Source organism: Pogona vitticeps, chromosome 4 (genome assembly GCF_051106095.1).
Source record: "Pogona vitticeps strain Pit_001003342236 chromosome 4, PviZW2.1, whole genome shotgun sequence".
NCBI lineage: Eukaryota > Metazoa > Chordata > Lepidosauria > Squamata > Agamidae > Pogona > Pogona vitticeps.
The window spans coordinates 3,785,147-3,909,097 of record NC_135786.1 but is presented as its reverse complement, the minus strand read 5'-3'; the positions used below and the strand labels follow the sequence as shown (position 1 = coordinate 3,909,097).

General features: G+C 49.0%; 5 protein-coding genes and 2 long non-coding RNA genes across 12 annotated transcripts; 3 read left to right on the top strand and 4 right to left on the bottom strand.

Moving 5' to 3' along the window:
* Positions 1–18,328: 18,328 nt before the first annotated feature.
* Positions 18,329–34,654, bottom strand: NSFL1C (NSFL1 cofactor). The gene is made up of 9 exons (XM_072996639.2): positions 34,473–34,654; positions 30,204–30,301; positions 28,338–28,412; positions 26,643–26,808; positions 24,460–24,552; positions 23,616–23,725; positions 23,202–23,339; positions 21,105–21,269; positions 18,329–18,951 (listed from the first exon to the last, which is right to left on the bottom strand). Exons 1-9 carry the CDS (start codon positions 34,572–34,574, stop codon positions 18,789–18,791), a joined length of 1,110 nt encoding a protein of 369 aa, XP_072852740.1. The 5' UTR covers positions 34,575–34,654; the 3' UTR covers positions 18,329–18,788.
* A 218-nt stretch (positions 34,655–34,872) lies between these two features.
* On the top strand, positions 34,873–41,361 carry LOC140706437 (uncharacterized). The gene is made up of 2 exons (XM_078392273.1): positions 34,873–38,774; positions 38,902–41,361. Exons 1-2 carry the CDS (start codon positions 38,730–38,732, stop codon positions 40,150–40,152), a joined length of 1,296 nt encoding a protein of 431 aa, XP_078248399.1. The 5' UTR covers positions 34,873–38,729; the 3' UTR covers positions 40,153–41,361.
* A 4,201-nt stretch (positions 41,362–45,562) lies between these two features.
* Positions 45,563–56,382, bottom strand: LOC140706467 (uncharacterized). Of its 2 annotated transcripts, XR_013544528.1 has the most exons (5): positions 56,019–56,382; positions 55,309–55,918; positions 53,703–53,852; positions 48,121–48,333; positions 45,563–46,972 (listed from the first exon to the last, which is right to left on the bottom strand). It is a non-coding gene; the product is annotated as an uncharacterized LOC140706467 (long non-coding RNA). The 2 variants fall into 2 exon arrangements; XR_013544527.1 differs by having other exon boundaries at positions 55,309–56,382.
* Positions 56,383–56,466: 84 nt separating this feature from the next.
* On the top strand, positions 56,467–76,286 carry TBC1D20 (TBC1 domain family member 20). 3 transcript variants are annotated; one of them, XM_020814663.3, is made up of 8 exons: positions 56,467–56,615; positions 63,274–63,459; positions 64,429–64,509; positions 67,079–67,265; positions 68,463–68,564; positions 69,713–69,854; positions 70,679–70,863; positions 72,328–76,286. In XM_020814663.3, the coding sequence occupies exons 1-8, from the start codon at positions 56,570–56,572 to the stop codon at positions 72,584–72,586; spliced, it is 1,188 nt and encodes a 395-aa protein (XP_020670322.1). In that variant the 5' UTR covers positions 56,467–56,569; the 3' UTR covers positions 72,587–76,286. The 3 variants fall into 3 exon arrangements, with proteins under 3 accessions (XP_020670322.1, XP_020670323.1, XP_072852738.1); XM_020814664.3 differs by lacking the exon at positions 56,467–56,615 and adding an exon at positions 57,046–57,349; XM_072996637.2 differs by lacking the exon at positions 56,467–56,615 and adding an exon at positions 57,927–57,994.
* Positions 76,287–77,902: 1,616 nt separating this feature from the next.
* RBCK1 (RANBP2-type and C3HC4-type zinc finger containing 1) lies at positions 77,903–99,406 on the bottom strand. 2 transcript variants are annotated; one of them, XM_072996635.2, is made up of 13 exons: positions 99,270–99,406; positions 94,007–94,074; positions 92,914–93,058; positions 92,025–92,118; positions 89,972–90,170; positions 89,118–89,260; positions 88,834–89,007; positions 88,051–88,211; positions 86,589–86,700; positions 82,918–83,097; positions 81,827–81,925; positions 80,136–80,279; positions 77,903–78,816 (listed from the first exon to the last, which is right to left on the bottom strand). In XM_072996635.2, the coding sequence occupies exons 2-13, from the start codon at positions 94,050–94,052 to the stop codon at positions 78,736–78,738; spliced, it is 1,578 nt and encodes a 525-aa protein (XP_072852736.2). In that variant the 5' UTR covers positions 94,053–94,074; positions 99,270–99,406; the 3' UTR covers positions 77,903–78,735. The 2 variants fall into 2 exon arrangements, with proteins under 2 accessions (XP_072852736.2, XP_020670325.3); XM_020814666.3 differs by lacking the exon at positions 99,270–99,406 and having other exon boundaries at positions 86,598–86,700; positions 94,007–94,403.
* Positions 99,407–103,852: 4,446 nt separating this feature from the next.
* TRIB3 (tribbles pseudokinase 3) lies at positions 103,853–118,873 on the bottom strand. Of its 2 annotated transcripts, none has more exons than XM_072996634.2 (4): positions 118,544–118,873; positions 111,114–111,401; positions 108,573–108,865; positions 103,853–106,727 (listed from the first exon to the last, which is right to left on the bottom strand). In XM_072996634.2, exons 2-4 carry the CDS (start codon positions 111,399–111,401, stop codon positions 106,223–106,225), a joined length of 1,086 nt encoding a protein of 361 aa, XP_072852735.2. In that variant the 5' UTR covers positions 118,544–118,873; the 3' UTR covers positions 103,853–106,222. The 2 variants fall into 2 exon arrangements, with proteins under 2 accessions (XP_072852735.2, XP_078248398.1); XM_078392272.1 differs by lacking the exon at positions 118,544–118,873 and adding an exon at positions 116,905–117,005.
* Positions 118,874–118,938: 65 nt separating this feature from the next.
* Positions 118,939–123,050, top strand: LOC144588815 (uncharacterized). Its single transcript, XR_013544526.1, has 2 exons — positions 118,939–122,454; positions 122,641–123,050. It is a non-coding gene; the product is annotated as an uncharacterized LOC144588815 (long non-coding RNA).
* The last annotated feature ends 901 nt before the right edge of the window (positions 123,051–123,951 follow it).

The following is a 123,951-nucleotide window of genomic DNA, read 5'->3' as shown; positions in this document are numbered from 1 at the left end:
CCCGGTGAATGAGGGACCTCCAGCCCCGTCCAGTCCTTGATGGCCCTGCTCAGCTCTTGCAAACCCAAGCCGGTGGCTTCCTTTAGGGAAGTCTATCCATCTCCTATGGGGGTCTTCCTCTTTTCCTGCTGCCTTCAACATAGCCTCAAAGCTCTCCTCCAGGGCCACATTTCAAACAAATCCTTTCTCCCCCCCCCCCATCAAGCTTCCCTTTCACACCCATACAGGGTGATCAGAAATACAAGAGCCTGGATGATCATGGCCTTGGTCTCCATTGACCGTATCCTTAAACGTGATGATCTTTTCTAATTCCTTCCTGGCTGCCCTTCCGAGTCTTCTCCGTCTTCGTCTAAATTCTTGGCTGCATTTGGATTGATGGTTGAACCCAGGTAGACGAAACCTCTTTAACTATTTCAGGCACATCAATGTCCTTCTGACCCGCGATCAGCCTCCACACCAAGGGCCCCTCCATGTCACGGCCGTCTCTGAATGACCAAACTGGATGGGGCTTATGGGTGTTGTAGTCCATCTAGAGGGTTTGAGAAAAGGGCAAAGCTAGGAAAGAATGTTTTTGACTACAACGCCCAGAGTCCCCAGCCAGTCCAGCTGTACTGGGATTTGTAGTCCAAAAAAAGGAAGGTTTCCAAGTTTAGGGAAGGGAAGCGTCTTTCTGAATCCACCCGTCAAGAAGCCGCAGCCAGGATTGTGTGGGAATGGAGAGAAGCTTCAGGAGAAGCAACGGCATCATCCAACGGAAGCTGCGGATCACACCCGTGTCACTTTCCGTGGGACTCTGACCGACTCCTTCAGACGCAGAGCATCTTAAGTGTGGTATTTGAGGGGACAAGAGGCTTTGTCCTCAGTTTGACAAAGGTGCCCCTTGTGAAAACCCATGCAGGCACCAGCCAGCGGTAGGGAAGTGATAGACAGCTCTTGGATATGGAGGTTCCACGGCACTGCTGTGACAGGTAGCCCTCTCAGCCAGCAGTGAGGAAACGGATCCAACTCTCCTTGATTCACTTCCTGAATCTCCGCAGACATTCCTGAAGTGACTCAAGGGAGGAGAGGAGGCAAGGTCTAGGAGGTGGGGACCATCCAAGGGGTGGAGCTTTTGCAACCTGGCATGCAGCGTTCAGCAGGTTTGGCTGGGAGGGACCCTTTCTGGGCAGGGGTGATGGTCAAGCTCTCCAGCACTAACCCATGGTTCCCTCCTCCTGCCTCTGAAGTCAAAGAGAGTCCTGCCTCTCTGGTGAGAGTATTCCCCCCCTCCTGTTGCTCAAAGCAATCACGTTTGTCAGTTTGCTGTTCAATCTGTTCAGTTACAAGTAATGAAACCTTTTCTTCTTCCTCTTAGGAATGCCTCAGAATGAGTTATTGAGGGGGTAAGTGCCTGTGGATGAGAAAAGGATGGGGAACTTGAAACGATTCTGCTCTGTGAATTCCCTGCACTTTTCTGCAGGGAATTTAATCAGACATTCAAAACTCTGCAACAGGGTTGAGGGATGGGGCAACTGGCAACCCTCAGCCTCCTTTCCCAAAACTCTTCCCAAGCATTCCAGGCAGGTGGGGGGAAATGGAGGAGGGAGATTACGAAAGAAGGAAAGGATACACCTCAGAAAGAGAGGAGCGGCAGAAAAAGGATAGAAAGGGATGGGAATAAAGAAAGGAGAGGTGGGTGGGAGAAGAAAGTGGCTAGGAGAGAAAAGGGGTGGCAGAAAACAGAGGCTGGAGATTACAGATGTGGGAAAGAAGGGCTGCAGGGAGAGAGAAAGGAGGGTGAGTGATGAACAGAGGAGAAATGATGTAGGAAGAACAAAGGACAAGAGGAGAGGAAAATGTAAGGGTCAGAGGAGTTGTGGGGAGAACATAAGAACATGAGCCCTGTTGGATGAGGCCAAGGGCCCATCTGGTCCAGCTCCCTGGATCTCAACAGTGGACCCACCAGATGCCTCTGGGAGCACATGAAAGACCACGAGATCCCTGTCTCCTGATCCCCCTCTTCCCTGGCATCTGGCCTTTGGAGGTCCCTTCCTTCGAAGCCCGGAGATGATACCTCCCCATCATGGCTTGTCACCTGCAGAAGAGTGAGAGAAAAGCAGCAGAGAGAAGCAGAACAGTGGCAGAGGGAAGGGGGTGGTAGGAGAGAGAGAGAGAGAGAAGCTGTGGGATACAGGGAGGGACGAAAGAGCAAAAGGCCACCTAATGCTTGACTCTGCCCTGGGTCTCCTTCCAGTTTTGCCAAGCAACGAGATCCTGCTCGGGCTTCGCAGCAGCTGAGGGTCAAACCCACGGCCCTCTGGGATTTTGAAGGCTGGAAATGGCCGCCCTTCCCCTGCTCATGAAATGCAGCTACCACTTGTGTGGATGTGTGTTGGGTTGCCATCATACCCCTAACCATTACTTTGTATTAAGTTTTATTGGCTGCTTCTGGGAGGAAAGTGATGACAAACCTCGACAGCATCTTAAAAAGCAGAGACGTCACCTTGCCGACAAAGGTCCACATAGCCAAAGCTATGGTTTTCCCTGTAGTGATGTATGGAAGTGAGAGCTGGACCATAAAGAAGGCTGACCACCGAAGAATGGATGCTTTTGAATTGTGGTGCTGTTGGAGACTCTTGAGAGTCCCCTGGACTACAAAGAGAACAAACCTATCCATTCAGAAGGAAATCAACCCCGAGTGCTCACTGGAAGGACAGATCCTGAATGTGAGGCTCCAATCCTTTGGCCATCTCATGAGAAGAGAAGACTCCTTGGAAAAAACCTTGATGTTAGAAAGTGTGAAGGCAAGAGGAGAAGGGGACGACAGAGGACAAGATGGTTGGACAGTGTCATCAAAGCTACCAATATGAATTTGACCCAACTCTGGGAGGCAGTGGAAGACAGGAGGGCCTGGCGTGCTTTGGTCCGTGGGGTCACGAAGAGTCGGACACGACTTAACGACTAAACAACAACAAGTGAGCCCTGGCGTTAACTGGGAATGGGTAGTGATGGCTGGCCAGGGCCTTAAAGCCACTTCACCCCCAAGAATCCAAAAGGCTACAGCTGTTCCCCAATACCTCCGCCGATGGCGGAGATACCTGCCAACCCTCTTTTTCTCTCTCTCTCTCTACCAACATGAATTTGACCAAATTCCGGGAGGCAGTGGAAGACAGGAGGGCCTGCCACGCTCTGGTCCATGGGGGTCACGAAGAGTCGGACACGACTAAACGACTAAACAATAACAAATTGGCTGCTCTTCCCTCCCACGGGTCGCTCTTCCTGCTGAGCCTCTGCAGAGAGATTCAAAGCACACAGGCTGGCAGTAGGTGCACCCTCTGGATGGGGCAAAATACTGTAGAAGGAGAAGACCCTGCCTCCAATCGGACGGAGGGTCTACTTCGGATCTACATCCACCAGTGCTTTTTTGCAACATCTGAAAAACTCCATTTGCTCTTTGGAAAGCATTCCCATCCATCGGAGGTTAGTTTTACTTTCAGGGAGGAGAATTTGGTGGTGGTGGAGGAGGAGGAAGGGGCTCATTTTGCAAGGTGAGTCACCGGAGGAGCTGCGGCTGCTGCTGCCTAATTACTGGGCAGGAGGCTGAGTCACAAGCCTTTTGTCCTTCCCACTCGCATTCCCAGGTTCTGCCTGACTCACGGGACTCCCACCGGGCCATCTCCCCCCTCCAGGAGCCCTCCCACCCACTCCTTCAGGGATGGAGAGAGCTGGCACCCTGGGGAGCAGAAGGAGGCAAACAGAATTGGAGAAGGGGGCTGAGAAGGAGCCCTTCCACTCGCTCGCTCGCCTGCCCGCCCTGTGCAAATTCGTCTGTGTGAAGGCAACGCTCCTTTCCCCAGAAGGTTTGCTGATACAGACCCATGGTGGTGAGGTTTTCCCAGGAGAGAGAGAGAGCATTTTGTTCAGTGGCTTGGGACCAAAGAACCATGGGGTTGACCTAGATTTGCATGCAAGATAGACTCGGACGCACGAGGCCTGGGTTCAAATCTCCATTCAGCCGTGGAACCTCACTAGGGGGTGTGGAACGAATAAAACCGCTCCTTAAATACTCATCCCGTAAGCCCCGTAAGGGTCACTGTAGGCCATTTCCAACTTGATGGCACAGAACAACAAACATACTCTTCTTCTTTAACGAAAAAAGAGCAAAGTTGCTGATATGCCACCCCGTAGTGCTTAAAGCACTCTCTCGGTGGTTTACAATTCAATTATACATTACTGAAACAGTAATGTTAGCTCGGGCTGATGGTTGGATTCCAAAAGATCTCCTGTATGGAGAATGAGTGCAGGGAAATCGCCCCAGAGGGAGACCCCAGCTGCCATACAAGGAGATCTGCAAGCGGGATCTGAAGGCCTTAGGAACGGACCTCAACCGATGGGAAACCTTGACATCTGAGCGTTCAGCCTGGAGGCAGGCGGTGCAGCAGGGCCTCTCCCAATTTGAAGAGACCCTTGCCCAGCAGGCTGAGGGAAAGAGGCTGTCCCAAAACCAGCAAAACCAGGGAGCTGTACAGGGGACAGATTGTAGTTGTCTTCAGCTTGGAAGGGATTGTCACTCTTGAATTGGCCTTCTCAGCCACACTAGACGCTGTTCCAAGTCCTCCATACAGAGCACGTGACCATCGTCTCTCGAGACTGAAGGAGGTCTAGTAACAAATAATAAAACTTCACACGCACACACCCCAGCAAGCTGGGTACTCAATTTACCCACCTTGGAAGGCTGAGTGAACATCCCTGGGATTGACCTCAGGTCCTGAGCAGAGTTTTGACTCCAGCACTGCAGTTTAACCACCGCACCACAAGGTTCCTAACTCATCTGCTGCTCTGATAAAGCTTCACCGCTGCAGACTTGTCTTTTCTCTGTGTCCTTTTCTCCCTTTCTTTTCCTGTTCTTTTCCATTTTCTAGTTTATCTTTTTTCTTGTCGAATGCTCAGAAACCTTTGGACTGGGAGGCCGTCACCACAGATGTCAACCCCGTCCCACACCCCCTGGTTCAAAGTCACGCTAAAAACAAAGGAACAAAAGACCCCCTGCCTTGAAAAGGGATGAAAACGACTGAAAAATTAATGGTGTATGTGTGTGTGTGTGCAGGGAAGCACACCACTGACTGGGGCAGAGAGAACTTTATGTGGATTCTTAGAGAGAGAGAAAAACCAGTAATGTCAGTGGGGAACCTGATACTCTGAGATTTTGTTTATTTTTATTTATTTTATTAGATTTATAACCCGCCCATCTACTCCAATGGTCTACTCTGAGCGGCATAATGAACACACGATCCAAGATGAACTTAAAACTAAATTTAAGATGGTATCTGACAACAATAACATTGAATAAAATTAACTCTTAATTATCTGAATATCTGTTGGAAATGTGAGAAGGAAATTGGTACATACTTTCACATGTGGTGGGAATGTGAAAAAGTACAAAGATTTTGGAAATTAAAGTTTAAGGAATTAACTGATCTATGTGAAAAGGATGTAGAATTTAATCCTGAGATAGCTTCGTTATCAATATTCGTAAACGTGGAATAGGATATAATGACTAGACAGTTGATTACCAATTTAATAACAGCAGCCAGATTAATAATAGCCAGGAATTGGAAATCAAAACTTGAAGAATGGTATAATGAAATATGGAAGATTGCTATAAATGATAAATTGTAATTTAAAGGTTAAGAAAGGAGAGATTAAAAAAATAATAATTTTCATGATATATGGGGCAGATTTATGGAATATGTGCAAACAAAAGGGAAAGTTCCAGATCAGGAATCAATGCAGTTCTGGAGATGAAGACAATAAAGGAAGAATAAGAATAAAGACAATGGAAGAAGACTATTGCAAGAGGTCCCGACTAGGGTGGTGGGGAACACAATTGATTTGTATTTTGGTTTATGTATTTTATGTTGTAGTTTATAATTTTTTTAAAAAAAAAAGTAAAATAAATTGAAATAACCAGAACCCACGCACATCGCTCAGACAAGGTATGACATAAAGATGTGGCCCCTGAATTCCATGCACAGACAAAATGATAGAGAAGCAAATGCCAGGAAATAAACCCAGGAACATCCCTCAGAGGCTTTTTAAGACAAGGACCCATGGCGTAAAAGCAATGGCTTCCATTGTAATGTGAAATCCAAAACCTGTAACTGCTCGAAAGGTTGAAAAGCTCCATAGAGCAGTGGTCCTCAACGTTGGGTCTCCAGATGTTATTGAACCACAACTCCCAGAAGCCTTTGCCACCACCTCTGCTGGCCAGGATTTCTGGGAGTTGAAGTCCAAGAACATCTGGAGGCCCAAGGTTGGGGACCACTGCCATAGAGAATCATTACAGTTCCTGACTTCATTTTAACTCTGGGAGACTTATATTATGCTCCACTGCTTTTTTCTGAATTCACTAAAGATGGGGCACTGGGCGGGGTTGGTTTGCTAGTGTCACTGTGGCTCAAGCATCCTCCATTTAAGCTCCTCTTGATTACAACCTGAACCGGTTTTCACGCAAAACATTTTTGCACGTCTTGTGTAGGTTTACGACTCGTTTCCAATTCATTTATCCCTTTGTCCGTACCTTTCTCTCTCTGCTCTGCAAACTTTTTCAGGGCGGAAAAATAGCACCTGGTGCATAAAGGATGCCAACTTTGAGTCTTTGATTGACAAATGATTCTGGGATGCTTCCTCCTGAGAAAGAGACGGACTTGACAAGGCCACTGTTTCTCTTTCTGGGGACCCTCCCGCGGTAGATGGGGTAGGACAGATGGATTGCTGCCTTGTCGTGGCGAAGGGGCTTGAGTATCTCAGAGAAGCTATGGGCTATGCCGTGCAGGGACACCCAAGACGGACAGGACAGAGGGGAGAGTTCCGACTAAACGCAATCCACCTGGAGTAGGAAATGGCAAGCCACTCCAGTATCTTTGCCAAGAACGCCCCATGATCAGAAACAAAAGGCTAAAAGATATGACGCTGGAAGATGGGCCCCTCAGGTCGGAAGGCGTCCAACATGCTACTGAGGAAGAGTGGAGGACAAGTACAAGTAGCTCCAGAGCTAATGAAGTGGTTGGGCCAAAGCCGAAAGGACGCTCAGCTGTGGACGTGCCTGGAAGTGAAAGGAAAATCCAATGCTGCAAAGAAAAATACTGCATAGGAACCTGGAATGTAAGATCTATGAACGTTGGGAAGCTGGAGGTGGTCAAACAGGAGATGGCAAGAATAAACATCGACATCCTGGGCATCAGTGAACTAAAATGGACAGGAATGGGCGAATTCAGCTCAGATGATTATCATATCTACTATTGTGGGCAAGAATCCCGCGTAGAAGGAATGGAGTAGCCCTCATAGTCAACAAAAGAGTGGGAAAAGCTGTAATGGGATACAATCTCAAAAATGATAGAATGATGTCAATACGAATCCAAGGCAGACCATTCAACATCACAATAATCCAAGTTTATGCACCAACCAGCATTGCTGAGGAGACTGAAATTGAACAATTCTATGAAGAGTTACAACACCTTCTAGAACTGACACCAAAGAAAGATGTTCTTCTCATTCTAGGGGACTGGAATGCTAAAGTAGGGAGCCAAGAGATAAAAGGAACAACAGGGAAGTTTGGCCTTGGAGTTCAGAACGAAGCAGGACAAAGGCTAATAGAGTTTTGTCAAGAGAATAAGCTGGTCATCACAAACACTCTTTTCCAACAACACAAGAGGCGACTCTATACATGGAAATCACCAGATGGGCAATATCGAAATCAGATTGATTATATTCTCTGCAGCCAAAGATGGAGAAGCTCTATATAGTCAGCAAAAACAAGACCTGGAGCTGACTGCGGTTCTGACCATCAGCTTCTCATAGCAAAATTCAAGCTTAGACTGAAGAGATTAGGAAAAACCACTGGGCCACTCAGGTATAATCTAAACCAAATCCCTTATGAATACACAGTGGAAGTAAAGAACAGATTTAAAGAACTAGATTTGGTGGACAGAGTGCCTGAAGAACTTTGGATAGAGGCTCGTAACATTGTCCAGGAGGCAGCAACGAAAACCATCCCAAAGAAAAGGAAATGCAAGAAAGCAAAGTGGCTGTCCAAGGAGGCCTTAGAAATAGCAGAGAGGAGAAGGGAAGCAAAATGCAAGGGAGATAGGGAAAGTTACAGAAACTTGAATGCAGACTTCCAAAGAATAGCAAGGAGAGACAAGAGGGCCTTCTTAAATGAACAATGCAAAGAAATAGAGGAAGATAACAGAAAAGGAAAGACCAGAGATCTGTTCAGGAAAATTGGACATATTAGAGGAACATTTTGTGCAAAGATGAACATGATAAAAGACAAAAATGGAAGGGACCTAACAGAAGCAGAAGACGTCAAGAAGAAGTGGCAAGAATACACAGAGAAATTATATCAGAAAGATTTGGATATCCCGGACAACCCAGATAATGTGGTTGCTGACCTTGAGCCAGACATCCTGGAGAGCGAAGTCAAGTGGGCCTTAGAAAGCCTGGCTAACAACAAGGCCAGTGGAGGTGATGGCATTCCAGTTGAACTATTTAAAATCTTGAAAGATGATGCTGTTAAGGTGCTACATTCAATATGCCAGCAAGTTTGGAAAACTCAACAGTGGCCAGAGGATTGGAAAAGATCAGTCTACATCCCAATCCCAAAGAAAGGCAGTGCCAAAGAATGCTCCAACTACCGTACAATTGCACTCATTTCGCACGCTAGCAAGGTTATGCTCAAAATCCTCCAAGGTAGGCTTCAGCAGTATGTGGACCGAGAACTCCCAGAAGTACAAGCTGGATTCCGAAGAGGCAGAGGAACCCGAGACCAAATTGCTAACTTGCGCTGGATTATGGAGAAAGCCAGAGAGTTCCAGAAAAATATCTACTTCTGCTTCATTGACTATGCGAAAGCCTTTGACTGTGTGGACCACAGCAAACTATGGCAAGTTCTTAAAGAAATGGGAGTGCCTGACCACTTTATCTGTCTCCTGAGAAACCTATATGTGGGACAGGAAGCAACAGTTAGAACTGGTCATGGAACAACTGAGTGGTTCAAAATTGGGAAAGGAGTACGGCAAGGCTGTATACTGTCCCCCAGCTTGTTTAACTTATATGCAGAATACATCATGCGGAAGGCTGGACTGGAAGAAACCCAAGCCGGAATTAAGATTGCCGGAAGAAATATCAACAACCTCCGATATGCAGATGATACCACTCTGATGGCAGAAAGTGAGGAGGAATTAAAGAACCTTGTAATGAGAGTGAAAGAGGAGAGTGCAAAAAACGGTCTGAAACTCAACATCAAAAAAACTAAGATCATGGCCACTGGTCCCATCACCTCCTGGGAAATAGAAGGGGAAGATATGGAGACAGTGTCAAATTTTATCTTCCTGGGCTCCATGATCACTGCAGATGGAGACAGCAGCCCTGAAATTAAAAGGCGCCTTCTTCTTGGGAGGAAAGCGATTACAAATCTTGACACCATCTTGAAAAGCAGAGACATCGCCTTGCCAACAAAAGTCCGAATAGTCAAAGCTATGGTTTTTCCTGTCATGATGTATGGAAGTGAGAGCTGGACCATAAAGAAAGCAGACCGCCGAAGAATTGATGCCTTTGAATTGTGGTGCTGGAGGAGGCTCTTGAGAATCCCCTGGACTGCAAGGAGAACAAACCTATCAGTTCTAAAGGAAATCAACCCTGAATGCTCACTTGAAGGACAGATTCTGAAGCTGAGGCTCCAGTACTTTGGCCATCTCATGAGAAGAAAAGAGTCCTTGGAAAAAAACTTGATGTTAGGAAGGTGTGATGGCAAGAGGAGAAGGGGACGACCGAGGATGAGATGGCTGGACAGTGTCTGCGAAGCAACCAACATGAACCTGACACAACTCCGGGAGGCAGTAGAAGACAGGAGGGCCTGGCGTGCTCTGGTCCATGGGGTCACGAAGAGTCGGACACGACTAAACGACTAAACACACACACACAGACGGGCAGGATTCCTGAATCCCGAGTCTTCCTGCAAGAAACACTGGAGGCCTGGGTCGTCTCTCACAGACAAGCTCCATCAATATTTGGACTTTGGTCTATCCATTTTCTGCCCTATCCAGGAAGGAGGTGGGCTTAGCTTGAGGAAGTGGATTTCACCCACGAAAGCTGGCAGCTTCTTTAATTTCTCAATGGTCCAATAAAAAGTATCGCCCACTCGTGCATTTGTGTAATCCTTGGGGCCACATGGCCCATTCCATGTTCTGCCTGAATCTAGATGGCAGCTGCCTTGCAAAAATGTCAGCCTCCCACGGCTTCCAGATTTCACGGCTTTGCAGACATCTATGTAACATCTTGTCAATTGGCTCTGTGTGTCTAATGCCTTCCTCATCTTTCCCTAGAGCATCGCCCTGTCTTCCAAAAAGAGAAATCCATCTCCATGAGTCAATCCAGATCTATAAACCATTCCAAAACTGTGTACAGACACTGCTGACACCCATCGTGTGCCGGAAGTGTCTTGTTTTGGCTGAGGTTAACACACACATGACATGATTATTGCCCGTCAAAACCTTAAAATTAGTCTCATAAGAAAAACGCTGATGCTGGTCCCCTTCTATTTGCCAGGAGGTGATGGGACCAGTGGCCATAATCTTAGGGGTTTTTTTTTGATATTGAGCTTCAGACCACTTTTTGGGCTGTCCTCTTTCACCCTCATTTAATTCCTCCTCACTTTCTGCCATCAGAGTGGTATCATCTGCATATCGGAGGTTGTTGATATTTCTTCTGGCATTCTTAATTCCGGCTTGGGATTCCTCCAGTCCAGCCTTCCGCATGATGTATTCTGCATATAAGTTAAATAACCAGGGAGACAAAATACAGCCTTGTCGTACTCCTTTCCCAATTTTGAACCAATTGGTTGTTCCATATCCAGTTCTAACTGTTGCTTCCTGTCCCAAGTACAGATTTCTCAGGAGATAGATAAGGTGGTCAGGCACTCCCATTTCTTTAAGGATGTGCCATTCAAACTGGCCGTTTTCTCTCTAAACATTTTGTTTTCCAGCCTCCTCCTCTGCCATGGCGCTCCTTTGTCACGGGACTTGGTCTTTCTGCAACATCTCCTGCTTGCCGGGCAGTAACGTTCCTTTCTCATGCAATTCTGCTGTACGTTTTGTCTCTTGTGTGCCATGATCTCCTTCTCTAAACATCTTACTGCACAATAGAATAATTCGGTTGGAAAAGCTATAAAAGGCCATTGAGTCCAACCCCCACTCAAGGCAGACAGATCCAAGCAGACCTGACAGAGAGTTGTCCAAATTTCTTTCGAATGCCTCCAGCGTTGGAGTGCTCACCATCTCCTCCCAAAGTCACAGTTTCCATGGTCATCCTGCTCTAACAGTTAGGAAGTTTTTTCCTGATATTCAACCGAAATCCGTCTTCCTTTAGCCCATTTCCTTGAGCCCATGGTTGCATTTCCTGCACTCTGGGAGGATCGAGAACGGATCCTACCCCTCCTCAGTAGGATAGTCTTTCAAATATTTGAAAAGTGCTACCCTATCACCCCTCACTCTTCTTTTCTCAAGGCTAAACAGGCCCAATTCTTTCAGTCTTTCCTCTTAAGGCTTGGTTTCCAGTCCCCCCTGATCCTCCTTGTTGAGACGCACTCAACATAAAACACTCTGCTCACCTCCAGAGGTTTGAGGGCTAATGGCAAGGCTTCCTGCCAGCAATCTCTAAAGATCTGTTTTCCGCCAAGACAGGTTAAATCCTCCTTTTGAGAGCTGTCTCTTCAGGAATGTCCAGAGCAGGCAGTCGGTTTAAGGATGGCTGAAGGAGGCTCTCTGGGCTGCTGATCAGACTCATCACGTTTTTCTTTTTAGCTCTGAACTGAAAGAATATCGGCAAACACAGTTGCTAGTTTGGTGAAACCCTCTCCCGGATTTCACAGTTTCATAGCTTTCCAGCCAGATCCTGACGCTCCATGAGCCCTAAGTGGGTAGGAAACTCTGATTAATTTTTTTGTCATTTTCATATCTTGGATTGCACTCTTAAAACATCATCATCTACTGTATTTCCCCCGATGGTTTGAGTGCAATTCCTGAAAACATTTTCAGTTTCATTTTGAGATCCGTGGCCTTTTTACTTTTGAGTTTGAAAAACTTTGCTTAAGACGTGAGAGTGCCATTCAGGGCAACAACTTATTGCAGAGGTGGAAGAAGTATGTCAGCCTTCATAATTTTCACCTAATTTTTTTTTCCTGCCTCCCCTGCTAAAAAAATGCTATGACTTCTGCATGTGCAGAATTGAACTCCCATTCTCCACAAACAGCAACTGGAATTAGTCATTTGTACAACATCATGTGTTCCCGTCATCTTTGGCATTTTTATCTCAGCGCCATATTTATGCAGTTTCTTCTTGTGGTCCGTATCAACCAGTAATATGGCTCTGTGCGGTTTAATCCCCTTTTTCTTCCCGTCTCCTGATCGGTTGCCTTTCAAATCCGTTGAACAATCATTCTCATCATGCGCCCAGCCAGCATGGTGTGCATCACGCCATCTCTTACTGATTTTTTTTTTTAAAAAATGGGGTTGACTAGATTATCAATCCGCCTATGAAGCTAGCCACCATGGCCCTCTGGATGTTGTTGGACTACAACCCCCCTAATTCCCCAGCCTTGGCTGCAGCCAGCTATGGCTGATGGGGCCTGTAGTCCAAGAACCTTCGCAGCGCCCCCACGACCCTGAGCCAAGCCTGCCTGGGGCTTCGGGGAGAAAAAAGGACTTTTTAAACAAAAGCTGCCCCAGGCACAAAAATGCAGCCTTGGAAGCGTTCCACAAAGAGATTAATGACACAGTTGCCATGTGGCCAGGGAGAAGCTGGGAAGCAGCTGGTGAGCCGGGAGACGGTGCCAACCGAAACAGGACATCTTGGCACCAGATTCCAAACAAGCCTCTTTCTAAAGGGCCGGAGAGTCCCACTCCAAACGGACCATTAAAAACCAACCCCTCGTGGCCTTTCTTCAAGGCAGATACGCCGCAAAGCGGAAAATCAACGCTCAGACCCAGATGTGGCTCCTGGAAGCTTCGCCCCCTTCGGTGATGTGCTAAGTGCCCTCCTTCCTGGCTTTTCGGTTTCATTCTTTTAAAAAAAGATCTCCCTAATCCTTTTTCTTGTAAAGAGATAAGCCCAGGGTCCCACTAGCTCCATTGGGCTCTTAACCTCCCAACGTTTAGAGCCATGAGCTCCAAGATTTGCGGAAAGCAGAATGAAAAGAGGCTTAGGAGTAAAATCCGGCAACCTGTTTATGAGGGCACAAACTTTAATGGGCTCATTATTTTTTCATGTTCTTCTGCAGCACAGAGTGATTTTGAGGCAGGCAGGCTTCCCTTCTTCAACACAGCTCAGCCTCCCATTTCTTCTCCGCTGGGTTGCCAGATCCTGCCCCAGAAGGTCTAAAGAAGGCACCTTTTGAGGACTTGGTATGTAGTCCTGCTTTGTAAACCACGTTGATGGATCCAGTCTTGGAGAGGGAACTGAATCAGGAGTGAAAAATGCAACAGAGGCGGACGTTTAACAGAGAGGCAATATGGGTACAACGGTGAATGTGTCTGGTTAGACCGGGCTGAAACCCAGGTTTTAAAATTTTCCCACAGCCATGACATTTGCAAGAGCTGAGCAGGGCAGTAGAGGATCAGACCCTTTGGAGGGGGCTCCTTCAGAGGGTCATCAGGGGACTTGACAGCACAGAACAACCACAGACAAAACCAGGAGACCCACCACCACCACGAAAGCCACAAAGCGTTCCCCTTCTTTTGACGATCGGGATTTTTTTTTTCAAGCGCCGGTTCAGTCTTCTGGCGTTGTCTTTCAAGATCTGGCTGCAGCCCTTGCAAATCAAGGATATTACAAAGTTGACAAGGACAGCCACGAATGTCAGGGAAAGGCCCAGCCACAATGGTGTTATCATCCCAAAGGATCGAGGTGGAGCTGGGGGACAACCTGTGGCCGAGGCCAAAACATAATCGGGGAGAAAACTGGCTTCCTTACATCAGCTTTTAGGTGATGATGTGGAGAAATGCCATGGAGGTTCGAAACATGCCCTCAGTCAGATGTCCCCAACCCAACACCTTCCAAGTATGTCAGATTCCACAACCAGCAACTGTGGAATAAAACTGTGGGGTGATGGGAATTGTAGTTCAAAACTTCTGGAAGGGTGCTGAGTGGTTGCTGTGTGCTTGTCAAATTGTCTCCAGCTTTCAGAGCCCCGATAAATGACGGCCAGTCTCCTCCCATTGAAAACCCTGCTCAGATCTTGCAAACTCAAAAGCCTGTGGCTTCCTTTATGCAATGAATCCATCTTCCATTTGGTCTTCCTCTTTTCCTTCCCCCTTTCCAGAGTCATGCTACTCTAAGGTATGGATGGGGGAATGTGTGTCTCTCTCCAGATGTCTTTCCTACTCATCCCACACCTATGTTGATTAGGGCTAACAGGAGTTGGAAACTTCCAGGGAGCCCATTTTCCCCACCCTTGAACCAAAGAAAAGTCAAAGGTTTCCATCCAGCAGTGGGCAACAATTCCATAAACTACTGGAGAAACCAAGATACTTTTTCAGGACTCTGGTTTTTAAAGGAAAGATTGAAGGTAACATTCAAGGGAGTTAATGAACCCCTCTAGGGTCCGCGGATGGACAGGTAAGGTGCTTGGATTTCTAGAAGCCAGCATCTCCTTAAGAAAAACCATTCACACACACACGTGGCCTGCTGAGTCTATTTACAGTACTCATTTATTTATTGGTCTAACCTCAGAGGGAGTGCTTCCGTGGACTTGAGAAGCTGTCCCCTTTAGGGAGTAACTGCCTCTGCATCAACTCAAGAGGGAGATTTTCAACACGAGCCCACTGCTCTTCTCCATTTTTTAAAAAGGCTTTCCTTTGCATTTATAAATAGTCAAAGCTATGGTTTTTCCTGTAGTGACGTATGGAAGTGAGAGCTGGACCATAAAAAAGGCTGACCGCCGAAGAATTGATGCTTTTAAATTGTGGTGCTGGAGGAGACTCTTGAGAGTCCCCTGGACTGCAAGAACAAACCTATCCATTCTGAAGGAAATCAACCCTGAGTGCTCTCTGGAAAGACAGATCCTGAAGCGGAGGCTCCAATCCTTTGGCCATCTGATAAGAAGACTCCCTGGAAAAGACCCTGATGTTGGGAAAGTGTGGAGGCAAGAGGAGAAGGGGACGACAGAGGACGAGATGGATGGACAGTGTCACCGAAGCCACCAACATGAATTGGACCCAATTCCGGGAGGCAGTGGAAGATAGGAGGGCCTGGCGTGCTCTGGTCTGTGGGGTCACGAAGATTCGGACACAACTAAATGACTAAACAACAACAACAAATCTCCCATTTAATATCCCTTTCATATCCTTTGGGAGCAACCTTCATAATCCTGGGTACCTGGGAATACAGTTCACCCAGGGAAAGAACGGCGATGTCGAGCAGACGCATGTGCTCGAGGGATCAAGATTAAGAAAGAGCTTTGTGTTATTTCCGACTGCAGAAAGAAGAGCAGCGGTCAACCCTAGGAAGCAAAATACCTGCCATTTCTGGACCGGTCAGGAAACCTCTTCCCCCGGTTTCGGCTCAGTGCTTCCGCACCACCCTTTGGCGGGGGGGGGGGGGAATAGCAGAAGAAAAAACGGGCCACCCTCCGGTCCGTCTGCGGCTCCTGGCTGGCTTCTCTTGTTTTTGCAGCAGAAAAACTTTCCCCAAACTTGTTCTGAGTTGACTAGCCGTGGCTCCAGCCAGCCAGGACCAAAATGTGGCGACAGGCAGGGACAGAGCCTTCGACATGGAAATCCTGTTCAGGCAGGAAAAAACTCGGTCCATGTGCTAGATTCAAAGTTTGGCCAGGATACCACCTGTTCTCTCTCACGTGCCTGGGTCAAAGGCCTCGCTTCCCCATCTGGGACAGCGGTCTTTCCACATCGTGGAAGCTTACAATCCTTCCTATTCCTATGAGACGGCTTCTTTAGGTGATGCTGTCTTAAGAGTAGTCTAGGCAGAAAAAAAAAACAGATAAGATGACCTTTGAGACGGGAACTGCCTTGCTTATGGCGCAATCTCACTTCCATAATTCTTCCGACCAGGTTGTGCAACGTTGGTGGCAGACCAGGGGGGAGTGATGAGCAGCCAATGGGGTGGAGTAAACTGCTGGAATTCTACTTTCTATGCCAAGCATTCATCCAAGACAAAAATCCAGTGGTTGTCGTTTTTCTTTTTTAATTCCAGTAAGTGCAGAAATTAACAATAATTGCCCCAAATCCTTCCCTGGTAAGTAGACCTCTTGCATGCTTATCTCAAATGGAATGAAGGGGGAGTGAAACAGAAGCAGCACAAAGACCACCACCCCGCCCCACACTTTCACCAGAAGCACTACACTGGATAAAGACCGGAGCCTGGGCTACAACTTCAGCAGACACAAACAGGGTGGATAAATTATGCAAGAGATGGATGAAGGGGGTAAGAGGGAAGCTCTTTCCCCTCTCGCGAAAGGCCAGCACCAGGGGACATCCACTCCAATGGAGTGTTGGGAGAGTGAGAAGAGACAAAAGAAAATCTTTCTTGACCCAGTGTGTGGTTAGTCTGTGGAACTCCTTGCCACAGGATGTGGCAATGACACCTGGCATCTAGAGGCCTTGAAAAGGGGATGGGACCGATTCCTGGAGGAAAAGTCCATCGCAGGTGGCAAAGCCATGAAGGGGATGTATCATCTCCAGGCTTCGAAGGAAGGGACCTCCAAAGGCCAGACGCAGGGGGAGAGGGGGATCAGGAGACAGTTATATCTCATTGTCTCGTCTACTTCCAGAGGCATCTGGTGGGGCCACCGTGAGATCCAGGAAGCTGGACTAGAAGCTGGACCTTGGCCTGATCCACCAGGGCTCATGTTCTTATGTAAACAGAAGAGGCTCAACAACTTCAAATCTCAAGAGAGGAAAATCGCATTTTTGAACATTGCTCTGCATTGCGAGAATCCTGGATGGGAGTTTAGGAAATTATTCCCAGGACGAACACGTCCAGCCCAACTCTTCCCTCACTTCGTTAGCCTTCTTCTTCAGAGGGACCTTTTCCCACAGAGTTAAAGCAGGCAAAACCCCACGTCTGCACTCTGAAGCCATTTTTAACAACTCACGTTGCCATGTCTGTAAAGATGTGAAATTTTTCTTCTCCCTCAAATCTCCAGTCCTCTTTCTGCGACTTCAAATCTCTCCTCTGTGCACAATCCTGTCCACCTGAGGGTTTAAAAGTGTTCGGGACTCTAGGGGCACCGGCAGCCCCCTATAAACCTATCCCCTGCGAGTAACAGAACTGGAAACCACTTCACCGTTATCTTAGAAAGGGACTAATGACATGTCCTAGGTTCAACGTGGGTTTTTAATGCTTCACAGTTGTTACAATAACTTACAGAGTTCACTGTGAACCCATTTAACCACGAGGGAAGAACATTCCCATTCTGAACCGTCAGGTGGGATGTTCAACGGCTTACGAAACAGCATGGCTCAGATCTAGCTTTGCAGGCTCTTGACGCATCAACCCCCCCCCCGGTGGAAGATGCTTCTGCTCTCCCTCCCCGTCAGGGAGTATTCAACCTCCACCTGGTGCAAGCAGTTTAACCTGCATCTGCTCAAAGACTGACGTGCACCCCTCTCTAAGCAACCAGAAGGACTCCGATGGGTGCTTTCCTAGGGCTTTCCGCACGGCTAGCAAAGGTGTGTTTCCCGTCGATCAGAGAGAAAACAAAGGAGAGAGGAGAAACAGCAGAAGGCAGCCAAGGGATGCATTTCCCACAAAACACAGTGATGGAACACCTCGATGGGAAACTCACAGAAGTGGAAAAATCCCAGTTATCTTTCAGGAGCAAGACAGAAAGCTGAGTCGCACTCTCTAGGCCAACCCCTGCCCTCTCCAAAGATGGGCAAGCCCCCCCCCCCCAGATCCTTTTCATGCCATCTACCCAAATGCCATAGATGGCCACCCCCACCCCATCTTTTGCACCGGGGAAACCTACTGCTCTGTTGCTTCTACTGTTCGCAGAAGCAGCCATTTTAGGGTTACTTTGCTTTAAATTTTTTTTCTTTAAGAGTCAAGAAAACCTCTCGACTTTTTCAAGTAGGATCACGCTAAGGACACTGTGAAATTGGGGAACACAAACGTGGATGACGGACGGGGTTCTGTGAGCATACTTAAGGTGGCGGGAAAGGACAGGAACAAGGGCCTAAGAGCAAGCCCCTCCCTGGGCCAGCTCCATCCACATGACACCAAACACAGAAGGACCCTAGGGGACATGGCCGGCAGCAGAGAAGAGAGGCCCCGATGGAGGGGGTTCAACTTTATTTAATACACCAAAGAGATGGAAGAACTTTGTGGCTACCCCTGGAGCAAGGAGGGAAGAAGGGAGGGAGGTGGTGGTGGGATGATCATGCACCCTCTACCCTCTCCTCTCCTCCTCCCATCTGTGCCATAAGTTACCAGGTGGGCATGGGCGGGGGTGGGAGGCACATCAGGCAGCCCATGCTGCTCCGTTCCAAAGTTCGTGTGTTTGGTTTAATTATTATTATTTAAAAGTCCATAGATCAGCACAAAAAAAAAAGAAAGAGAGAGAGAGAAAGAGAGAGAGAAAACAAAACATGGGAAATGCAACTAAAGAGTCCAACCAAAGAGCCTAGAACTGAGCGCCACGGCTGGCACTGTGACCCTCCACTGCACGGTACGGCCACACGCAGGGCTATACGACGACGTGGGGTGTGCTGGAGCCAGCTGGCCGGCAGCTTCCCTTAGATTAACCGCTGGACAATGACCGCGTTGAGTAGGTTGGCTTCCCTCAAGGTCTGGTCCTCGTCCGAAAGCTCTTTGTTCGGGAAGGTGGTCATGAGGACGAAGCTGGTGGCCGCCATGGCTGGCCGGGCGTCCGCGATGAAGAGCCGAACGTCACGGATCCTGCGTGGAGGAAGCCGGGAGAGAAAAAGGCCAGATTTAGCCCGATCCTCAAACAGTCGGGAAAGAAACGGCCAGAGGAGGGCCCCTTCAGCCTCACCGGCAGAGCATCGGCCTCACACGCAGGCGGCTTCGGGTGCAATCCCTGGTACTTCCAGGCAACACTAGGAACAGATCCTGCCTGGAACAGCTGTGGCCGCTGGTCAGAGCTTGCTTGCTTGCTTACCTATCTATCTGTCTGTCTGTCTATTTCACTTGCACCCCTCACAACGAAATAGCAGTCATGGCAGCTTATAATCTTCATAAAAAATTTTAAAAGTACAGTTTTAACCATAACATCAGTGAAGTCGAATAAAGCCAACCCTCCAATAAAAAACATTACAACCAGTTAAATTAAAAACACAGCACAATTAAATATTATATGCCAGCTTCAAAAGATGTGCGTTTATACCCTCATCAAAAGCAGGGATGGTGAAAAACTGGCCGCTACTCTGAGGAGAGGGGGGAGTATGTTCCACTGTCTGGGAGCCCCAAAGGGGAGCGCCCTTTCCCCCGGGCCTGTTCGGCAGAGGCCTCTGCAACCGTTGGCGTTCCTAAGAAGGCACCTCCTGAAAATTGTAGCGTGTGCACAAGCTCATAATGAGCCAGATGATCTATTAGATATCCCATTCCTCAGCCATGCGGAGCTTTAAAGGTTAAAGCCAACACCTCAAATTAGGTCTGGTAAGAAACTGGCAACAAGTCAGTACCGGGATGACGTGATCACGATCACCTCCATTGATAATTTAACTACCACATGGTGCACCCACCTTCGTCTTCAAGGGTAGCCCCATACAGAGAGCCTTGCAGTAGTCAAACTGTGGTGTAACTAAGGTTTGGACGACTATTGCTATGTCTGGCCAACTCAGGAAGGGTTGCAGCTGGTGCACTAAGCACAGTTGTACAAGAGCATTCCTCCCTACGGCTGCCAGCTGGGAATCAAGGGACCGTGCCCACCAAGGAATATTCCCAGGCCTCAACCCTATGGGGGGGCTGCCACCCCTTCCCCAAAAGATGGAGTCTGAACGCCTGACCCTGCCTTTCCCCTCGGCTGCCACCTAGTGGTAACCTAGTGGATCATCTGGCCAGCCTTCGATGTCAGCCTGTTTGCCTTCAATCCCTCCGTTACTGAGCTCAGTCCAGATTCAACGGTCCTCGCTCTTTCCTTGGCATGGGGTGATAAGCAGTAGCAGAACCGGGTGGCACCAGCATCTGGGCAGCGCCTCCCTCTGAATGCCTTCTCCCCGTGGCTTCATGGAAATGCTAAGCGATGCAGGGGATCAGTTAGAGACCTGAGAGACACCGCAGGTCAAAGGCTGCTGGAGCTCAACGGGGTTCCCCCGCCCACATTTCCTGAGTGCGTCCTGTCTGGAAGGATCCGAACCACTGCAACACCCAACCTAGCCAGATGTTCCACTAGGATACCATCGACCGCCATGACCAGAGTAATCTCAGTCCCGTATCCCGGCCAAAGCCCCAACTGAAATGGGCCCAGATTAGAGAGGGGCACAAACCAGGCTTTGGCAGTTCGGCTCGGCGCCCGCACAAGGGTTCCGCAGGCACTGCACGCTTCCCTCCCGAGAGCACGGGCTTCCGTGCCCTGCGTCGCCCGAGTGGGTGATCACCCAAGGAGGCAGAGGAGGAAAGCGCACTCCTGCCGGTGAGTGGGTTAGCACCCCAGATGAGGCAGGAAAGGGAAGTGCACAGTGTCTGCAGAACATCTACCTGCGCGGGCGCACTGGGCTGAACTGCGGTTTGCGCCAATGGCTAGTCCAGATAAATCCGTCCTCCTTCCAAGCACTCGGAATTGTGGAGCTGTGTCCTCTTCAAAAGTCTTAAGTCAAAAATGATGAAATAATTTATTTATTAGATTTATATCCTGCACCATCCAGCAGCCAGGCCACTCTGGGCGCCGGGCTGAACTGCCAAAGTGTGGTTTGTGCCTATCTGGACCCATTTCAGTTGGGGCTTTGGCCAGGATATGAGACCAGAATCAGAGACCAGAATGGACCAGAAGGATGAAAGTTCTGACCCACTTTCTTTTTTTTTTCTAAGTGCACCATCCCCAAAAGGTTTCTGAACAAAGGCATCAGCCAAGCCCCCCCCCTCCCTTCTACCTGTGGCTGTGGTTGAACTTCTGAACCAGGCGGCCGCCATCTGCCAGCCGGATCTGGATGTTCGTGGTGGGCTCCGACTCGTCGATGGTGACCAAGGAGCTGGCTTTGGCTTCGTTTTCTGCCTGCTGCGACGGAGAGCTTGTGCTCATCACCTGCGGGGTGGTACTAAGAGAAAAGAGGGAAGAAGAAGATGATGATGTGGGGCAATTACTGCAGATCTGGCCGGGACTGATAACAGATTCACCCCTTCAAAATACATCAATTAAAGGCCGTGGTTTTGTTTGCAATGGGATGGAAAAATTGGGGAGGTTTGGATCTGGAAGGGGGGGGGAGGCTGAACTCTTTCTGCACACCTTGCAGTCTCTTGGCCTAATTCTGCCCTGCAAAAGGCTTCAAGTCCAAGGCACAGATTGAGTAGGCCAAAAACATGAGAAACCCCCCCTCCTTTGCCCTAGCAAATGGAGCTGCTACTCAGTGGAATGTTCACCAAGACCTAAACCAGACAGTTAGGCCCAACTGAATCATTGGGAACTTGGACCAGTCAGATTTAGATGAGGCATCCTTCCGTCTCGAGAGACGATGGTCACATGCTCTGAATGGAGAACTTGGAACAGTATCTAGTGTGGCTGAAAAGACCAATTTGAGAGTGACACAATCCCTTCCACACTGAAGACAAATACAGTCTGTCCCCTGTCCAGATCCCTGGTTTTGCTGCTTTCGGGACGGCCTCTTTGCCTCGGCCTGCTGGACAAGGGTCTCTTCAAATTGGGAGAGGCCGTGATGCACCGCCTGCCTCCAGGCTAAATGCTCAGATGTCAGGGTTTCCCATCTGTGGAGGTCCATTCCTAAGGCCTTCAGATCCCGCTTGCAGATCTCCTTGTATCACAGCTGTGGTCTCCCTCTGGGGCGCACTGATTCAAAGGGTCAGGCAGTAGCCAAGACTAACAGTTGGCTTTAGACACATCGGTGGGAAAATGGACAGATGGGGAAAAAAATCACACTTTGTTCTTGATGAGAGAAGTGCCTGAAGTGCTTAACCTGGAGGTTGGTCCCCTTATTTCAATGCCATTTGCCCTTCCTTTAAAGCTGAATCCCTTTGAACCTTTGCGTGGCGAAAAGGGACGGGGACACTCTCTCTCTCTCTCTCTCTGATTGCTCTGAAAATGAGACAGCGAGAGTGGCCCAACGGTCCCCATTTCTCTCAGAATGACGGAGCAAGAAGACTCTTGAAATGTCACATTTTCTTTCTCTGACCAGCCTGGTGCACTGCTGGCACAAGTCAGAAAGGGTCTCAGCCCCATCATGCAAATCCACAGATAGCGGCATAAGTTGTCCGATGGAGATTTTATGTTTAAAGCTAGCACAGCAAAATTAGAGCAAGCAAGGACAGCATGCTCCTCAGACCGGTTGCACAAGAGCCTAAGAGCAGACTGGAGGGTCAGATCGAAGGGAGTGTCCTGTTGACTCACTAGATTTCCCCGGAGAGCCCAGAGCAGGAAGGGGCAGCAGATCCAACAGCTGCAACCCACCTGTTGGGGAATGCTCTAGACTAGAGATGGGTACGAAGCTCAAAGAGAACCAGGAAGTTCATGAAAAACTGCCCATTCAGATCGGCTTGGGTTCGTCCAAACCAGAGAATCCAAACTTTCCCGAAGCAACAAAATTTGGCACGATTTACGAACCTCCCGGTTTATTCACCCTGGGGTGGTCCTTGGGAAAAGAAACAAATCTCTACCTGCTTCCTCCATGTGATATATATGTATATATGTATATGTATATGTATGTGTGTGTGTGTGTGTGTATATATATATATATATATATATATATATATATATATATATATATATATATATATATATATATATATATATATATATACACACCCATACATACATACATACATACATACACATATATACACACATATATATACATATACATATACATATATACATATATATCACATGGAGGAAGCAGGTATATATAGAGGTGGCCTAGATTTTTGCACGGCTGGTCTCTCTGAAACGGTGAGGGCTACAGGCCGACACAGCCGGCCGCAGTCACAAGGGGAGGTTTCTCTGCGCACAGTCCACTCACCTGCCCAGCTTCTGTCCTTCTCCAGTAAAAGCCCTAAAAGTGCCTTTGGGTTTCACGAAATCTTCATCACGATGGTCCTCCAAGTCCAGGTTCACCTGCCCACCACGTGCCAGTCGCCGAAGCTCTGCAGGAACCTCTCTAGCAAACGACAGAGAAGGAGCACATCCTAAGGATGAGGCCTGGGCAGAGAAGTGGCCAGCCCCACTGCCTTTTGTCATGCCGGGAGCCAAGCCGAGCCTCTTCTGCACCATCGTTCCTCCACGAAGGAAGGCAGAATACCCAGAAAGCCAACAGATGCCTGAGGTGTGTCTGGTAGACCCTGCTAACCAGGCCCTGCTCGGCACGCGCACACACACACACACACGCACACACACACGCACACACACACACGCACACACACACACCCCTCCTTACCCCCTGCGGATGGATTCCAGGAACTGGGAGTTGGAGGGGTCCTGATAGCTCCTCAGCTCCCCGTTGTCCAGGCTGAACCCACTCTTCCAGAGCTTCAGGACAACATGCACCTGAAAAAAGCAGAAAACATGGTTCCCACAATCGGCAGAACTTTGGGGCCAGAAAGCAACATGCTGGGGCCGAAGTTAAAAGGAGGTGAGGCCAAAACTGCAGACACACCAATGCTGTCTCGCCCCCTGCCCAAACATCCAAGAAACGAATGTGTTAAAAACTGTTCTTTAAAAATTCTACTTCCCCAACTTTGCTTTTGCCAGGGTCCCTGTGGAAGTGGCTACATTTTATGGCTGGTACTAGAAATTCTGGCCAGGACAGCTAGTGGTGAGGGCTTTGGGGTATTTTAGGGGACCCAAGACTGGGAACCACTGTAATGGAAACCAGCTTCCGTAGATAAGACTCTGGCAGGGAGAAATGGCCAAGGCAAGGTTTACTTTTTCTCCACGGTGAGTTCCCCTCTGCCTTCCCTCCGTTCGGTTCAACACGTTTCATATTCTGCAGGGAGGGAAACAGCTTGAAGATGCAATTTAGCGCTGCCAAGATTTTAATTCACATCTGCAAGTAAGGTATCTCTGAATATAGGCAGCTTCCTTACATGTACTGTTACAGTTGAATTAGCTAATACGTTATCCATTCTAACAGGCAGCAGCTGTCCAAGGTCTCAGGCTGAAAGAGGCCCTTTCCAGTTCTACTGTGTGAGAGTTTTATCCTGGAGATGCCAGAGAGAAAACCCAATCAGGTCACAAGAACAGGAATCTTGAAAGAAGGGTTCCAACCCAGAAGTACTCACATCCTGGGCTGCATTCTGTCTCATCTCTCCTGCAACATAAGCAGATTCCTCCTCCGGTGCAGCTCCCAAGCGATACCCTCCACCAGCAAAGGGCTGCAAGAGAGAAAGCGACCTTGACTCTTGGGGGGGAAAACTGTAACGAGCTAAGTCATTCACCTGCCTCTTAGATACTAGCTATTTTCTCTGAATGAACGAACGAACGATTGACCCAACCAACCAATCAATTGGCAAACTTCAACCTCCCAAAGTAAAAAAAAAATAATAGGGGGGACCAAATGGAGGTGTGTCTTTTTCGCCAGCATTCATTCACTCTGGCTCAAGGTTAATCTTCCTTCAGTAAAAACAATGCACAACACCTTCCCCATGGCGACTGTTTCACAAAGAACCTGGAAAGATAGTCTAAGATGTCCAAAACCAAACATTTTTGTCATATTAAATGCCCAGGATTTGCCAACCCTATTTGGAGCACTGAGATTTGTTATTTGTCTGAGCAGCGCTGGCAAGGAATGCATTTCAAATAACCAGACGCAGACGCCCTTAATACAGGAGGCCACCCGTAGCTAGTTTAATGATGAAGAATGCTGTAGCTAAGCTCATCATTTCCCGCAAATTAGGCAACTATTCCAGCTAAGATTCCACACCAATATATTCTCCATCCATTTCAGATGTTAAAAGTCCTGATTTTCAAGTCTTCTCCACTTTTCTCATCCACCTCATAGGGTCCTTTGCCGATTACTGTGCTTGGCCTCTCACTGGTCTCCTCCTCTTGTTCCTATTTCTTTAGACCCTCGGCTGTTTTGCAAGCTGGAAGCACCATGGCCTCTTTCAAATCCATCCCGTATGGGCCAGATTACACACGAGAAAGGCCAGCTCAGGAAGCTGAAATTGGTCAGGGTTCCAGGGGCAGGGTTCTGGCAGGCCTTCGTGACTGAACACTCCTACTGTGCTTCCCTTCCATGGACCAAAACAAAGCATGCTGACTTGCAACCTAAGGGGTGAGGTGTGAAAAGCTCCTGCTGTGGCCACTGGAGAGCAATTCCCTCTTCTTGCCATCTGTAGTGTAGAACTGGCCCTAATCCAGGTTCTTGCCTTACCCTATAGGCGAGAAACATTTTTTTCAGGCCAGAAGCCAAATTCCAAATTGAAAAACATCTCTGAGGGCTGCTTCCCAGGAGTGAAAAGAGTTAAGTGTACAAAGCTTATGGGGAGCATGGCTGAAATATAAAAGGGAAAGGCCCAGAGCAGATTCTTACCAATTTGGACATTTTCCCACTAGTCATAAAAAGCACAATGGAATTCTATGCCTGTCTGCTCAAGAATAACTTCATATATAAACTGTCTTTGGACCTGCAAAGATCAGATCAATTCCACGCATGTCCCCCACGGAGATTAAACACAGTACTCTTTAAATGTCTTTCAATCAGGGCAGGCAAAGTGCAACCCTCCAGCTGGATTGCAGATTCTAATACTTCTCAACACAGGGTATAAAAGGCTCATGCTGATGAGGTCTCCGGTCCGGTGATAGCTGTAAGGTTGCATTTTGCCCATTCCCTGTTCACTGTCATTTAAAAGAGCAAAGAATTTACCCTTTTAAAGGTTAAAGGTTACCCTTGGCAATTTTTGTCCAGTCGTGTTCGACTCTAGGGGGCGGTGCTCATCCCTGTTTCCAAGCCATAGAGCCAGCGTTTTGTCCGAAGACAATTTTCCATGGTCACATGGCCAGTGCGACTTAGACACGGAACGCTGTTACCTTCCCACCAAGGTGGTCCCTATTTATCTACTTGCATTTGCATGCTTTCGAACCGCTAAGTTGGCGGGAGCTGGGACAAGCAACGGGCGCTCACTCCGTCGCATGGATTCGATCTTACAACTGCTGGTCTTCTAACCCTGCAGCACAGGCTTCTGCGGTTTAGCCCACAGCGCCACCACCTACCCTTAAGTGCCTTTAAATACTGTCTTAAAAAAAATCTTAAGCCATAAACAGGAAAAACCCAGCTTTTTATCTTTGATGGTTGGAGAGATAAACCTGCCGACGGTGAGCTGGTGAGACAGACCAGAACCTCCTGAACCCATCCCTGCCTACTGTATTTTTTTCTGCTGTCCCCCCCGGCTCCAAATCCTTTCACACGCTTTCATTCTCACATAGGTGGACAGATCTAAGCAGGCCCACGGCTGGTGCTCACTTTTGGCCGGCTGCCTTCTCCAGGGCTCTTCGCTGTTCTCTCCACCGCTACTGCCCCGTGCTCTTTTGCTCCCCGGAACAGATCCTCCACCAGCTCATTGGGACTCTTCTTCCTCGGAGGACCAACAATCTGCTGGCCGCTTCGCTCCGAACCTCCGGCATAAAATCTGAACAGAAGACAAGAGACCTACGTGGTGACGCTGGGGCCGCTTTACCGAACAGGTTGGGCAGCACCTCCACCAGAACGCACCCACAACTGCCACACTTACGGCTTTCGTGTGCACATCTGATATGCTTGCTTCACAAGCATTCATGAAGTTTGCATGTCAACATTGTAAGGAAAGGCCCACCAGGCAAGAGTCATGGGACCAGACAATTACGGTGGCCATCAGACAACAGAGGAGCTTTATCTGTTTCTGGCAGAACACTGATCCTCTTGATTAATACCAGAGAGTGTTAACGTTGCATGGAAAGCTACAGCAATACTGCAAGCACAAGACGGAGCTAGGGGTCAAGAGGCCTCTGCTTCAAACAACTCCTTTCTCACAAATGCTTTCTCACCAAGCGGCTTTCAGCAAGCTCTCCCCCCCCCCCCCCGGCTTTCAGCCACAACCATTCCACCACTTATAATACAGGGACAATATTAACTTCCTTGCTTACATATTGGTAAAAGTTATAAGAAAAGATATATCAAAAGTTTGAGTGCTCTAAAGTCTCCAATTTTGAGCAATATGAAAATGCTCCTTCTCATTACTCTTGCCTGCCATAGGAGTATTCTGAAAACGATGCTCCACTTTTCTAAACTTTTATGGCCTGAATGAAGGTGAACAACCTGGATTTTATGCAGGTTGCTAAGAGGGTGGGCAACTTGGAGGGATCACATTCAGAGCCCTTCCAGACCCGATTCCCAGTGGTGCTGATCCCTGCAACAAGTGACTTGACAGAACCACAGTGGAACCTCAGAGAACCTCCGTCCCCATTAATGGTGGGATCAATGACCCAAACCTTACCCAGTGATCCACAGGGAGGAGATGCATCTCTGGCTACCCCTCTCAATGAGCAAAACCAGAAAAAGTTATGCAAGCACGACATAGGAGAGAATAAGTTATTCAAGCTTAAAACAAAACTCTAAACAAATGAGTGCACCGCGGCAGCTTTCAAAGAGGTCATCAAGCTCATCTGTCTGAGCATAAGAAAAAAGAAACCAGCTTGTGGTTCCTCTAAGGATAGCGGCTTGATACAAGCATGAGCTTTTCTGGATCACAATCCGCTTCCTTGCACACCCCAGACATTCTCAGGTTACAATCCACAAATCTTTTTCCCTTTTTTTGCTAAAGATATGTGTATAATTCACAAAGGCTACAGAATGGCACAGTTTTCTTAAAGCAGAATACCTATTTTCCTATAAACTACCACTGCTTACTCATTTGAAGAAGAAGAGCGCAGTGACTTAGCATGCAAGGCCTGACAGGATTGTGCCTTGAACAAAGGCAGGAGAAGGTCACGACTTTCTAGAGCGTGACTCTGACAGCTGCTTCGGCAGAGGGGGCCTCTGCCCAACACAGACGTTGCTTCAGCAGCCTCAGCCTGCAAATCTTTCCAGAGAGACTTCTACAAACACAGAGCTTTCTGCTCCTCCTTTGCTCTCCTCGTAATGAAGAAAGGAAGGAAGTCAGGCATTTAGGCAAGCACCCACCTTTGTCCTTCTTCCTCTTCCTCCTCCTCTTCCTGAGCATGGACAAGGTCTCGGAATGATGTCACCCTGTGGTCACTGGAGAGACAAAAGAAAAACGTCGGGCACGTCTGGTTGCTCCCAGGGCACTGTTATTTCTTTCCCCCAAACCAGGCAACCCTCCTAAGGTCTTCCAAGGCCCAGACTAGCCTCCTATTGTGTAAAGAAAACAATACAAACAAAACGAAACTCAGGACCTCATCAGCACAACAGAATTCTGCCACAATGCAGTCATTGGGGAGAACTGCAACTTCACCTTGCTGTATACAAGGTTTACATCTGAGTAGAGAAGAGGGACCTGCCAGGAATAAGGCACGGAAGTGGCCACTCTGAGTACAATGTGATCTGTGGGGCATTCCAGCCCTCTTTCCTCTTACCACTGCAACCACAGGACTAAGCACCAAGGCAAACGGAGTAAAAAGAAGCAGGACACCTACCAGGCAGGAAAACAAGCATGTTTGACCCAGAATGTGACCTGTTCTCATCAAACACAGCTGCAGAAAAGCTGGCTGCTGTATCTGGATCCTTGGGTAGAGGGAGGGCTCCCGTCTTACAGGAATTTCTGGGTGGGGGGAAGGATAGCTCATTTCTATATGCTCTGGTCATACCCTCTGATAAAGACCAACCACCACCACCACCTGTTCCCAGGGCAGCACTTTGCTCATTTTGGGGACAGCAAGAGATACTGTGAAGTACACCACCAGACTGTGGAAGAAACCAGCTCTTCCCGTTTGGGAATCCAGTCACGGAGGATAAAGGCTTCCCTGCCCCTGGATTTTTACACTGCAGACAGCTGGAAACCGGCTTCAACAACTCAATCAAGACAATCCACCATTCACTTTCTCCTCTTGTCACAAATGTCTTTCCACCCTCTAGCAAATACAATGAGCTATCTTAACTTCCAATCTCCGGCTTCTCAACTGGATGCTTAACTCACTGAAAACAGGCCCTCCCCCATCAATTCTCCCTTTCATCAATCCTGCAAAAATGAAATGCAGACACACGACAAGCGATGGGCCATTGAGCAAAGCAAAGATCCATCTCAGTGACTAGACAAAGAAACTGCTTGGTCCAGCTTCAGCAACAGAGTCTGATCTGGTACTTTTTGTGGCTGGCATTATGACACCTAATTCTTTTAGTTTCTTGTTTTTTCCTCAGCTTAACATTCAAACGTCTCAATACCTCCTCACTAAGTGAAACAGAGACAATAGCTACCAATGTCATAGGGCGCCGACTCAGCAGCTACGTCTATTGCTGCTGTCCCCACTGAGTCATCCAAGACGACAGTTCCACCAAGTCCAGTTTGGTCTACTCTGGCTAGCATCAGCAGCAACTCCAGGGTCTCAGGCAGGAGTCTTTCCTGAATTCAACAATTCTCTAATACGAAATATGAGGGACAGAACCTGCGAGCTTGGACGTGCGAGCCATTGGTTCCACTGCTTAATACTGTACATCCAATAAAGATTGAAGCACAACTCATCTGACTCCCAAAACACAAACACACACAGAGTTCAAATTTACTACTGTACTGAAAACAAAAGAGATGGTGCTATTTTTTAAAACTCTCCTAAAAATTCACTGTCATATTACCAAGCACAACACGGATAGGACAGGGATCCCTCTCCTTCATAAGTCTCACCAATGCTGACCCAGAAGCCCAAAATCTGGTACAGTGCAGTTCTAGGAATGCTACTGATCTCCCACGGAGTATTTGTGGGACTTTCGATCCAGAGCTGTATTTCACAATTTTTTCTTGTGGAAAGAACACACTAGAATTTACATACTAGCTTTAAGATGGGCATGCCCAAAACCAGGCCAGTTTGATCTCACCTTGGTGCTGTGCCTCTAGTAACCGAGCTGGCAGCTGGTTGGGGAAGTGTAATGATGTCTTCCTCACCTCCGTCTTCATAGAAACTGGCCAAAGCAATCTGAAAAGAAGTGATTTACAGCCACATTTGAGAGATGGTACCCCTACCTAGTGTCACCCAAAGGGGAAGGAACGCAACCTTTAATTAGTCAACGACACCTCTCGTGTTTCACCCACCCGTGTCGATAGTGGAATAATACAGAAAACTTGTTTAAATATCTTGCCTAAGAAATTGGGCTGTTCTCCAGCATTCCCTCTGATCCTTCAATGAAACCTGTCACAGGAACGCGTGGAGGCACAAATGAAGATGATAACATTCCCTTAAACTCCTGGTTGTTCCACGGCTGGTGTCATAAATCAGCAGCAAACATTTGTTTCCATGGTTGAGGAGTTAGCACAGCTCAAACAGTCTTATCAAATCTCAAAATACTGGGTGCAGAAGACACTCACACCTGTGGTGTACGGTGGCATGGAAAAACACAGGCTAAGAAGGGCCCTGCCCACAAGGTAAATCACGTAAAACAAGAAGTTAAAGTTAAGTAACAAACTAAATTGCAAGTTAAATAAGTTTAACTGACGATAAAGAAACTTGGAAGGAAGAGACACCAACATAACAGGTTGATGCTAAAAGCAATAGGGAAAAGAATATCCAAGTAGAATAAAGTCTACAGTAACCTAAACAGAACAATGGATCAAAAGAGATTTAAGAAATGGAAAAAAAATCTCACTTCTTCCAACAAAGGAAGTCTAAAAAATATGAAGCGTGTAGGTATAAGGAGACAAGAAAGGATAGACAAAGATGAGAATTAGAGTTAGCCACAAACCAAACGCTGAACCAAAAAAAAAAAAAAACCCCAAATCCATCTGGATCATGGTTTGGTTTGTGCCACCTGTTTTGCTGATACAAAGCACTGAGTTCTTCTTTTCTTTCTTCTGTGCTCTCGTTTTGCATTCACAAAACGGATGCCCTATATGCGGCCTCCATCCCCTCTCTACCTGGTCCTGACACCTCCTCCTCTTCCCAGTCCTGTCACTGCCATCCTCAGAGAGAGGGGCCTGGCTTCCCTTCCAGGAGCCAGGCCTGACGTCTCTGCCTATATCCGTCGACAGGCATGGGCAGGCCCAAGACAGCTGGCCTGACTTCCTTTTGAGGAAGGGAAGCCAGGCCACCGTGTCTGCACATGTGTCTTCCTATCAGCCGATAGGCATGCACAGAGAGAGGCGGCCCAGCTGCTGGAAGGGAAGCTAGAGTGGATGAGTCGCCCAGATAGGCGGGGTATAAATCAAACAAATAATAATAATAAGAAGAAGCTGGACTGCTGTCTCTGAGGAGGGTGGCGGTAGAGAAGGCAACAAGACCAGGTAGGAAGGCGATGGGGGCAGCAAGAAAGGGACCAGGCAGGTGGAGGTGGTCGGTTCTCCTCCCATCAGGCATGAACTGGAAAAACAAACTGCAAACCAGTTTGTTTTTCTGGGGATTGAATGGTAGTTCGTGGTTCTCGGTGAACCAGCCCAATTCATCGTTTTTCTGGTTCGTGACCATCTCTAACGAGAATTAGCACAAGGGAGTGAAAGCTTATTAAGATGTTTGGATTTTGATCAGCAGGGGCCGGTGGAATGGGTGGGGAGCAAGCAATTAATGTTGCTTCACTGTGCACACTAGTGTGACAGCAAAGTGCACCAAGAACAATAAATCTTACTTCTGAGAAAATGTGCCAAAGGACTGCACTGCAAAGGAAGAAAAAGGGTTAAGGCCATAGAAAGAAGTCAGGCTGACCAAGGAAGCCAATTTTACCCACAGGAAATGTCCCTGCAGGAACTCTGTTAGGTCCGTTTCATTAAGATCCTGCTGCAATAAAAACATGGGGATTGGAGGGACCAGTAGCAAAGATGATTGAAGCAAGAAAAAGATCTGGAAGGCTGGTCATGTATATTTTCAACATGGACCGCAAGTTACCTATAGAGAGAAAATGCACCTATTGAAACATCAAGGAAAAATAAAATAAAAAGCCTGAGCGGAAGGTGTAACGCCAAGCACAGGAATGTCAAAGTTAAGATGTGTAGAAACAGAGTAAAAAATGAACAGAAGCAGGCATCTCATTTCACAGCTCTCATACAACAAATATTGTCAGCTGTTAAATAAAAAAATGAAAAATGTAACACTCCTCATACCCTTTTTTTAACAGAGGACAAAAAAAAAACCTAGCATTCTGGGACTATTTATAATGGGAATTTTTTTTGCAGATCACTATGCATATTATATAAAATGCAGGTTTGGACCAGATGTAGCTAAGTTCAAATCTCTGGTCTGTCAATTTTGCAAATCATTCTCTCTCAGCCAAACTTTTATCCTTTATTGCAACAGGCCAATCCATTAGATCACCATGAACTCCCACAAAAAAGAGCCATAGAACATGTATGATTAAACAACACATTTATATCCCAAGACAAATGTTTTAAGATACGCATAGAGTATTACTATATGCCATACAGAAATGCCCACTTGTTTGTAGCCACTCTGAGGAAGCATTAATGCACCTAATTTAATGTGTGAAGAAGTTTAAGAAAATTGACTTTCCTTCAAGGAAACATCTGGAACAGATCTGCAGGAAGCGGCAAATCATTCTGGTCTTAAGCATGATCCTCAATGAAATGAATGGCATAAAGAAATGTGGAACATAGCTATTAATGATAAATTGACATGTACTATTAAAGTAAGAAAAGGGCTGTCAAATAAAAATATATTTAGAGATATATGTGGATAATTTATTAATTTTGTACTAACAAAGAGGAAGGCCTATGTACCTTCACAAGAGTCAATGTATTTCTAGAAGAGGATCAAGGCTCCATGAAAGGAAAGTGTCCAACACCTGTTTGTCCAAGTCCAGAAACTGCCATTTGCAAAGAAGTATCTTGTCAGTCTCATGGCTTAAATATCTCATGGTCTGTAGGTGCATACAGGCAAATAGAAGCTGATATGCTCCTCCATACTGTACTATTTATGCCACAAGTATCATCTCAGTGCGATATATACAAGATTCACAATGCTAGTACACTCCATCTACTGATGGACTACAACTTCCTGTTAGCCCTGCAGTCTGGGGGCTTCTGGGAATTGCAGTCCAATACATCTGGAGGATGCCAAACGAGAGGAGACAAATTCATCATCTGACTGTGGAAGTTTTCAAAAGGCAAGGAGCTGGCTTGGTGACTGTCTCATCCTGGGCCACCTGCATAACCGGAAGAGCCCCTTGTCTCTCGGGAAGCTGGAGCGCCACACAGAGAAACCCGTTCTTCTTGCACCACCAGTTGCCAAGGTGCCACCAGTTGCAATCTGTGCCCCAGTAAGCTCTGGCACCGGCTTACCTGATGATGCAGCAGAGAAAACACCTCCAGCATAGAAAAGGAGGCTGAGCTCTTAACCGCCCAGCCTCAAGGGAGGAAGGTTTAGACTAGCACCTTTTTTCCCCTCAAGAACTCACAGGAGAAACTACACTACTTGGATGTAGGCGGTGGAACTAAAGGGGGCTGGTTCCTTTATTTAGTATATATAAAATAAAGGGGCCAGCCCCCTTTAGTTATGCATATATATAGTTTATATCTATATTTATGGTTTTATATTTATATGTACTTGCTGAGGGGGCAGACGCACCACCAGGGGGGCACCCCGAGGAGGGCTACTCTTTCTACCCGCATCCCTTGGGAAATCAAGCCCAGAAAAGGAAAGGCCACCGAGAGGGAGAAACAGAGAGATAATGTGTGTTTGTCCTTCAGTGCCTCAACCCAAAGAAAAGAGGGAGCTCCGTAGTTATGGCGGTGCGGGGGGGGAGAGGGAAAGAGGGGGGAGCAAAGTCTGACAGGGATAAAAGTCTTCCCATGAGGCGGGGGGGGCGACTCACATCAGGTGTCCCTTGGCAGAACCCAGGCTGAGAGTGATTGCAGGTCCTTGTGGGGGGGTGGGGGTGGATGCTGGTGTGTGTGTGTGTGAGGGGGGAGATGATGTTTCGGTCATAAGAAGCACGGAGGGGACCCTGAGGACTAGGAAGAGGGGCTCCTCAGGTGGAGGGGGGGTCTCCTTCTTTAGGGCCTTGTCGGGCTCTTGTGGGGGGGAGGGGGCACCTGAGGGAAAAGGAGGCCCCTCCCGGGCAGCCGATTCTCTCCCCAACCTCAACCCCAAGAGGGCCTTCTAGGGGGGGAGCGTGCTGGGTCTTCGCCCTCCCCACCGAGGGTACCTGCAGGTCCCCGCCGGCCGACTCCAGGAAGAAGCGCGCTCGCTCCTCCTCGGCCCCGGTCACGGCCACGAACTCCCTCAACGCCTCCTCCCGATCCGCCATCTTGGCCGGTGCAACCGTCAAAGCGCTCCGGCCGCGCCCGACGCCGCTCCTCCTCCGCGCTCGGCTTTCCCCGCTTCCGGCCGGCCTCCTCTAACTCCTCCTCTTCCTCCGTCGGCGTCGCGTGCTGCGCTCCAAACGCTCCGGGTGGAAACAGGAGGCCGCGCAGCGCCACCTGCCGGCCGGGCGCGAGAACGCCGAAAAGAAGCGGCTTCGGTTCGTTCCCATACATAGCATAGGAGACGCTTTGGAGACGATGCAGTTTTTTTTTTTGGGGGGGGGGGAGGATTAAAGCGGGGAAGGGGGCCGGGATTTTAAAAAGGGACGACGTCGCATGGCATAGGTTTGTTTCAATGTGGATCCAAACTTACTTCTCCTCCTGTTTGAAGGATGATGTCCCTTCTTATGCACAGAAAGATGCACTGGCCACATTTCAGGGCTTTAACCTTTAAATCACCTTTGCACTGCAGGGCTGGAAGAGACCCCCGCCCCCGGGATCATCAAAGTCCAGCCACTCTCAAGGAGGCCCCGTGGGGGATTTGAACTCCCAAATTCTGGCTCCACCAAGCAGTTTTTAAAAGCTTAGGGTTTTGCCTGCAGGTGTCTGGTTCATTCGCTAGCAAAAAAAGGTGAGCGGGTGCAAATTTATTTTGCTTGCACTGCAACTCCCAGAACATGCAGTGGCCCAGGTGGCTAAGATACTCAGGGAGTTATAGTGAAATCTCTGCAGCTGATAAGGAAGGCCAGGTTTCTTCTGGAGACTTTTGGGGAGGGGGCAAAGCTGTCAGTCAGGTTAGGCAATATCGGGTTAGTTCGATTTCTAATCTCACGTGGCATAAGGTAGTTTCATATTGTCATAATGTGATAAATAAATGAATGGATAGTTAATTTTTGAATGCAGAGCTGGAAGGGACCGTCTGAATCATCAATTCCTGCGTCTCTCGAGGAGGCCCAGTGGGGAGAACTCGGAATTCCCTTTAGGGCTGGGTACACTTGTTCCTTCCCTCTTGGGGTGAGACATGGAGCATAATATTAGCTGCTCAGAGTGGTATAAATATACCAGATGGGCAGGATATAAATCAAATAAATCAAATAAATCAAATAAATAAATAAATAAATAAATAATATGGCCAATTTTGTCTGTAGGCAAACAACCGCATTCCCCTGTTGTCAGCACGGCCTTGTTCAATGTTGCATAATGGTAACCCTATGAATTCATGTGGAAGGACAGATCTTGAAGCTGAGGCTCCAAGACTTTGGCCGTCTCATGAGAAGAGAAGACCCCCTGGAAAAGATCCTGATGTTGGGAAAGAGTGAAGGCAAGAGGAGAAGGGGGACGACAGAGGACGAGATGGCTGGACAGGGCCACCGAAGCGACCAACATGAATTTGACCCAACTACGGGAGACAGTGGAAGACAGGACGGCCTGGTGTGCTCAGGTCCAGGGGGTCACGAAGAGTTGGACACGACTAAACAACAACAACATGAATTCATGAACTCTGAAAGGCCCCATTGTTAACAACCCTGCACAGCAGGACCCCTGTATTCAAGGGATCCGGATCCACGGTTTCACTTATCCACGGTCTAAAAATATAAAAAGAAATCAAGAAAGAACTATTTTCACATGTATTATCAGAACAGGCCGCTGAATGGAACCAGAGGCTATGCTATGAATACGTACTTATTAGTGACGAATAGCTAGCATAGTCTCTTGTCCCACATGGCCAGTCTAGTAATGCATGTGAAAATTTTTCTTGTTTTTTCCCCCCACTTTTACTCTTAGCCCTGGTGGCTTCTGGGGTTTGATGTCCAAAACAGCTGGTGGGCAAAAAGTTCCCAGTTGGTGCCTGAAATGAATCTCTGTGTAAGCTGCCTTAATGGCTTTTAAACCGAAAGAGGGAGCATTAAAAATGCATCAAAATGAATAAATTAATGAAACTGGTATTCCCTCTGACATCTCTTTTTGCTGCAGACGTTTCTTCTGCCTTAGGTGATGTGTTCAGATCAGACTGACACCTTTGCTACTCCAACTCATCAGGTAGCCCACAGACCACTCACACCTCTGCTTTTTCATTGCAAAGGATAGGCCACATGAGATCAAGCGCAAGGTCCCTGAAGGATATTATTTACTGCCCAATCCCTGTTTTGCCAGCTCTTGATGTGTTGGATATGTAGCCCTGCGCCAAGACGGCCATTCCGCTCCTTCATCCAGCGGCACTAGGTAAGCTTCCAGTGGGAGAATGTCAGGATAGGAAGCAACTGCCTGTACTCACAGACTCATAGAATCATAGAGTTGGAAGGGGCCTATAAGGCATCGAGGCCAACCCCATGCTCAGTGAAGGAATCCAAATCAAAGCAGGTCTGACAAGTTGGCCAATTGTCTCTTGGATGCCTCCAGCCTCAAAGCACTCAACACCTCCGGATGTAATTGGTAGCCTCCCAGTCCCTGCCCAGTGGAGAACCAGGCTCCCAACTTCTGACTCATTGGCTATTTATGAAAGAGTGGCTCCTTGGGTGTGCAATGAGGTACCTCGAAATGGAAGCAGGGACTTTTTTCCAGTGGCGTCTACCAGCGCTGTCAATGTGCTTCCGGCGTTCTCCAGATAGCTTTGCAACAGGATACGTGCCAAGGTGTTCCGCGTATAGAATCATATGTAAATTCTGACTGAGCCAGGGTAGAGTATAATTGTTTGAATATTAGATTTGGAAGAGGACGAGACCGGTTGAGATCCCTGCAGAGTCAAAAAGCTTCGTAGGTATCCTGTAATATGGATGCTGGTTTTTGGTATCCAGTGAGATCACATGCACACACACACACGCACACACAAACACAAGCATGCAGTCCTTTAATTTTCTAAGCCACCAACGGCCCTTTTCAGAAGGAAGGCAAAGTATTTAAATATTTAAAATAACTTTTAAAAAAAAAAACAAAACAAAGATATGTCTCTACTGTGATTTTGGTTACAAACATTTCCTGGACTCCTCTTTCGGAGACCACTCGACCGGGGTCTCTCACAACCTGGCCTGACCCAGGCAGGCTTCCATTGCAAGAGTCCAAAGAACTTTGAGAAACGATGGTTCCAAAGCAGAGACAAGGGCTTTCTCTCTACTTGTGTCCTTGTTTCCAACTTGGGACCAGTCAGGAAAACAAGGCAGGCCCTGTCTTGGCATTTTTGGGGTACAGGGACAACAGGCCCTGCCATTTTTTGGGTGAAGGGGCAACTCTTTGTGATGTCACGTTGGGATGCAGTTCATCACCTTAATAAACTTCTGGTCTTTCTTTCTTTCTTTATGCCATTTTTGGGGCGCAGAGGCAACAGGCCCTGCCATATTTGGGGTACAGGGGCAATAGGACCCTGACCCCTCTTTGTGATGTCACGTTGTGATGCAGTTCATCACCTTAATTAAACCTCTGGTCCAGGACAGCCACCCTCCATCTGGTGAGTGACAGGCGCTCAGTCAGCTGTCTTGATCCAGTGATGGCCAAGACCTGGCGCAAGCTCCTGGTTGCTCTTGAGAAAATGTTGACAGCCCTGATCAGATATGTCATCGTTCTTCTTGTCATCGCTTTCATGAGATTATGTTATCACTTTGTTCTCCTTTGGAAATTCCTGGAGAGTTTTCCTTTCTTTGAGAACACCTTTCGATCCATGAGGAGGTTCTTTGCTATCTATTGGGTGGGTCACCCGCGCTCCGGCAGCGGTGTTGATCCAAGGATGGAGCAGACCCAGCGCAGGCATCCGGCTACTCTCAAGGAAGCCCTTGCAACCCTCATCCGATACCTCCTCTTCATTCTTATCATTTTGTTCATAACATTTTGCTACCAGATTTTCATCCTCTCTGAATTCCTTCAAAACCTCTGTGACTCCATCAAGAGATGTTTCAGGCGCCTCTTTGCTGCCCGTGAAAGGCCACCCCAGCTTTCCAGCGCCCAGGCGAAGGTAGGTTGTGGCATTGCTGCTATGGGCTTGCTTTCCATAAGTAAGCAAAATGCATAGAGACAGGAAGCGGATCGGGTGTCTGTTCTGCAGAAGAAGAAAATGGGAAAGCTATTTTTTCTTTCCTCTCATTCATGCTGGGTCTTTCTCTACATCTTGCTCTTTCTGGTAGGTCTATCAGCGAAGACCAGCAAAGGGGCAAGTGCCTGAGGGAACAAGGATGGGGAGAAAAGAACAGAGGGCAAGCCTCTCCACCCCCATTGAGGTAGGTTGTTGCATTACTCATGCATAGAGACAGGAAACGGATCTGGTGTCCGTTCTCCAGAAACAGAAAATAGGAAAACTGGGTTTTTTTAAACTCTCATTTTCTTTTCGTTTTCTCTTTCTGGCAGGTCAATCAGCAAAGACCAGCAAAGGGGCAAGTGCCTGAGGGAACAAGGATTGAGACAAGCCGGGTTCTTCAGTCCTTGAGACCCTTTCTGCCTCCCGCAGCTCCTTCCGAAGCGGATTTGGGACACAGAATGTGGCTTCCGAGGTCCCCACAGGCCCTGACTGCTGAGATTGAAAAACAGAAGAGGCGAAGTGAAGAGGAGGAAGTCCATCGGGAGGCTGTTCCCCTGAAGCATCGAAAATCTCCTCTGGGGGAAACACAGGAATCCCCAGAAGGAAATGCTGCCGGCCAAGGCCCCATGATCAAAAAGGTTCACTCCCCATCGTTTGGGGTCACCGGAGGGGGAGACATCGCTACCTCTGAGGGACGCCAACTCATGGAGCCCGTGAGGAAAAACGAGAGAGGCAAGCGGGTCAAGGGCCTGTTCAAGAGTGGAGGGGTAAAGCAGGAATCTCAGCATTCGCTTGAGGAGAGGAAGATGGGAAGTGGCAGAGGGAAACGGGGGTTTCAGCTGCCCTGGAGGAAGAAAGGGTTGGAGGGAACCGTGGTCGGAGAGCCCTCCACACAGGAGACTCCAGCGGGATGCCATCAACCCCCGGATGCAGGGAGGGTGAGCGGAAAAGAAAAGAAAAGGGGATTCATCGCCTGCTTTCTGTGCTGCAGTTCTGCGCCTGAGCAGCAGGCGAACGAGGAAGCTCACCCTTCACATCAGGAGAGGAAGATGGGAAATGGCAGAAGGAAACGGGGGTTTCAGCTGCCCTGGAGGAAGAAAGGGTCTGGGAGACCCATGGATGGGGAGCCCTCCACAAGGGAGACTCCAAGAGGAACTGCGGATGGAACAGGAGAGGAAACTCCATCCATCACCTGCTGTCTCTGCTGCAAGTCCCTGGAAGCGCAAACATCTCCAGCAGGCCGGCACATCAGGGCGCACTCCTGGTGCCCATTCAGATCCTGTTGGAGACGCAGACGGGAGACTCCAGCGGGATGCCATCAAGCCCCGGACGCAGGGAGGGCGGCTGGAAAAGAAAAGAAAAGGGGATTCATCGCCCGCTTTCCCTGCTGCAGTTCTGCCTCCGTGCAGCAGGCGAACGGTGAACCTCAACCTTCACATCAGGAGAGGAGAAGTCCCAGAAGGAAGGGGGTCTTTCAGATGCCCTGGAGGAGGAGAGGGTCAGAGAGAACCACAAGGCAGACCCCAACAGGGACTGTGTATGTAACAGAAGAGCAAACTCCCTCCATCATCTGCTGCTAGTCCCTGGAAGAGCAAGCCTCTCCCTCAGGCCGGCACATCAGGACAGGCTCCTGGTGCCCATTCAGTTCCTGTTGGAGAGGCACACGGGGCGAGTTTCCCTGCGTACACACAGGATGAGGTTCCCTTGCCCTGGGGACAGAAATGACCCAAAAGATTGGGCCAAACCCATATCATCTTATTAGTAGTAGTAGTAGTAGTATCATCATTATCATTAGTATTATCAGACAAGAGGGCCTTCTTAAACGAACAGTGCAAAGATATGGAGGAAAATAAGAGAAAGGGAAAAAGCAGAGATCTGTTGAAGAAAATTGGAGATAGAACATTTTGTGCAAAGATGGAGAGGGTAAAGGACAAAAATGGGACCTCACAGAAACAGAAGACATCCAGAAGAGGCGGCAAGAATACACAGAGGAATTATATCAGAATTGTCTGGATGTCTCGGACAACCCAGATAGTGTGGTTGCTGACCTTGAGCCAGACATCCTGGAGAGTGAAGTCAACTGGGCTTTAGAAAGCATGGCTAACCACAAGACCAGTGGAGGTGATGTCATTTCAGTTGAACTACTGTATTTAAAATCTTAAAAGATGATGCTGTTAAGGTGCTACACTCAATACACCAGCAAGTTTGGAAAATTCAGTGGTGGCCAGGGGATTGGAACAGATCGGTCTACGTCCCAATCCCAAAGAAGGAGAGTGCCAAAGAATGCTCCAACTACCCTACAATTGCACTCATTTCACACGCTAGCAAGCTTATGCTCAAAATCTTACAAGATAGGCTTCAGCAGTATGTAAACCGAGAACTCCCACACATACAAGCTGGATTTTGAAGGGGCAGAGGAACTAGAGACCAAATTGCTAACATGCGCTGGATGACCGAGAAGGCCAGAGAGTTCCAGAAAAACATCTACTTCTGCTTCATTGACTATGCAAAAGCCTTTGACTGTGTGGACCACAGCAAACTATGGCTTGTCATTAAAGAAATGGGAGTGTCTGACCACCTTATCTATCTCCTGAGAAACCTATACGTTGGACAGGAAGCAACAGTTAGAACTGGATATGGAACAACTGATTGGTTCAAAATTGGGAAAGGAGTACGACAAGGCTGTATATTGTCCCCCTGGTTATTTAACTTATTTCCATAATACATCATACAAAAGGCAGGACTGGAGGAATTCCAAGCCGGAATGAAGTTTGCCAGAAGAAATATCAACAACCTCAGATATGCAGATGATACCACTCTGATGGCAGAAAGTGAGGAGGAACCAAACAACCTTGTAATGAGAGTGAAAGAGGAGTGCAAAAAACGGTCTTAAACTCAACATCAAAAAAACTAAGATCATGGCCACTGGTCCCATCACCTCCTGGGAAATAGAAGGGGAAGATATGGAGGTAGTGACAGATTTTACTTTCTTGGGCTCCGTGATCACTGCACATGGTGACAGGAGTCATGAAATTAAAAGACTCCTGCTTCTTGGGAGGAAAGCGGTGACAAACCAAGACGGTATCTTAAAAAGCAGAGACACCACCTTGCCAACAAAAGTCCGCATAGTCAGAGCTATGGTTTTCCAGTAGCAATGTGTGGAAGTGAGAGCTGGACCATAAAGAAGGCTGGCCGTCAAAGAATTGATGCTTTTGAATTGTGGTGCTGACTTTTGTCGGCAAGGTGATGTCTCTGGTTTTTAAGATGCTGTCAATGTTTGTCATCATTTTCCTCCCAAGAAGCAGGAGTCTTTAATTTTCATGGCTCCTGTCACCATGTGCAGTGATCATGGAGCCCAAGAAAATACAGTGATACCTCGACCTACAAACGTCCTTACTTACAGACATTTCGACCTACGGACAGCTCCGGCTGTAAGTCGATGCAAATTCTGTGTCCGGAGCTGTCCGTAGGTCGAAATGTCCGTAAGTAGGGGCGTTCGTAGGTCGAGGGCGTGAAATTCAAACCATTGGTGGCAAAGAGCTCAGCCTTCCGGGGGTCCCCCACCGCCTTGATCGCCGCCTTTGGAGGCCTCCTGAGGCCTCTGAAGGCGCCGATCGCGGCGGCGGGGACCACAGGTAGGCTTCCGATGGTGGTAGGGAGGCCTGCCAGGGCTTCCCCACCGCCATCGGAGGCCTGGCAGGAGTCACCCGCCGCTGTGATAGGCACCTTCGGAAGCCTCATGAGGCCTCCAAAGGGACCATTGTCCACAGCGTGGGACCCCTGCCAGGCCTCCAATGGTGGTGGGGAAGCCCCGGGAGGTCTCCGAAGGCGCTGATCGCGGCGGTGGGGGACCCCCCCCCCCGGGAGGCTTCGGACCAGTAAGTTGCTCCTTTTTTTCTTTTAAAAAAGTTGTTCTGGGTGGGTTTTGGCTGGGAGGTTTTCGCTGGGGGTGTGTGTTTGTGTGGTGCTTAATTTTTTGTTTTTTGCAGTCCCAGCGTGGGAGTTGTTCCGATGTTTATTTTTGGATTATTATTTTCTTGTTTTTGGAGGCCCAGGGGCCTGCAGTGTTTTATTTCTACTTTTTGAGGGGTATTTGGGGGGGGCAGGAACAGATTAATTGCTTTTCAATGCATTCGTAAGGGAACTGGTGCTTCGACTTATGAAGATTTTGACTTATGGCCACTGTTCCTATATGGATAAATTTTCTAAGTCGGTGTATCACTGTAAAATCTGTCACTGCCTCCATATCTTCCCCTTCTCTTTGCCAGGAGATGATGGGACCAGTGGCCATGATCTTAGTTTTGTTTTGTTTTGTTTTTGTTTGTTTGTTTTTGATGTTGAGTTTCAGACCATTTTTGGTACTTCTCCTCACTTTCTGCCATCAGAGTGGAATCATCTGCATATCTGAAATTGTTGATATTTCTTCTGGCAATCTTAACTCCGTCTTGGGATTCATCCAGTCCAGCCTTTCGCATGATGTATTGTGCATATAAGTTAAATAACCAGGGAGAGAATATACAGCCTTGTCGTACTCCTTTCCCAATTTTGAACCAATCAGTTCTTCCATATCCAGTTCTAACTGTTGCTTCATGTCCAACGTATAGGTTTCTCAGGAGATGGATGAGGTGATCAGACACTCCCATTTCTTTAATGACAAGCCATAGTTTGCTGTGGTCCACACAGTCAAAAGCTTTTGCATACTCCATGAAGCAGAAGTGGATTTTTTCTGGTACTCTCTGGCTTTCTCCATAATCCAATGCATGTTAGCAATTTGGTCTCTAGTTCCTCTGCCCCTTCGAAATCCAGCTTGTATGTGTGGGAGTTCTCGGTTTACATACTGCTGAAGCCTATCTTGTAAGATTTTGAGCATAACCTTGCTAGCGTGTGAAATAAGTGCAATTGTACGGTAGTTGGAGCATTCTTTGGCCCTACCCTTCTTTGAGACTGGGATGTAGACTGATCTTTTCCAATCCTCTGGCCACTGCTGATTTTTCCAAACTTCCTGGCATATTAAGTGCACCACCTTCGCAGCAGCATCTTTTAAGATTTTAAATAGTTCCACTGGAATGCCATCACCTCCGCTGGTCTTGTTGTTAGCCATGCTTTCTAAGGCCCACTTGACTTCACTCTCCAGGATGTCTGGCTCAAGGTCAGCAACCACATTATCTGGGTTGTCTGAGACATCCAGGATTCGGACAGTCAATCCCCTGTAATCCACGCACACAATACGACAGAGATGCTGCTGTGGGGTCGGCATTCAGAGACTGAGAGAGGAATCAGGAAATCCCTCCATCGCCTCTCACCTCTGCACCCTGAGGTTCCCTTGCAGGGGGGGACAAACATGACTCCGAAGATTGAGCCAAATCCATATCGTATTATTATTATTATTATTATTATTATTATTATTATTATTATTATTATTATTATTATTATTATTATTATTATTATTATTATTATTATTATTATTATTATTATTATTATTATTATTATTATTATTATTATTATCATTATTATTATTATTATTATTATCATTATTATTATTATTACTACTGGATAAGAGATTGCTTTCCAACAGTAATCACATGTTAACCACTGATGTATTTCAATAAAAACCTTTGTTGTGATCTATATTCATGAAGATGCAGATCTGTGTGGCTTTCGGGGGGGGGTATCTCTCTTTTCTGGAGCATGTACAGAGTGCAAACCTCAGAGTCCACTGGAGTCCAGAAGGACACAACCTGCAGGTCTCGAGTCAAGGCTCCTTGGCTGTGGCCACCCTTGCAACGCTCGTGTTTTCCATCGCGGTGGATCAGGCTGAAGAACTCCCTGGGATTTTCCAGACGCACCCCAGGGGGTGAGAGAGAGGCCGGGAGTCTCCACGTGGGACTGATTTCAACTGATTCCAGAAACGGGCTTGATGTTTTAGATCAACCACCAAATAAGGCATCAACACCATAAAAATAAAATCACGTTTTAAAAAGGAATAAAAGACAAAGAGAAATCACAGGGAAATAATAATCTTCATGAAAGGAACGAGAAGACAAAATGTTTCTTAATGACAGCAAATCCGTGGCCTAGTTAAAAAAATATATATATATTTTGATTTCCATCTGTCCTGACCCCCAGAACTGGCATGGAAAGCAAAGCAGTCTTGTTGGGGGGGGGGGTTGGAGGAACCCTCTGGAGGTAGCTCCACCCATTCTATTGCCCCCTCCCCCCGGGAGCTGTCCAGACCAGACGGGGGGGAGGAGAGGGGGGCGTGCTGTGGGTCAGCCCAGAGATCAGGGCTGGAGGGGGTCGCCCTCCCCTTGGAAACCCCGGGACCCAGCCCGGATCCGTTCCTGAGCCAGAGAGGGGCTTCAAACAAGACCCCCCCCCCCAATGGCGGTGTCTTTTGCCAGGGGGGTCCATCCATCTCACGCCCACCTTTCTGTTTTCCTGAGCTTTAGTACGAGTCCACTGACTGGTCAGTCTGATTGCAATTCAATTCCTGCTCCAAAAACGGGGAAGGCCAATGATTACAACATGGGCTAGACTGAATATTTTACTAACCCATCCAGGGAGAGGATGTGGGTCAGGAGCGGAGAGGAGGGCAAGATTCAGCTTTGCAGGAGGGGGACCATGGGATATAGACCATCCGATGCCCTTCTCTGAGCTGGGCAACCAGTCCCCCTGGTTGATGGTTCCTCCCAGCAATACACGCAGCCCTGCCATCCCGGCTCTGGCGGGAGGAGAGCTCGCGGTCCACCTTCCAAACGGGGATTAGCTCTGTCACGCTTCATCCCAAGCCAGGCCTGGCCAAAGTGCAGCCCGAGGGTCACATACAGCCCGCGAGCCGCTCCTGTCCGGCCCGCCGGACATCAAAACCATTTATAGCTTTTTCTCTAAAGTTGATCAGCTGCTTATCTTTAACATACCACAAAAAATCTCTTTGGTGCAGTATTTGTGAAGATTAACAAGTTTAAAATAAAAACAATCATAACATCACTGTTTCATTTTATTTTTTATTAAAGTTGGTTCACCCCCCCGAACACAGTTCAGGTTTTTCATGTGCCCCCCCTATAGAAATTAATCCCCCCCATGTCCTAAGCCTTCCTGGTTGCCTCAAACCTCCGTCCTCCCACCAAGGACTGTCTTTCGGGAACAGGCGTCACAATCCCCCAAACAGGTAAAAAAACAAACAAGCAAGTCGAAAGTAAAATTAATAAAAGCCCCTGATTCACAATGTAAGGAAGGGCTCTTGACACCCTTTACTAAGTCAAGAAGAGGCTAGGATGAATTTTAAAATATATATTTAACATTAAAAAGAAAGCTTCAGAGACAGACGGTAGAAAAGTCTGTAGGTAAAAACAAAACCCGGTTTATTTCAGGGCAAAAGGGAATTTGACTTCATTCCCCATTTTGACTCAAATCTGCTCTGCGGAAGAAAGGAAATTCGGCGGAGAGACACAGCAGCCCTTACAGCTCTTCCATCAATGGACAGTCATCTTTGCTATAGGAGTTCGTCTCTCGTCATGTCTGTGGCGGCTCATCTCAGTTCCAGTGGACAATCTCCTCTGTGGCTAAGCGCATAATCTGGTTGAAGTCAAACCGGAGGTCTGCCGTAAACCTGAGCAGGGGAGCATGGGCTTCCTGTCCGGACAGAGGCGTTTCGGTCATTCTCAACGAAAAGCGACAACGCGCCGGTGAGCTTCCGAACGGTCAGCGGCTTGGGCTTCAGGGGCTAAAGGTACCAGCCAGGTTCTTCTGCTTCAGAGAAAACGAGGTCCTTGGTGAAAAGACAGAGACCTTCCCCTCCCCAGGCCAAACACGGCATTGCTCCCCGGGGCCCTGCGGACTGTGGGATTCTGGGAACTGGAGTTCCCAAAAAGAACCTAACTTTTTCGAGCACTGGACCAACATCTGGGAAGGAAGAGGGACCTGCTCGCATGGAAAGGCTCCCAGGTGGTCCCTTCTCCCCTCCAGGGAGAAGGCAGCCGCAAATCAGAGGATCGGAGGAGCCTGGCCCCAGGCAGGTTGGATGGGGCCGCCCTTTCCGAGGGTGCCTCCAGACCTCTCTTCTCTCCCAGCCCTGAGCTTTTGTCCTTCACCAGCACCGGCCACTTCCCTTCCCTTCAGACCCTACAGGTACCTCTAGCGCTCGGAGAGGGATGGACACACGGACTTTCTTCCTTCCTTTCTGATGCTGCCTTTATTCCTGATGAACGCCTATCCATGGGCAGCCCACGGTCCTTTTGCCAATCTCTTCCAAGCAAGACACACGGCTTCCAGGGATCTTATCCCTGTTCTTCAGGAACTCAGCGTGCCTTATTTCACAGTATAGTATTTCCTGGCTTGCTGTCTCGTACACAGAGAAGTCTTCCAAGCAGCTTTCAAAATATACATCAATAGCTGTCTTCCCTTAGAAAAACACGATGAGACCTTTTTAGAAGGAAGTGCCAAGGGGATGCGTTGAGCCATGGCAATGTGGGGTGTGTGGTTAGGGATGGCTTGGGCACTGTCCAATAGGAGTCTGACTAACGAACCGTCAGGCAACTTTATGAATCCCGTTTCTCTCTCACCTGTCTCTCCACGAGAGACGTACCTGGCTCTCCTCCCTTGCACTATTGTTTTCGCAACCATCCTGTCAAGTGGGTCAGGCTGACAGAAAGAGCGAGTGACCGGTCTGAGGTCCCCCAGAGAGTTTCATGCCGAAGCGGAGATGTGAACCTGGGCCTCCCCCTACCCTACCTAGTTCAACACTGTAACCCTAAAACCACATTAAATCAGCAGTAAAACTAGCAATTACAGTATATTCACCCCACACAGCTACCCCAGAGGCCCTTTCTAAGTGGAAGGAGAAGGATATAAAATGGTTGTTTGCCAGACAGAGACTGGCAAAACGTTAGGAAGAACAACCTTCAGAACACAGCCAAAGAGCCCGAAAAACCCACAACAACCATCAGATCCTGGCCGTGAAAGCCTTCGCAAATACAATGATATAAACGTTGTGTGGTTCTCTGGAAGGCGAGTCCTGGCCACTGGACCTCTTTCTTGTCAAGTCAAAGCCTTTCTCTCCTCCTCGTCCGAGTGGCTTCTTCAGTCTGAGGAGAGTCCATTGGAGATTCCCGGAGAGACCCTCCAACTCTCCTCAGACTGAAGAGGCGGCTGCTGGAGGAGAGGCGAAACGTTTCAGCCGACCAAGAGAGAAGTCCGGTTGGCGGGAATCGACCTCCAGACCGCCGTCATTTCTCAAAGAGCTTTCAGAAGGTCTCCCTCAGCCCTTCTTCCGGCCCTGCCTGGCCGACCTCTTCCGGTTGACCCGTTTAGTGGGCTTTGCGGCCACAGGGCCCTGATCCTCTCTGACAGGCCCCGCTGGAAGGGGCTCGGCCAACGTCCCTTTTTATGGTTCTTGTGGACTCCAGAGCCACGTCTGCACCTGATCCTGCGTCTTGGATGGCGCAGCAGAGAGGAGCGCCCGAGAGGATGACTCCTGTAACGAGACTCGGCCAGCATCTTCAAAGGAGCCACCGCGCACACACACACTCCAAGAGGCTCGCAGTTCTTACCGATGCCGTGGAGGATCCTGGCCACGGCTCTGCCGGTGAACTTCTTGTCCGGATGTTGGCCCGGATCGGCTCTTCCCAATCCTGCAGAGCAACTCGGGGTGGACTAAAGGCCATGCCACGTTCGTCCCAGAACACGCGTGGAGCGGCTTGTCCGACCTACAGCCCTGGCGTCCCACCTCTTTCCTTTGGGCATCTCCAGGAAAACAATGGAAGCTGGAATGGAATCAGGAAAAAGGAAGAAAGAAAAAGGCCAGTGAGGACAAGGCGTGACCTCCTTCCCGCCCAGCCTTCCTTTCCTGACAAGACATTGCACGGGTGACCAGGGGGGAGCTACCTGCCAACTCACCTCAAGGACGAGGCCCACTGGGTAGAGCCGCCTCCCGTGCACCCTGGTGACACTAGAGATACATTGGAGTATAACTTCCATCATCCACAAGACTTTTGTCTGGGGGATAATGGGAGCTGCAGTCAGACATGTTGTGTTTGGGTAATTCTGGGCTTTGTTCCATTCATTCGTAAACTGATTAACTGCTTTGTAATTTTAAAAAAGAGGGATTTCCCCAGGCCCTGACCTCCCCACCACACACATATCTCTTAACCTCATAGTGTGATTTCTGATCAGCTCCTCCACAGCATAATTTTGGACCTCTGACTTTTCTCGTTTCTGTTACTTGCCAGTGAGTTGCCTTGTACTTCCAGTGATCCTATCGTCTCCAAAATGCCCTCCAATAGCCCCGCTCCGCTCTTCTAAACTCAAGCCTGTGGCTTCCTTGAGGGAGTCCGTCCATCTTGTACCTGGGCCTTCCCCTTTTCCTGCTGTGTTCGGCTTTTCCCAGCATGACTGTCTTTTCCAGAGACTCCTGCCATTTCATGATATGCCCAAAGGAGGATGGCTTCAGTTTCAACATGTTTGCGTCCAGAGAGAGTTGTGGCTTTTTTTTTCCACTGAAGTCCTCGTGCCACAAAACGTGTCTGACGGTGAGCAGAGTGTTTATCCAACATCCCTGAGGAAATGATAAGACAGCTCCCACATGTCGGGATTAGGAACCTCCAAAGCTGGACCACATTTATTCTTTTGGACTACAACTCCCAGAATCCCCTAACACATATCTCCCCCCCCCAGTGACACTAGGGAGGGGATTCTGGCACTTGCAGTCCAACACAGGAGAGCAAGCTGGCCCCTTCCCTTTTATCCTTCTGCTGACAGTTGAAGACCCATCTTTCCAGGCAGGCTTTTAACAATCAAGACTGGGTCCCCAAATGCCTTCTTAGGGTTATGATAGAATTGCAGAATCCTAGAAGGATGGAGCTGGAAGGGGGCCTCTAAGGCCATCAAGTCCAACCCCCTGCTCAAGGCAGGAATCCAAATACAAGCAGATCGGACAGAGGATTCCCCAATATTCCCTTCAAGGCCTCCAGCATGGAAGCCACCTCTCCAAGTCATGGGTTCCACTGTCGTACTGCTCTCTAACAGTTAGGAAATTTTTCCCGATATTCTCCTGTAACTTGAGCCCATGGTTGCGTGTCTGTACGACAGCTTTTCAAATATCTGAAAAATGCTATCCTATCTCCTGCCAGTCTTTTCCTCAGAGCTAAACATGCCCAGTTCTTTCAGCTTTTCCCCATAAGGCTTGGCTTCCAGCCTCCTGATCATCATCCTTCCTGCCCTCCCCTGAACTCGCTCCTATTTGTTAGCATCCTTCCTGAAGTGTGGTGTCCAGAACTGGACACAATCCTCAAGGTGAGGCCTAACCAGTGCTGAATAGAGGGGGACCAGCACCTTGCGGGATTTGGAAACTATATTTCTATTAATGCGGTCTAAAATAGCCCTTCTGGTTTGCTTTGAACATAAGGCATGGTGGATGAACACTCTGCCTCCAGCGTAAGAGAAATAGCGACGTACACACACACTGAGCAAATAATAAGAATAAGAATTTAGTTAGGCATCCTTCAGTCGCGAAAGACTATGGTGTCGTGCTCTGTATGGAGGACTTGGAACAGCGTCTAGTGTGGCTGAAGAGGCCAATTCGAGAGTGGCAATCCCTTCCACACTGAAGACAAATACAATCTGTCCCCTGTCCAGCTCCCTGGTTTTGCTTCCTTTGTGACTTCCTCTTTGCCTCGGCCTGCTGGACAAGGGTCTCTTCAAATTGGGAGAGGCCATGAAGCACTGCCTGCCTCCAGGCTGAACGCTCAGATGTCAGGGTTTCCCATCTGTTGAGGTCTATTCCTAAGGCCTTCAGATCCCGCTTGCAGATATCCTTCTATCGCAGCTGTGGTCTCCCTCTGGGGCGATTTCCCTGCACTAATTCTCCATACAGGAGGTCCTTTGGAATCCGACCATCAGCCATTCTCACGACATGCCCAAGCCAACGTAGACGTCGCTGTTTCAGTAATGTATACATGCTGAATATTCCAGCTCGTTCTAGGACTACTCTGTTTGGAACTTTGTCCTGCCAGGTGATGCCAAAAATCCGTCGGAGGCAACGCATATGGAAGGTGTTCAGCTTCCTCTCCTGACGTGCACAAAGGGTCCAGGACTCACTGCAGTACAGGAGTGTGCTCAGGACACAGGCTCTATAGACCTGGATCTTGGTATGTGTCGTCAGCTTCTTATTGAGCCATACTCTCTTTGTGAGTCTAGAGAACATGGTAGCTGCTTTCCCAATGCGTTTATCCAGCTCGACATCCAGGGAGAGGGTGTCAGAGATGGTTGAGCCAAGGTACACAAAGTCATGAACAACCTCCAATTCTTGTGTGGAGATGGTAGTAGAAGGAGGTGAGTCCACGCCCTGGCCCATGACTTGTGTTTTCTTCAGGCTGATTGTTACTCCAAAGTCCTGACAGGCCTTACTGAAACGATTCATGAGTTGTTGGAGGTCTTCAGCAGAGTGAGCAACAATGGCTGCATCATCTGCAAAGAGGAAGTCCCGCATGCATTTCAGTTGGACTTTGGTCTTTGCTCTCAATCTGGAGAGATTAAAGAGCTTTCCTTCTGATCTAGTCCGGAGATAGACCCCTTCTGTTGCAGTTCCAAAGGCATGCCTCAGCATGACAGCAAAAAAGATCCCAAAAAGGGTTGGTGCGAGGACACAGCCCTGTTTCACTCCACTTCGGATGTCAAAGGGATCTGATGTTGAGCCGTCAAAAACTACAGTGCCTTTCCTTCCCTCATGGAAGGATCTGATGATGTTAAGGAGACGAGGTGGGCATCCAATCTTGGGAAGTATTTTAAAAAGGCCATCCCTGCTAACCAAGTCAAATGCTTTTGTAAGGTCTAAGAGTGGCTGTTGTTGTTCCCTGCATTTCTCCTGCAACTGTCGAAGGGAGAATACCATGTAAGTGGTGGATCTATTAGCTCGAAATCCACACTGTGATTCTGGATAGACTCTGCAAGCATCTGGAGCCTCTTCAGCACAACACGGGCAAGCAGCTTCCCTACAACGCTAAGAAGAGAGATGCCACGGTAGTTATTGCAGTCGCCCCTGTCTCCTTTGTCCTTGTACATTGTGACGATGTTTGCATCCTACATGTCCTGTGGTACTCCACCTTCCCTCCAGCAGAGGCAAAAGATTTCATACAGTTCGGTGGTGATGATCTCCTTACCACATTTCAGCACTTCAACAGGGATGTTATCCTTTCCAGGTGCCTTGCCGGAGGTGAGGGAGTCCAAGGCCGCAGTTATTTCTGCTAGGGTTGGTTCGCTGTCCAGCTCTTCCAAGACAGGCAGACACTCAATGTTATTTAATGCTTCTTTGCTTACTACATTCTCTCTGGAATATAGCTCAGAGTAGTGCTGCACCCAGCGTTCCATCTGCTGTGCTCGGTCCTGGATGATCACACCTGTAGCAGACTTCAAGGGAGCAGATTTCTTCTGTAGTGGACCTAAGGCCTGCTTGATACCGTCATACATTCCTTTAATGTTACCTGTGTCCACTGCTATCTGTATCTGAGAGCAGAGCTGAAGCCAATAATCATTGGAGCATCTCCTGGCAGCCTGTTGGACTTGGCTACGAGCAGCTCGAAGAGCTTGCAGGTTGTACTCGCTAGGACAGGTTTTGTATGCTGTTAGAGCTCTTCTCTTATCCTCGATGGCTGGCATTAACTCCTCCGAATGGGCTTCGAACCAGTCAGCCATCTTTCTGGTCTTCTTGCCAAAGGTGGACAAGGCGGTGTTATACACAGTGGTCGAAGTGTTCCCATCGTTCAGGTGCATTTACATTAGCTGGACCTGGAAGGGTTTCCTCAAGTGCTTGGGCAAATTCTTTCTTTGATCGCGAGTCTTGCTGATGTCAATACGTGGTCATCCTTCCTTTTTCGTGTGATACAATTTCTTTGTTCGCAGTTTTACTCTACTACACACCAGGGAGTGATCAGTATCGCAATCAGCACTCTGGTAGCTGCGTGTGATCGTAACACTAGGAAGGCTAGAACGTCTAGTGAGGATCAAATTGAGCTGATGCCAATGCTTGGATCTTGGATATCTCCAGGAAACTCTGTGTTGCAGCTTTGTATTAAAGAATGTGTTGCTCACACAAAGACCATAATAACAGCAAAACTCCAGTAAGCGTTGTCCATTTTCGTTCATCTTTCCAATGCCAAAACGGCCTAGACAAGTGGGCCAAGAATTGTGATCAGCACCAACTCTAGCATTAAAGTCTCCAAGAATGAACAGTGCCTCTCTTTCAGGGACTTTTTTGATAGTAGCTGCCAGATCGTCATAGAATTTGTCTTTCACTTCTGTAATGTTGGTGCATATGCACTAATGAGGGTTACTGGTCCTGCTGATGAGTGGAGCTGCAGAGACAGGATTCTTTCACTCCCCACAGTAGGTGGAACAATGCATCTCAGAAGGGTGTTTCTGACTGCAAAGCCAACACCATGCTCCCTGGTCTCATTCGATGGTTTTCCCTGCCAGAAGAATGAGAAGTTTTTTTCTTTGACAGATCCCGAGTCTGGCAGTCTTGTCTCTTGCAGGGCAGCAATGTCCATCTGCAGCCTACTCAGTTCCATGTCAATGACAGCTGTCTTGCGCACATCATCTATTTCTTGCAGGTCATCAGGAAAGCCGTAGTCAGGAAAGCCAGGGGTCATTGTCCATACATTCCAGGGGCCCAGCTTTAGGGCAGGCATTTTCTTATGATTGTTGCATGGTGCACAGTTATCGATCTGCTTGTCGGGTTTGACCCTAAACCCCACGCACCCCATGAGGTTAACAGACCGTGGCGAGGTAGCACCTTACTGGCTGGGGGCTGCCCAGCTTAAGGCGGGCGGTATCTATCTATTGAGGTGCAATGACCTCTCCCACCATCAGAAGTAGCCCCTGGCGTCATGCTCTACGCCAATTGAACAACGACTTATAACCGGTAACTGCTACTTCCCATGTTGTTTCAACGCTGTATGCGAAGCTGGAGTGTCCTCTCCAGAGCATGAAGCCTGGGTAAGATAATATGGAGGATAGGCTGTTACCCAGGCAGCAAATCCCCCCTCTCCACATCGCTGAAGTAGTCCAGTGGAAAGGAAAGAGCCAATACACCTGATTCCAACGATGTCACAGGAGTTGGCAGAACAGCACGAATTACCTCCGGGACTCCAGCTCCGGATTTTTCCTCGAGTTTGACTCCTGAAGCCTTTTCCATCAGTGGATATAGCCACAAGGCAGTGGAGGTTTGAAATCAGAGTTTTCCTTCTCCTAGATGGGCTGCCTTCCAGGGCTGACGAGCCCCACCTGCCTGGCAAGAATAAGAATAAGAACAAGAATAATAATAACCAATAAAGAGAGAGAAAGCACACCATCATGCAATCTTGCAGAAATTATCCACTTCCTTCTAGTAGGAGAACGACAACAAGACCTCTCTGGCTTCTGAGGTTTCCGGAAGGGCTGCACACAGAAGCAAAGGGACTGCATTCTTAGGAAAGGTCCCTCGTTCTTAGAAAGCTGGAGCTCGTGTGCAAAAAAAGTACAACGGGTGTGTTCTTCTGCAGGGACACGGCAAGAGCGCACCGAGCTTGGGACATTTTGTTCAAGAACCAGCGCCATTGAGAAACTGTTTCCTGCCTACGTAACCCTTTGAACAGACTAAGAATTTACTAACCCCATACTCTGAATGATGGCTACATGTGGCTGTTAGAAGCCATTCAGTTGCTTTCCCTTTATGGCGATTTTGTGCATTGACATCCTCAGAAAGATCCCACCCTTCCAAGCGCTGCTCAGGCCTTGCAAGCTCAAGGTGGCGGATTCCTTTATGGAGTCAATGCATCGCACATGAGGTTCTCCTCTTTTCCTGCTGCCTTCTTACTTTTCCTAAGAGGGCTGCCTTCCCTAACGCATCTCATCTTTGCAAAGGCACACACAGAGAATCCAGGTGGCCGTCTGCCCACAATTTGGGGATTTAGCGCCAGCACTATATGAAATGGCGACCCACAGAAGAGGCCTCTTCAGTTCTTCCTTCCTTCCACTAAGCGTTCCATCCTTTATTTTTTTAAAAAAAAATGCATTCGTCACAGATTTCACAACTTTGATGCACATTTGGCATGCATGAATTATCCCTACCGCAGAAGATGAAACAATGGCATGTGCCGATTTGCATAAACAGTACTTAATCAAAAAAATGAAAAATGATTCTGGTTGCTTTGTGTCTGTAGAAGCTTATGGGTGTAAGAAGATCGGGAATGTACGTATTAATATCAATAAACTAAACAAAATGGATCAATGGAGGGTTCTGGGTCACCCACATTAAATACTGTTAAGAGTACAAGATTGAGCCTTGCCCAGCGTACAGTGGTGCCTCGCATCACGACGTTAATTCGTTCCAGCGAAATCGCTGTAGAACGAAAACGTCGTAATGCGGAAATAAAAAGCCCATTGAAATGCATTGAAACCCCTTCAATGCATTCCAATGGGCTGAAAACTCACCGTCCAGCGAAGATCCTCCATAGGGCGGCCATTTTTGGTGGCTGTCTTGCAAGGAATCTGTCCCAGAAAACAGTGGGGAGCTATTTTATTTACCCGGCGGCCATTTTGAAACCGCCGATCAGCTGTCCGAAAATTGTCGTTTTGTAAAGAATCGGTTCCCGTAGCAGGGAACCGATCATCACAAAGTGAAAAACCCCTATTCAGACCATCGTTTTGCGATGCAAAAACATTGTCGTAATGCGCGGCAATCGTAAAGCGAGGCATCACTTTACCTAAATCCACCCTTGGGCTATGCCGTTGGCCACAACTGGGGATGGGCAGAGGATGGCCCAGAGCTTCAAGCCACCTCAGATGCCATCATCAAACTCTCTCCGTCCCTAATGATGGTTTCTCTGCCAAAGTTATTTCTCTGAGCTTTCATGAGCCCTATGAGACACGTGGCAACCTTGCTGACCGAGATTCCAGGTCAGAACATGGCTGGGGACTCCGAGGAGCTGCTAAAACAGTGGAGCAAAGACAAGTTATAATCAGGGATGTTGGCAAGTCTTTGTTTAGGACAGAGTCCCAAGTCTGAATCTGACTCTTTGATTTTGCTGTTCTTTAGTTGTTAAGTCATGTTCGACTCTTTGTGACCCCACGGACCAGAGCACGCCAGGCCCTCCCGTCTTCCACTGCCTCCCGGCGTTTGGTCAAATTCATGTTGGTAGCTTCGATGACACTGTCCAACCATCTCGTCCTCTGTCGTCCCCTTCTCCTCTTGCCCTTCACATTTGCCCAACATCAGGATCTTTTCCGGGGAGAATTTTATTCAATAATTCCTGCCAATTCGCCATTGATTTCTTATGGATAATGAAAGGTAATTTGAGTTTTCTGTTGCTTGACCTGTAGGAAACCAGGAAATATTCAATCTGAGCCAAGCAATGCATCAGAGAATCGCTTGCGTTTGGCTTTAATTGCAAGACAAATAAGGTTCAATCCCCACCTGGTGGAGCCTCGGTGGTTGCCTATGCAGCATAAATCCTGAACGTTTCCACTGTTAAAATTAAAATACAGCATGCACAACCTCCTGTCTCCATGTGCTGCCCAAAAATCCCGCTTCCCCCCCTTTCTTCAAGCGGCTACTGCAGTCCCAGTACGAAAGTCTAAAATCAAATTTAAAAAAAAAATGTAAGTAGGCGTGCATCTCTAACTTTTCATCTCTATGTTCCCGCCTGCCCCCTGGCATTTTTCAGCTCGCGCTGGTTCTGGTGATCTCTATGGTGAAGCCGACCAGCTCCGCCAATAGGACCGCAGATAGGGAGGAGAGGGGGTCACATGAGGCGCATGCGCATTGGCGGCAGGCGAAGGCAGATGTTTACCGTTTTTTCCCCTCCCCCCCCCCCCGGCGTGAGCTCGCGGGCGTTGGAAGGGCGGAGCCGGCGTGACGCGCCTGTGGGCGGGGCGAAGGGTAGGGCAAGGCAGGGAGGGGCGGGGCTACCCCTGAAGTCGGAGAGAAGCTCCGGCCGGGATGGTCCTCGGCGGTGCCTGGAGACCATGGCCCTGCGGAGGCCGCCGGTGCCGAATGACAACGGGAGGCGAGGTAACGTAGGGCCTTTCCCGCTCCGTTCTGGGCCGTCGGCCTGAGGCGCCGGTCCCGGCTCGGAGGGAGGGGGAGGGGTCGCCGAGGCCTCGAGCGGGGCGACGCGGCTCTGAGGGGAGAAAAGCCAAGGGGGCGGGGCCGGGGAGGACCACGCCTTCCGTCCCCCTCCGCGGCCCAATCCGAGGGGCCGGTTTCGGGAGCTGGGCGGGCCTCCGGCGACGTGGCCTATCCCCGCTTTTGATTCCACCCAGGCCTGGGTACGGAGGAGGAGGGGGGGTAAGGCAGGCAGGAGTTCAACAGGAGGAGCCTTGCCGTGGCACCGGTCGAGTTTCTTTTGGCACCTCGGCGTTCTAAAGACGGGAAATTGGGGGGGGGGCGTCATGAGAGCCTAGTTTTTTTGCGGGGGGGGGATTTATTTATTTATTTTATTTATATGCCGCCCACACTACCCAAGGGTCTCTGGGCGGCTTACAACATTTATTTATTTTCCATTCCCCGAATTGAGGGCCCCCTTTGGGGCCTTGGCGGGCGGACGCCTGGTCGAGGAGCTGCCCCGTTTGTTTGTTTGTTTAAAATAGCTTTACTGTACCTCCGCCTTTCTCCTTGAAAAGGATCCCCAGGCGGCTTACAGCAGTGCTAGACGAGATTTAAAAGTTGAAAACCAGGAGTATACAAACTGGTGTTTTCACACCATTAAAAGACAATATTTAAAACTGCCAACAGTGACTCAGGAGGTATGTGTGTTCCCAACCCCCAAATCTTTATTTATATATATTCATTCCATTGGTATCCCCTTTATATTTACCATTTATTTATTCCATTGGTGTCCCGCTCCCATTAGTGGCACAGCACTCCTCTGGGAGCGTTAGAACTCTTAAAATGGAAAACAAAAAATAAAAATAGAGCTATTAAAACCAACAGCCATAACCCTAAAAATAGACATAGATAGATAGATAGATAGATAGATAGATAGATAGATAGATAGATAGATAGATAGATAGATAGATAGATAGATAGATAGATAGATAGATGCACACACATACCCACACTATTCTGAGCAACAAGCCCCAGGATCGCCCAAGCTTTGCTTTCCTTTTGAGACTTGTATAATCTGTGAGACCATTCATTTTGCCCATCTTTGCCTTTTCCCCCAGGCTGGGTTTGGAGCTGACCAGCTTTTAATGCTTACTTGCTTTTAAGGGTTCAGTTGTGTCAGAAGGATATTATGACCCACAATATATGGAATTTACTCTGTAGTACATGAACCGAAGTTTGCTAACAGGCACCCGTCTCAAAACAGGTGCACAGCCACATATGAAGCTGGTGCGATCCATGAAATGTGTGCTGGACACGAGATAATGTCTGGGAGAAGACCTCAGGTGATGTGCCCAATGATGGGTTCTTCAAACTGTATAGGTGCTGCACACGATGCAGCTGTGTGGAGTGTTGTGATGAAGAGTTGTTGCACAAAGTGCTGTCCGTTTATTTGCGGAAAGGGTATTATTGACTATTGACTGATGTGCGTAGTTCTGTTGCACATAGTCTGCAAATACACTGCTGGTGGAGGCAACTACCGTCTCTGTGAACCTCTTTGCTATCAGCCTCGAAGACTGACTTGTCTCACATCCTAAATCTTGGCAAGTTGTGTTTCAATTAGCCTATTCAATTTGCTTTTTAATGTTTAACTTATTAGGTTTTTAATGCTGTTTTTAATATTGTGAGCCACGTTGGGTCCCCTTGTCGGGGTAAAGCAGCCTATAAAGAAAAGAAACAAACAAATAACTAATCCAGGAATAAGGTTGGGAACGGTGCCCCACCCCATACAATGTGTGGGTTCACCAACAATTCTGGGACAACCTGTAGGAAAGAAACAACCTATTATTGCAAATACAGGAACAGGTGATACTTTTATTAGACCTCTAAAAAACCAAACAAACAACAGACAGCTGGCTTTTCGATGGTAATATATTTTCTGCAGGCTGTGCATCAAGTATTTGTGGGTAGTTCAGAAAATTACATGCTTTTAATAAAGTCCCAAAGTCTCATGGCCACTGTGGAGGCCAAGCTAGCTTTAAATGGATCCAGATGCAGTTTGCAAAAAGTTTTTCTGTGGGTGGGGAGTATGATTTCTAACTCCTTCTCAGCCATCAGTTTGCAATTTCTTGCCCAACTCTTTAAACCAGAGGCCGCCAGGCACTCTTCCGCCCCCTCCTCTTTCCCTTCACTATCTTTTTGAAATTCAAAGAATTTCTTATTACTAGGAAATCCTGCTATTGCAGGCATACTTCTGTTTGTCCTCCCTTCTGCTCTGAGTAGGTGCCAGAGTCCCGAAGGCCTGGCTTTCCATAGAAGAGACACCCACACCGTTTAGGAGGGAGAACAAGGGAAAGGGGGGAAAATGCCTCCACTTATAAAAAGATCCAAGAGGATTGTGGCACTTTTACTTGTAAGTTTTATTTGATGTGTGCTTTCACCAGAGCAGAGGTAATTCACGAAAACTTGCCAAATAAAACATCTTGGAGATGTTGCAAACCTCTAGCTCTGCAGATGTTTTGAACAATAACTCCCAGAATCCCCAGCCTGCATTCCCAATGATTAAGGACTGTGGGAGTTGTCATCTAAAAAACTTCTGGGGTGCCTAAGATTTGCCACCACAAAACCCATTGTTTTTCCTTTAACAAATGAGCATGGTTACTTAGCTCCCCAAGTCCTGGCAATAGTACTGAAATAGTGAATGGATCAAGTAAAACCTCTTTTGTCTTACTAGAATACGATGAATTCTGTCGGGTGCTCTGGCGGTGTTGTCATAATATCAGTATATTTCCATGTATTTTTTTCCTTTTGTGTTAATTTTGGTGCGTGTGTTTCTGGTAGCCATATCAGTCATCTGTTTCCCTTTTTTATTGTTAACTCTGCATTTGCTTTGTACCTTGGTGTTATGTGCTGTCAGGGAGGTAGTGACTTACAGCAACCTTGAATAGGGGTTTTAGGAGTACTTGAGAAGTTCAAGGAATGGTTTCAGCAGTGTCAAACCCCACTCCGTGTGTTTCCATGGTTGAGCATGGATTTGAACCTCGTTCTCCCCACTTCTTGCCCAGCGTACAACCCGACGTACCCCACAGACCGTTGGATGCCAGAACAGTTGTAGTCTAGTTGTGGAATATAAGATCTATATGACTACCGGAATTCTAGAACTGTACATATTAAGCCCCTTAATCCTCACTGACTATCATGTGTGCTATTTGGTGAACGGTCACTTCAGTGATGAAAGCAGAAATAACTTGTGCACTTTTAATACAGCCTTGGTGAACACTAGGCTATAAAGATGGATGGCATTTCCTGTTCCTATTGGGAAGAGTTGGTGGCTTAAATTTGTTAGGAGATTGCATTGTAGATGGGCAGTGTCCCCTGGCAAAGTCATTGTGTTGCTTCTTCCATTCGTGTCAGAGTTGAAAGTATGGGTGTGTGAGTGTTTAGAATTGGAGACCCAACTGAGGCTTGCCTGATGTGGTGGTTATTCATATCAGGGAATTCCCTACTTCAAAACTAACTAGCTGACTAACTAAAATATTTTTACCCTAGGTAAAGGTTCCCCCTGACAATTTTTGTCCAGTCGTGTTCGACTCTAGGGGACGGTGCTCATCCCTGTTTTCAAGCCATAGAGCCAGCGTTTTGTCCAAAGACAATCTTCCATGGTCACATGGCCAGTGCGACTTAGACACGGAACACTGTTACCTTCCCATCGAGGTCGTCCCTATTTATCTACTTGCATTTACATGCTTTCAAACTGCTAGGTTGGCGGGAGCTGGGACAAGCGATGGGTGCTCACTCCGTTGCGTGGATTCGATCTTATGATTCCTTGGTCTTCTGACCCTGCAGCACAGGCGTCTGCGGTTTAGCCCACAGCGCCACCACGTCCCTACATTTTTACCCTAACTGTCTCCTTAAAAGAATCCAAGGTGGTTTTAATATTTAAAAGACAACATTAAAGCTAACAACAGTGGGTTTACAAATATTTAAAAGGATCAAGCAAATACCATGCTAAAAAACATAAGCAACATCAAAACACATTCAAAGCAGTCAGGTAGAACAATCCATTAAAAAAAACCATGTAGGCAACTAGTCACACAGGGAAAGGTTTTCAGCCTGGCCTCCAGTGGGAGGGAGTTCCACAGTCACAGAGAAGGCCCTCTCCCAGGTTCCCATCATAATCCCCTGTGAAGGTGGCGGGACCAAGGGAAAGGCCTCCCCTTCTGATCTCAATGGCCAAGCAGGTTCGTAATGGGATAGAGATAGCTTGGATCCAGGCCATTTAGGCTTTTTAGTTTAGAACCAGCACTTTGAATTATTCCCCAAAACGGATCGGCAGCCACTGGAGCTGCTGTAACAGGAGATTTGTGTGATCCCTGTTGCCAACCTCGGTCAGCAAACTGGCTACTGTGCTTTGGACCCACTGAAGTTCCTGGACGCTATCCAGAGGCAGCCCCACATAGAGAGCATTACAGTAATCCAGCTGGGATGTAGTTAAGGCGTGTGTCACCCTGGCCAGATCAGATCTCTCCAGGAATGGGTGCAGCTGGTGCACTGGTTTTAATTGTACAAAGATCCTCCCGGCCACGGGGCATCCAGACTTGGAGACAAATCCAGGAGGAGCATTCCCCCCCCCGGCTGTGCCACCTGTATTTCCAGAGGGAGCGGTTCACCTTACGGCCAGGATACCTGCAAGGTACACTCTTGTCAGTGCAGCTCCAGAAATCTCTGATACAAAGGTAACTGTGGTAGCCAACTTGACAAGCTTGTTTTGAGGGCAGCTGACGTAATGCTTCCTCCTCCTTTTCTCCAATTTATACGCTGTTAAAAAAGGGTTGTGGTTTTTGGGCTATAGACTTCCTGATGGCAAACAGTTGTCAGAGTAACGTCACTTATTGAAACAGTCGCCACAGCTCCAGTATCTTTATTTTCAGAATTTCTACTTACTATTTCCTCAACCTACTTATTTTGGGCTGGTTTTGTGTCAAGTAAAATTAGGCTCCATGGTTACATTCAGTAGGGGGGCTATGCTCGTGGAATTCAGCCCTGCCTGATCACCGCGGGGGTCTCGGAGAGCCTGCATGCCCTCTCTTGCTTTTAAATATCTTAACGGCAGTCTGCAGGGGTTCAGATCATTGTGAAGGGAGGCTGTGTGTAGTCTCTTCCCATGGAAGGATTAGAGCAGAATGATAAGTAGTCCTGCTCGGGTGAAGGGCCAGTCAAAATCGCCCCCGTCCTGAATGCTAAGACGGGGCAGTGGGATCCAAGGGGGACGAGACGGTCTCCTTTGTACTTGGCTAACTGAAGCTGTTGGCTTTTTTCCCCCCAGCCATTTCCTTGTTGTCCTGGAGATGGAGAAGCTGTGCATTTTGATTATACGAACTTTGGAGTTCGAAAACAACAGCTGGTTGTCAGCTGGTTTTTCTTGCCCCAGGCCAGCTTTGTAGCAGAGATCACGACGCCAATGCAAAAGATTTTAGACCCCCGCGAGCCTGTTTTGTGCATTCAGTCCTTCAGTATTTATTTGCTGCCTTACATATGGTGACAGACAGCTTGTGACGGAAGCCACCCTCCATGCCCCCATCTGTGACTCACCCCTGCATGTTAGTCAAGCATTCTTAACAGTATATATATAGCAGTGGTTCCCTACCTTGGGTAACCCAGGTGTTCTTGGACTACAACTCCCAGAAATCCTGCCCAACACAGCTAGTGGTGAAGGCTTCTGGGAGTCGTCGTCCAAGAACATCTGGGGACCTCAGGTTGGGAACCACAGGTACGTCGGTTAATGTGCTTTAGTACTTCTGTTGAATCTTGACGCAAGAATGTTATAAAAACAAAGCGACTTGCTTTTGCAACAGTGAAATTATCGGCATTGTTGATGCAGGGATTGTCCGGGCCACACCCACACCCTGCAATTGCCACCTTCTTCAGCTGTTCTGGCCATGCTGAGAAGGATGAGGGTTTAAGTCCAACACATCTTGGGAGCAGCAGGTTGTGGGAGACCAACTTAGTTTGTAATTTGGATGGTGTTGTGTCCGTGTTGGGAAGGCAATAAACTTTTTTGTGATATGATTTCTTGATGTGAACCGTATTAAGACCGGCAGTACCGGAAGTGAATCATCAGCTGCCAGACCAAAGCACCTGTTAGGGCACGGTGGCTTCCTGTCTTGACTGGCAGATGAGGAAATGGTTTTAAAAACAAAATTAGTGTCTACTCTGTGAATTGTATTAAATAGAAATGGAAAGGTAGGAGGCTGGTTTTTTAATCAACTTATTTCGCTTTTGCTGAGAAAGTGGATTTCACATAAAGGATGCTGCTTAAAAAATAGAAGAGTTGCAGACCAGCCCTTTGGAATACCACAGTAGTCTTACTATCCAGCTCCATGCTTGTTGCAACCACATTGCCGTATAATGGTTCAGTATTTAATATCTTCTGAGACAAGAACCTTACCACATTCTAGGAAACAACGTTGGTTGGTTGGTGGGGTTGGTGCCCGCAGGGACAAGCTGCGATGCTTCTTCCTTTTCCCGGATTGGCTTAAGTTGTTTCTTTAACATAGATTTGCTGCTGCCATGAGTAGGGAAGACCGTGCGTAAGACTCAACTGTGTTTGGTTTTAAATCCACAGGCTATGATTCAAAGCAAAAAAGGAAGGAAACTGAGATCTGTCAGGCCCTGAGCAGTGACCCTGTTGATGTTGCTGCCCTCCGGCGGATGGCCATCAGCGAAGGGGGGCTCCTGAAGGATGAGATTCGCCGCAGAGTGTGGCCGAAGCTGCTTAATGTGAACACGGAGGACCTGCCACCTCCTCCAGGTAGGGCCTCCTGGCTCTTGCTGCTACTTGGTGAAGGTTTCTGGGAACCTTTGATTTCCTGTTTGGATGGGCCTCTTCCAGAAGGAAAGTACAAAGAAAAGCACAGTTCGTCTTTTCTTGTACTGTCTTCCATTAACGGTCCTGATTGGAGATGCCCTTTGCCTTCACCCTTCTTTAATGCTCTTGAAAGCAAATCCAGGAATAACTCCAGTGAAAACACATACACCCCAAGTCTTGCCTCTTCCTAGCTACAGGCCCGAAAGGTTGCATTAATGTTCATTTGGAAGTGGAGCTGGGGCTGAGCAACCTGCTATGCGGAGATGCCACCAGGCAATGTAAATGTTAGATAAGGGTCTTTCTGACAGGAAGCTGCAATTTTAAATCATGTATCTGGCGTGTAATGGCATCTGGGTGGAAGGGACCCAGTTTATAAGCCTTTTTTTTAAAATTGTTCTTGAGAGATCAGTTCTGTGTTCACACAGAGAATATATTTTTAAATATTCCTCGGGATGGAAGAGAAAGCAGCATAAAGCAAACTGGCTGCATCCCCTCCCCACTCCCCAGAGATAATCAGAAGCTTTTGCTAGCATGAGGTGGCAGATTTTTTTTCAGTGCCTGCCATGTATGAGGTAGGTGTGTACTGTAGAAAAAAAAACACCCTGGCATATAATTGGGAGAAAAAGTGATAATGACATATTACTGTAGTCAGTAGTCCGCTTTGTGTTACCCCATGAACGATCAGGTTCAACCATGCCAGAGAGAGAGAGTAAGTGATTCTAACCTGACCTTGTGAGAGGCTTTGCCCTGAAGAGACACTGATATGGTCAGAGTACTGGGAAGACATGCTCTTGGGTTCCTCTTAAGTAGGTGCAACTAACATCTTTATGCTTGCATTTTTTTCCCCCTTGGGGCCAGATCTGAAGAAACCGTGACTGTGGCTGATTTATAACACCCCTGTTTCCCTTCCAGGAGAGGACCTCCGGAAGGACAACAAAGATTACCAACAAGTGTTGCTGGACGTGAGGCGATCTCTCCGGCGCTTCCCTCCAGGTGCAGTTGCTGTTCACTGCTATTTCTGTTTCTAACTGTGAAGCCCTTGGAGAGAGCTTTTAAAAAAAAGAAAAATCAGCAGGGGCTGCAACTTGGTTTGGGTTGATGTTGGCCTGCTTGCCACTATATATTTTATTTCTTTAAAGTGTTTTTACCCTGGCTTTCTTCTTTAAAAGGAGCCAATGCAGCTAACTCCCTTGAAAGACAATATTTAAAACTAAAAACAACGAGGATATAAAGCTGGCTTACATCATTAAAAGGCCGGGTAGGTAGGGCTCGTCAGCCTTGGAAGGCAGCCCATCTAGGAGAAGGAAAACTCCGATTTCAAACCTCCACTGCCTTGTGGCTATATCAGCAATGTGAAATGGTAAACACAAGCGCTGCTAAAAACACAGTCAAAGCAGAAATGCATAACAATCCATGTAAAAATCCCACTCAGGCAGCCAGTCACTCAGGGAAAGCTTGCCAAAGAACTGTGGAGATGATGGTTCTGCAGGGAAGCCAAACTTTTCCTGTCAGATATCATGACCCTCTAACACAGTAGTTCCCAACCTTGGGTCCCCAGATGTTTTTTGCCCTAAAACTCCCAGAAGCCTTCACCACTAGCTGTGCCGTCCAGGATTTCGGGGAGTCGTAGTGCTCTCACAGAATGACAGTACCTCAACTCCCTGGTTTATGGGAATTGAATGAGTTTCAGTCTTTAGCCCAGAGATGCTGCTTTCAATGATGTGGTCCTATCATCACCATCACAGCTCTGAACAGAGAGGTGAGCCTTGAGAAAGGCCCTCTCCTGCTTTGTCACCAGTGTTTCTGCTCACCGACAGTGGAGCTCTGTTGCAGTGGTGTGGTGTAAGCTCCCCGTTGCCTCGGCTTGCAACATGCAGTGCTGTTATTCAACCATGGGAAAACAGAAAGCACTTTTATCTTGTCCTTAGTCTGCTGAGCTGCTTTGCTGGGAGGTGCAGAGAGAAGCTCTTCGTACAGAGGATGGTGCGACTTTACTTGGTGTCCCTGCTATTGGTGGTGGTAGGTTTTCCGGGCTGTCTGGCCGTTTTCTGGAGGTTTTTCTTCCTAACGTTTTGCCAGTCTCTGTGGCTGGCATCTTCAGAGAACAGGAGTCAGAACTCTGTCTGTGCTCTTTCTGGAGTTCTGACTGCTGTCGTCTGAAGATGCCGGGCCACAGAAACTGGCGAAACATTAGGAAGAAAAACCTCAAGAACACGGCCAGACATCCCGGAAAACCTACAACCACCATTGGATCCCAGCTGTTAAAGCCTTCAAGAATACGTCCCTGCTATTCTTCATTCTGTAGGAAACAGTCTTGTATTCTGCCACAAGGTGTTCATGTTTGCTGGCTATCAGGCCAAATTACTTGCAGCTCGGAAGTTTGGAACCTGCCTGCACAAATGTAAATTGGATTTTTTCCAGAAAAAAAAAAGAATCAAAAGAAAAAGTGTGCTGCTTATATGCTACCCCATAATGCTTACAGCACTCTCTGAGCAGTTTACAATTTTTAAATTATACAGGCTACACATCCACTCCCCTCATGAGCTGGATACTAATTTTACTAACCTCGGAAGGATGGAAGGCTGAGTAAGCCTTGAGCCAGCTATGAGATCCTGATCCTGACCACGAGCAGAGTTTTGACTGCAATATTGCAGTTCAACCACTGTATCACAAGGCGCTTTGTAGCAAAATAAATAAAATTCATAAAAGGGTGTAGTTATATTTAATTGTGATTCAGGTCAACAAAACGTACGGGCTAGGTCATGGGCCCATCTAGCAGAGTTACTACCTCTTCTGACTGGCGCTAAGCTCTTCAAAACTTGGGCAGGGTTTTTTCCATCCTGCTGCTCCCAACATCCCTTGTAAATGGAGATGCCTGACCAAACCTAGAATTTTAGCTGTGTAAATATATATACACAGTTTGCCACTGAGCTGTGGCCCTTTAATCTAACTTAATTTAAATTAGATTAAAAGCACCCAGAGAGGAGTCAAAAGTACACACATAATTAAATGGATTAAGTAACTAAAGGCACTAGAAACCCCAAAGGCAAGGAGAAGCAGCAGAAACAATAAAACCATCAACTTTTTCCACCAGTGATATTCTGATAGATAATGAGATGGTCTTTTGATCAAGTGGAATATGTGGCACATGGGTGAGCACAAGTACATTTGTTTGGTGCTTGAGGATTCCCAACATTTTGATAAGGATGGTGTTGAGTCAGAATTGCCAGCCGTCCTTGCAAGGAAACCAGTGAGAGTAAAAAAGTGCTTCAGGCTTGTAGCGTGGAATTGGACCTCTGTGAGATTAATTCATCCTGTTCACAAGGAAGTAAGGGCGGTGAAGGGCCCCCTGCATCCATCGTTCCCTTACTTCCGTCTTCAGCCTGTCGTGTTTCCTTCAGCGGCCAATGTACAGGGAGGCCGTGGTGGCTTTTGAAGTGCAGGAGCCGCCCTATCGGTGTGTATCTCGATCCAGGTGCAGGATGTGGCTGGGCTGCTGATCCAGCGCCTCTGCTCGTCCGCTGCCGCTCTGAACCTTCCCTGTTTGTTGCCTTCTCTGTAGGGATGCCGGATGAGCAGAGGGAGGGGCTGCAAGAAGAGCTGATCGACAGCATCCTGCAAGTCTTGCAGCGCAACCCGCAGCTCCACTACTACCAGGGCTACCATGACATTGTGGTCACCTTTCTGCTTGTGGTTGGGGAGAGACTGGCAACGGCCCTGGTGGAGAAGCTTTCGACCCATCATCTCAGGTACCTACCTGGGTCTCTTCGAGAGCACCCATGCATTTCTCAAGCCTCTTTTGCTGGGGGTGTTTCAGGCAGGGGGGAGCTGCTTCCTTGAATTCTGCTTATAGGCTAGTCATGTTTTTCTAGCCACAGAGTGAGGCTCCTTTGTTTAAGAGGAATGAGCAAAAACGAAGGAAATAGAAATACAGATAAAGAGAGAGAAACACCTTAATTTTGTCTTTTCAAGGTAAGACACTCATTTCTTTAGGAATGTAGGAGATGGACTGATTCTAGTAGAGTTTGAAGAGTTTGGTTCTAATATGGCTTTGGGTTACCCTGGTCTACCTTTGCTGTTTCTTTTGGTTTGGTTTAGAGCCTCCTAGAAAATTCTAGTTGCCTCCCTACTTGCATTTGCAGACTATTCAGAGAAAAGGGACACTTTAGATATGAATGGCCTTCCTTCCTCCCTTTCATTATCAGCTCCTTCCTTCTTTCCTTTCTTTTTCTTTCTTTCTTCCTTCCTTCCTTCCTCCCTCACCACACCTTCTGCATGCTTCCCAGGCTTATTTCTCAGTGTTCTCACTGCAAACGTAGTATGAGAAGTGGATATGATCCTGTGCTGAACAAAATAAAAAAATTCATCCCTGTTTTATTTAATGGTTCAGAGTAACAGGCACAGTGCAGAGACAGAGTGGGGCTGGAGAGAAATAGACGGGAGAGGTTTAACTCCTCTAGGCAGAAGTAAGAGGAGAGGATAGAAGGTCTGATCCACTGAAGACAGCAGTGTAAGCTGTCTCTGTATCTGCAGCCTGTTTCCATTCTGTGATGAAGAAATTGGGACTCTACGTTGTGTACCAGGCCTCCTGGTAAACACAGTTACTGTGGGTTCACAAGTACACAGTTGCTGGAAGTTCAGTTGCCTTCTTTAAGAACACAAAATGACTTTGTAAATCTGGACCTCCTCACTGTAGAGTTCAAGGCCATGCATTTACAGATGGTGCTGTGTGTGCTCCGGGGAAGTGCTTCAGCGGTCCAGTGGTTGCACCTGAAAAAACATCCAGTTTCTCAAAGTCCAGCAGTTTCCACTTCCTGGACAAGTACAGATTTGATGGGTGTTCACGTCTTCTTAGCGACATTCCCACTCCCTGATCAACTACAGCCTGAAGCATCCTCGCAGTTGCCCTTGTTCTCTGGCTTATCTTTACTGTGTTCCCCTGGCAGGGATTTTATGGACCCAACGATGGACAACACCAAGCACATCTTAAACTATCTGATGCCCATTATAGACCAGGTGAATCCAGAATTGCATGACTTCATGCAGAGGTAAGTCACGCGGCTGTGCCCCTTTCCTGTAATGCCTGTAATAAACCCATAGTTTCCGGGGGGGGGGACTTCCTCTCCTGCTCACCTTGTACTCCCGCCTCCCGCAGCGGCTTTTTTGGCCTCCTCTTAAGGGTTTCCATCAGAGTAGAAAAGGATGGGCGAAGTTAGGGATCCTTTCAGAGCCCCTGGATCTCTGTGTCAACATTACTCCATAGGATGCTTGGAATGGAATTAGAAGAGAATTTCGGATGGGGCCAAAGCACCTTTGACAGGTCCTTGTTCAACCTTTGGCAGCTTTCAGGTGTGTGTGTGGGGGGGAAATGCCAGTAGAGTTTCAAAAATGCATTAACTCAGGGCCACAGGAGGTAGTCCACAAATCCCTCTTCCACGGAGGGCTTCATGGTTCTTAACTTCTGGTTGGCAACACATTTCTAATAGGGCCCATGTTTTGCAGTGTGACCTCGGGAAGAAGTGGTGGCACACGGGCTCCTCATCTATTCCCGAATAGAGGCTGAAACCCTGTTGGCACCGTTGTGCCACGTAAGGAGGAGGGTGTCATCAGCCGTGGCAATTTGTCAGACATAAAACATTTCCGACCCCCACCATGAAGCTCCCACTCTCATCGGGGAGAAGCCGTTGGGGGTTGAAGGACAGGCAGTGGGATCCTTTGAGGGGGAAAAAGGTGGCAAATAAATAAATAAATACTTAGTTTTCTTATTTATTTAACTCCCAAAAATCGCCACCAGAATGACTTCACCAGCAGCAGCAAAGATTTCTGTGTGGTGGACCCCCAGCGGCTTCCCCCCCCCCCCATGAAGGGGGTTCCAGGGGAGCCTCGGTACATTCCAGGGGAAAGGGTGGGATGGTGCATGTTTTACTTCTGAACCATTGTCACGGCTGACGGCGTCATAAGCCCTGTGCCATGTTGTGGCATGGAGAGTATTTCTGCCAGCATAACGAGGAGGCAGGGCGGGAGAGCTACCTTCTCGCAGATGTAGCCATTTCTGCTTGGTTTGGCAGGTTGTGGAGAGAAAACTTCTACTACTGGCATCGTTGCATTTTGTATTTTGGAGGCAGAAGCTTGACCAGATGGTCCTTCTAGACAGGGTACCTTCACCTCGCTTGTTCTGTTCCTGGTTTTTGCACAGGGCTGAAGTGGGGACCATCTTTGCTCTCAGCTGGCTGATCACCTGGTTCGGACACGTCCTCTCCGATTTCAGACATGTGGTGCGGTTGTATGACTTCTTCCTTGCGTGTCACCCACTGATGCCAATCTACTTTGCAGCCGTGGTAGGTGCTGTGCGCATTACGCATTGCAGGCGCATTGCAAAATAAACGAAACCAAGCTGCGGCTTGAACAATCGGTGGGAACGTATAAAGAAAATGAGTTAAATTGCTCTTGGTTGCAGGGAATTAGGGATTTACTTGCAAGCTCTCCATACTAGGGAGGACTGCCCCTCTTTGCATATCCACACCTCCTTGGGCTGTGTCTTCCCTGCTTCCTCTTGCACACACTAGTGAGTGGGAGGAGATTATGGCTCACCACAGTTACCAAGCAGATACCTAAACCTGTTGTCGACATGAGGAAGCAAACGACACCCAGAACATCATAATGTACATAATGGTCCTCTGGCCATTTCTAAGGTGAAATGTACAAAACGGGATATCATAGAAAAGTGAAGTGGGAAGGGGTCTACAAGGCCGTCAAGTCCAGCCCACTGCTCGACGCAGGAATACCATCAAAGCATATCTGCCAGGTGATTATCCAAGTTTTTCTTGGATGCCTCCAGCGTTGGAACACTCAGTACCTCTCGAGGTCACTGGGTCCACTGTCGCGCTGTTTTAACAGGAAGTTTATCCTGATATTCAGCCGAAATCTGGCTTCCTGTCACTTGAGCCCATGGTTGCGTGTCCTGCACTCTGGGAGGATCGAGAACAGATCCTGGCCCTCCTCTGTAGGACAGCCTTTCAAATATTTGAAAAATGCTATCCTATCACCCCTCAGAGCATAAAGTGCCATCCTTCCAACATGTTTTAACCTCTTTATAACAGCAGCCTGGTTCTTTCTGTCGGCATAACGGCGTCACCCTCTGCTGCCTTCCTTCCCTTTGCAGATTGTGCTCCATCGGTCAGAGGAAGTTCTGACCTGTGAGTGTGACATGGCTTCCGTCCACCACCTCCTGTCCCAGATCCCCCAGGACCTTCCGTACGAGACTCTTATCAGTCGAGCTGGGGACCTCTTCGTTCAGTTCCCACCCTCAGAACTTGCTCGGGAGGCTGCCCAGCAGCAAGCAGAAAGGTCAGTAGAGGCCCTTTCGGTGGGCAGAAGGAGCCCACCCCGACACATCTTCACCCTTGTAGCGAGGAGCCAGCGCTTGTGTCCTGGCCATGCCACCATCCCAGAAGTAGTGTGCCTTGCTTGTGCCAACACATGGCACACAAGGGTACATCTTCGTAACTTGTAACTTGGCCTTGAAGAGTGCAGGCTTGTGGTGAGAGAATGGGTTGCTGCCGTCGTTCTGGAGGAACCTTCAGTGCCTAGAGTCCGGATGTTTTAGAGGCCTGCCAGAGAATCATACATAGGATGATTGAGTGGGAACGGGCCTCTGAAGGCCATTGCGTCCAACCCCCTGCTCAAAGGCAGGAATCCAAATCAAAGCAGATCTGCCAGGAAGTGGTCTACATTTCTCTTGAATGCCTCCAGGGTTGGAGCACTCACCACTAATTGGGGGCATGGGTTCCTTTGTCATACTGCTCTAACAGTTAGGAAGCATTTCCTGTCATTCAACCGAAATCTGGCTTCCTGTAACTTGAGCCCATGGTTGCCTGTCCTGCACTCTGGGATGATTGAGAACAGATCTTGTCCCTCCTGTGTAGGACGGCCTTTCAGATACAGTGGTGCCTCGCTTAACAAGCACACCGTATAATGTCGAATCCACATAGCGATCCCCTTTTCGGGATCGCTAATGCGGAGGCATACCAATTGTTCCAATGGGCAAAACTCGCATAGCGATGATCGGTAAGCATTTCACTTACCGATCTTTGCTTTGCGATGCCCACGGATCAGCTGTTCGGCGGTTCTAAAATGGCCACCGGACGCCCGAAATGGCCGCGCGCAGCGTTTTCACACCCTCCCCTCGCTTACTGAGGGTGCGAAAATGGCTGCCGCTATGGAGGAAACTTTGCTGAATGGTAAGTTTAGGGCCCATTGGAACGCATTAAACAATGTTTAATGCGTTCCAATGGGTTTTTACGTTCCGTTTAGCGATGTTTTCACATAGCGAGGGTTAATCCGGAAAGGATTAACCTCGCTATGCGAGGCACCACTGTATTTGAAAAGTGCTCTCCCATTGTCAGCCCTCAAGTCTTCTTCTCTCCAGGCTAAGAAGCCGCTCCCTTGGAGCATCTTCAGAGCTATACTGGAGCTGTTGCTTGGGCTAGAGAGGAGTTCATCTGAGTGAAGAAAATCAGGGTTTTCCCAGAATACCTGTAACTTCTGTGTTTCTTCGCACAAGCCTGCTTTAGGTCAGGGAGGGCTGAGTGTGCCTCTCTAGTAATGGTTGGACCTGCACCTCCCAGCCCTGGCTGTCTAGGCGATGGCCCATAGAAGTTCCTGTCCCTCAGAGGGTTAATCCCCTGCCCGTCCTGCCTTGAAAAGGGGTCCCTTAGTCTTAAAATTCCTTTCTCGGGGGCTGTCTTGGGCGTATGTGCATAGCTGGGCCTTTGGAATGATGCCTCCCTCCGGTTCCTTTTGTCTCTTCAGAACGGCCGCTTCCACCTTCAAGGACTTCGAGCTGGCTTCGGCGCAGCAGCGGCCGGACACGGTGCTCCGGCAGCGCTTCCGTGAACGACTCCGGGCCGAAGAGCGGGCAAAGTCGCTTTTGGTGACGAAACCAAGGACCAACCGCTTTGTCAAGCTGGCCGTGATGGGGCTGACAGTGGCCCTGGGTGCGGCAGCTTTGGCCGTGGTGAAGAGCGCCCTGGAATGGGCCCCCAAATTCGAGTTGCAGATATTTCCTTGACCATCAAGGAGGATGTTCCCCTCTCTCCTGTCCTGTCTGTCCTACAGCCTGAGGCAGGAGGGGCCCTCCCTGTCTGCAGAAGGCAAATGGGACTTGGACGTGTGTGTGTTTTCCTTCCTGGCATGCACACACACTCACCCCTCATCCCCCAGTCTGGAGCCTGCCTTAGAACTTCATGCAGCCCAAGTTCCGCCCTGCTTGGACGTTGCTTTCTAGCCCGAGGCCTCTGCTCTCGTCCTCCCTGAGCATCCAGAATCTCTTCCTGACTTGGAGGAGAGAAGGGTCTGCCTTGGGCCACCGCGGGGTTGGACCACCTCAGTTTTGCAGTGCTTCCGGCCCACGTAGTGGGCCTGTGAACTGTGGCCACTCCGCGATGTTTCCTCCACCCCTCTGGCGGCTGGGTGAAATGAGAGAGGAGAGGGAAACACTGAAGATTTTCAGGGAAAAGGCGGATGGTTCTACAGGACTGGCTGAAATGGGGTGAAGGAAGAGGTGACTGGGATAAGGTTTTGGAGGGGGTTTCCTCCCGCAGTGATTTCCATCCCCAAATGGTACAGCTTGGGAATACGGTTTGTGGCGAGTGCAGAAAACCCAACGGCAAGCAGCTCACGAGATCCCTGCTTTTGAGTCCTTGTGGAAACAAATCCCTGTGCCGTCAGCTCTTCAGTCTTGTAAGCAAAGGATTCTGTTTGGTCCTGCCAAAGCTGTGTCTGCCAGCTAGCTGGCCTGTTACGCAGCTCTTTCTGTGGGCCTGGACTGAACAGGAGCATGTGAGCAAGGCCCGGTGAGTTTTTGCACCTTGTTCCAGAGTCATTTCAGTTGCACTTTCTTCCATCTTACCAAATCAGTAGCATCCCCTTTTTTTCCAGTCCAAAACAGGGCAGGGGAATGATTTTCCTGCTGTGACGTTTAGCCGGCGGCAGGACCAAACTGCCTGGCATTGAAACTCGCTCTTTAAATACTATCTTAACCCACTAACAGAAAATGGACTTTGTACTGTCCTGTAGGAAGGATTCTCCTCCTCCCAGGGACCCTCTCACGAAACCCAAAGCCCCTTGTACTCCATGCATAACGCCCCCCCCATACACCGCTACCTCCTTCCTCTGCTACAACCCCCCCCCTCCCACAAGTGCCCTTACCGAGCCCGCACCACTGACTGCTGATTCTCTGATGACTGGTGTGTTCTTGGCCTTCACTCAGCTAAAGCAGGAGAAATAGCTTTGGGAAGAGACCCATCCCAAGAAACAAGAAAGGTCACTCTTGGTGGCCCAAGCACGGATCACTTGACTTGGGCGGCTGGGCACCAAGATGCTGGACCTCTGTGGGCTATAGTGACCTTAATGCCTCCTGAAGCAGCTGAAACCTGAGCGTCGCTTCTGCCGCCTGCTCCAGGCTGGAAGCTGAACAGCTGCTGTTTTTCAAGGATAGCCACAGAGGAAGTCATAGTGCCTGAAAGACCATCAACAGCTTGCACGGTAGAAAGAAAAATCCTAGCTATAGTGCATGCATTTTCTTTGAGTTCTTGCTGGATCTGGTCATGAACTGGGATTGACCTGCCCAGGGAGAAGGGTGACCAAGGGAGGGAGAGAAAAATGCCTTCCCCAGTTCCCTTTTGCTTGCTAGCTCTTCTCTTTGCAAGCCTGGCCCTGGCAGAACCTGGCCCTCTCCCTCTGGCGGGCTTCCGCCTGTTGTTCCTGTCAAGACATTCAACGAAAGGCGTCTTTCCTCAGATCGGCGCCTCTGACGGAGCAAGGCCGTGGTGCAAGGGAACTGTGCCCGCCACCTTCCGCCTGTCGCCCTGGAGCCAGAAGTGGCTCTTTGGAGCTCCCCTGGATGCATGCGCAAGGTCCCCTCGCAAGGAAATGTCGGGAGCAGCAGCATTTGCTATGAGCAAGGGGTTGGGGAGGGACCGGAAGGGCCTGAGGACAGGCTGCAAGGTCCCTCTGGCGAAACAGGGATGTGAAAGAGCAATATCTGCAAGGAGGGAGCACCCCTGTGTCTTGAGGGCGTCAGAAGGGAGAAAGGCGGGCAAGCTGCTGCTTTTTTAAAAAATACTTAAGCACTTTATGAAAACCAACGCAAAAAGGGGAAGCCCTTGAAAAAGGCTCAGCTAGCCCTTGTTCCAGTTTTCTCACCTTGGCAGGAGATGTTAAGGGCATCTTTCACACTCCCCGTGTGAAGTGTAAAAAGGTCAGCATGTGCCGTTCGGGTCTGAACCTTTTCTGGGGGCATCGACTTCAGCCGTGAGTAGCAAAACAGAGTTAAGACAAGAGACGCTGCCCATCTCCCTTGGTGGTGGTGGGGGGGGCTCCCCTGATTTTGGGCTTCCTGAAATGGAAGAGAGTCCATTTCTTCCATCGGGATTGCCACCAAGTTAGAAATGAGGGGAGAAACCTTAACCCAGATATTAGCAGGCTTCAGAAACCACTACTGCAGTCGATAGGAAGAACTGAAACTGGCATGGCTGTGGAGAAGGGAAAGTTTGTGGTTTTTGTTAAGTCAAAGCCTGTAAACCCATCTATATACAGTCGCCAGAATATAGTGGTCAAAGCTTTTTTTCTTTTTTTTGAGGCTGCCCCAAATGAAGTTTGAAGGATTTCCTGTACTCTCCCTCAAAAGAAAAAAAAAAGGAGACGCCTGTTACAAGGTAGTGTTTTCCCAATGGGACTGTTTTTTCCCTTCTGTATGGAGGACCCACAGTCCAGGAAAAACTTAGCATCTTGATTTTGCCGATTCTACAACCTGACCTTTAGCGGAGTGTACCTGTTCGTTTCGACACTCGGTGAGAAGCTCTTCCTTGCACAATGGTCAGAAAGGGAAAACTCCCACAGATGGAAAATCAGAGTGGAGGTTCTGTCCTAAGAAGGGAAGCCCTAAAAGCTTGGTCAGTGTCTTCAAGCTCTGTGTGTCCCTGCCCCCCCCCCCCCGAGAGAGGTACTGCGTACCTTCGTACGCTGGCGACATGGACAGCCACCTGATTCAGCTGTTTTCCCCCAGTTGCCAGCTGGCCCGTTGCTCAAGGAGACTGGGAAAACCAGTCTGCATCCGGTGCCTGCCGTCTTTCACCGCAAATAGATGGTGTGGTGGGCAAAGCCTCTAATCATCACGTGGCTTTTAAATCAGAGTTCCCGTTCCCCACCCTGTTAACACAGACATGCATAGTTGGGTCTCTCTTGCAGGGGCGTGGGGTCGCCCATCGCTCCAGCAGCTCTTTGTGTGTCCCCCCCCCCAAAAAAAGTGCTTAACCACTCCTGTTTGTGCAGTTGTGGGCAGGTTTACTGGTTGCCCTGCTGGGCCCCCCAACATAGGGGGCAAGAGGGAGCTCAACCGCTGGTCGTGACTTGGCTGTTAGCAGCCTGCAATAATCGCTATGGTGACGAAAAGCAATCTGCATCCTGGAAAAGGATGCTTGCCGTTTCTCAAGGGAAGGTGAAAACCTGAGTTCTGGCTGAAGGCCCATTCAACTGTTCGTAACTCCAGGGAGCTTGAAGCACTGTGGCAGGAAAAAGGTGACGGCCCCCCCTAATGTTTTCCGTCTTTTTAGGGGGGCAAATGAGCAGCTCCTCCCCTGGTGCACTGAGAGTGTGCTGATGGTTTTAACTCCTCTGTATAGTGTTAGGGACAAACAGAAAATTCCAATTTGTACAGGGCTTGTAATTGTAAAAAAAAAAAAGAATAAATGCTATATCCTCTTACTAAAGCATGTCGTTTGTGTGCTGTTTTCCACTTAAAGATGGATAGCAAACTTTCTTCCTGCCCTCCCTATGCCGTGGTTTTCCTCCTCTTCCTCAAATGCCTTCTCTATAGTAGGCTTTGGTTTGGGGGAGGGCCAGGCGGGCCTCCCCGTGGGGAAATGCATCTTCAGCTCATCGTATGGTTATTCTGTCATGCTTGCTGTGGTTGTTTCCTAATCTGTGGAGGCTTTCTGCTTTCTTCATATCAAGAGTCAGGCTGTTCTAATCTGGCACCATTTCCTGAACTGGCAAGCCATCCTTTTCAGAGCAGACCCCACTGGGGTTGGGGAAGCATCAGCAGGAAAGCATTGCTTCACTTCTGACAAAGCAGCTTTTTCAAAACCAGCTGTCACTGGCTGATCTGATGCAGCCGTTTCTTCTCCCTAGGGTGCCAGGGTGGCTCCCGGCCCTTCAGCCACGCAGCAGGGAAAGGCTGGCTGGCGCCTGACTGCAAGATCACAGCAAAGTTGCTTCATAACTCAAGATGGAGGCTTTGTGGCGGGGGTGATTAACACGGTCTTCGTGTTTCCTATGAAGCCACCTGGACACCAATTTCTTAACAACTTGGGACACCAAAGAAGCTTGAAGTGTTTGCATCCTGAAACCAAATAAACACTTGTGTTGGGAAGCCAACGTATGGCCTATTTCCCCCTGTGATGGGGTTGCAGCTGGTTGCCCTGGCAGATTGTCAGCCTTCATCCTGTTATCTCCAGGTTGAGGGACCGTTGGGATCTGCACTCCCCAGGCCTCAGCTGTGACAGATGAAGGGGGAAGAGGAGGCAAGTCAGGGATGGCGTTGGGGGCACCAGAAGACACAGATGGTGGGGCGAGATGACTCAGGAGCTGGACCCCATCTGGTGCTCCATGGGTGGACGCGTGCCGATTGAAAACCCAACATCTGGGGTCTTAATAGAAGGGTCTGTCGCTAAGAGGAGAGGGCACAGGGGAGAAGGGGGTGCCTATTTTTAGCCCCCCACACACTATCCCTCCTCGCCCCATAAACCCTTGGAAGCCCCAGGGTTCAGCAGGGTTCCTGGCCCCCCAACCCAATCCAGAGGCTGGGCTGGAGGCACAAGGGGCTAAAGGACCCACAGCAACGTCCCGAAAAAGTGTCAAGGGACGTCTCTCCCATCCCATCGCTGCTCAAGAGACCGTGAAGGGACCAACCCCAATGGCAGCAACTTGAGATCAGGTAGAAGCAGACTCACCAGCAGGCGGGGATGGGTGGGTGTCTAATGACAGCAGTCCAGCCCCCCCCCCTCAAGGACTCAGAGGTCAGGAAGAGGCAGGAGGGGGGTCCTTTGTTCATGCCACATTTTTCTGACCATAACAAACTCAGGTTGAGCAGCTCAACCTCTTCAAGTTCATGGTGAGCCCGGCTGAGGACCCTTGGCTGACGCACACGCCGACCTTCATTTCCAGTTCTTGTGGCAAGAGTGCTTCTTACTCTCCTGCGAACCCGGCGGAAAGCACTTCATCTGGCAAACGGCGCCAGCGAGGCTTCTCACTCATTAAAGCTGCGTGCCACAACAACCTTGTCTGGCACAACACGAGACCAGTGACTCAGCTACCCACAGAAGGATGCCTCAGCGACCATGTATTTTATTATAAATTCCTCTTTGCTGGGACAAACCAGACAAACTTAGTATATACACCACTTTGGTACGTTCCATAAAAGCAAAATGTTGCCCCATGGCTCTTAAAGCACCCTCTGGGTGGTTTACAATTTTTAATTATGCAGGCTACATATCGCTCCCCACCCCCTGGGTATACACTATTTACCAATCTCAAGACTGATGAAAGGGGCTAAGTCAACTCTGAGCCATCTTCCCATTGAACCCCCTGGGATCCAACTCAGTCCACGAGCAGAGTCTTCACGGCAGTACTGCAGCATAGCTATCGCACCGCAAGGTTCCTATAGGAACCTCAGAGCCCCAAACCCGGTGTTCGTGCACATCTGGTTGATCCCGTGAGAGGGTTCAGAGACCTCGCTTCAGTGCCCACAGACTGACCAGTGCATTGGGATTTCTACCCAACAGGAGTCTGGAAGGCGTACATTATTTAATGCTGTTTGTGAAGAAGGAAAACCTGCTGGAAGGGGAAACCAGACTTATTTCTGGTGAAACTAAAGGGCCCCCTGTCTGCATCAGGTACCCTATGATCCTGGCAAGAGAGAGGCCAGGACCGTCCAGTCAGGACATGAATTGAAACCAGGAGGTGATGTGTTGTCTTTCTGTGGCAGAGGGTTTTTTTCGGGTCTTGGTGGCCGGAACCTCCATTTCCAAACGCTGCTTTGTTTTGACTTAAGACAAGCTCGGTTGATCAGAACAAGGCCCTCCCGTTCATATCCTTCCCTGCCAGCCAGCCATCCCTTGAGTGAGCCCCTCGGCTCTCGTGAAAGCTCCTGGTCCTTCCTTAATGGCAGTTCTGGCAGTTTGGGTGACAAGGGGCTCCGTTCATCTTGCACCGGCAGCCCCCACTGGTGTCGCCGGAGCCCTGGGGACGAAGGAAAAACCTGGATGGAGTATTTAGAACAAAACACGGGGGCAGTTGCCAGAGGTTGGGAATGTTACCTCTTTGGACTCCAATTCCCAGAACCCCCCAAGCCAGGATGCTGGGACTTGTAGTCCAAAAAAAAAGAAGAAGAAGAAGAAGCACTGCCCATCCTTGGTACTTCTTCATGCTTAATGATGGGGAGACAAACATCCTTAACCAATCCATGAATTTCACAAAGTAAACGCGGATCTGCCTTCTGCTGGCCCTTCCGCTGCGCTTCCCCATAGGTCTGTTATCCTCCTCCCATCGTTCCACCATCTGCAGGAATAACGGTTTCAACTAGTCCCCAAAACTAGCACAGTTTGCCCTCTTAAATGGGGCAGATTCGGTTTTGACAGCTGCGATTTCAGAAGCAAACCTGGGGCATGGCTTTCCTGGGATGCTGCCTTCACTTTCCACGGGTGCATTTTAATTCCAGAAAGGTTTTCAGGCGGTCGGCTAGCGCATGAGAAGGATCTACTGGCTCAGCTAGGCAGCCTTCATGCTCTGCTTTGGCACTGGGCAAGGTCAGAAGGAAACACCCAATGAGCCACAAGGCGGCCGGCAGTTCAGTCATGCAGGGTTTGGGTGGGGAAAGTAAGGCAATGCAAAGCCATAAGCCTAACCACGCTGGGCGATGCACGCAAGGATCCTAAAAGGCTGCTGTTCCTTTCCATTGAGAAGCAACCTATAGTACAGGAGAAATAGTCCGTGGGAGCTGGCAAAAGAAAAACAAAGACAACTAGAACCATGGACTTGGAAGGGGCCTGTAAGGCCATCAAGTCCATCCCCTTGCTTAGTACAGGAATACGAACCAAAGTGTGGTTATCTAAATTTCTCCTCAGTGCTTCCATAGTTGGAGCAGTCACCACATCCAAAGCAGTTGTTCCAATTTGTCAGCTTCCTTTTTGAAGTGTGGTGTCCAGAACTGGACACAATATACTCACGGTGAGGCCTCACCAGTGCCGAATAAATAGGAAATCAGTATCTCACAGGATTTGGAGACTCTGTTAATTCATCCTAAAATAATATTTGCCTTTTTTGCTGCCACCTCTCCCTGTGGGCTCGGATTCAGCTTTTAATCTACAAGAACTCCAAAATCCTTCCCGCTCGTCATATTCCTGAGCCAAAACCTGGTAGCATCTTAAAGACTAACTGCTACATGTTTATGTGAGCTTTTGTGGACAAGTCCACTTCCTCAGACACGAGACAGAGAGAGAGAGAGCCTGCCAAAAGGGAAATGTTTCTCCTCTGTAGGGGTGCGCCCAATTAACACCTACCGCCGGCCCCCAGCGCGGGCCTCTGGTCACCCAGCAGATCTCAGTGTGGCAGACGGTGCATCGGATCCAGTCGCAGCCGTCTTTCTTCTGGACAATAATGTTGCACGAGGGGCAATGCATGGCCTCCCCAGTCTGCACCATTTTCTGAAAGGAAACCAAAACTCTCAGGAGGACACGCTTGTCGACTTTGCCTCTTTCCAGTTTTGGAAGGCGTCCTATAAATGCGGCAGGATAATATGGGTCTGTACCAGTTAGATACTCAGGGGAGGGGATTGTGTATCTGTATATTATTCCCACAGTGTCCACCCCCCCAAAAAAAAACACCCCTCTGTGATGGGTCACTGATGTGTCAGAGAACGGGGGTTCCCAGAAGTGTGAAGGAACGGTGACAATCAGCAGCGACTGAAAACATGACCATGTAAATGGGACTCTGCGGGGGGGGGGGGAAAGAAAGCAAGAAAAACAACTTTGCAAAAACTTTGTCCAGTTGATAGAAACCCTCTGGTCCCTTTGGGAAAAACCGAACACTCAACAATTCCCAGAAGAGGCACCCCACAACCCAGAGGAGCCCCAGGCGAGAGATTGTGGAAAGGAACGGGACACCACCCCCTCCCAGTAGGGCTAACTAGAGGGACCGAAGACCCAGAGACTCATTTAGACTTGAGAATTCACAACTGGGTAGTGCAGGAAACCAGCCCGGGAAAGTCCAGAGATGCTGGTTGTTGTAAACCCCCAACCCTGTTATAATAATAATAATAGGTTCTTGTTCCATCATGTGCCTCATCGTTCATGGATCAAGGAACGGAGGAGGGCGTACTAGCCAACCCAGCAATTGCCGGTGGCGCTCCCACGGGGGCACAATTCTAGGTGGTGAACCGGGAGGAAGGGGAAAGACTTAGTGACCTCCCATAATGGATCTTGTTAGAACAGCCAAAAGTGGATTAAGCACTTAGTACCCCTGGAACGTTTCGTGTTGCAGTTAAATTTGAGTATATGTCACCGTATGCCGTTTGCCATCCTGAAGATGACAGGACATTTTCCTTGCCAAAAACTTGATCATTGATGATTTTCTTAAGGTTTTTACTTGGAAGCTAAACATGTGAGTTTTTCAGTCTGTTTCGTCTGGGTCATCTTTCTCCTACGATGCTCCAAGAAAGCAGAAAGGTTTTCAACTCGAACGTCCGTTGTCTCAGAAACGTGCCACACCGTATCTGCTTGTATTATTCCCTAGCAAGCGTCAGAGCACTGATTCACCCTGTCATCATTTTAGAGGAATGAAGGAGGTCTCCCCCCTGCACCCCCCCCAGAGTTTTGGGCAGGATGATGTTGGGGCTCTTCTGAATTTCCCCGAGAAGATGATACATCAGGACAGGAGTCACAGGACCCAAAATAATGTACGGGGCATTATGCCTGGGCAGAAACTCCAAACCCAGATCTCTCTGATCCAAGGCCACCTTTATTGTTCAGCAGTGCGGCTTTTCTCTTCCTGCTACCCATCATTCACAGCCAGCCCCATGGGAGCTGTAGTCCGCCCTCTCTAGAGGGCATCAGGTGGGTGTGAACTGGCTCCCAGTTGTGACTCTGCTTTGTGGAGCAAGTGCAAGGGCCCCCATTAATGACCCTGGAGGGCAACCGGCTCCCTCTCCTTCCCCCCCCCCAGCTTCCCTTCCCAGGCCGGTCCACGTCCTTACCAGCAACATCTCTGCGGTCTGCAGCGCAGCCTGGTCATTTTGCGCTCGGATCTGGAGGTCATCCTGGTACTCTTTGCAGTTCATGTTTTCGTGGATAGCCTACAGAGAAGACACGGTTTGGATCCTGGCTACCCGTCATCCACACTCAAATTGTAACCAAGCCTTTCTCCAGAGGTGCAACACCTCTGGGGCCCGTACAAACACTGTCACAGCAAAACCGATCCAGGACAGCATAAACAGGCAGGAAACTCCCACCTTTTTTTTTTTGCTACAGTAATGGCTGCAATCTGAGTATCATACTCAAGAACTGAACTTGTACGTCTGTTGCCAGGAAGATTTGCTATTTAGGCATGGGTGTTTTTTTTTAAAAAAAGGTTTCTTGGACTACAACTCCCATAATCCTCTACTCCAGGAGTTCTACTTGGCAGTCAGGCACCTCAGAGGCACCAAGGAGAAAGGCTTCAACAAGAAGGTTTTGAGGCTTGGCTAGGCCTAGCGCCACCACGTTTCCTGTTCAGAAAGGAAGCTCCCAGCCAACACCAGGGCAGAACGAGACGTCCGGGTGGTGCTAGGCCTAGCTAGGCCTCAAAGTCGTCCAGTTTTAAGGCCTTTCTCCCAGGCGAGCCACATTTTGGTGTCTGTCTGGTAGAACTCAGAATAGAGCATTACGGGGTGTGTCATCCAGATCATTCAAAATCCCATCTCAATTTCATTATCCATGGGTACGGAGAGAAGCCTTCAACCCAGCCCTTCCCTAACTTGGTGCTTTCAGCGAGAGGATATGAAATATACTTCTCTCTCTCTACAGGGCCTGGTTGGTGGGTGCACCAATATTAGTTAAGGTTTATTTTTTCCCCTTTTGAATTGTGCAGACTTTTTTTTTCATGTTTCAAGGCATGTGTATGTGCCGCCGTATTTCACACCCAGTCTCTATTCTACCCAGAAACACGTGGGCAGAAATGTTTCGAATGCCCAGTGATCTGCTGGTAGTTAAGTTTGTCTCCTTCCGGCTGCCGCCTAGGCGCTCTGCATTCCAGGAATAGCCCGCGCACGCACGCCACACGGCACTCATCTCGGGCAGCCTCTCTCACCTGGCACAGGAGGCAGTTCACCTTCCCACACACCGGGCAAGAGAATTCGTTCACGTCATCCTCGTAGAAGCACCAGCCCCGGCAGTCCGTGGTTTTGCAGTGAAAGCTGGATCGGCTGCGGTTCTCGGCAATGGAGACACTCAGGTCTAGGAAGTGCTGATACTCACCTTCGCTCAGGAGCTACAAAGGAGACAGAAAAATCTTCAGAGAAAATCCTTTGGGAGGGGTGGGGGAAAAGGACTGTCCTTGGTTGCCCTCCTAATATTGTTCCCTCAAGGGAAATCGACTCATGCAAACAGTTTGAATCTATGGTACTCATTGCCCGGGGATATTGTGAGGGCCACCAGATTCGAATCCCAGGCTCACACCCAGATTTGCAAATTCTGATTCAGAAATCAATCCGTGAACGGCCGGAAGTTGGTCAAGCCAGCCATTTTTCTCAGCTTCTCCTGGAGGACCGTCCTGTTCAGCCACTCCTTTTTCACAAGGTTGTGTTTGTTTTCCAAAGGTGACACTCAAGATAACGTTTGTTAGTACTGCACAGAAAGTGGTGATGGTAAGCCCCTAATGAATTTTCCTTAACTTGAAAACCTTGAGACAGTCCAAAATGAAACAAGAAATAATGCTGGAAGAGGAGACTCCCAGGTCGGAAGGCACTCCATCAGCTACTGCATGATAGCAAAGGACAAGTATGAATAGCTCTGTCACTAATGACGCAACTAGATTAAAGCTGAAAGGATGTCTAGTGGCTGATGTGCACAAAAATGAAAGGACGGTATTGCTGTACAGATGGACATCACCAGATGGTCAATAGAGAAATCAAATAGACTATGTAATTGGAAGCAGGAGATGGATATTCTGCTCAATGGAGAAGTAGTATTCTCACTGCAAAACATGACTGGGATCAGAATGTAGTACTGACCATGAACTGTTAATATCAAACATTACAGTAAAGATGAAAAAGTACACTAAAAGAATCACAGTGCCAAAATATAATTTTTAAAAAGATTCCTAATGAATTTAAAGTCCACGTAAGGAACAGTTTTTCATTGGTCAACTAAATTGACCAAGAACCAGAAGAACTATGGATTGAAACCATAGATATTTTAAGGAAGAATGCAAAAATACAATTTCTGTAGTGAAAAGAAAAGAAAAACCCAGACGGATGATGGTAGAAACACTTTAAATTGTAAAGGATAGAGAGAAGCAAAAGGAAAAGGTGACAAAAATAGTTTCAGAACCCTGAATGCAGCCTTTCAGCAGCTCTCACATAGAGACAAAGAGAACTACCACAAAAACCAGTGTGAAGAGATACAGAACCCAAGCAACAGGGGAAAAACAAAATATCTATTCCAGAGGAATCAAGAAATCAAAGGAAAATTTAAGCCTAGGTTAGGAATGCTGAATGACCAACAAACAAGTACAATACCTGACCAAGAGAAGATAAAGAGAATGTGGAAACAGTATACTAAAGACTTATACAGAACAGATAAAAGGATGACAGACTCCTTTGAAGCGGAATCCTATGACAAAGAACCTGCAGTTCTAGAAAGTAAAGTGAAAGCTGCCCTGAAAGTACTAGGAAGAAATAAATCACTAAGAGTAGCTGGAATACTAACAGAACTATTTCAAGCCACAGAGACATAATCTGTCAAAATCCTTACGCCAACAAATATGGAAAATAAAACAATGGTCCACATTTTGGCAACAGTCAATAAACATTCCAATTCCCAAGAAAGGAGATGCCACGGACTGCAGTAACTATAGGATCATTGCTTTAATTTCCCATGCAAGCAAAGTGATGCTCAAAGAATTGCAGCAAAGGTTTTTGCCTTATATGGAGAAATGCCTGATGTTCAAGCTGGATTCCGAAATGGAAGAAGCACTTGAGATCATATTGCAAGTACTTATCGGCTACTGAAGTGCTTTAGAGACTAAAGCAAAGGCTTTGACTGTGTAGATCATGAGAAATTATGGGTTGTTCTGAAAGAAATGGGTGCGCCTCAGCACTTGACTGTCCTGATACATACCGTATTTTGCCGTGTATAAGACAATACTTTTGTCTAAAATCTTTAGACAAAAATTTGATGGTCACCTTATACATGGAAGTAAGCTGAGGAAAGAACAAAAACAAGTGGAGGGGGAAAGGGATCAAAGCCACCTAGAGTGGTCGTAACTGACTAGATAGATGGGATATAAATTCAATAAATAAACAATAAATAAATAAATAAAAGCAATCCTGCTACACTTTGATCGCTGCTTTCCCCTCCACTTGCTAAGCCCCACAGGGCTTAGCAAAAGCAGGGGAAAAGGGATCAAAGCAATTGTGCAGTTGCAGGATTGCTTTTATCCCTTTCACCCTCCACTTGCTAAGCCTTTCTTAGATTTTTAAATTTGGGGTTAGAAAAGTGGGAGGGGGGTCTTATACATCGGGGCGTCTTATACATGTTAAAATATGGTAACTTGTATTGTGGACAAGAAAGTATTGCTAGGGCATAATATGGAGAGACAGAATGGTTTCCTATAGGAAAGGAGGGGTCAGAAAAGGGTGCATCTTATCCCCTTATTTGTTCAAGCTGTACACAGAACATATCGTACGGAAAGCCAGACTAGATTCAGTTGAAGGAGGAGTGAGAATTGATGGAAGAAACATCAATAATTTAAAATATGCAGATGGCCTCCTCTTACTGCCAGAAAACCACAATGATTTGACATTAACTATAATGAAAGTGAAAGAAGAGTGTGCCAAAGCAGGACTGGAAATTAACATTAAGAAGAGAAAAACCATGGCTGCAGATGAACCATAGAGCTTCATGGCTGACAATGAAGGAACTGAAATAGTGAAAGGTTTTGTATACTTTGGTTCAATCATCAATCTAAAGGGAGACTGCAGACAAGAAACCAGAAACAGGCTGAGACTCAGAAGGGCAGCGATGAAGGAACTAGGAGAGATCATCAAGTGTCCAGATGTGTCCCTGGAGACCAAGATCGTCCACACTCTTGTATTCCCTATGACTCTTGTATTGCAGATGAGTTAGAAATGTGGTGCCGGAGGAGACCGTTGCAGATATCCCGGGCTTGAGAGAAAGATAAACAAGTGGGTCCTGGATCAAATCAAGCCTGAATTATTTCCGGAGTTGAAACTGAAGCTCTTCTACTTCGGGCACATCCTGAGAAGGCAGGCTTCTCTGGACAAGACCCTAATGCTGGGAAAGGTGGAAAGCAGCAGGAAAAGAGGAAGACCGAATGTGAGATGGGCTGACTCCTTAAGGGAAGCCACAAGCCTGAGCTTACAAGAGCTGAGCAAGGCAGTTAAGGGCAGGATATTTAGGAGATCGCTCATCCGAAGGGTCACCAGAAGCTGGAGGGCATGTAAACAACAACCCGCCTAAAATGAATTGACTCAGTAAAGGAAGCCGCAGGCTTGAGGTTTTAGCAAGACCTCTGAAGGCCTCTAATGCATAGGGTCCCCACACATTGGAGGTAGCATGACGGCACATCACAGCATCTGCTTGCAACGTCTGGAAGACACCACAAGGTGGTCTGCCCCTCTCTTCTCTTGAGAGGAGATAGGAAAAGCCCATCGGATGCCTCCGCCCTCCCAGCTCGGCCGGGCAACCCACAGGAGGCAGTTTTTTCTGCCCAGGTCCCCCCCCCCCCGCCTGCCCTACCGCTTTGACCTCGCGCTCCAGCAGGTGCGACGGGCAGGAGTAGTTCTCGTCGATGTAAGGGCAGGACACCTCCGGCTCCTGGCTGTTGAGGATGGTCCCTCTCAAGCATTCCCTGTGAGGAGGGAGGAAGGTGGCGAGGAAACAACGGTGGGAAGAGCAGCCGTCTGCCGGCCTGTTTCCCTGCCGGATATCCAGATCGACGACTCCCGTTAGCCGAGTTGGCTGGGGAATCGCGGACGGTGCTTGTCCACCCCATCCGAAGGGGAACGGGCCGAGGGGAAGCCGACTTAAGAGCGCCCGCACAGCTCCAGTGCAGAAACACAAGCTGCCTTTTGCACACCCGTGCCACAAACATGCGTGTGCCAAGCACACGTACGTCTCAAAGCTGCCTTAGTCTCTTCGGCTCCCATCTTCAAGCCGTGAATCCAAAGTAGGGTGAGACATTTCGGTTCCACAGCCATGAGCCGGAGCCCCCCCCCCTCTGTTCCATCATTTTTTTCTGGGATTTTCAACTATGGCAGCAGCATGCGTGGTGCAGAGGTGTGGGTTTAGGACTACCCTTCCCAGGATTCTCTGCCTGGGGGTTTCTGGGAGTTGTAGTCCAAAAAAAACCATAAACACCTGCACTTCAAAAAGCAACCATCACTAAAATGACCTGAAGATTCCTATCAAAAAGGTAAGGGGTTGGAACCTTAATGGGACCGAGGCTGTTTCAGACCGAGGGGTGAGCAGGATACTCCGTGGGTGATCCTTTGCCACCCCTCGCTTCATTCCCCTTGATTTGGGCTTGTCTCGGTTTTTACCCTCGGCTAGCTAGCTCAATGAAGGAGGAAGGACACCTTCCCAGAATATCTTTAAAGCCAGCCTTGAGGCTGCTGGGGTAATCCGGCTGGGAGTCGCAAACAAGCCCCCTCTGGCCTGCAAGACCTCCCACCCCCACCCCACCCCTTTTGGTTCAGCAACTCACAAAGACTTCTCTCCGCTCTCCCCTGTCACGCCAGGAGGAAGGGAAGGAAGCTGTGCTGGAAGGTGTGCACATCCCACTTGCAGCCAGGGTGTTCACTCCCCTGGAACTTTTGGGGACTCCCTGGGTCCTTGTTGTCTGCACACAGAATGTACACATTTATGGATCGGTGAGAACGTGAGTTGTATACGTGCCTTTGAATGCACGTGGCATATGTTGTATCTATGCCTAAATGTGTCTTATGGGCATTGTGTGCATTTGTGTAGGTGTGTGAGAGAGAGGCTGGAGGAGACCCTCTGCCAGCCCTCACCCCTGCCCAATTTGCTTATGGCCCAACCCTGCGTCCTTGCACACACTCCACAGAAGGTCACCTGGCCAGAGAGAAAGGGAGCCATTCACTGTGAAACAGTTCCTTGTCGCACTGCGAGCTGAGGATCATTCTGCAAATCTCAAGCAGGCACCAGCGGCCACCGCTCGGGGGTCTTCGGGGAAGCTTACCTGCAGAAGGAATGCAGGCATTCCCGCAAGGTCACCCCCTCGCCCGGTGCCAGCACCGCAAAGCAGATCGGGCACTCCATGGCCCCATCCGAGGGCACCAGGCTCTGCCCGTCCAGCTGCAGGAACTGCTGGTAGTTTTTCTGCCTCTGCTGTTCCTGGGCCTACAGAGAGAGAGAGAGAGATAGAGAGAGAGAGAGAGAAAAATTGGGTGATTATGGTGATCCGTGTGTTCTTGACTTTCAGGAAGTTCTCCCATCTTACACACACACACACACACAGAGAAAGAGTTTCCGCAAGCGGAGTCGAACTTCACGGCACCTATTCTGGGCGTAGAAGTTTCCAAATCTGAACAAATCTGGACACGCCTCATTTAAGGATCCCACATAACGGGTGCTGGAAATATTTTTCTCTTCCCAAGATTATAGGGAACGTTCATCAACAGCAGCAGGCAATGATACTGGGCTAGAGGGAGACCCTGGAATAGTAGGTTGGGGGCTACCGCTTGCAGGACCCCCACAGCATCGTCCACGCCCCCACCAATTGTGGAACTGGGGGGTCCAAAATTACAAAAAGCAAACCTTTCCCCTTGGTTGAGCTTGTGATACAGCACCTTTCCGTGTTCATCTGCCTGCAATACAGCCTTGAACCACCCCCAACCCAGTGCCTGTTTTTCTTGAAACACCCTCCCGGGGCGGAGGGGGGGGCCTGAAACAGCCCCTTCACCCGCAGGGGGGGGCAACCCCTGAGCCATCGTTCCTGAGCGTGCCCCGCCGTCGGTCTGACCTGCTCGTACTGCAGTGCGGCCTCCTTTTCCTTCTGCAGCCACTGCGCCTCCTCGGCATCCGGCCGATAGCCCTCCGGGATGACGTAATCCACAGGGCGCTCCGTGCAACACATCTCGCAGCCCGGCCGCAGGGGTGTGTTGACGTAGGTGCACGTCGGGCACTGCCAGCCCATCTAGGAAGCCGCCCACGGAGGAGAGAAAAGGAGAGAGGGGGGGGGGGGTCACCCGAGGGCAGAACGTCGGGCATTCCTGCCTGCACCCGGACGCTCTCCCGGCCCCTTACCTTTGGGGGGCTGATGGGGGGAGGCAAAGCAGCATCCTTCTTCTCTACCGGGTGATCCGAGAGGTCTGAAGGTGCCGCCCTGGTCAAGGCTTCCGCTTCGGCCATTCCCCGCGGCAGCAAGACCTCCTCTTTGATGCCTAACTCTGATGGGGTTGCAAAAGAAGGCATAGGCAAGCAATGATACAAAGGCCCGTTCGGCTTCGTCCGGGTCGAGAGCCGAGACCATTCGAAAACACAGACGGTCATCGAGGGACACCCCCTCGGCCACCCTTCAAAATCTAAGATGGGGAAGAGGCTCCTCTCCCTGATGGGGCAAGCTGGTAAGGTGAACGTTGTAATTCTCCACGTCCTTGATTTTCTGGTTTAAAAAGGCTCTCTGAAGGAACGCTAGCTACCTGTCACCGTGTTCCACGGGCCCACGTTTGGCCCCCACATTTCCCACGCCCGTCCTAGGATTACAGTGAATTCTACGCCTCTGGATCTGTTTCCCGATCGGTGAAACAGACTTGATCAAAATGTTAGCCACCAGCCAGCCAAATCCAATGATTGCCACTTGAGTGACCCCCTTGGCTGAGCGTTCCAAAGCTCTGGTTTGGATTAAACCTCCAGACCCTACTGTCCCGGAAAGCCTAAAGAAGGGTCAGCCGCCCATCACCTCACAGGCCAGGTCATGGGAACAAACAGCAAGGAGGCAAGGTCTCCCAATGCACCCCCCCCAACCTGCCGGCGCGCACCCAGCCCGGTGTCGTTTCTGGCCACCAGTTTCCAGGAATGCCCTCCGGATGCGGCTTTCTGCAACGCCGGGAGACCCTGCCTCTTTGGCGGACCCACCCTCAACGGACTCACAGCCTCACCTTCCAGCTGGCGGCGTTGGTGGTCCTTCTCGAAAGTCTCTTTCCTCAGCTTGGCTGCCTTGGCAGAGAGGAGGTAGAGATAAACCGCGTCACCGTCTCTCTGGATGCCGTGATAGTGGAGGGTCTCGTGGTCCCGAGGCAGCCGCTGCCTGATCACCCACCTCTGGATGCTGGGAGGGAAACCATAGTGCAGAAACATCTGGGGCCGGGAGAAAGAAGAAGCGGCGATCAAGCCAACGAAGCAACACGGGTCACGATTTGAGAAACCAAAGCTTGAAGCCAACAGGCAACTGCAGCTAGAGTCGGCCCACGGATTCAACAGGATTTACCTAAGTGTCAGTTTGCCCCTTGGCAAACGGATTCCATGGGTCCTCTTTAATTAAGACCAAAAACTGGATTCCAGCGGCTTGGAGTCTTGTGGCAATCAAAAGACTAACAAATATTGTTCAGCATTTGCTTTTATGGGCTACATCATGGGGGAAGAACTAAGACAGTGGCTTCAGTGAGATGACCTTTGGGGGTCCCATCATCAGTTTTTGATCTCATCTGTTACTCTCTTCTTCATTCTGATCGCACCCTCCGTTTGACCTTGTGCGGACAATGATTTTTGCCACAGGGGTCAGACCAGCTTCTTGTACATAAAGAAGGAGAAGCGTTAGCTTGAAAACAAACCAGGAAGCCAGCAATACCTATTGAAAACAATTGTGTTTTTACCACCAAAGCATGACCAAGAGATTTTTCCTGAGCAGGTGAGTAGCCCGTCAGTTTGCAGGAGAGGTTTTTTAAAAAGGTAATCTAAAGAGGATTCACTTCTTTACGACCCAAAGGGGAGAGAGAGAGGGGGGAGGCAGTAGAAGAGAAAGCAACAGAAAGAGGAACCGATGAGGTTTTTTTTGTGTCGTAAGAGCCTATGGAACTGCCAGAGAGCTCAGTGGTTTAGGGCATCCGGCTATGGAGCCAGAGGCTGGGAGTTCGATTCCTCCAATGGGCCTCCTTGGAAAGGGCTGGACTTCATGATCCCGAGGGGCCCCTTTCCATGTCTGCAGTTCAAAGTTCATTCAAAGGTTACAACAGACTGGTTTTCAGCTCTGACAGGGCAACGTCGTGATACCTGGCCAAAAAGCACACTCCTCAAAAGATTTCCTAATCCTAAAAAAAAAAAAAAGGATTCCATTTTATGCACATAGCAGATGTGGTGTTCCCAGTTCTTGCATGATTCATGATATAGTCAGTGCAGAAGATATAATTTTGAAGCAGTTAGAATTTCTGGCAGAGGATTTGGGAGCTAATCCTACCGGGGCCAAAGGACTGTCATTAGCAGGGAGAATAGAAAGCGATTTGGCTGAATCAAAAAATGGATGTTGTCAAATTTTATAGTAAAGAGGACAGGGAATTACCAAAAGAGCCCAAGCAAAGCTCATTTGTAGACCTTAAGAAGTGTCAAGATGCTATAAATCAGTGGTGTCCAACCTTGGCCCTCCAGATGTTCTTGGACTTCAACTCCCAAAATCCTGGCCAGCAGAGGTTGTGGTGAAGGCTTCTGGGAGCTGTAGTCTAAGAACATCTGGAGGGCCAAGGTTGAGGAACACTGCTATAAATCTTCCTGCTATCGCCCTCAAGTATAATGAGTCAAACCTTTCTCAAAGGGAATGACATATCTAGAAAAGAAAGAGAGGAGTTTTCCACAGAGGTGTGTTCTGTCGAATCATCCACCAGTAAATACAGTTCTGGAAATTTTTCTTTTAATACTTTCAATATTTTGAGACAGTGGATAAGTGAATCAGTGGATACCAATGCTGTGGATACAAGGGCCCTGCTGTACTTTTAAAAGGCACATGTATAATTTACTGCCCTTCTTGGCTAACAGCACCCCTCAAGAAGGCGAGCGTTTGCAACGTACCCCTCACTCATCGGCTTCAGGCAATGCCTGTGGCTCGCTTGCAGCAGGAATGACTCTTTGCAAAGCGGCCCGGCCCTCCCCAGCCTCTGAACCCAAGGTGGCTCCCATCAGCATGTGTTGAAATGAGATCCACACACATCAAACATCCCTCACCATGTCTTTTAGGGAAGCCACTGTCATGCAGGGTTGCACTTGCAAGTAAATGGGGATGGTGTTCATGTGAGCATCTTCCACGCCTACCCACAGCCTAGGAGGAGAAAGGGAAAAGAGTTGTGAGAAAGCCATCTTCCACCCCGCCTGCTAAAAATGGTCCCTGCCTACAGCCACCGATTCTCCTTGGAGAAATTGTCTCTTCTCATTCTACCATCCAGCCTGATCCTGTCCAATTCTGGAAGCTAAGCAGGGTCAAGCCCGGTTACTTCTTGGATGAGAGACCTCTGGGAATACCAGGGATCTCAAGATAAGTCTGGAAAAGCCTCCTCTACCCTGGAGAACCGCTGGTAATACTGGGCAGGATGGATGCATGATCTGACACATTAAAAAGGCAGCTTTCCATCCACTCTGGGGTTTTTGGCATAGGGAGGGGTCCAGAATTGTGGTTTTTTATGTTCTCCGGACTGAGTTAGTCACCTCTCCCGCCATAAGCAAATCCAAGATTATTTCCTCTGCTCTTTCAGCCTCTGCAAACCTGGGCTCAGCAGAAATGACCCCGTTGTAATATTCTAGAGTTTGGAAAAATTATTGCTTTGGGCTACAATTTCCCCCAAATCCCCAGCCACCATTTCCAGCACCCGGCTTGGGAATCCAATGAGCCGTAACACATTTTCCAGCCTTCACGTGATCCCCATGACCGGTTGGGACTCAGGTGGGAGGCACTAGTGTTCTGAACCTCCCTGAGCGGTTTCAAACATTGTTTTCATCTCCTGAGCATCTCCATGCCCCACGGGTTGGGATTCCCCCCCCCACAAGGACAACAATCCCAAGAGAATGGGGCCGTATATAGGCTCAGCTCTCTGCACGTCACCAGCGATTACGCAGTCACCTGATGGTCTGTTTGGGTTTGGCCTCCTCTTTCACCTGCACCACGACGGGGACGCGCTGCTTGGCCAGCCAGGTGGCGCATTGACGGGCTGTCTCCTTGTCACCGGCAGAAATGGCTTCCGCCAGTCTTAGGGCCTGCTCCTCGGCTGCAAACGAGAAAGGAGGAGGCGTTCATAGAATCACTATCGAGTCCAACCCCCCCTTGCTCGGGGCAAGAACACAGATCAAACCTGATGATCTAACTTTCTCTTGAATGCCTCCAGGGTTGGAGCGCTCACCACCTCCCGAGATCATGGGTTCCATTGTCGTACTGCTCTAACAGGTTAAGAAGTTTTTCCTGATATTCAGCCTAAATCTAGCCTCCTGTAGCTTGAGCCCATTATGGCCTGTCCTACTCCTCCGCTCTATGACAGCCTTTCAAGTCTTTGAAAAGTGCTGCCCTATCTCCCCTCCGTCGTCTTTTCTCAAGGCTAAACATGCCCAGTTCTTTTAGTCTTTCCTCCTTGTAGGGCTTGGTTTCCAGTCCTCTGATCCTCCTCGTTGCCCCCCACAACGGGTTCTCCTGGTCAATTGGCCACTGTTAAGTTTTTGGCCTCACACTGGCCGAGTCACCTGGGGAACTCACAGCAAGAGAACATTTCAGGTGTTTCATGCTCGAGTGCAGAAGAAGCCAACGGGACCTCAAATTCTCCCAACGGTTCTTTGAACAAAACACACTGTGGGTTTCCCCAAGAGAGCAAGAAGAAAAGGATTTCGAAAGGAGGTCCTGGGAACAAAGACTATGTAAGATTCCAAATAGAGATGGGCACACGCTCCTGGTTCGGTGGTTCGTGCCAGTTTGTTTATTGGACGAACTGGTGGTTGGTGCTTCCTAACTCCGCCTCCTCCGGTGGGCGGCCACTCAGAGGCAGGGCCCGGTGGGGTGCTGCCTTTGGGTGGCTGCTCACGGAGGCAGGGCTGGGAAGTGCCAAAGACCTGACTGTCTGACAAACGAACCACCGAACCGGCCGTACGTGCCCACCTCTAATTCCAAATGCTTCCCCACGCACTCCCACCACACCCCAGGCCCGTGCCTCGTTTCCAAGGCGCCCCACCTTTTCTGGTTGCCTCCTCCATGCACGCCGGCCCCATCAGCCGCATCCAGAACTGCAGAATCCGGAGGCTGCTCAAAACATAAAGAACAAAGCAACACATTGCGGGGTTCACACATTCCCCTCAAAGAGTGCTTCTGTGTTTACTAGCAACACTCCCGGCCTGCTTCTGGAGGATTTGCACATGGCGCTTATGGATGCACGCACCACCTCACACTGAATCAATACCACACGATGGGTGCTGTGCACAGATCCTTATGAACCCGCAGTAAAAACTCCCGGGTGCGGCTTTTTGCTGCCTTTCTGAAAATACCATTCTTGCCAGCAGCTGCCCGTGTTAACAGTCCTGATGTAATCGATACATGTGTGTATATTCTCGAAGGCTTTCACAGCCGGGATCTGATGGTGGTTGTAGGTTTTCTGGGCTATTTGGCCATGTTCTGGAGGTTTTTCCTCCTAACGTTTCGCCCGTCTCTGTGAAGATGCCGGCTACAGAGACGGGCGACACGCTAGGAAGAAAAACCTCCAGAACACAGCCAAACAGCCCAGAAAACCTACAACAACCGGTTTGTGTGTGTGTTTGCCAGTTGTGTGATCTTTGAATGCCGTCAGTTTTGGAGTGGTCTCATCCCTTATAGGTGCATATAAAAACACAATAGCTCTGGGATATTGCCCAGAATCCTTTCCGTTAGGCGCACATATTTCGCCGGCGAAGAAGTCCCCCTGGCTGAGTGCCTCTGCTTTTTAACAGTAACGTTATCTTTTGCATATATTTGGGAGTGAAATCTACAAGCTCAAAGCAGTAGGAAGTGCCTGTTCACAGGACAAGAACAAACCACACACACACAATACAAACACACACACAAAAGGGACTACTGCCTGAAGAAAAAGGAAGAGAAGAGAGTATTGTAGAATGTAGCCAGTCCTATATGAGGAAAGCACTCCAAAGTGCAAAAATTACAATTAAAATATATTTTAAAAAGAAGCAAGAGGTGTAAAATTCCTTCCAAGGCTCTTAAGGTGAGATTCTTAGATTCCATAGGTACCTATGCATCCAGTGATAAAAAAGAGGGAGATTCTCTCCCCCCACACACACCTTTTTGATTCCTTCCTGTTAATTTGAAAACTTACAAATAGCAGAGAAGAGAAGGGAAACGAAATGCAAGGGAGATAGAGAAAGTTACAGAAAATTGAATGCAGACTTCCAAAGAATAGCAAGGAGAGACAAGAGAGCCTTCTTAAATGAACAGTGCAAAGAAATAGAGGAAAATAACAGAAAAGGAAAAACCAGAGATCTGTTCAGGAAAATTGGAGACATTAAAGGAGCATTTTGTGCAAAGATGGACATGATAAAGGACAAAAATGGTAGGGAACTCACAGAAGCAGAAGGCATCAAGAAGAGGTGGCAAGAATACACAGAGGAATTATACAAGAAAGATCTGGATGTCTCAGACAACCAGATAGTGTGGTTGCTGGCCTAGAACCAGACATCCTGGAAAGAGAAGTCAAGTGGGCCTTAGAAAGCTTGTCTAACAACAAGGCCAGTGGAGGTGATGGCATTCCAGTTCAACTATGTAACATCTTAAAAGATGACGCTGGTAAGGTGCTACATTCAATATACCAGCAAGTTTGGAAAACTCAGCAGTGGCCAGAGGATTGGAAAAGATCAGTCTACATCCCAATCCCAAAGAAGGGCAGTGCCAAAGAACGCTCCAACTACCGTACAATTGCACTCATTTCACACGCTAGCAAGATTCTGCTCAAAATCCTACAAAGATGTGGACCGAGAACTCCCAGAAGTACAAGCTGGATTTCAAAGAGGCAGAGGAACTAGAGACCAAATTGCTAACATGTGTTCGATTATGGAGAAAGCCAGAGAGTTCCAGAAAAACATCTACTTCTGCTTCATTGATTATGCAAAAGCCTTTGACTGTGTGGACCACAGCAAACTATGGCAAGTCCTTAAAGAAATGGGAGTGCCTCACCACCTTATCCGTCTCCTGAGAAACCTATATGTGGGACAGGAAGCAACAGTTAGAACTGGATATGGAACAAGTGATTGGTTCAAAATTGGGAAAGGAGTACGACAAGGCGGTATATTGTCCCCTAGCTTATTTAACTTATATGCAGAATACATCATGCGGAAGGCTGGATTGGAGGAACCCCAAGGCGGAATTAAGATTTCCGGAAAAATATCAACAACCTCAGATATGCAGATGATACCACTCTGATGGCAGAAACTGAGGAGGAATGAAAGAATCTCTTAATAAGGGTGAAAGAGGAGAGTGCAAAAAATGGTCTGAAGCTCAAAGTCAAAAAAATTAAGATCATGGCCACTGATCCCATCACCTCTTGGCAAACAGAAGGGGAAGATATGGAGGCAGTGACAGGTTTTTCTTTCTTGGGCTCCATGATCACTGCACATGGTGACAGGAGCCATGAAATTAAAAGACTCCTGCTTCTTGGGAGGAAAGCGATGACGAACCTCGACAGCATCTTAAAAAGCAAGACATCACCTTGGCGACAAAGGTCTGCATAGTCAAAGCTACGGTTTTTCCAGTAATGATGTATGGAAATGAAAGCTGGACCATAAAGAAAGCTGACCGCCGAAGAATGACGCCTTTGAATTGTGGTGCTGGAGGAGGCTCTTGAGAATCCCCTGGACTGCAAAGGGATCAAAAATATCCGTTCTGAAGGAAATCCACCCTGAGTGCTCACTGGAAGGACAGATCCTGAAGCTGAGGCTCCAGTACTTTGGCCACCTCGTGAGAAGAGAAGACTCCCTGGAAAAGACCCTGATGTTGGGAAAGTGTGAAGGCAAGAGGAGAAGGGGACGATGGAGGATGAGATGGCTGGACAGGGTCATCGAAGCGACCAAAATGAATTTGACCCAACTCCTGGAGGCAGTGGAAGACAGGAGGGCCTGGTGTTCTCTGGTCCATGGGGTCACGAAGAGTCGAACACGACTTAACGACTAAACAACAACAATTTGAAAACTGCAGGCATGGCTTCCTGCCCATGTGCTTTACATGCCTTCTATGGGGAGGAGAGCCTGTCCTTTGCACCCAGTTCTCCCAAGATGGCCAGCGCACGGAAGGTTTTCTAAAGCAACAGGACACGATTTACCTTTGGTCTAGAATTGACGGGGTGGAAATCTAATTAAATAAATAAATGAAATAAATACTGTTCACCCATGATTTCTGGCCCGTACTTCTTGCAGGCAACCAGCCACTGCTGTGTGAGGTGTTCTGTAGAATCCCCAAGCTGGCGTGAAACACCAGGAGTCAGGAAACATTACCTGTCTGGACCTCAAACACAGCAGCAAGACTGGCTATGGAGGCCTTCGAGTTATATCCCTTTAAAAAATATAAAAATTAAAATCCTCCATGGTTCTTTTTTAAAGAGAAAGGTGGGAGGGAGGGAGGGATAGAAACCATGTTTCTCCGAAAATAAGACAGGGTCTTATATTAATTTTTGCTCCAAAAATGCATTAGGGCTTCTTTTCAGGGGATGTTTTATTTTATAGTCATATTGTAGCCTTCTGGTTGCTGCACAATGCGACACAATGGTGTTTGGGGGGGGTTAACTTCACTGGGGCTTATTTTTGGGGTAGGGCTTATATTAAGAGCATCCTGAAAAATCATACTAGGCCACGGGTTAAACCGCTGTCCTGCAGCCAAAACTGTGCTCACGACCTGGGGTTCAAATCCCAGGTAGCCGGCTCAAGGTTGATTCAGCCTTCTATCCTTCCGAGGTCGGTAAAATGAGTACCCAGCTTGCTGGGGGGGCAATGTGTAGCCTGTATAATTAAAATTGTAAACCACCCAGAGAGTGCTTGAAGCACTATGGGGCAGTATATAAGCAGCACACTTTTTTGCTTTGCTTTTATTTTCAGATTAGGTCTTATTTTAGGGGAAACAGGGTAGGTAGGTAGGTAGGTAGGTAGGTAGGTAGGTAGGTAGGTAGGTAGGTAGGTAGGTAGGTAGGTAGGTAGGTAGGTAGGTAGGTAGGTAGGTAACTTTGCCAAACTCCGACATCTCCTTGGCCCAGAGAAACAAACCCCATTCATCAATAAGCAACCTTCCCACACAACCGCCTCCTGGCGCTGGACAAGCCACCCAGGGATCCTGACCTTGAAGGTGCTCCTCATCAGGCCTCTCTTGAAGCTGGCCATCTCAGTGGCCATCCCTATCTTTCCCGGAAGAAAACGGGTTTGCAAAAGGGGTGGGGGTTCATTGCCCCTTCCTCCCATGCTGTCATCATCATCATCACCACAGAAATCACACACCACCCTCAGAGCTACAAAGAACAGCAATATATTAGCAACCGCATACACGCTGTGCCCATACAGTATTTAACAGAGAATAATTTTTTTGGTTAAAACTTGCATCTGTAGGTAGAGGATACCAGTCAATGTTTTGATAATTTAGATTGCCTGATGGTTGTTGAATCATCATCATCATTATCATCATCTTGGAACTGCACCGCCAGAAGAGACCCTTTGGGTCCTTGAGTCCAGCCCCTGCCAAGGACGTCCAGTGGGGGATTCGAACCCCCAACCTCTGGCTCCAGATCAACCCCCTGAGCTGCTGTGCTGCGCGTTAAGGGAAGCCCCCCCCCCCACACACACACAGAGGTCGATGTCCCTCCCGTACTTCGGGCCCCCAAAACTTCCCCCCCATGGAAACGATCGCCGGTGGGTGGTGGTGGTGATGGGGGATCCTGCCCGTGTTTACCCGGAGGTCACCCCAGGGGACTCAATGGGGCTCCCCCGCCCGCCGGGGTGTCCCGAATTGCCCAGGCAGAGGGAGGGGGAGGGGTTGGCTTGGGGGGGGCGCGGGAGGGAGAGGAAGGGGAGTTTCCGCCTGGCTGGATCGGGGCGAAGGGAAGGAGAAGCAACGCCGGAGGCTGAACCGGGGAGGGCGGAAGGCGATCCCCGCCCAGATTAAGCAGTTTACTCAAGGCCCTGGGGGGGGGGGGGAGAGGATTTGGACTCCGGCCGGAAAGAAGCCCCGATCCTCCGCTTCCAGCCTGGGAGGGCGTCGGGGAGCCCCCACCCCTCCAAGGCGGACGAAGGGGCGTCCCTGCGGGGAGGGGGGTCTCCTCGGGAGTCGAGGGGGCCGCCCGCCGGCTGGACCGCCCCCCCAAGACCCGCACGGACAGAGCCTCCCCCCACCCCGGGAGGAGGGGCACCATGAGGTTTGGGGGGAGCCCCCCACTCCCCCACCCACCCGCCAGCCCCGGCCAGCCCCGGCCCCGACCTGACCTCCAGGCGCGGCTCCGGAGCCCCGAAAGCGAAAGCGGAGTCGGCCCCGCCGCGGAGGCGGAGGCGGGAGGCGAGAGGCGGAGAAGGCGGGCAGGTCCCGGCAGAGCCCGGCACGTGGCTGCCCCGGAGGGGGACGAGGGAATCCCCCGTGACGTCACGGGCCCGGATTTTTTCCCCTCCCCCTCCCTGCAGGGAGGGAGGAAGGGAGAGAGAGAGATAGGTCGGCGGGAGGCGCTACGTCCCGGGCTGGGGAAGGACCCTTCGGCCTTTCCCTTTTTCCACCCCCACCTACCCACCCGCTGGGGAGAGCCTGGGCAGGCTGGTCTACCTCGCAGGGTTGTTAGGAGGAGAAAATGGGAAAGTCGTCGGGCGCTGTGTCCCTCCGTCCGCCTTTGCTCCAGGGGGGAAATGTGCGTGGCTAAACGAGGAAGGTGACTGGAAAAGGCAAATTATATATATATATACACAGATGATAGTCAGAAGGAGTCAGGTCGGGAGAATAGGGTGGATGGGGCATCTCTTGAAAGTCTAAGGAGGTCAGTTTTGCCATTGTTTCACCTGCAGTGTGTGACAAGGCGTTGTCATGCAACAGAATGACACCTTTGGAGAGCTTTCCTCGAGGTTTTTCCTTAATGTTTTGCCTCAACTTCGTCAATAAAGCACAGTAATATTTTGCATTAATGGCTGAACCCTGTTGGAGATCATCCACCAGCAGAGTTCCCTTCTTATTCCAAAAAAACTGTTGCTATTTGCTTCTGCACCGACCTTTGCACTTGGAACTTCTTTGGCCTGGGGGGACCACTGTGCTTCCATTCCTTAGACAGTCCTTTTGTTTCAGGATCATGACAGTTGATCCATGTCTCATCACCAGTTACCAGTTTGCCCAGGAACTCTGACTCATTTCTTGCAAAAGGTTCCAAAACAGCCACCGATGACTCCACACGTTTCCTCTTTTGTTCAGTTGTCAAAAGTTTGGGGATCCAACTTTGCTGCCAGCTTTCTCATTTCCAAGTCGTTGTGGATAATGGCACCAACTCTCGCACGGGATGTTCCCAAATACGGAGCAATACTTTTGGCTGATATTCGGCGGTCCTTCCTCCATGATCATGTCATGGATGGCTTTCACATTTGCAGGCAGAGGGACAGAAACAGGCCTTCCACTGGGTTTCTCACTTTCAACTCCGAAATGGCCAGTTTTAAAACCGACAACCTAACGTTTAACTGTTGCATATGAAGGGCCACCGTCACCCATAGTTTGTGACATTTCATCATGGAGTAGAGTCTATGTGCCACATATAGAAAACTCCGGGTTCAATCCCCACCCCCACTCCAGACTCTTTCCAACTCAAAAGAACTAGGCAGGAGATCTTCGGAAGGAAACGTCCCGCCTGGACCTCAATCCAGGAGGAGCGACCCGGACGGAGAAACACTCTGAGCCGGCAGGTATTGCCGAGGGCTGTGTCCCAACCTTGTGAATTTTGTCTTCCCTCTGGATCGGTGTGGTTGCTGTTGTCGGCACGGGTCGTCAAGAGAATCCTGCTTTCTCAGGGTGTGTCCAAAATACAAGAGCCTCATTTCATCTTTTTTGGCCTCCAGAGAGAGTTCCGGCTTGATTTGATCTAGGATCCACTTGTTCACCTTTTGGGCAGTTCAGCGTCTCCAGAAAGCTCTCCTCCAGCACCACCTTTCCAAGGAATGGTGTCACTTCAGTGTTATCACCTTAATCAGTGTGATCAAGTTGGCTGATCTTCGCAGGGACTCCCCGGACTCTGCCTTATGATAGCCTTCTAAAAATCAGATCCGGATCAGGTTCAAGGTTTCGACTCACGTATAAAGCTTCTCACAGTTTGGGTCCACATGACCTGTCCGAGCATCTTTCCCCGAAGTCATTTGCTAGACATACTAGATCATCTCAGGCCACGCTCTTCTGAGTAGCCAGCCCGAGAGAGGTCCGAAGGTCATCTACCAGAGGGATGATAGAATCAGCTTTCGGATCTGCTACGCCTAGCCCCCGTCCTGTATTCTTTTAGGATACAGTTGAAAACAGGGAAGCTTTTCAATCTGACCCGGGCTGAGCATTTTGCATTAGATTAGGCCTCCTTCAGTCTTTCGAGATGATGGTCACGTGCTCTGAATAGAGATCTTGGAACAGCATCCCATGTGGCTGAGGAGACCAGTTCGAGAGTGACACAATCCCTTCCACACTGGAGACCAATGCAATCTGTCCCCTGTCCAGCTCCCTGATTTGGCTGCTTTCGTGACTGCCTCTTGGCCTCGGCCTGCTGGACAAGGGTCTCTTCAAAATGGGAGCGGCTGTGATGCACCGCCTGCCTCCAGGCTGAGTGCTCAGATGTCAAGGTTTCCTATCTGTTGAGGTCCGTTCCTAAGGCCTTCAGATCCCGCTGGCAGATCTCCTTGTATCGCAGCTGAGGTCTCCCTCAGGGGTGGCTTCCCTGCACTAATTCTCCATACAGGAGATCTTTCGGAATCCGACCGTCAGCCATTCTCACGACATGCCCGAGCCAACGTAGACGGCGCTGTTTCATTTTGCATCCAGTTCTGCTTTTTGTGATAATTTGTTGGGCACCACTAGATATTTTAAAAAACACTTTTGCCACATTTCTGCCATTGGTGTCATATTTTAATGTTTTTGTTGAAGTCTTGGTTTTTATTCCTTTGTAAACAGTCCAGAATAGTGCTTCGACACTAATAAGGTGGCATATAAATTAAAGTAACAAAACAAACAAACACTGTAATAAGGAGACACAAGGCCAGCAGACTTCCCTCTGCTTCTGGGCCTTGGAAATGAGTTATTGCTGTCTACAGTTGCTCAAGCGCCGTCTCTCTGCCCCATCATCTCCTTCCTTGAATAGCTCCGGTGACCTTTCCTACAGTCTCCTATTGCATGGAGCAGCCGTCTTCAATTGGATTATAAACTCCTTCCTCCAGTTTTGCAGGGCAGAAAATGAATGGTGTTATTAATAATCAGCTCACCAGAACCTTGGTTGGGAGCAGCTGTTTTGGAGTGTCTCTGTGGGCTTAGCAAGCCACAAGGAGGAACAGAGGTTCCAGCCCATCTGCAGAACTGTGGATATTCTAGTTTTCCCGCCCAGGTGCCCACCAGATGCATTGGACTCTAAGTCCCAGAATTTCCTGGGCTAAATGGTTGCAACTTAGCACACCTGGGAGGCAGCAGGCCAAGATGTTGCAGGCAGAAGCAGAGTTATGCTAAGCGGGGTATTATGGAAATAGTAGTTCAAAAAGGTAACCTATCCAAGCTCCATGCATAACACACATCATTGCTAGAATGCATCAATTATTTGCAGACTTTGAAAGCAAGTATATAAACCAGGGACTTTGTAGCAGTTTCTGTACCAAGAGAAACCCATGGAAATTCAACTTCATGACTTTTAATTCCTTGAACTGAAGACAGGTACCAGGATTTAGGCTAAAAATGAAGTCTGAACATCTATAACCCCATTTTTATATTGTGCAACAAGACAAATCCAAATAAGGCATAAGATACGCGATTCACACCTACAGACACCTAAATGTGGCTCACCTGGAGAAAAGGCCTAGCTGGGAAGGCCTTGTTGCCCTAGCATAGGCCTAGCTTCCTGTGCAGAAAGGAAGCGCCCAACCAGCAGTGGGCCAGATTCGTTTCCACACAGGAAACCTTAGCCTATGCTAAGTCTTGAAGCTCTCCCAGTTAGGCCTTGTCTCCAGGCGAGCCAAATTCAAGTGTCTGTAGGTCTCCATTTGTCAGGTAGAACTTCCAAAATGGAGAATTATGGTATGAGATTTACAGCACACAAACAAAAAACATTCTGAAAACCCCATTCCTAAACCTTACTGATAGGTTTGAGTAAAGCAAGGGGTGGTACTTTTAAAAATGGGTGCCAGAAGAGGAAAGCCTCTAAATAGGAACACATGGTTTTTTTTTGCAACCTGTAAGCCCTGAAATGCAATCTGTGACATCTCCAGTTAGATGAATTTAAAAAACTGCACCGCTGTTGCAAGCAGGTTGCCTTTTTATCGCCGATCAATGATCAGAGATGACTGCGGAATGCTTTCCCAGCTGGAACCTCCCAAACCCCGTTCATGTTCACCAGTGTGATTAGAGACACAGATGGTGAATGACACAAGAACCGTGACTGATCCTGTGCAATGGTCTAGAACTCTAGTGATTCTTTCCACATGGAGAAAATGCATGGACGGGAGCAGAGCTTCAAATTTTTTTCCTTTTCTCCAGAAAGCCATTGGCTTCCAAGTTCCGGATGAGGCCAGATGACACCAGGGGAAGGTTTGGGGGCTGAGTCTCTATCCCGTTCTAGAAAGGCAGCTGGCCCCGAGGCCCAAAATCGGTACCCACCACCACCATAACAGAGAGAATAAAACTTTTTCTCTTCCTGAGGCCCTGGAGACCTGCTGTCCATAAGGAGAGACAGAGATCACACCGGTCTTTATTTCACCCTCCTGGTGGTTGTAAAAAACAGCCACACCACAGCCTTCCCGGAAAGTTAGCTGCCCAAACCATTGTTATGGTTCAAATCCCAAGAACACACTTAGCAGCCATGATGCTCTGACAGCAAATCAGTATATTTTTATTTTCCAAGAGAGAATATAATTATGACAATGATAAACAAAACCACTTTTTTTTTAAGGGGGTGGGAGAGCCATGGCCCCATATGTTACTTCACTTTTTGGTTGAGTCTGAAAAGGCACATAAGATTTCCTACAAAGTTCCGCGTCCCATGTTCCATCCACATTCTTGAACGCTCACCCCAGCGGGAGAGCCGACTCCGAAGCGGGACTTTTTGCCACACGGGCCGGCCCGCTGTGGTCGACGTTCACCTCCCACAGCGTCTCCCCCAAGGTGCAAACCAAGTGCAGCCTGAAGGGTTTCTTAGGGTTTGCCTCTCCAGCTCTCTCCAAAAGAATCCTGGGAGATGTAGTTCGGCCAGGTTGTCAAAGAGCTCTGATACTGGTGCCAGAGCTGCAATTCTCAAGGGGGAAAGTATGACTATAGTGTCTCTCTATAACTCAGCTGGGAAAAGTTACATTTCCTGCTATAACTCCCAGTATCCTCCCACATGATACTACCAGAACCCTCCAGATAGCCCTTAGGGTCTCCCCCTGGGCGGTGGGAGAATCCATCATCAGCTCCTAAAACCTTCTGTAAACATGGCCAGTGGCAGAATCTGGACCCCTCCCCACCAGCCCAGCAAGGGGCAACATCCCAGAATCCCCCCCGCACAACCAATAGGTGGATTCCCCTGCCACAGCCAAATCAGCAGCAACGCTCCTCCGTCTTTTTAGCACCAAATTTGGAGCTGGAGGGTGGAACCGGGGGGGGTGGTCTCCCACCCATGGAGGAGGGAATCAGGGGTGGTCTCCTACCCGCCACCCATGGGGGTCACAGCTCAAAGGGGAACAGCCCACAAGGAAGGCAGTGGCCAATTGGGCACGTCTGGAGATGGCGTTTCTCGGGTGTGACGGGAGCAACGCCGCCTTACTCTGAGACAGCCACCTCCTCTCTTCCATCCCGTCACGGCTTCACATCCTCTGTTGTTAAAACCAGCCCCACCCCACCCCGGTCAAAACACCAGGTCATGCAGTCGCGGGAGAGGGATTTAAATTGACAAGGCTGAGCGATGCTACAGAACATGTTTCAGGAGTTCCTGAAAGAGACGGGAAAAGGGACAGATCCTCCCAGCGGAGGAGGCTTCTTGGGACCCCCTTTCCACTAGCCGCGGAAAAGGGAGGAAGGCACAAGGCATGGGGGGGCACCACCCAACAGGGGGGCCATTGGCACAAACATCCCACCCCACCCCAAGCCCAAACCACGTCAAGCTAGAAGATCCATGCGAGCAGAAAAACAAAGAACCTCAATTCACACGAGCCTCCGTTTTGGATAGGGCAGGAATCAGAGGTTCTATCATTAAAAAAAAAAAATAAAACGAGGCATTTATGTTGGCTGAGGGATTCTGGGTGTTGTAGTTGTGGGGGAAAACGTTCATAAGTTCTGAAATGCCCCCAAAGCTACGAGGAAAAGTTTTAAGGCCACACATTTTGTTGATATCATGAAAAAAAGAGGGGAAGACCCCAAAAGGCCAGCTACACTCCCCATTTCCCTTTCACAGCAAGACTCCCACCCGAGCACGCCGCCTGGGTTTCGGCTGGGCGTCAGCACAAGGAAACCCCGTTCTCTGGTGAACCATGACCCACGGATGTTGGGGTGCGACAGGAGTTCCTCTTTGCAAACGTTTGGTCCAAACCCCTGATCCAGAGTCCACCGCCTTGAGACAGACGGCAGATCCCACACGACACAGTCCTTCAAAGGAGGAGGATTCGCATTCCGGCTTTCGCCACCTGCACCCCCTCCTTCTGGGGATCTCCAGTGGATCCCTGTTCCTGTTCTGTACATTTCAGGTGGGTCAGCTCCTTTGCCCTGAAACCAAAGGCTCCCAAAACCATCGTGTCCGGAGGGATGCCCGAGGACCCTCTAATCCGGCCGTCTGCTGATGCCGGAAAGCTTTTAAAAGCCTCCAGGAAAAGAGGGGGACAGCAGCTTCTGAGGTAGTGCCTGCCACCGTCAAAACAGCTCTTAATGGTAGGAGGTCCTTCCTGGTGTTCAATGAAGAAGCGACGGTGGGTGGAAGCCCTCTGCTTCCTGAATTTGCTGGCGGGTTCGGAAACGGATCTTTGGCACATGTGAACAGGCTTCCCTGAGAGGGAGAGGCTGACTCTCCTCCTTCCCTGATTCCAATGGAAAAGCACCTTCTCTGCCAGTTGCTGGTGAAGAGGACTCTTGTCCGGGTCAAAGGCACTCAAGAGACCAGTCCTAGCTGGAAGGTCAAAGGCAGGAGAGGACCCCCACCACCCCTTGCTCAGCTGGACAAGGCAGGTCAGGTCAAGACCGAATCCCCGCTCCGCTTGCTTGGCCGCCTTTGTCATCCGTAGAGACCCTCCGCTTCCTCCGCTTCCTCCTCCTCGTCTTCCACGGCCCTCCAGTCCTCGGCTTCTGGTACCACCTGGACCGGCCCCTGGTCTCCCGAAGGGACGCCCCACAAGCCCTCCGGGGAGCCCCCGGCGGCCAGCCACGGATGCAACAGGATTTCGCCAGCCGTCAGCCTCTCGGCGGGGTCTCTCCTGAGGAGGCAACGGATGAGGCAGCGCGCCTTCGGGGAGAGGGCCTCGGGAACGGCAAAGCGCGCTCGGCGGATCTTGCCAAACAGCGAGACCGGCTTGGTGTCTTGGAAAGGGTAGCACCCCACCAGCATGGTGTAGAGCGTCACCCCCAAGCTCCAGATGTCGGCGGCCTTCCCTGAATAGGAGGGTTTGGAGCTGAGGATTTCTGGCCCCACATAAGCCGGGCAGCCGTGCTTGTCCTGCAAGGAATCATCGGGACCGCTCAGCACACACGAGTCCTCCAGGTTCTCCAACAGCAGCTTGGACCTGCGCAAAACAGGACAGAAGACAAGAGCCGAAGGTTAGCGGGGTGCGGACTGCCAAGTTGTCCTGGTAGCAGCAGCAGTCTGGGGCAGAAATCTTTCTAATTCCGCAACCAGAAGCCTCAAATTCTGCAACCACAAGGCATGCAAAGCCGATTTCTGAACAGATCTGCTTGGTTTCAGACAGTGGTTCTTAACCTTTGTTACTCAGATGTTTTTGAACTGCAACTCCCAGAAACCCCAGCCAGCACAGTTGGTGGTGAAGGCTTCTGGGAGTTGCAGTCCAAAACTCCCGAGTAACCCAAGGTTAAGAACCAGTGGTTTACGACATGTAAGACTCCAGAAAACATTTTAAGAGAAATCAATGACTGAAAAATTATCTTTTAGCACACAGAATACCAGAATACATCGCCAGCATGCCCAAGGGATTCCAGGAAGTTCAGTCCAAACAGGTATTTTTTTCCTAGCTCTGAAACCTATGGCCCATTAATTCTGCCACAATTTTTTTAACAAAAAAGAAACACCGGTTATTTGCTCTTCATTATTCAACCTGCAATAACTCACAGCCTAACAGCACTATATTCTTAGTCACCGGCACCATCCTGAACCATTCCCTGTGTTAATTCTTAGTTTTAATTTTTTTAAAAAATACAGTGGATGAAAACAATACAATCCACATAAATTTTAAATAATTTTTAAAAGTGGCTCGTATGAGAATGTATGCATTTTTTTAACTTTAAGAATATATTCCCAGCATTGTGTCTTTTGGGAGTATTCAGTTCAAATTCTAAACTATGGTCTAGAAAGTACCAGTTTACTAAATCAAACCATTATTCACTTTAGATTAAAGAGACTGTCTACAGAGATGAAGTGAAGTTTTGTGTTAAGAAGGCTGTCGATTCCTGCTCCAGGGATGTATTCATTGACACAATGAAGAATTATTTTAAAAAGTGAAATGGGGGAATAGAAACGAGCAACTCTAGAGACACCCAAATACCACTTATCCGGAATATAATTTCCAGAATTCCTCAGCCTGCATATCCGTAGGGTAGTCCAGAAATTGTACACCAGAGTTGTACACCTTCCCGCCTCTGAACAGAAGAAAACAATAAACTAGAACGTGGTGCTTAAAAAAGAATCCTGCAGACAGGCAAATGGTCAGGACGAGACTGATCCCCTTGAGAAGGTGTCTCATGCCTGCTGTTACTCATTCATTCATTCATTCATTCATTCATTCATTCATTCATTCATTCATTCATTCATTCATTCATTCATTCATTCATTCATTCATTCATTCATTCATTCATTCATCTGTTTTATGAATGGGTTGCCTTTCTCCCAATGTGATCTGTTTGTTTAAATAGGGAGTGGGGAGCCTCTAAACATGGAATTTACTTGGGATCCCAAGCGTTACTGGTGTGCTAGAGGGCCAGATCCTGACCCAGTCTGCTGAGCCTTGCCTTCAACGTTACCCATAGATTCCCTCCCTGATTTTCTCCCTCTGTCAAAGGCACAAAAAGAGCCAAAGGCTGGCGCAAGGTGGCTTGCTCACTCCTGCACAACACACCTTCTCCTCCTCCCCTGGTCCCCACGGACCCCTTCCTTCTCTCTGACCGGTGCCTCTCCCAGCGATGATATTGTGACTGCACGCTCCTCAGGGGCCAAGGACCTTCCTGGTTCTGCTGGGAAAAGCATGGCTCGTAAGTCATGCCGCGATGTAGACCGATGAGGATAACAGACTGTGCAACTAAGCAAAAGAACCAAGCCAGGGAGAGCCAAATGGGTAGCACAAGGTTTCCACCCTACGGAAGGGGGTGTGTGTGTTTAAGGTGCCTTCTCAGCCTCTCACCGTTCTCCATCTGTGAAGATAAACTTCCTCAGCTTGAGGTCTCGGAGGACGACCCCGTGCTGGTGACAGTGGGCGACAGCGCCCGCCATCTGTCGGAAAAGAGCGGCGGCCTCCGGCTCTGGCAGGCGCCTGCGCCGGCGCACATAGTTGTGCATGTCATCTTTGGCGGGCTGGAAGAAGATGTAAACGTTCTGGTCCCCGACGATGACCTCAGCCGGACGGGCAATGTTGGGATGCGCTGGGACGACCCCGTAAGGAGCCATCATCTCGGCGTAGCTCTTGGCTGCGTAGACCTGGAAATGGAGCCGATGAAGAAGGGAAGCGTGAGCCGAAGGAGAGAGAAAGATTACTCCAAGTGCCATTGACCCGTTTGGACCAGCTGGGAGAAGGCAGCAGGGTGGCCACCACAGAACGGCTGCCACATGGGCGTGGTAGTCCGAAAATTGGGGAACTTGGCACACGAAAGGTTTGAGGCCAGATTGTTTAAGAAACTTAATGCATTAGACTTAAAATGTTGCAGGGAAATTATAAATATGATTCACTACATTTGTCATTCACTAAATCCATTGCATCCTTAGATTGTTTCATTTAAAAAGAAATATATTAAAATATATATTTTAATACAGACTCCCTGGAAAAGACCCTGATGTTGGGAAAGTGTGAAGGCAGGAGAAGGGGACAACAGAGGACGAGATGGCTGGACAGGGTCATCGAAGCGACCAACATGAATTTGACCCAACTCCAGGAGAGGCAGTGGAAGACAGGAGGGCCTGGCGTGCTCTGGTCCATGGGATCACAAAGAGTTGGACATGACTTAATGACTAAACAACAACAAATATTAAATGGCTTTAAAGCTCTTCAACCACCAACCCCCAAATAATGAATTAGATCCATGTGGACTATTTTTGGCTAGAAAAAAGGAAATTGCTGTTGCCACTGAAATGAGGGACACAACAGATTTATAAATTCACTGTTGAGAATATTAAGGAATCAAGGGGTAGCTAATTCTTCCCCAAGCGATGTCTTGTCTATTCACAAAACGGCTGCCAGTCCCAATACTGTGCAAGTGTCCACACTACACAATTGTGTCACTTTGAGGCCACTTTAAATAGTTTCATACTAGAGAATCATGGGGTTTGTAGTTTCGGGGATGGATTACGTATTTTCTTTTTAAAATGGTGACTAGTTAATTAACAACAACACAGCAGGCAAAGTCACGCCAGCACAAATGTGCCAGGCGCTACACCTGGCAAGAAGAAATTCTGCCCTTCAGTTGAGGAGTCAATTGCGCCTCCCTGGCACAACCAATTTTGAAATGCGCCAGCGCACACAGCTGCACAACAGGGTTTGGGCCAAATAATTAAAATCCATCCCCCAGCATCAACAAATGGATTTCTAAGGATCAATAGTAATTAACTAATTAACTTCTGACCCACAAAAGTTCACGCCAAATTTCTGTTAAACCCACAGAGATTGTGACATATCTCCAATTGTTTAAGAGGCTGAGTTAGCAATTTTAAGCTTTGTTTCCTTAAAGGGCACATGAAATTTCATGTTCAGCCAGCAGGTGTCAGCACAATGTCACATTTGGAAGCAATGTTAAGGATGACTTCATCAGAGAATGACAAAGAATGCTGTGTTACCTTAAAGACTAACAACTTCTATTCAGTGTCTGCTTCCACAGACTAAAACACACTCCTTCCAATGTAACTATTAAAGATTCAGGAGACAGATTTATACAAGCATAGGGAAAGACAAAAGGATGCTCTCAAAATGCCCAGTGAAACCTGCTAGGCCTTAGGGTAACACAAGACTCTTTGTTTGCCACAGAGAGCTCATCGGCTGGCAAAATTATAGGAAGGAAGAAAGAGAAAAGCAAAATATTGTAGAACTTTAAAGACTGGCAGATTCATTACCATGTGAGCTTTTTTAGATCAAAGTCCACTTTTTCAGACAAGGGAGGGCTCTCTACCTGTCTATCCCCCGAATCAAGTGGGACAACAGAGGGACACTGACCTCCATCTAACCACTCCTGCCATTCTGAAAGCCAAATTCACCTCACTTGGTCGTGGAGGTTTGCATGATCAGAGAAAACGTGTTTTTGTTTTAGTGTGTCTAAAGAAGCGGATTTCAACTCGTAACGGTACACACCAAAATCTGTTGGCTTTATTGTGATATTTTTGCTATTCTTCCCCTTCCCTTTTCTTTTTCTCGTCCTCTTCCTAATAAATAGGACTCCTAGTCTATTGCAAGAAAATCAAAGAAAGAGAGCTATATCCCTTTGGAAACTATAAAGGAAAGCAAGTTCAAAGAAGCAGTTTTGCAACATTGGGCATCTGGCCTGTTCTGCAACTCTGGATTTAAGTGGCAAATCTAGACTCGCTGTGCAAACTGCAAGACTTTTCCAATTCTACAGCCACCGGCTTTGCTTCAGAGACAACTGTTGTTATTATTATTATTGAAAAGTCCTGTTAAACATTATAGCCGAAGTGAGCGGCGAACAGGTCAAGAAAGCGGCTTGGTGGACCTGAGCCGGCCTACCTTGCAGGTGTATTCCCTCCCGGTGTGCCTGTTTATGGCCCGAGAGCATCTGCCGGCTGCCGGGGTTTCCAAAAGGATGTAGGGGCCAATCTGGGAGATCTGCGGGTCCTGGTTCGAGGGGGTCGGAGAGTCAGGCAGGGGCTGAAGGCAAGGCGTCAGTCCCGCCGGCGGCTCCAGGCGAGGGCGCTTGTGCACTGGAGCGTCGGTCCCAGTGGCCTCGTCGTCCAAGTCCAGCCGTTTTTTCCCCGGAGTGGCTCCCGCTGGGAGCTTCTGGACCAGGAGGCTCATCTAGAAAAAGAGGGGAGAGGAAAGGGTGGCGTAAACATGGAGTCTCAGGCTGAACAGTGAAGGGGCCCAGCCTGAGACACAGGGAGGACCAAGGACGCCCGGTCCCGATCCAATCCCTTTAGCCATTTTGCAATTCCTCAAGGTTACGTACAGCAAGTGGCTATATAGCATATTGGGGAAATTGAGAATGGGGACACAGAAACCGGAGGCTCTTCTCTTGCCTCTGTCATTCCAGGAGTCTCAAGGATCCGTGTGCAGAACCCTGTGCGGGGACTCTGAAGATCATCTAGCCGAGCCTCCTTCCCAGTCCCACCCTTCCTGTTTAGCCCCTGCTTTAAGAGCTCCAGGACTGTGCTCGGAAGGTGTGGCCCTTCCAGATGGGGTCCAACTACAGTTCCCATCAGCCACTGCCCTCACACCCAGCACTCAGGGTTGATGGGAGCTATAGTCCAAGAAGATCCAAACAGCCCACTCGGGTGGGGCCCTTCCCTTATTTTACCAGCTAATTTTAATTTTTGCAAGCTAACCAAAGAGAAGAAGACACGTTATCCAAGTAGCTCACACCGATCTTCTGTGCCATTAAAAAAATACAGTACTGTATATCAGTTTTAAGTGCCGTAGCCTTCCAAAATTAGAGCAGCAATTCAAGGGCAAGAATGACCAGGAAGGTTCAGGATGCTACCCATTCAAAGCAACTGTCTTGTTCGAGGGACTCCCGGCCTGAAAACTCTCCCCGCAAACATGGCTAGCCAAAGACATGCAGCAATTGGCTTCTGTGAAGCATGAGAGAACGCAACACGCATTCATTTCCACCCACACGTAAGTCCAATACCAACGTTTCTCGTCTATATGTGCACTGCAATGAGTGGGAACATACGAAAAGGTAGAAACTTTTATCACACACACACACACACATTTTACTGGAAGGGAAGTCTGTCAAGATGCTCTTCTGCCAGTCTTCAGAACCAAGACATTTCTGCAACTCCTTTACTGAGTCACCCCTGCGTCCTGAGGCAATGAGTTCCACCAGCCCGTCGCGGCTTATGTGGAAAAACCGATGCCACGCTGGGCCTCACAAGCGGTGGCCTTCCAAAATACAAGAGGAAATGATTGGCAGTGCTTTGTGCTCATGCCGCCTTTTCCTCCTCTCGCGGATGATGCCCATGGCATGGGAGGACCACGGCGTCTCTCCTCTGCATGTACAGTCAAGCATGACCCCCGCAGAGGGTGTGTGTCCCTCGCTCAGGAGATGTGTGTGTCAGAGGGCTGAGCCACAGCAGCTGCACGGCAAGTGTCGGAGAGAGGATTGTGTGGGTGTCTGGAGACTCCCGTGGGTCTTCCCAAGATCACTGAATCCGGCCTCCCTCAAGGGAACCATCGGAGTTCGTCTCCAAAGAAGCTGTCGCCCCCCCCCGCCACTTCGCAATCGCTTCAGGGGAACTCCAAAAAAGCAAAGATAGCCCACGGGGTCCAAAATAAACTCTGAATTGCATACCAAGGCGATGCCTTTGCAATAAATAATAATCATGCGCCATCTCGTCCATTCTGACTCAGGGTGACCCTTTGCGAAGTTTTCTAGATAGAGAGTCCTCAGAAGTGCTTTTTTTCCCTTCCCTTTTTCTGGGGTCACCCTGAGACTGTGCAGCCGGCCCAAAGCCACCCAGGCTGGCTTTTCTCCCAGGAGGTACATCCACCCACCAAAAAGCCCCCCCCCAAAATGGGTCAAGCTTCCAAGTAGATGCTGTCTTCACCAAGTCAGGTGTCAGAAATGGGGTGGGGGGTTGTAGGAAAAAGCTGATCTTAAGTCCCTGTTGTCTTCTTGTTGTTTCATGATATAATAGGGCGGGCAGGCTGCTCTAGATCAAGAAGTGGGTCTCATCATTGGTGTTAGGTTTTACCCGAGAGCAACTCACTGAGAACCGGGAAACTTCTGATCCACCACCTCGGATGTAAGATAAGCCCCCGCCCCGCTGCACCCCCAGCAGTGAATTCCAAGCTGCATCCATCTTGTCCGGGTGCAGGAGCTCCCAGCTCGGTGGAAAAAAACAGAGACCCACCAGGCAGTTTTTATTCTCAGCCCGTGGTGAAATTAGTTTTTAGTGATGGAACAGGTGAAGAAAGTCAGTGTGTAGACCACTATTTTATCTATTTTGCAACATGGTGCGCAGTCCCCAGTGGTTTAAACTCCTGCAGGGTAAGTCCCACTGCCAAACCGATGGTAAAGCAATGATGGGGTGGGGAGGACTGGGGAATACTGGGAAAAGAGAAAAGGTTTGTCACCCGTCCCTCCATTGGGTACTTTAAGGGCTGAGATGGAGACCTACCAACACTGCCAGCTTCCTGCATCTTAAGTACTGACATAATTCAGAATTTACATGCTATAGAAAGCACTGGTTTCAGAAACTGGAAACGTTATGTTTCTGGACTCCATTACCTACCTTGCCCCCACTAGCTGGGGATTGTGGGAGGGGTGGTCCCAAAGAGAAACTTCCCCGAATCTTGCTCTGCCCTTTGACGCTGACCCTTGCGGTCCCGGATCCCTCTGGCCAAAGGAAGAATGTGCGACAGGCAGGAAACAGAGCCCGTTCTGAAAGGATCCATGTGCAAGGAGCTCATCTACTCTCTGTGTTCCCTGTGCGCCATGGCACGGTAGGAAATCTGTACCGGGGTTTGCAAAAGCTCAAACGTCACCTAGTGTATCTGTCGGTCAGTAAAGCAGGCCAAATCCTCTCCAAATCCCATATCAATGCAGCAGACAATGACCCGTCCGAGGTGGCCGTTTCCCAAAGCACATGCATGGTGCCCAGAGGGCACTGCCATGAAAAAGCAAGCACGTTTATGCTGTGAACAGCGGGCAACAAACAGCTTCCTCGGGAGAGGGTGCAGCAAGCCCTCCCTTTCGCCTGCCGGTGTCGGGAGGGGGGGGTCAGCCTCCAGGATCTGAGCGATGCCAAAGAGCTCCTGGCGATGGCCAGAATCCAAGGGAGGTGTGTCTCCTCCCGTGATCAAAGGGCCACCAGCAAACAGAGCTGGGATGATGCAAACACACAGCAAGCCCGGTGGCCTGGTTCTCCCTGTGCTGGCTGACCCGGGAACCTGTCCGGTGCTTGAGGACGACGGGAGAACCTTTCTGGCAACCTTCTTGCTTCCTGTCTCATACATATTACTGGTTTATGAGTTGTGCTTTAACACACACACACAGAGAGAAAGAAATAATAGTTCTGAGTTCTGGGGCTCAGCAGCGATGACCCAAAGCCCACATAAGCCCTGGTTGCAAAAGTGGAAAATGGGAGGGTTCTCCCCCCCCCCATGGTTTTGATCCCTGCTTGTAGGCTCTCTCTTTTCTCTTCCTAATCATCCACGAACATGAGCAGCCGCTCAGCAGTGAGACCGCACGGGCCTTCTTAACGGCCGGCCTGCCGTGTTCTGCAATCCATTCATCTCCTTACATCTTTACAACAGACCTGTAAGGTCGGGCGGGCCCTGCTATCCTCGGAGAACCCATCACAAAGAAAGGAAGGCTTCGCTCTCTCTCTCTCTGACCCCTCTTCCTCTTTTCCATCCTGGCTATTTTCAGACAGGAAGCGGATTCAGCAAAAAGCGAGTTTCAGTGGAGAAATACTAGGGTGGGCTTCCTGAACTGCCAACAGGATTTTCTACTGTGACCCCCCCCTCCCTTTCCACTTCTTCAGCTCCACACTCCCAGTTTCCAGCCGCAAACACACGTAGACTACCAGGGCATCCTTCGAGTCGCTGTTTAAATCAGAGTCAAGCACAGGGTGGCTCCCCCCCGACTCACAAATCAATCAATCAATCCATCAATCCATCAATCAATCAGTCCATCAGTCAGTCCTTCAGTCAGTCAGTCAGTCAGTCTGTCTATCAACTGATCCCTCTATCTATCTATCTATCTATCTATCTATCTATCTATCTATCTATCTATCTATCTATCTATCTATCTATCTATCTATCTATCTATCTATCTATCTATCTATCTATCTATCTATCATCTATCTATCTATCTATCTATCTATCTATCTATCTATCTATCTATCTATCTATCTATCTATCTATCTACAGTGGACCCTTGACTTACAGAATTTTTGAGTTACAGACTTCTCTGGCCGCAAAATTTAGGTTTGACTTGCAGACTGAGATTTGACTTACAGACCAGAAAAAAACCAAAATGGAACAAAAACGGCCTGTTACGGGATTAATCGGTTTTCAATGCACTGTAGGTCAATGGAGACTTGACTTACAGACTTTTGACTTGAGAACCACCTTCCAATACGGATTAAGTTCTCAAGTCAAGACCCCACTGTATCTATCTATCTATCTATCTATCTATCTATCTATCTATCTATCTATCTATCTATCTATCTATCTATCTATCTATCTATCTATCTGTCTGTCTGTCTGTCTGTCTGTCTGTCTGTCTGTCTGTCTGTCTGTCTGTCTGTCTACAAGGAAAATGGTTTTCTACTCCTGGAATTCACCACCAGCAGAATTCACTTCCTTGTTTACTACTTTAAATAGGTCAGGAAGTTCAATCCTGTGCTGGAGAAAACCCAATCAAAACTGAAAGTCTTTTTTTGCTTTGCTTTTTTTCTCCTCCCCCTTTGGGCCACTCCATGGCCTGATGCAACCCACGGCAAGTGCCAGGGGCGCAGCTCCCGTGGCCTTCTGGACCACGGGGGGTGCACGCCTCTTCTTCACGTACTCCCCTCTCTGCATCCACCACGAAGCCTGTGTGGATGCCCTCTTTTCCTCTCCTTGCTCTTTACTAAAGCCCGAGGTCTCTGTCCAGGATCTGTCTGAGCGGTCGTCCCTCAAGGCCAGTTTAGACATTACCCACCTCCCTAGGAAGACCTCAAAAATTAATCTGCCACAGCGCTCCACGCAAGGACAGGGTGCTGAACAAAAGTTTAATAAAACATCTGCTCCTCCGGTCGCCTGTGGTGAGTTCAGAATCACCCACAGGTGACCAGAGAGAACCCGGCAACGACAGGGACAGCTCGTGGATTGCAACATGGGGGGGGGGCCTCTCACACCAAAATTTTGGAGGGGAGCGCCCCCTTCCCCTTGATCATGAGGCATCTAGTAATAAATAATGCAGACCATCATCGCCTTAGAAGTGCAGAGGCTGGAAGGGACCCCGGGGGATCATCAAGCCCAGCCCTTGTCAAGGAGGGCCCAGTGGGGGGAATCGAACTCCCCAACCTCTGGCTCAGAGACCTCAACGATTGAGTTATCCAGCAGAGATGTCAGGCACACGATGCTACGGCCCGATGACTCCAACTGAAATACTTCTCCCTCGCTCTTCCGTTCTATTAGGCATGCAAAATGGGACACCTCTCGTTTCACCCAGGTCCCCCCCTTTCTCTGTCCTGCAGCCCCCAACTCGACCACGGAGGGACCACGAGCAAAGCCGATGATGCAACTGCCGTGAGGGCCAGCTACCCGTGGGCAGGCAGGGCATCCGGATCTCCTCGCCTCGCCTCACCTCCGACCGCAAAGGCTCCCAGCCAAGGAAGTTGGCACGTTCATCCGCCAGTCGCTGGGTTGAGGACGGGAAGCTGAGTGACGGATCTGCCCGGGATTTTATCAGCCCTTTGACAGTGGCAGAGCGGTCACCGACCAGCTGGGCACCCTGGAGGGGGAGGCCCCGAGGGGCACCATTTCTTTCCCACCCACCCCACGGGGAGGCACAGGCAGGAAACCCCCCCCCATGAGAAAGGGGGAAGAGAAGGTCCCACCCACCCAAAATAAAGCTTCTGCTTCCCAAGGAAAGGAAAAGAGACAGTGCTGGGGGGGGGGTGTTGCTATTTCTTTTCCTAACATTTATCATTATCCTCAGCTCTAGATTTCAGGGACCCTTATATTTCGGTGCCCAGGGCATGCACGCATGCACACACACGCACACACCCAGTTGCTCGACTCTAGGGGCAGGACCGGACAGCTGCTGCTCTCCTCTGTGGGTAGTATTCCAGGCAGCGAGAGGAACACCTCCAGTCAACGGTTCAGCCAACCACACTTGGGACGACAGCCCCTGGTTGACGGATGATGGGGGATGTAGTCCTGCACCACAGCACGAGAGAAGTCACACATGCCCACCTTGCCGGATTCCCTGCCCACGGCCGCTTCCTCCGGCGAGGCGGGCAGGGCAGTGTAAACGCTCTGTGGGGGAGACCCTCGGCGGACCAGTGTCACCCACGGAGTGCCACCCACGGGCAACAGCTGCCCTCTGGGTAAGAGACCCTGCGCCCTGGCTCTCAGGCAGGAAATGCCAGCCTCTCCACCTGGCCTTGAAGAGACTGGGCGCCCTCTCCTCCCCCCCCCAAGGGCCAGAGAGAGGGAGGATCATCATCCTTCCAACCCCACCCCCCAGCCAACTCCAAGGGCATCAGCAGCGACAGGTTTCAACCGGGCAGGGGGAATGCCAACGTGCCCAGAATGGGTGCCTTCTGCCCACCGGCCTTTGCCCGCTTGAAAGTCCAGGCCCCTCTGTGTGTGCGTGTGCATGTGTGCCCAGATAGGCTGCCAACTCTTGTTGCAAATTCCGGATGACAAGGGTGCCTCTGAGCACGCACAGAAGGGAAATTGCTTTAGGCTCAAGCCAGCTGAGAGGAAAGGGAGAGAGTCTTGCGGGGTCTGCTCCCAGTGTCCTGGAGTCAAAACCAATCGTCGAGGGCAACCCGGCTGGGCAGGGTTGAAGGGAGGGCCTTTGAGTTTCGGAGTCGGAGGGGCCATGAGACCCTCTTGCCCTCCCAACAGCCCCCCTCCCAGGCGCTGCAAAAGGAAAGGCGCCCTTCCAGGAGCTGCGGCGGTTCTCCCGAGCCGTCCCCGCGGCCGCGCAAAGGATCTCCGCGGGCCATCAAGAGCCGTTCGTGGCACAAAAGACCTGCTCCTCAATTTTTTTTTTTTGCCGCCCCTGCGTTTTGGAAAGGAGGCACGAAAGGGGTCCCCCGCATCCTCAGCGGCTCCCATTCTCCTTCCTTTCGGCTTTGGGGGGGGGTCCGGAGCCCGTTGCCCCGCCACCCCCTCGAGCGCAGCCAGACGCGCCCCCCAAAGGGAGATGGGGGGGGCAGCTCTTAAGCCCCCCCTCCAACCCAATGCCACTCCCTCGCCCCCCCCCCAGTTACCTTTGGCCCAAACGAGCCGAGCCGGCCAGATCCTGTAGAGGTCTTCTCGTCCGGAGATGCTCCTGCGCGGGATCCTGAACCCCCGGCGCCCAAGGAGGGCGATCCGACTTCGGAGCCTGGATCCCAGCCGGGAGAGAGGGAGGGAGCGAGAGGGGCTGCCGAATGCTGCGCGCGCCCCCGGGGGTTTTCAGGCGCACCGAGGCTCCATCATCCCCGGCTCGGGATCGGCGCAGCCTCCGGTTGGCGGCGCCGCGGAGCGCCTTTGTCTGAGCCCCGCCGGCGGATGATGTAACCCGGTGGGCCGCCGCCGGTGGGAGCCTCCAGCCGCCGAGTGCGCCTCCCGCCCGGGCTGGCGCCCCTCCTTCCCTCCCTCTCTCCGCCCTCGGCGCCGCCTCGCCGCCTTCGGACGGCTGATGCGGCAGCCCGAGCGGATTGCACCAGGCGGGGGCTCCGCCCGCCGCCGATGATGATAATGATGATGTCGATGATGATGCCATGAGCCCTGCCGCCTTGCAATCGCCGGCAGCTTCGCGCACCTTCCCGGGTGGATCGGGCCCCGCCCGCAAAGAAGGAAGGAAGGAGGGAGGGAAGGATTGCAGCCCGGTTGCGCCAGATCGAGTCCCCAGCCCGGCGCTCAGACGCGCACACGGGCGGCCGAGGGCTTTGTTGCTGCCCTTTGGAAGAGAGGGGCCGGAGCGCCGTCCAGCGACGGCAGGCGCCCCACTGCCCCCATCCAAGCCCCCCCCCTTCGGCCCTCAAATCTCTGCTGGATAAGGCCCTCCATGCTGGGGGATGGGGCAGTCAGTATCCTACTGCTTGGATCAACTCAAGGAGACCCACTGACTGACCTGGATTTACAGAAGTGTTGGTTTTGCTCTTCTGTCATGTGCCGTCCACAGAGTCAAACCGAACAAGAGTTTTGGAGACAGGGATGTTGAAGGTTTGGGTTGCCGTCACCACCCCCGTGGGGAGTTTTTGTGGCCAAACAAGGATTTGAACCCATGTCTCCTGAGTTACTCTAGAGACTAGGAAGGAGAAGGATCTTAGAATTGTCATAGATCGCAAGCTGAATATGAGCCAACCGTGTAATGTGGCTGCAAAAAAGGCAAATGCTATTTTAGGCTGCATTAATAAAAGTGGAGTTTCCAAATCCGGCATGGTGTTAGTCCCCCCTCTATTCAGCACTGATTAGGCTTCACCTTGAGTCTTGCGTCCAGTTCTGGACACCATACTTCAGGAAGGATGCTGCCAAATTGGAACAAGTTCAGAGGAGGGCAGGAAGGATGATCAGGGGACTGGAAACCAAGCCTTAGGAGGAAAGGGAGAAAGAGTTGGGCCTGTTTAGCCTTGAGAAAAGAAGGTGGAGGGGTGATATGATAGAACATTTCAAATATTTGAAAGGCTGTCCTACAGAGTGGCAAGGTCTGTTCTCGATCATCCCAAAATGCAGGACACGTAACAATGGGCTTACATTAAAGGAAGCCGGATTTAGGCTGAATATACTGTATCAGGAAAAACTCACAGAAGCCTTCACGGTTAGCTTTGCTGACCACAAGGTCTGGGCATCCAAGAACATCTGGGGACCTAAGGTTGGGAACCACTGACCTACACTCACAGTAGTTTTCAAACTGCCCCCTCCAGATGTTCTTGGACTGCATTTCCCAGAAATCCTGGCCAGCGCAGCCAGGGGTGAAGGATTCTGGGAATGGCAGTCCAAGAACATCGGAGGGGGGGACCCCAGTTGGAAACCACTGGAGCCTAGAGCGACCCCAACCGAGTCTGCGATGTGTAGACTGGAATCGGAGTTTGGAAAGTTACTTTCTCGGTGCTGCCCCTGGCAAGCCCAGCCGGCATTGGGAGGCGAAGTCCCTGTGAGGGATTTCACCTGAACTCTCTACTTACTGCTGACAGGTCAGAGACCTGGGCTCTTGCGCCGACTTGCATAATGACTTCACAAGGTTGCAGGTTTCTTGCTGAGGATCGGCTGACCCAACGCCCAGCCTGGATTATGAAATCCTCCCTCTGTGGCTTCAAAGAAGGCCTTCCTACACCGCCTGCACCACCCACAGAGCTGGCAAAGTGGAACGGCTGAGCTGTTAACCTGACCAAAACGAAACTTCTGTTCCTGGCAGGTATGGGCTTTAGGCAATGAAAGCCGTTCACCTGTTGTTCCCCGTCTGCGTACAGTTGCCTGCAGCCACCGTCGTTCCAAAGAGAAACCGGACGCGTGCGTTCGTATAGAAGAGGAATCGTTTCAGAAATTTGGCAGAGAGCAATGTTTATGACATAACCGCCCCCAGGTGCCTATGCTTTTAGTGATTCCGGAATGCTAAATTCAATAAGCCATTTGCTTAAGTTACTCTTAATGATAATACCTGGTAGGGTTTCCAATTAACGTGACGAAGAGTCAAAAGACAAAAAAATTTGGATAGAGAGAAAGTTTGGGAAGCCGTATTCAGCCAGTGTGTACTTGGGAAATAAATGCTCTTGACATAAACATGGGTAGCTTTAGGACAGCCTTGGGCAAAGTCTAGCACAGCAAGCCAATGCATTGGTTAGTTTTTTTTAAAAAACTTGATTAAGAGATGTTCATATAATGGAATGATATCCTGTCCAAGCAACAAGAAGCTGCAGTGAAAGCTGGAGATCAAATGACAGAGAATGTAGAAATACGAAGAGGTATAACCAGGATGTGTACTGTCAACATTGCTTTCCAAATTCTGCTTTGGGAGCATCCTTAGAAAAGCCCTTGTGACTCAAATACTGTAATGGTATTATTCTCAATGGAAAGGTTATTAAGGACATCTGATATGCAGATAATACAGTAGGTGATAATTTAGGTGGGAATGCAAAGTTTGTTCAATAAATATCTGTGAAGATTCTCAGTCCTCCAAGTTCGGTTATCTGGAAGTTGAGTCATGGCCCCCCGGACTTCTTTCTTATTAGGTTGAAACGTTCTGTGGCTGTGCCCTGTCCAGTCACCTTTGACTTAGGGTGACTCCCATGAATGAGCTTTCTCCAAAATGTCCAGTCTTCCACAGCCAGCTGATGGACAGACTCCTCATGCCTGTGGGTTCTTTAAGGGAGTCTGTCCATCGCTTACTTGGCCTTCCTCTTCTCCTGCTGCCATCCACTTTCCCCAGCATGATGGTCTTTTCCAGAGAATCCTGCCTTCTCAGGATATGCCCAAAGTAGGATAGCCTCAGTTTCAAATAATATATATGTTTTTGCCTCCAGAAATAGCTCAGGTTTGATTTGCTCTAGGGCCCACTTGTTTATCTTTCTGGATGTCCAGGGTATCTGCAAAACTCTGCTCCAGCACCAGGTCGCAAACAAATCAGTTTTTTCCCCCTGCCAGCTCTCTTAACGGTCCAGCTTTCACCCCCATACATGGTGATCAGAGATTCAAGACCCTTAGTGGAGTGCCAGGGCTTTGGAAATGAACCGCTTTCCTTCCTGCTGTGTCAAATTGAGAGCTGCCCACTGCAGCCTGTAAGTGCAAATTCCTTTGCTGATTACGATGCACACCCTTCGTTACACAACGGTAAAGTTGCATTTCCCAGAAATGCTAATGGAAAAATTCCACCCAATGTTTTCCACTCCAGCTGTTACACATCGTCCTGTTGCCAAGACACCAGCGGTCTACATCCTGAGAGGTTTATTCACCTGGGAGAGTTAATCATGTTTAATCTTCATTTACACTTAATATGGCTTCTGAACCCAACGGTCAGAGTTCATGGGGTTCCAATGCAGCACCTGCAGAACGTCAACAAACACAAATTATTGTCAATCTTGCAAAGACAGACACGCCAGGCGTCACTTCCTCCTCCAGAAGGGATGCACAGCTGAGTGTCTCTTCGCCCTGCTGAATGTCATTTAAGTCGCTCAGTGCCTTTCTCCCTTCTTGAAATGTGAGTAAATCTGCTTGAAATCCTTTGAGAAAAGTTCAAAGCAGAGATAAAAGTGCTTTTTAAACTGTAAAAGTTTGGCTGCTTATGTGGAAGGTACTTTCGTTTTCACTCAGAAGAAGGGTAGGAAAAGTTGCTGAATAGTTAATAGACTGTAAAATAAAAAGCTATTTTGCTTCTCTATCTTAGGAATATTTCCTTCTGCTTATGAGAAGGGGAAAAGATAAGAGTTTGAAGAGTTTGAAAACTCCTCGCTGGACACAGGAACCGTCGGAGACTAAACCATCAGACTGTAGTCTTGAACATCTAGGACTAAAGACCAAATCCTCCGCTTCTAAAGAGGCTCAAGAAGTTGCTGGAAAGGAGGAAGGAGGAATTACCTCTCTGTGCAGTTCTATGGAAGCAAACGTGGAAAAACAGATGGATGAAATAATAGCTCATATGAAAGAGAATATACCTAAAAAACTGGACCAAGCGCTTTCTAAACTGGAGTACATAATGGGACAGATGAGGAACGACCTGAAAGCAATCCGGAGGGAGATGCAAGCGCTGAATGCAAGCATGCAAGGGAGAGTAAGACAAGTGGAAGATTATCAAAACAGACTGCAGGGAAGTTAAAGATACAACAAGAGAAGGTGGATGATTTGCCCAAGGAAATGATTTGTTTGGAAGACCGCTCAAGACGTCACAGCATCGAAATAATGAACTTTGAGCTACAAAAGGGAGCTGACCTTAAACAGGAAGTGGCGAGCTGGATAAATTCTATAAGGAACTCTCAGCATGCGGCTGAAGTCAATATAGAGTTCATTTCGTTAGAAGCCCCAGAAATAAGAGACCCATAATATTGAAAATATTCAATTATGTTTTAAAAAGAACATTTCCTGAAGGTCACCCAGACAAAACCGGAACTACTCATTTACAGGTCAACCTCCATACAGATTTATCAGGATTTAAGCAATGAATCCATCCAGTGAGAAAAAATGATGAAACCCATTGTTGTTGTTGTTTAGTCATTTAGTGATAGGGTGGGAAAGGTGGAAGAGCCTCATGGCCCAGTCGTTAAAGCTGTTGTCCTGCAGCCAAAACTGTGCCCACGACCGGGGGTTCAATCCCAGGTCACCGGCTCAAGGTTCACTCATCCTTCCATCCTTCTGAGGTCGGTAAAATGAGGACCCAGCTTGCTGGTCGAGGGCAATGCATAGCCTGCATAATTAACTCGTAAACCGCCCAAAGAGTGCTTGAAGGGCTATGGCGTGGTCTATAAGCAGCACACTTTGCTTTTTTGCTTTGGCATTTCTGCCCCTAATTCTGGAGATCATCATCATTGGCATCCAGTCTTGAAAGACTATAGTAACATGCTCTGAATTGAGGATTGTCTCCTCCAGAGCATGAAGCCTGGGTAAAGTAATATGGTGGCTAGGCTGTTACCCAAGCAGCAGATCCCCCCTCTCCACATCGCTGAAATAGTCCAGTGGAAAGGCAAGAGCCAATACAACTGGT

What these genes read in the sequence shown, in the direction of transcription:
- NSFL1C (XM_072996639.2), bottom strand. Translation starts at nt 34,574, where the DNA reads ATGGCGGATCGGGAGGAGGCGTTGAGGGAGTTCGTGGCCGTGACCGGG. An exon ending in ACTAGAGGCACAGCACCAAG is followed by an intron (nt 28,413 to 30,203) that starts GTGAGATCAAAC and finishes TTGTCTCTCCAG; the next exon opens with TGACCACAGGGTGACATCAT. An exon ending in CTGGAATCCATCCGCAGGGG is followed by an intron (nt 23,340 to 23,615) that starts GTAAGGAGGGGT and finishes GTCGTTTGCTAG; the next exon opens with AGAGGTTCCTGCAGAGCTTC.
- LOC140706437 (XM_078392273.1), top strand. Translation starts at nt 38,730, where the DNA reads ATGGGGAGAAAAGAACAGAGGGCAAGCCTCTCCACCCCCATTGAG. An exon ending in GCCTCTCCACCCCCATTGAG is followed by an intron (nt 38,775 to 38,901) that starts GTAGGTTGTTGC and finishes TCTTTCTGGCAG; the next exon opens with GTCAATCAGCAAAGACCAGC.
- TBC1D20 (XM_020814663.3), top strand. Translation starts at nt 56,570, where the DNA reads ATGGCCCTGCGGAGGCCGCCGGTGCCGAATGACAACGGGAGGCGAG. An exon ending in GGACCTGCCACCTCCTCCAG is followed by an intron (nt 63,460 to 64,428) that starts GTAGGGCCTCCT and finishes TTTCCCTTCCAG; the next exon opens with GAGAGGACCTCCGGAAGGAC. An exon ending in GCCCAGCAGCAAGCAGAAAG is followed by an intron (nt 70,864 to 72,327) that starts GTCAGTAGAGGC and finishes TTGTCTCTTCAG; the next exon opens with AACGGCCGCTTCCACCTTCA.
- RBCK1 (XM_020814666.3), bottom strand. Translation starts at nt 94,106, where the DNA reads ATGTGTTGCTTTGTTCTTTATGTTTTGAGCAGCCTCCGGATTCTGCAG. An exon ending in CCGCACTGCAGTACGAGCAG is followed by an intron (nt 88,212 to 88,833) that starts GTCAGACCGACG and finishes CTCTCTCTGTAG; the next exon opens with GCCCAGGAACAGCAGAGGCA. An exon ending in TGAACTGCCTCCTGTGCCAG is followed by an intron (nt 81,926 to 82,917) that starts GTGAGAGAGGCT and finishes TCTTCTCTGTAG; the next exon opens with GCTATCCACGAAAACATGAA.
- TRIB3 (XM_072996634.2), bottom strand. Translation starts at nt 111,401, where the DNA reads ATGAGCCTCCTGGTCCAGAAGCTCCCAGCGGGAGCCACTCCGGGGAAA. An exon ending in GGAGGGAATACACCTGCAAG is followed by an intron (nt 108,866 to 111,113) that starts GTAGGCCGGCTC and finishes CTCCATTTCCAG; the next exon opens with GTCTACGCAGCCAAGAGCTA. An exon ending in ATCTTCACAGATGGAGAACG is followed by an intron (nt 106,728 to 108,572) that starts GTGAGAGGCTGA and finishes TGTTTTGCGCAG; the next exon opens with GTCCAAGCTGCTGTTGGAGA.